Source organism: Protopterus annectens, chromosome 2.part0, assembly GCF_019279795.1.
Source record: "Protopterus annectens isolate FY-2018-M chromosome 2.part0, PAN1.0, whole genome shotgun sequence".
Classification (NCBI taxonomy): domain Eukaryota; kingdom Metazoa; phylum Chordata; order Ceratodontiformes; family Protopteridae; genus Protopterus; species Protopterus annectens.
Window position 1 is genome coordinate 380,337,087 of NC_056728.1, and position 144,179 is coordinate 380,481,265.

Below are 144,179 nucleotides of genomic sequence, written 5' to 3' on the forward strand. Positions count from 1 at the left end.
ACTTCTTCCACTATCCACATTGGATGATGCAGTCTAATGCTTTGTTCAAATATCTTGGGTCAATACATATTCTGATTTCATCTGAACCTATTTTGTGGGCTGTTACCATGGATGACACCCATTCAAGTTGGTTCTGTGACTGGACAGATTGCACACTTTGTTGCACCATTTTATCCAGCTGAGCTTTAACTCTATCCTACATAGCTATCAAAACTTTCTTTGCTGGTCTGACTGCTAGACTGACCTCTGGGTCTAATTTCATAGTATACACAATTGGAAATTTGCCAACTTGTCATTGAAACATCAGCATACTCTGAGAAAATGGCTTCAGTAAAATTGGAACTAGGAGATATGCTTATATGATGAACTTCTTTGGTAAAAGAAAGATTCATTCTCAGACTTCTCTGAGACCCAGTAATGATTGGACAGGTCTTCATACTATGTAGAATAACAAGCTAAGTAGAATAACAAGCTGTAACAGTTCTTAGCCAAATAACATAAAAGTAATACTGAGCCTTCGGTCTGAATTTCTTCACCTCCATAAGCAACACATTTTGCACCACTAGTCACATTGAGTTGTTCATTAGTTTTCACTTTTGTAAAAGTATCTGCTGACATAACATTACACTTTGAACCAGTGCCTACTTTGATCTATGTAGAAAGTAGACTGTTGCAATTCTACTTGATCAGTTTGCTTTTTTGATTGACCTTTTGTAATAAATGTGTGAGGTTTGCAAAACTTTTGAAAACGATTCCATTTTTTACACATGTGGCATTGCTGACCAAATGTGAAACATTTCTCTATTTTAGGGCTATGATTGGCACCACAATTGTGACAGTTTGAGTTTTGCTGACTCACGCTTGCACTTTACTGACCATGCTCCTTTCTTAAAACTTGCTGGAAACTATGTGGTTTCCCTTGTGAATCAGCAGAGACTGTGGCTGCCATGTGCTTAGGTCTGCTTCTGTTTGCCATATGTTGCATGCCATCTGCTGAAACTATACTCATCACTTGCAAGCATACTTGTGTGCCTTTCTGTACCTTCATGGATTTGACAAATCTCTATAGCTTTGCTCAAAGATGAATCACTGTCATGAAGCAAAATCTTTCTGACAGCAATACTATTAATACCACACACAAGCCTGTCCTTTAGCAACTCATCTTTTAAGTCACCAAACCAACACATTTTAGCTTTTTTCCTCAGGTCAGTTACATAAGCTGCAAAAGTTTACCCTGGTTTCTGATCTCTTGTGTAAAACAAATGCCTCTCTAATGTAATATTTGTCTGGGGGTTACACATTTCCCTGAATTTGTGCTTCAAACACTTGGGGTCTTCCCTTGATTCAGCCTGTACAACAATATGAAGGTTTTTACCTCATATACTGCTGGTGCATACACAAATGAATGCTTTCTTTCAATGGCCTCTGACTCAGCTAGGTTTAGCAAAATGAATGCCCTAGTGCATACATCTTCGTCAGAATAAGCTGCTTGTATAATATTAATAAACTAGCTATTACACTCATATATGCTCAATCTTTGGCTGCACTCTCAAAATGGCACTGAAGCTAGCATGTGGTGACTATTTAAGTGCATGTTCAGTCCTTGAAATGCTTCTTAAAGATACAGCACACATGCTCTTTTCTACAAGTGACACCACCACAGGTAGCACAGACACTCAACACTTATGGGTCACAACCTGTCAGTGTTGCCTCCACAACTACTGCCCTACCTGCTCCACCTGCATCAGGTAGGTCTGCCCTAGGGGCTGCAACAGAAGTAGTACTTCATGGGAGTAGAGCTAGTGGAGGCAGCAATTATATTACCCATCAGGAGCTGGCAGGGCTTGTGGAAAACATTAGGGCCTCAGTGTCCACAACAGCGGAATTGAGAAAGTCTTGCATCGAATAGCCAAGTTGATGCTCCCTCCAGCACTCCCCAGGTATATGTGACAGGAGACAGTGATGGCAGTTCTGAGGGAGAGGGCTAGATACTCACTGTACTCCTGCTGGATGTGGATGTGTCTCCAATGTCCCCTGTCTATCCCCAATCATGGTGTCCCTCAACCTTTTGTGTCCATCACCATCTCTATCTGTCTTGTATGTTCTCTAAGTCTGCACTTACTCACTAACCTACCCTACATACCTAACCCTCTTATTCTTAACCACCTTCCCAAACATTCATCTCCCTTTCTGCATTAAAAAGATAAACTGGGCACTTGCCCCCCCCAAAAAAAATAAAATCCCATATGTAGCTCTCTACCTCCCTATGTGTATATGTGTATGTTTGGTACACTTGATTTGGTTCAGTTGTACAAATACATAAACAGTTAGCTTGTGAAGAAGTGGATAGCTATGGTTCTCTCCCATCACCATCCTACAAATTCCTCTTTTCTTTCCCCCGTGTCTTAGCCTCTGCTTGTCCCCCTTTTCTCCACTGTCCTATCAACCCCTTTTCACATGTTTAATCTGGTATGACATGGCCAGAAATGGCCCATATGCCAAACCCTAGATTTCTGACCCCAGCATTTATGCGATACCCACCAAAGATAAATGATGGCAAAAGGCATTCTATGTCCTGTGGCAAAAACTGAAGAGTTTACGTTTGACCACACTAGTATAGCTATTGTCCACAGCTGTGTTTCCTCTTTCTGAGGTACATAAATACAGACTGATAGCACTTTGAGGAGACACTTACTATTATACGTTTATTAGGTTGCAGGATGTAATGTTCACATTATGGGATGTTACAGTTATTATTATCGTGATGTAGCCTGATGCCTATTTTCCTTCTCACTCCAATCTTTTGTCACTGTCCCTTCAACATTATGATTTTACTGTGTGAAATATGACTTCTTGTGTGGACTGCTCAGATAATGCTCAGGTCAGTAGACTGATTTTGCATAGTATCAAGAATTCATTTCCAAAATTGTGTCATCATTCAATGTTTTATCATATTAAAATTATGTGTGGAACTGTTGGCTAGATATGTTAATAAACCACCATTATCATGCTTATGTCTTAATCATGGTCCTATCTTATGCCTACTTGTTCCTTATTGGAAACACTTTATTGTATGCAGCATGACAGAGTTATTGTAATGGCAAACCTATGATTACCACACCACAAACATAACCAGAAATGGCCTATATACAAAAATCTTTCTAGCTCTCTCTCTCTTTCCCTGTCTTCCCACCTCTCTCTTTCCCTTTTCTGTGTCATCAGTCATTGTCTTCTGGATTTACATAATGCCTGGCATCAAGCCACAAAGGTAACTGATGATAAAAACAGTTCACATCTTATGGCAAAATCTGGTGAGTTTTTTGCCTTTGGCTGCATTTATCTGCTGCCCCTCACTCTACTGTGCTTGGCCTCACTGCACTATGGAAAGACAAACTGATAGTACTATGATGAGACAGTTATTATCATATGTTGAACAGTTTGTAGGGTTGAATGTACAGCCTATGGAGTGTTTCAGTTATCATTATTGCTATGTCGTATGCTGCATGTGTACCCCCTTACTTCATATTGTTTTCAAATTCCCTTTAAATGTATGTGTTTTAGCACTTAACATTTATCTTCCTTTGTGGTGTGATCTGCTAATGATCACATCTATAGACTATTGATGCAGATGGACAGGTGTTTGAATCCAGCATCAGGTCTACAATTATGAACATTATCATTTCTTATTCAATTTTGCCCTATTAAATTATGGATGCATATGTTATTTCACCAACAGTATTCTGCTTGGTCCTTTATATGTTTATAAATCAATCCAACCCTTTGGATTTAAGGGCAGACAATTATGCAACACGAGGTACGATTGAAAAAATTGCTCCTATACAGTTAGAATACTGTAGGATTAAATCTTTAGCGTTACTATCCATTTTGTGAAGTATAAGAAGTCTGACACAAAGAAGAATGTTATGTAGTGACTTTAGTACTCGGTGATGTGATAGAAACAGATACTATTGCATAAGAAACACTGCAAAATGCCTCAAACATGTGGACAGTCAAAAAATAGGAGGACAGTGTAAATATGCCCCTGTATTATCCATATAGTGATTACTTTACTGTAATGTTCATGACACGGGTAAAATATAATAAAAAATGTTAACATGACACACATCTGTTATAAAAAGGTTCAGAATCAGAACATCTGAACTGTCTATATGTCTGTATTCTTTATTTGCATGGAGCTTGGCATGGTGCACCATAAACCAGTGGTAATTCCTGTTCAAAGTTCAAAACATCAAAAAATAATTATGCATGCACTAATACTTTGCCATCAATTGTGCAAATGAACTTGTCAGTGGTGCACTTCAGGATTTGATTTTGATAAAAAAGTAATGTCAGTGCCTTGTATTGTGCATGTTTAAATGGCTTGTTGTACTTGAGGTACATGAGTCCACCGTGATGCTGTTTAAACAACTCATATTGTAAATTATGTTTGTATTGTAAATTATGTTTGCAATCAAACACATTATACTTGCAAATGATGCATGATGGTGTTGGACTTTAGGACACATACTTGCTGAGTGGTATTAAGGAGTGTACTTTTGTATGTTTGACATGTATGCTTTGTATATACATTGCACATTTTACCCTCATTATAAAGTATTCCTGACAACTTTTAAAATTTCCATAAAAATGTACTTCAGAAAAATGTAAAAACAACAGAAAGGACTATATTAGTAATATTCAGAAGAAAGAAAAATGCCATTACTGCAGAAAAACATTAATGTGTGAAAGTGGGCAACTAGTCTTTTCTAACCCTCTGGAAATACACACACACACACACACACACACACACACACACATATATATATATATATATATATATATATATATATATATATATATATATATATATAAACACAGTCACAATATTTTCAGCACTTCAAGTCTCAATCAGCCTATATATGACATAAAGATAAAAACACGAACTACCTTCACTTAGGTCTCTTCTTTATTCCATCACTTAATCTTTATGCTATATAAAGGCATTTTGGAACTTGAAGTGCTGGAAGTATTGTGACAGATTATTCTTGTTCTGTGCATTTCTTTGTTGGTATGCGCACCAGGTTTTTGCTATTGATAAATATATATATATATATATATATATATATATATATATATATATATATATATAAATATATGGAGAACATCATTGACATCTGTGCTGTAGCAGAGACCTAGTTCAAGGCAGGAGAAAGCACCCCTGCACTACCAAGCTATAACTCATTTAACACCAGACCAAAGCTCCAAAGGCAGTGGTGTTTCCATATTCTGAAAGGATGCATACACCTCCAGACTGGTAGCCCGACATAACGCATCAGAGATACTTCAGGTACAGCTAACATTGGGCAAGACAGCATTTCAGATCGTAGCCTGTTATAGTTCCCCAACCATGTCCCAAGACTCACACTCCATGTTCCTAAGCACCCTGGAGAATATTAGGGTCCAACCTAACACTCTTATACTGGGCGACTTCAACTACCCTTTCATTAACTAGGAAAACTACTCATGTACCAATACACTTGCCCAACGTTTCCTGGAATTCATTAATTCCTATGCCCTGAATAAGCTCGTTCTTACCCCCACTAGAGGTAGCAACTTCCTTGACACTTGGTCATTACTAACATGGGCAACTGTTGCTCTACACCAATAGTCAACTCCTCCCTGGTTAGATCCGACCACAAACAAATCATCTTGGAAATCCAAATGCCTCCCACCCCCCCTGTAAAGCTAACCACTATGAAAAACTTTTCCAAAGCTAACTTTAGACTCCTAAAAACAGAGGTGGCTAACTTCACGGCACCCATGCAAATGGAGAATAGTTGCATGACTGCTGAATCATACACCAATGCACTGTACGAACACGTACACAAATGCATGGATCTCGCCATACCCAATAGAAACAAGATGCTCTCCTCCAAAAAAAGGAAGCCAATCTGGTGGTCCCCTGCCATAAACAAACTCTACAACAGAAGGAGGAAACTGATGCGGAATAAGGTGAAGTCCCAAGACTGGAAAAACTCCCTTATCAGCCTCAACAAAAAGTTGAGATCCCTCATCAAATCCTCTAAAGCTAGCTATGAAAACAGAATTTCAGCAGATAGTAAAGACAACCACAAGGCCTTCTATAGTTATGTAAAGAATCTCCACGGCAATACCAAGATTTGCTCTGAGCTACTGCACAATAGTACCTCCTATACCCAGCCAACAGATATTGGCAATATACTGGCTGACAGATTAATTGCCAACTTTACCACTCTCTCCCCCACCAGAGGACCTATCACAATACCAGTAGATTGCCAGGCATCCAGTATTACTGCTGTACAGGTTACAGCAGTACTGTCCAAGGCCAAGAATACAGTTTCTATGGGACCTGACAATATCCCTCACCCCAGGCTTTGTCCCTACCAAATGGCGCACTGCACAGTCATGCCTCTCCACAAAGGAGGAGCGACTATAGACCCTGGGAACTATCACCCCATTAGCCTGACAAGTCTGATATGCAAAGCTATGGAATGCATCATCATGGACCTAATAAACAAGGATATAAGTAATTTGCAAACTCTGGATCCCACACAGTTTGGTTTTGTCAAGGATAGATCATGGCTGCTCAACCTGGTCGACTTCTTTGAATCAGTCGCCAGAGCTGTGGATGAATGTAAGGTGGTTCATACAGTCTACCTTGATCTGGCCAAGGCCTTTGATACTATTCCCCACTCAGGAATCATAGAATAGCTCACTATGCTAGGCATCAACCCATATATCCCTTAGTCAGTGGTGGTCGTTTTGTTTTTGTTTTGTTGTATTCTTGGATTTTACCTTATAGACCTTTGGACCATGCTGGTAATTTTTTTTTGGTTTGTGCTTTTGCTTTTTTATACCAATGTGGACACATGGCCGAGAAGGTTGGCTCTGCACTTGATAGCACTCTCAGGAATGAGACTTTATCTAGTAGATGGAACAATGTTTTTCTAACACAAGGCAATCCGCTCCTGTCATTGAGTTTTGATGACAAAGTAGAAGCGGTGCCATTGCAACACACAGTGAGTCGTCAACAGTTTAAGACTAAATTATGAGTGTTTGAAGATAATGTATATAAATTTAAATGTTACACCTGGCAACGTAAACACCTAGAGGCATGCTTGCATTTTTGCATCATCCCGAGGGGGATACGAGTTTTACTCATGCCGTCCTACGGTGATTCTCTCCCTGAGCTTTTGAAACGGTATCAACAATTGAACTTTGAGTTTGGGTTCAACTTTATGAGGTTGATTATTGATTATTTTAAACCTATTGAAGAGCAATTGAAAGGTGAAATTGAGTTGCAATACTCCGAACTGATATCGCAGTGAACTGATGCAGAGCACAATGAGTTACTTGACAATGTTTATATGAATGTGTCTTTCTATGAGAAAAAACTGCAGTTAACGAAGCAACGGAAGTTACAGAGAGACCATTCTGATTTTTGTCTTGGTAATGTTTTCACTTGGCCAAGGTCTAATGCTTCCTTTGAAATTACAGAGAATCATCACATTGTTGATTCACAGGTTCAGTATCTAGTCACCATCCTGACACTTTGTTACCTTCTTCTTCTGTTGATGTCATGGGTCAGAACACTTCTATCACAGAAATTAATTTGAATATTCTCTCCACCAGTGCTTCTCTACCTCTGACAGAACGACAACAGATACCTGCCACTGTCAGCACTCCTCTCCCTAACCAAGCAGCTGAATTTGGCTCTATGATGGGAGCTATACCTAAGCGTTTGATTTCTCAGTCTATGGAACGTTTTTTACCATTACCGGTGAAGCAACATGTCCAACAAGAAACACGCTTGGTGAGTAGAGGGAGATGGAAAAGAAAATACTCAGGTGAAAGGTTCAACTTGAACAGGAGAATGAGAAAATAAGTCATAGGGACCTGGTCATTAATTTGTCGGACTATGAACTTTCAGATTCTGAATTTTCCTTGCTCAACAAAGGCTTGACTTTCATTCCTTCTGTTGGAACTAATTTATGTGATTTATTAACTGATTCGCATTTATTTGCATGTAATGTGGCCCTTAAACTTATGTTTAAGGATAGGTCACCTATGGATGTTAATGTTTTTAAAAGAAATAGTTATTTTACTCCAGTATTACCAGCTTATATAGACACATTTGTGAAAGTGTGTTAGAGGGACTTTTATAATACCTTTCACAAGGAACATAAACATGACTTTTTTAATTTGAATCATGATGAGAGAAGTGCTTTGAAGTCTATGCAAAACAATCTGCACCTTATCATTAGACCAGTTGACAAGGGAGGTGCTGTTGTTTTATTGAAATGTAGTGATTATGATATGGCCATGCGTGATATGCTGAATGATAGTACCACTTATAGGTTGACTGACATTTCACAGTATGAAGCTATAACTGAATATCAGAGATACTTTGTATGATCTTCTCATGTGTAGACAGATAGATGAGACCTTGTATCAATATTTGAGTATAGATTATCCGGTCAACTCTTATATCAAGGGTCTTCCCAAAGTGCACAAATCTTTACAGTGCCCCCCCATGAGACCTATTGTCTCTGGTGGGGGATGGGCTATGGACATTTTGTCAATTTATGTTGAAAGTATACTGGGACCTTTGGTACAAAATATCTCCACTGTCTTAAGAGACACTGTTCAGTTTTTTAATGACTTGGATACATTTGGTATCAATACTGAAGGAAATTAATATTTACTGGTAACTTTGGATGTGCAAATCTTATTTACATCTATCCCCAATGAGTATGGTATTGAAGCAGTTAGACATGTTTTGAACAATGAATATCATATAGAGAATGATCAAGTGGTATTGGTCTGTACATTACTTGACTTGATATTAACCAATAATGTTTTTTGTACACTAAGGATTTGTTTCTACAACAATGGGGTGTCGCTATGGGCACCCTGTGTGCAAATTCTTATGCCAACATGGTTGTTCATTATTGGGAAGTACAACATATGTTTAACAGCATTTATAATTCGCACATCAGGTTTTACAGACATTTTGTGGATGACGTCTTTTTGATATGGGATAGGGGGGGGTTCCCCTTTTATCGGAGTTTATCACATATTTAGAATCCATGACTGATTTCTTAAAGTTTACCATGGTAGTCTCTATGGACAGGGTAGATTTTCTAGATGTCATCATTCAGAAAGATGCCACAGGTGGTTTTCGGACTTCGCTTTTTCGAAAATCCTGTTGGAAGAACGGTCTGCTTAATTATAGCAGTATGCACCCACAACATGTTTTCCCTACGATTGTTAAGGGACAATTCAATAGGATAAAAAGGATATGTAGGAACGAGGGTGATTTGAATGCTGTGGCAGATTCACTAGAGTCCCTGTTTAGTGACAGGGGTTATGCTGCTATAACAACTAGGGCTATTAGAGATGAGGTGCTTGTAAATGACACCCTTAGTCAGTCTACCTCTGGGAATGTGAATATTGATTCCTATAAGAAAAGAAAAAGAGATAGAAATGAGAAGGTCTGTTTTATGACAAAGTATGCCAATGATAACTCACTTATGCGAAAGGTTCTTGAACGCAATTGGCATCTGTTAATGGTTGATAGGGTCACCGTTGACATCATAGGTGATACATCTGCCTTAGTATACAAAAATAATAAAAATTTGAAGCAATTGCTTTGCAGAGATAGTCATAAAAAAATAGTGGAAAGTTTGCCTTTTGGCACTTTTCCATGCATGAATTGTAAGATATGTAGTACTATTAGTAAGTCCCAGGTTTTTAAACATCCTAACCTAGACTTTGAATTTTCACCTAGGTTTCATGCTACTTGTGAAACTATAAATCTAGTATATTTAGCTAACTGTAATGAGTGCAATTGTTTCTATGTAGGTAAGACAGTGAAGCGTTTGAAGGACAGGGTTTATGGTCACCTATATGACATTAAAAATAGGAATGCACAAAACGCGTTAGCCAAACATGTCATTAAGCATAACACGCACATTTTTAGTTTTAGGGTGTTGCAACCATTAAAAATCACTACCAGGGGGGGTAATAGGAACAATATTTTAGAGAGAACTGAACTTAGATGGATTTTGAGAATGCAAGCTCATTTATATCCAGGACTCAGTGTCGCTGTCTGTATAAAACCTGAATTAGTAGCTAGGGGCAGCAGAAAAATCAAGAAGTCCTGATTGTTTTATTGGTTTTAATTGTTTTTAATTGTTATAACTTGATTGTTTAACAAGCTGCAATGATCTGCCTATTTCTGCATCTTGATGGTATATAAAGTGTCTTTTGAGCTGTGTTATTTAGGATCTGGTGATGCGTAGTCAACTACGTGAAAGCGCTTATCCTTCTGTATGCTTTTTACATTGATGTCTTTGTTCTATTAAAATTGGAAGTCTTAGTCATGGTGGTCATTTTGTTTTTGTTTTGTTGGACACTCAGGAATCATAGAATAACTCACTAAGCTAGACATCAACCCATATATCACTAGGTGGATTACAGACTGACTCACAGATAGAACACACAGTGTGAAAGTAGCTGACTCCAAGTCAGACTGACGACCAGTCACGAGTGGAGTCCCATAGGGCTCAGTCCTGGGTTCTCTCCTGTTTGGTATCTACTTCTCTGAAGTCCAGGCCAACATGAAGGGACTCTGGCTGTCAAAGTTCGCAGACGATTGCAAGTTGGGAGCTATTATTAACTCCCAAAGTGATGTTGATATCCTACAGAAAGGCCTCACTGAGACCAACGACTGGTGTTGGAACCATGGCCTTAAGCTCAATGCCAAAAAATGTGTCATCATCCCCTTTGGGAAAAACCCAGTTCCCATGAATTACCACATCGATGGTAGTCCACTGAACACAGAAGGCATTAAAAGAGATCTGGGAACACAAGTTGACAGCAACCTCTCTTTTGACCACCACATTGCCACTGTGGTCAGGAAGTCCTTCTATGTGGCACATCTCATTAATAAGGTCCAGGAAGAAAGAGGTCATTGTCTCCCTCTACTCTTCCCTCATTAGGCCAATCATCAAGTACAAAGCCCCATTTGGCATGTACCTCACTAGACACCTGCAACAACTGGAGAGGCTGCAAAAGTACCTCGCAAAGAGGATCCTAGGCCTTAAACACTTAACCTATAAGGGCAGAATAAAAAAACTCCAACTATTTTCTGTCTCATATCGCTTACTTAGAGGCGATCTCTGCTTGACTTACAAAGCCATATCTGACCCAGCTCTGTTAGAAATGCTACATCTAAAGAAATCCCAATCCCTCCACACCACATGCTCCAGAGACCTCACCCTTATTACCACAATCAACAGAACCAGCTAGAGGGACAGGTGCATAACCCAGAGATTGCCTATGCTATGGAATATACTTCCCATACATGTCAAACAGAGCACCTCACTGGCCCTCTTCAAGAGAAATCTTGATGAGTGGATGGGAAATAGAAAATTCACCCCAGGGATCACTACAGTGGCTCTGCTTGACAGAGGTTCATAGATTCATAGGTTCATAGATTAGTACTAAGCTAACTGCCCTTGCGAGCCATTTTAAGCCTAGCCAATTATCCCTTGTGAGACTCAAACCCTGCACCTTGTGTTTGTAAGACAAACAACTTAACAATTAGGCCACCCTCCCAACGTACTTTGAACTAAGGTAGGGTGGCACGATGCCAGGGTAATCCTATGGGCTAAGCTTGTAAAGGCTCCAGGGCCATTAGCCTAGTACACACCTATGAACCTATATATATATATATATATATATATATATATATATATATATATATATATATATATATATACACATTGAAATTTCATAATGCTGAAATTCAAAACATTGAAACCAAAACATCGAAATTCCAAAACACTGAAAACCCAAAACAATGAAAACTCAGAACATTGAAAGTGTGCTTCATAACATTGAAAACTACAACTCGCATGTAAATAACATCCCTCCCCCTATAACAACACCTAACTAACAAACACATTTTCTACTACGTTTCTGCAGGGGACAAGCCCCCCTGCACCCCCCCATATGGGGGGCTCTGCCACCCACACCCCCGTAAATGATATATACCAACTCCAAGATTGCACTACAGTGGAAAAAAGTAAATTTCCTAACTTTACTGTATCGAGATCAACATACACTGAGGTTAGGAAATTAACTTTTTTCCACTGTAGTGTGATCTTGGAGTTGGTGTATTTCATTTACGGAGTGTGTAGGGGGCAGTGGCCTGCAGAAATGTAGTAGAAAGTGTGTTGTTAGTTAGGTGTTGTTATAGTTAGAGGGGATCTTATTTACATCTACGGTGTAGCTTTCAATGTTATGAAGATAAGTTTCAGTGTTTTAAAGTTTCATTGTTTTGAGTTTTCTGTGTTTTGAATTTTCAGTATTATGGTCTCAGTGTTATGAGTTTCACCATTATGAGATTTCAATGTTTTGAAGTAGACCTATATATGTATATGTATATCTATATATGAATCTATTTAAATTAGTTGAACCCTACTTTTGTCAACATGCATAATGTTGAATCAAGTTGATCGACATTATGCCCATCGACATGCTACTAAGTTGTGAATTAATCTTGGCACATCCAAAACTTAAAAAAAAACAACAAAAACAAAAAAAAACAAAGAAAGCATAATTGTTATGATAATAATTATTTGCATTCTAACTCTGAGATCTCACAATCCTTACGGAAAAGGGTATATTCTCCTACCCAGGGACTGACGATCTTGCACGCTAGTCAGGCATCTGCTTAGTCAGCAAATTGTGTTGATTAAACAGATGCTGACCAAAGAATCATTTGACAAAGTTACACAGAACCATATATATATATATATATATATATATATATATATATATATATATATATATGGATCTAGGACTGTTGAACGAAGGTTCAAAAATCCCAATCCACTATCACCGAACACACTTTAATGAAAGCATTTTCACCGAAAAAGCGCTTTCGCTAAAGTGTGTTAAAAAAAACATTAAATCTAATCCACCATGTGGGGCTGCACCCCCACTTTAATATTCTCCTGGCACAACAGGCATACAGTATGCTCACCCATTAAAGTAGTCCTAGACCCATATATATATATATATATATATATATATGTATGTATACATATATGTGTGTGTGTGTGTGTGTGTGTGTGTGTGTGTGTGTATGTGTGTGGGTATGTAAGGTGGCATACTGGCTATTTAAATGTGTATTGCTGAAGTCCTATTTGAGTGTTTTGAGTAGATAGCAGTTGCTACCAATATATTCTAGTGATAGTCAATGACACAACTAAGTTTCCTGAAGCAGTACCTCCTACAAAAAGCCAGTGCTAAATGAACAGTCAAAGAGATGTGTTACTTTTCTACAGTGTAGGGTTTCCCAAAGAAATACTCATGGGCTATGAAAGCTCATTTACATTCTGGGTAATGTACCAGTTTTTACAATGATTTAAAGTAAAAGAGTTAAGAACGTCAGTGTACCATCCTGACACTGATGGGTTAATGGAGCACTTTAATAAAACTCTGAAGTCTGTGCTAAATGCCATAGATCAGGATAAAAATAAATGAAATTAGTATCTCCTCTTCCTTTTTTTGCTGTAAGTGAAGTGTCTCAGTCTTTTAAAGGATTTACTGTATTCATATTACTATATATGAGATATCCGTGAGATTTGCAAGAAGTAGCAAAGCAGACTTGGGAGGAGAAAAAAGCTCAATATATAGGTGTGATAGCACACTTCACAAACTTGTTATAGAAATTAAAAACTATTATGCCAGTAGTTAAGGAGTACATGCATAAGTGCAGGTGACCCAGCAAAGGGTGTGTAATAAGTATGCCATAAACAGGGAGTTTAAAACAGAGGACAAAGTGCTAGGCCCTCTGCTGAAAATGAGCTTCTAGCAAGATGGCAGACACTTTGAGATAGCAGAAAAATGAACAAAGTGGACTACAAAATAAGACAAACTGGAAAGAGAAGATCAAAGCAGATATACATGTTAAAACTTTGGATGGAGGTTGAAGTTTCTGTACTCAGTCTGTAAGCCGACATGGATACCAATAGCATCCATACCAAGGGATTTTTCTCCTGATGTTCAAATAGACCAAACATTGTGTAAAGTGCAGAAACAAGAATTGAAACAGTTTTACTGAGAATGAGAGTCTTTTTCTGAGATACCAGATAGGACAGCTGGAATGTGTCATTATACTGAAACAGTGACAGGGGTAACAGTAGAATTAAAATGATAATGGAAACCAGAATCCTCCCAAAAAAGTAAGAAGCGAAGAAGATGAAAAAGTACTTAAACCAGGAATTACTGAGGAGTGCCAAGTTGAAATGTGTTACAGTTAAGTTATGTTGGGCCCATAGCCAGATGGCTCCATAAGGTTTTTGGGATTATTTCTAAAAACTCAGTCAGCTATCCAGATTTGGCACTTATCCAATGCCAAGAACAGATGAGCTCACAGAAAGGCTAGGAAAGGCAAAATTGTTGACCATTAGAGATATAATCAAGGAATACTGCTAGATTCTCACTCAAGCCTAAATGAAGACAGCATTCTCTACCCACGAATGTCTCTTTCATTATGTTATGTCATGTTACCCTTTGGATTTCACAGAGCTCCTGCCACTGTTCAGTGGCTCCTGGATAATGCAGTAAAACCACACACTAGATATTCAGCGCATCCCTTTATAACTTATCATGCAAGCAGTTATGGACACTATAACACAAACATGGCTTATGGTGCCAAAAGTAAGCTTTGTTTAACAAAAGACAGCTTTTTAGGACATTTCATTGGGAGAGGGGTAATTTGACCTCAAACAATCATAACAGAAGTTGTAAAGAAGTGATTTATAGGTTCATAGGTTCATAGATTAGTACTAAGCTAATTGCTCTTGCAAGCCATTTTAAGCTTAGCCAATTATCCCTTGTGAGATTCAAACCCTGCACCTTGCGTTTGTAAGGCAAACACCTTAACCATTAGGCCACCCTCCCAACCCCAGTGCCAATACTTAGTACAAAATGACAAATGCATTGTTAGGGCTAGCAAGTGACTATAGAAAGTTCATACCTAACTCTGCTATGATAATCTGTACTTTAACAGGCCTTATGAAAGGTAAGGCACATATTCAGAAATGTTGGACCATAGCAGCAGACAGCAGCACAATCATGGCAACCCCTCCCTTGGGGGTTGCAAGGGTGCTTTCCACCTGCAAAAATACTTTTCATTTTTTTGATATTCGATCATTTTATGGTTTGATGTAAAATGATCGCTTTATCTGTTTTCACTCTTTTGAGGATTCGCAGTTTTCTGATACACAGATATATAATTATATAGGGATAGTAGTAAAGGTCAAAGACATCTAATGTCAATATGTTGAAAATGCTGATGTCGACAAGCTATATGCATGTGCTGAGAAATAGTCTTGGCACATGCAAACTTTAACTTCTGGACTTGATTGCCCTCCCCCCACAGGACCCATGATAGCTCTTATTCCTGTATTTACACTGGTAACGAAAGACAGTATTCAAGATTTTTAGATATTGTGGGTTTCAGTGTTTTGGTCTTTGATATTAAGGTAATGCAACTGTAATGTTCAAGCTTGTGGGTTTTAAGATTGTGGCAGTAAACTATATATATATATATATATATAAAATATATATACACATATATATATATATATATATATATATATATATATATATATATATATATATATACATATATATCTTTCACCAAAAAAACGCTTTTGTTAAAGTTTGTTACAAAAAAAAAAAAAACAATAAATCTACTTTTATGCAGGGGGGCAAGCCCACCACCCCCCACTTTAATATTCTCACTCCAAGGATGCACTACAGTGGGGAAAAGGGACAGCACTTTTGGTTAAGTATGTTCATTGATTTCTGCTTCAGCAAAACGTGCCGTTGGGGAGCAGTAAGAATCCCATATAGATATATATATATATATATATATATATATATATATATATATATATATCTATATATATACAGACACACCACATAGAAAGACCCAAGCAAGCCAGAGTCTCCGCTGTGTAATACCTTGTGTTATATGCAGATGACTCCCTTAAGGGCATACAAGAGTTCCAGCTAAATGGCTTCTGAATGCTGTTTTTTTTTCTCTTTTCTGAGTCTTTAATAAGGCATTCAGTGAACAAACTATTCACTTATTATACACTGATGAGCTCACAAGGAAGGGAAAACATGCCATTTCTGCATCTAGTTTAGCTTTATTTGCAGTAACGAAAAGAAAACATATCACTGAGCTTTTAAAATGCAGAATAAGTAATAGATCAAAACCAATAGTAGTAGAAATCAAACATATGAACACCAGTGTCCTATTTCAATAGTGTTATGAATTTAGGGAACTGTTTTGTTAAACAACTATACCCATGACATAACTTCATGTCTTCTCTGTTCCCTGACATAAGTAACAGGGAAATTATGAATAAATATGGTTCCTTCTTTCTGAATGGGGAAGTTATAAATTATTTTGGCACCTTCTTTCTGAACTATATAAAACAAATTATAACAAATCCAAACATTTCTTCCTAACTGATCCCATGTTATATATAATGCAGAGTGTCCTCAATCTGTGCTGTTATGACTCATCATATGTAAACTTCTTTTTAAATTAAAAATTTGGATCAAGGGCTTATTAGGCAAACCCCCTCCACAGTTACAAATATTCTATCTGTGGCTGTATAACTATTAGCAACATTGATTCTTCAGTCTTTCCAGGACAGTCCTGTTCCCTTTATTTAGTATAGAGCAATCACTGGGCAATTTGTGTAAAAGGCACTGCATTACTGACACTGAGCAATGGCCCCTTTATAAAAAATGATGAAAATGTTTTCTCTCACAAGGTTTTCAACACCTAAATAATTGTATGCTAATTTGTAAGATGCATCATGGCTAGTACATGGAATAGACATATCTGGGGATCCAATAAACTTTGTGTAGGGTTAGCATGAAGCCTACATGGAGTTTACATGTTAGCGCAATGAGCAGGAGTGCTAATTCCATATGCATGCGGCACATCATGCTTACACGAATGCAAGCAAGGTTTTGTGGTCAGCAGCAGTGTTTCCAGCCAGGAAATCATGTAAAGCAACACAAACACCTGCAGGCATGCAGACATGTTTACCTATGGGCAAACAGCCGCAGTGACTACCATGCCTTAATATAAGGCAATGTATAAAGTTCTTATACATTGTAGGAAAGTGTAGTCAGTGCATCGTACTGTGCAAACCAATTTTAGGCATACAGAATAAATGTTTTGGTGGTGATCAGCAAGGATACATAGACTGCATTGCAAAAAGTTTATTCTGGGTAAGTGTGCATTGAAAAGGGCCACAGACATGAATTGTAGGAATGAACACATGGGAAGAGGAGAAGTAAAACATGGTAATGTAGAGTAGATGAGGCCATGTCAAAGACAAACAGTTGTGGCATGAACCATAATCACATATCCACATAAAACCATAAGCACTGCTGTTTACACCTCCTGTGTGGGTATAGTTATATCCTCACACAGTTATTGTATATTATGTGACTTGTACACAAAGTCACATATCACTGGATAAGATTTGTTGTGATATAAGCATTCTGACATAATCACTGGAGAGGACAGTTATCAAGGACAGTATATACACTAGGGGGTATATGCATATTGTGAAGATGTGCAAAATGATTTGCTTGAATATGACTGTAATGTCAACACAAGTCTCAACCGGGTGGCACACATAGCAGCAGGCTCATGGAGAACAGTAGACAAAAGCAAGCACAATTATGGACAATATTATTATAATAACACCACTCATCTGTGTCAGTGATGTTAAATATGTGATTGTGGATTAGCATACATGTTCTGCATGAACACAGTTGTACAACCATAACGATTTGTCAGTAATCTATAAGGGTAGTCAAGCACACCCTTCTGAAAACATAACAACTTTTGGAGGCATTAATAGGGACCCTTGTACACCTATAGTTTAAATTAAAATCAATTCTGGCTAGTTGACAGGTTTGCATGACATATATATGCCACAATCCACACTTGCATGAATGTAACCATGCCAACAATGTTGTCAATGAGCTCTGCATTTACTGGGTGCATCCCACGAACACATATCACACATGCATCTTGTAGAATACTTTCTTGGGAGTTCTGCACTGTCAACTCCTAATGTTTATTCAGCAAAAAGAATACCTAGGTATAGCTGATAAGATGTGTAGGAGCTCACTGTGGCAAAAGTGATACACTTGAGTAAATCATCACTGGAAGATGTGTTGGGAGGTATATGCAAAATGGTGCATTGTATTAAATTATTGGTGTGATGTGGGCTGAGAACAATGGGACTATAATGCTCTTTGATGTGGATGTTCTGCACATACTCAGGAGTTTTGTAGCATACATAGGATTAGTCACCAGTGTGGAAAATGCTGGTGGATGTTCTTCATACCATCTACCTGAGTACAAAGGTCACATACCACTTGGTCTGCTCATAGGGGTGTGCTGTCTATATTGTAATTAGCTTGTGTATTTGCTGTCATAATGGAACTAATCCCCCTTGATTTTTGTTCTTCTACTGTGTCTCCATGGCTCTGACAAAAATATTTTATGTGTGCTAATACTATCTGCATTATACCAATACAAATCTTGGATTCAGTGATTGTCCACAATTTGCAGTTCTCCAAAAAGCTGGTTAGACAAAGGATGTGTAAGTTAGCCTTGACTTCTGAGACTTAAATAATGAACTGAAAAGGGCCTAGTGCAGAATCCTGAGGTACAGACCTGGTCACTGGACCCTAGAAAGAGGTGGCTTCACACACTTTGACATTATGTGTCATGTATGTGATCCATTTGTCTACCCACTTGGTGATGCAGGTGTTTATGCCCACTTGAGACAGTTTCTGTGTAATACCTGAGTGTGGATTTCTGTCACATGCCTTTGTCAGATTAGTTACACAGGATGAGAGTGCTTTCCTCATGCATGCCCATGTTGATCTTCTTGAAGACATCAAACAGATGCAACAGACATGATGTAGCCTTAACAAACCAAACATGGTACAGAGTCAGGAAATTATCTGTGTTCTTTTTTTTGTCCGTGATAACTCATTGGTCTGCTTCACAGATGAGGAAAGTCAAGAGTATGGGTCTATGACTCCATGATTGCAAATTAGGAGCTGTCATTGAATCTCACACTGACATAAATATTCTCCAGAAGGGGCTGACACAGACAAACAATTGGTGTCAGAGCCATGGACTAAAACTAAATGCCAGGAAATGCGTAATAGTATCCTTTGGGAAGTCATCCACCCCTGGTAACTATCATATTGACAATACACCCCTTAGAGTTGACCCAGTAGTCAGGGACTTAGAGACACACATATATAGTAATCTAGCCTTTGACCATCATGTGTCTACAGCAGTGAGGAAACCATTCTATGTTGTGCAACTTATAAACAAAGGTATGGCATCCAAGTCCAAAGAAGTCATTGTTCCACTGTATTCGGCATTCATCAGACCTATCATTGAATACAGTGCCCCCCTTGGTATGCACCTAACCAGGCATATACTACAACTGAAATGTCCCCAGAGATTCCACTCTAAAAGAATACAAGGCATAAGTAAAATGTTCTATGTAGACTACCTCAAGGCCCTATCCCTGTATTCTGTCTCCTACAGGCTTTTGAGGGGAGCTCTATGTCTGCCATACAGGACATTGTCATACTCCACACTGATGGACCTCCTGCAAATCAACAAAGCAGACAGCACCAGAATTACCCATTCTACAGACTTAAACCTTGCCTGTGATATAAGTAGGACCTGCTGGAGAGACAGGTATGTATCCCAGAGACTACCCCCATCTATGGTACAGGCTCCCCATCCATGTGAAGCAGAGTTCTTCCCTAACCCAATTCAAGTGCAACTTGGACAATTGGATGGGGAACAGGAAATTCATCCCTGGTTTCGTGCATATGTCTCTAATGGACACAGGCAGTCTGTAAATGGTTCATCTCCCATGCCCCTGCTTGTAAATGTTTCATCTCCCAAGCCTCTGCTTACACTTATCAAGGGTATCAGAACTTGTCAGAGATTTGGGATGCATGGCTAGGCTTAAAAAGCCCCCTGTGATTATTAGCCTAGTAAACACCTATGCACCTATGAGACCATAGGCTGTCTGGAAGCTGTGTTGAAGTAGGGATCAAACTGTGTCTGCTAGGTCAAGTTTTAAGTCACACTACAGGCAACCTGGGATGTTGCAAGGACCCATTGATTCTGTGTTAATAGTCATAGAGAGTGCAGTGATGAGCTGCTCCCCTGAGGAGAAAAACTGAATAATGTTTGCATGTATACTTTAGCTGATGGCCATTGGTGACGGGGTGAAGTGTGAGACAAACTAGTCAGCTAGCAAATTGTTTATTTTCTCTGGTTGAGTATGGCTGATGCCATACACAAACTGCTCTGTGCTTATTGTGTATCCCCCCTAACATGTCACATTTATTGAAATATATGAATTGTAAAAACATCTCCAAATACAGCCTTGGTCATGCATCACATGCCACACACTGGTACTGTTTACACAGTCATACAACTGTACCAATGTCATGTAATTACATCAATTGCACAACATATGCCTATATGTGTTTCATGGGAAAGCTGTGCTTGAGCTGTCTGATTCCATTTAGAACACATTACAATACAAATCAGTTGTTTGTGGCTCATGCAGAACACTTCCTGACACAAGTGCTACTAGTCACACAATAGTGCTGCTGAACACATCAATAATCCTTGGGAATAGTAGCACAACTGCACACACAAAGCATTCCACAAGGTTGCAACTGAATCAAAGCATGTGATATTTCTGTTTATATCACAGTATTTTGACATGTGGATGAAACAAGATGTTATATGCCCATGTAATCAGTATAGATTTATACTATCTGCCACAGAGCATTATGTGATGGCAGGTAGATACCTGCACACATATGCCATACTGCAAGTGCCTTTGTGATGGTGGAATGAGAACTGTGTAGAATGTTGATCTGCTCCCCTACAGCAACACTTGTCTTAATAAGCCAACAATATACATAAAAGTTTATCATGCCCTGTCAACAGTTCTCAGGAGACATTACTATAGCTGTTATAGAAGGAGCATGTAATGAAATGGCCATCAATACATTAGCTCAGATAACAGAATGTAAGACCCTCTTGGCATACTGTACAGCCACACCTCAATATAGCACATGTCATTGACAACAACACTGACATATCAAATATTCACAGGGTCATAACACATTATTAAGCTAACGGCAAACATCAAATAAACTCCTAGATATTGTTAAACCATTTAAAAAACTCCCTATAACTATATTATGTAAAATAATAAATTACTGTGCACATTTGTTGGATTGCATTATATCCTGCCACTGTCCATATGGGGCATGTTCACCACACCATAATAGAATTAGAAATCACGCATGCAGTGGTCTGGAGATGGCATGTAAAGCCTTATGAAAGGACTCTGCTTCATGATGTGTGCATGCAGATTTGACATGAGAACACCCTCCACTCCTCTGCAGGAATGTGGCCAGAAGAAAAAAGAGGATGGTGGATGCATGGGGATATGTTAAAGGTTCTCCTAAGTGGTAGTGAAATAAAGAGTTCATAGGTTCATAGGTTCATAGATGTGTACAAGGCTAATTTCTCTGGCGCCTTTACAAGCCTAGCCCATAGGATTACCCTGGCATCGTACCACCCGACCTTAGTTCCCAGTGCCTTTGTCAAGTAAAGCCACTGGAGTGATCCCTGGGGTGAATTTTCTATTTCCCATCCACTCATCAAGATTTCTCTTGAAGAGGTCCAGTGAGGGGCTCTGTTTGACATGTATAGGAAGTCTATTCCATAGCATGGGCAGTCTCTGGGTTATGAACCTGTCCCTCCAGCATGTTTTGTTGATTGTGGTAATGAGGTTGAGGTCTCTGGAGCATGTGGTGCAGAGGGATTGGGATTTCTTTAGATGTAGCATTTCTAACAGAGCTGGGTCAGACATGGCTTTGCAAGCAGAGATCACCTCTAAGTAGGCGATATGAGACAGAGGATAGTTGGAGTTTTTTAAGTCTGTCCATATAGGACAAATATTTAAGGCCTAGGATCCTTTTTGTGAGGTACTTTTGCTGCCTCTCCAGTTGTTGCAGGTGTTTAGTGAGGTACATGCCAAATGGGGCATTGTACTCAATGATTGGCCTAATGAGGGAAGAGTAGCTGGAGACAATGACCTCTTTCTTCTTGGATGTAAAACCCTTAGTAATGAGATGTGCCACATAGAAGGACTTTCTGACCACAGTGGCAATGTGGTGGTCAAAAGAGAGATTGCAGTCAACCTGTGTTCCCAGATCTCTTATAACGTCTTCTGTGTTCAGCAGACTACCATCAATGTGGTCATTTATGGGAAATGAGTTTTTCTGAAAGGGGATGAAGACAAATTTTTTGGCATTGAACTTAAGGCCATGGTTCTGACACCAGTCATTGGTCTCAGTGAGGCCTTTCTGTAGGATGTCAACATCACTTGGGGAGTTAATAATAACTCCCAACTTGCAGTCATCTGCAAACTTTGTCAGCCAGAGTCCCTTCATGTTGGTCTGGACTTCAGAGAAGTAGATATCAAACAAGAGAGGACTCAGGACTGAGCCCTGTGGGACTCCACTCCTGAATGGTCATCAGTCTGACTTGGAGTCAGCTACTTTCACACTGTGGGCTCTACCTGTGAGCCAGTTTGCAGCCCACCTGGTGATATAGGGGTTGATGCCTAGCTTAGTGAGTTTTTGTATTATTCCTGAGTGGGGAATAGTATCAAAGGCCTTGGCCAGATCAAAGCAGGCTGTATGAACCACCTTGCCTTCATGCACAGCTCTGGTGACTGACTCAAAGACATTGACCAAGTTGAGCAGGCATGATCTACCCTTCACAAAACTAAACCGTATGGGATCCAGAGTTTGGAGATTCCCTATATCCTTGTTTATTAGGTCCATGATGATGCATTCCATAGCTTTGCATATCAAACTTGTCAGGCTAATGGGGTGATAGTTCCCGGAGTTCTGTAGTCACACCTCCTTTGTGAAGAGGGATGAGTGTGACAGTGCACCATTCAGTAGGGTCAAAGCCTGAGGTGGAGGTGTGACTGAACAGGGCACACAGGTGAGGTGCCTGTTCACTTTGTAACTCATGTAGAACACAGCCAGGGATAATGCCAAGTCCCATAGAAGCTGTATTCTTGGCCTTGGACACTGCTGTTTTAACCTGTGTAGCAGTAATACTGGGTGCCTGGCAATCTATTGGTATTGTGACTGGTCCTTTGGGGGGAAAAGGGGTAAGGTTGGCACTGAATCTGTCGGCCAGTATATTGCCAATATCTGTTGGCTCGGTATATGAGGTACTATTGTGCAGTAGCTCAGAGCAAATCTGGGTATTGCCATGGAGATTTTTTACATAACTATAGAAGGCCTTGTGGTTGTCTTTACTATCTGCTGAAATTCTATTTTCATAGCTAGCTTTAGAGAATTTGATGAGGGATCTCAACTTTTTGTTTAGGCTGATAAGGGAGTTTTTCCAGTCTTGGGACTTCACCTTATTCCGCATCAGTTTCCTCCTTCTGCTGTAGAGTTTGTTTATGGCAAGGGACCACCAGATTGGCTTCCTTTTTTTGGAGGAGAGCATCTTGGTACTATTGGGTATAGTGAGATCCATGCATTTGTCTATATGTTTGTACAGTGCATTGGGGTATGATTCGGCAGTCATGCAACTATTCTCCATTTGCATGGGTGCCGTGAAGTTAGCCACCTCTGTTTTTAGGAGCCCAAAGTTAGCTTTAGAGAAGTTTTTCACTGTGGTTAGCTTTGAGGAGGGGGTTGGGGGGATGTGGATTTCCAAGGTGATTATTTTGTGGTCAGATCTAACTAGGGAGGAGTTGACATTGGTGTAGAGTAATGGTCACCCATGTTAGTAATGACCAGGTCAAGGATGTTGCTACCTCTAGTGGGGGTAAGAACGAGCTGGTCCAGGGCATTGAAATTAATGAATTCCAGGAAACGTTTGGCAAATGCATTGGTACATGAGTAGTTTTCCCAGTTAATGGAGGGATAGTTCAAGTCACCCCATATGAGAGTGTTAGGCTGGACTATAATATTTTCCAGGGTGCTTAGGAACATGGAGTGTGAGTCTTGGGACATGGTTGGAGATCTATAGCAGGCTACGACCTGAATCACTGTCTTACCCAATGTTAGCTGCACCTGAAGTATCTCAGATGCATTATGTTGGGCTGCTAGTCTGGAGGTGTGTGCATCCTTTATGAATATGGAAGCACCACCACCTTTGGAGCTTCAGCCCAAGTTCTGGAGCCAAAAGGTGTGGAATGAGTTATAGCCTGGTAGCGCAGGGCTGCTTTCTGCTGCCTTGAACCAGGTCTCTGTTATGGCACTAATGTCGATGTTCTCCATTTTAAGGAGTGCTTCGAGTGAGTGCATTTTGAGATTTAGACTTCTAGCATTTAGCAGCATGACACTCAGACTGCATTTGTGTGTAGCTGTTATAGTGGTAATTTGGTCTTTGGAACAGTACCTAAAAAATGCACTATAGGGGTTGCAAGAGCTTTAGGCAATATCAGGAAGCCTAAGGGTGACAGATACAGGCCATCTCTGGCAAAGCATCGAGGTAGTCAGTCATGTCATCCCAGGCAGACAGATACTGGATCCCCTTAGAATGACACCAGAAACTTAGCCAATTGTTGAAATCAATCATTTTATGCTTGTACTGTGGTATCATTCTAGGTGATGGTAAGATGCTGCTCAGGGCTAGGGTCAAACCCACCTGGTCTACATAATCTGAGAGCTCCTCCATGTCTCTTTTCATGTAGTCCAGGGAGGTACGTCTCATGTCATTCACACCCACATGTACAATGACAGAGTCATATTTGTATCCATTGTTGAGGTATCTGAGTGCATGCATTATGTGGCAGATCCTGGCACATGAAAGGCAGCTGACTGTTACTTTCTCCTTATTCAACCTAAGGAGTGGGACATCAGTGTGGCTCACGTTTGAGTCACCTATGACCAGTGTGTTGGGCATGCTGTTTTGCCTTAGGGGCTTTGGTTGACTGGCACACTGTTTAGGAGAGTTGTGTGTCTCATGATTAGTGTTGTGTTGTGGTGGCTGAGTGCATTTTTGCCTTGGAGGTCTCTGCTGTTTGGGTAGATTTGTATTGACAGCCTTTGTGAAGGTGGGTGTGTGGTTTGTGTTTTTATGTGAAGGCAGTGCTGGTGTGTGTTTTGAAGTCTATGTGTTCCATGTGGTGTGGTGCAAGTGTTGACCTTCTCCTCTTGACCAGCTATTCTGGTCTTGGGTGGCTTCCATTTTGCATATATAAGTGCATCTCTCACAAGTCTGAGTGTTGAGAGGTAAGAGGAGAGGGTTGTCAGTGTACATGAGGCAGTTGCTAAATTGCCTCAGGATGCCCACTTTCATCAGGTTAATAAAAGAATGCCCAGGGAACTGACCTTTAGACATGCCTGAAGGGGTGGGCATTAATAATAGGTACTGAAGCTGTTTCCTTGTAGAATGTTTAGTGCTGGTAGCACTTTTATGTGCTACAATAATTGGTACAAGAAGTCTGGTAAAATGCTAGACTAATAAGCTAGTAAAAGGGCAGTAGAGGAGAGAACTAGCAGATCAAAGGGAAACATTGAAGAGCAGACTTTGGTACCACTCAGAAGCTTACAAACAGTCCTGGATACAGCAAATCTGTATCTGGACTAGACTAGTTAAAGGAAAGGTGGGAAACAAGCGCAAACGTGGGCTTTTAAACCAGAAGTTGAAAGAGATGGAAAAACTGCCCAACAGCCAATAAACTACAATTTCTGGGCTAGAAACCACTCCTCTTATGGTAGATAGGCTACCTAGTGCTTACCACTCCCACTGATAAGCTAGAAGGCTTCCCTCCAACACAGAAACGCTTGGGGGGCTCAGAAGCTTGCATACAGTCCTGGACACAACAAATCTGTATCTGGACTAGACTAGTTACAGGAAAGGTAGGAAACAAGCTTAGAATTGTTTTTACAGAAAAGCAGCTAAAACAGCACCAAAAAAATCAAGTGCAGTACAAACTAGGACACTTGAGTATGTAGCAGTATTAAAGCAAATACAGTTTAAATAAATGCAGTTTATTCAAAATGTATTCTGAACTGAATTCAATTATTGTTTTATTCAACTCTGAACAGTTAAAAAGTGCCAAAAAAGCACACTCAGTCAGAACACAGGGAGATTCTAGCAAAGTTTTTTTTTTTTTTTTTTTTTTTTTTTTTAGTAAAGTGGAAAGGGAGAAAGGAGGAGCAGAAGATAATTCAGGCTTAAGAAGCTAAGTGGGTTGTCCTTGGCCTTCTCAAATGTTCTCTCTGTAATAGGTACTAGACTGGGGTGAGTGTTCCAGATGAAATTTACAATAGGGGTGGGCAACTGCAAAGTCACCAAGTATAAGAACAAGATACCAACAGGGGGGGGGGAGGGAAACAATACAGAAAATGTATAAACAATAAGCAAATGTATAAATACAGCACAGTGAAACTAGCTTCTGAGCTACCCTGAGAAAAAACACAGTTGAGGCAACAAAGGACAGAAACAATACAGAAAATGTATAAATAATAAGCAAATGTATAAATACAGCACAGTGCAAATTAAGTTGCAAAACGTGTACTCATCAGTTTGGAATAGATTTCAACTCTGCACAAAGCCAGGAGATCTATCAGCTTTGCACCAGTTCAGATAAATGCAGTCTGTACTGGAATTACAACACAAGACATACACCTCAGGCAATGACTAACAGCTAGGATGTGAGCTGGCTCAACAACTCCCCACCTGAAACTAGCTTCAGAGCTTCCCTGAGAAAAACACACAGTGGAGACAACAAAGGACAGACACAATACAGCAAATGTATAAATAATAAGCAAATGTATAAATACAGTACAGTGCAAATTAAGTTGCATATAGTGTACTTAGTTTGGAATAGATTCCAACTCTGCACACATCCAGGAGATCTATCAGCTTTGCACCAATTCACAGAAATGCAGTCTGTACTGGAATTACAACACAGGGCATACACCTCAGGCAATGACTAACAGCTAGCATGTGGGTTGGCTCAACAACCCCCACCTGAAACTAGCTGCTGAGCTACCCTGAGAAAAAACACAGTGGAGACAAGAAAGCACAGAAACAATACAGCAATGAGTTATTAAAAAATCATATAATAGCCCTGATGTACCAGCAACCACACACAGAGCAGAACACTGGGTCTGATTTGAACATTACACCTGTGTATGTATAGAAGATGAATATCATGCAATGTAATACTAGCACCACCACACATGTCTGACATTAACACTGTCACGTTGCACTTTATGAAGTATGATAGCATCTTTGTATGCTGAGAACGTGTTGGGAGGAGTGTAAGACATGGATGTTGAGTCACATCTCTGTGTAAAATTGTCTCAAAAGTCATAATTGAATGTATATACACTGAAGTTGGCTGCTGTTACATTAGAACCTCTCTCTCTCTCTCTCTCTCTATATATATATATATATATTGATATATATATATATATATATATATATATATATATATAGTTCTACTTCAAAACGTCTACAACTCACAACATCTAATTTCAAAACAGCGAGACCATAACATCGAAAATTCAAAACATCTAAAACTCATAACATTGAAAACTCAAAACACTGAAACTTTGCATCACAACATCGAAAACTACAAAGCAAATGTAATTAACATCTCCTACACCTAAAACAACACCAAATGAACAAACAAGTTTCTACAAAGGGGCAAGCCCCCTGCCCCCCACACTCCCCTAAATGAAATATACCAACTCTGAGATTGCACTACAGTGTGAAAAAGTCAATTTCCTAACCCCACTGTATCACAATCACCATAAAGAATGTACACATAATGTCTGAATCACTTACCTGTATGGCCTAAAAACACATACAGAGTGGCAAAATAAACACTAAAGATTAACAGAATAAACTATAACATTTACATGTTTGATGATACACTACTCAATCTTATACATTTTCAATGTTATGAAATTTGATGTTATGAGTTTTAGATGTTTTGAATTTTTGATGTTATGGTCTTGCTGCTTTGAAATTAGATGTTATGAGTTTTCAATGTTTTGAATATGCATATATATATGTAAAGAAGCTTGACAACACAGTACTTATTGTTAGTGCCACAGCACAAGCTTGTCTTAATTCCTTTCAGACTACATGTTATATAGGATGACATCATCAGTGTATGTTACAAAAAGATTTTCTGATGAGTGGCTGACATAGCTATGGACTAACATATCATTCTAACATTGTCACCATGTCACCATCCTTTTTGTTGAATGCGCATGCACACCAGTTGACTGCAGTGAGAGTAAAACCCCTATCTGCAGAGTGCAGTACTTAATGCAGGTACAGCAGCACAAGTCTAGATTTTGTAGTGTCAGACAACACTTTATAATCATCAGCAGTATCTAGTGAGAAGAAGATGGTAATAGGAGTGTCCCGCATGCTGTTCTAAAATGGTCTCTTGAATGTGAACCAGCTGAACAGAAACACACACCCACACCAGTTGACCACAGTGAGAGTACAACCCCTACCTAACTATCAACAGAGCACAGTAGTAAAACCGGTACCACAGCACAAATCTGGCTTTTATAGTGTCAGACAACACTTTTAGCTGAGGACATCAGCAGTGTCTGATGAGACTAAGATGGTAGAAGTAGTGCCTGACATGCTGTCCTAAAATGGTCTTTTGTATGTGAGCTAAGTGAACACAAACACACACCAGTTGACCACAGTAAGATTAGAACCCCTACCTAGCTATCTATAGAACACAATACTTAATGCAAGGTCCACAACGCAAGTCTGGCTTTTATAGTGTCAGACAACACTTTATAGTTGATGACATCAGCAGTGTCTGGTGAGAAGAAGATGGTATACAAGCTAGAAAACTCAGTCCTTTACACAAGCAGCAAAGTACGGTCCTTTACACAAGCAGCAAAGTACAAGTCTGTCTTTTACAATACTGCTCAACAGTGTATAGTGGATGACATCATCACTGAGTGTTTGAGAGAAGATGTTGGAAGACCTGTATGACATGGATGAGTAGGCATATATGACTGTCAAAACATTCACAGTCCATGGGACTGTATTGCTTACAGTAGGATACACTCTTCGGACTGCACACACAAACCAGTTAACTGCAGTGAGATTAGAACCCTTACTTAAGGTAAGTACACTAGAGAGAGAACTCAGTATTTAACAGAAGTGCCACAGCACAAGTCTGACTTTAAAAATGCTACTGAACAATTTATAGTGGATGACATCATCACTGGATATTTGAGAAAAGATGTTGGGAGGCCTGTATGACACAGACGTGTAAGCATGTGCAACTGCCAAAATATTTCTGTTTCGTGGTACTGTTATCATTGACAGTAGGATATGCCATTACACTTTTTGGGATACACACACACACACACACACACACACACACACACACACACACACACACACACACACACACACACACACACACACCACTCAAGTGCAGTGAGATTAGAGACCCTATCTCACTAGGTACACCAGCTAGAAAACTTGGTACTTAACACAAGTGCCACAGCACAAGTCAGACATTTGCAATGCTGTTGGACAGTTTACAGTGGATAATATCATCACTGCATGTTTCAGCAATGATTTTGGGAGGCTTGCAGGAAATGGATAGTAGCCATGTACGACTGTCAAAAATATTTGTATTCCATGACACTGTACTGCTTACAGGAAGATACACACGTATGCTTCTCTGGCTAGACACATAAATGCACACACACACACACACACACACACACACACACACACACACACACACACACACACACACACACACACACACACCACTAGGTACATTAGTTAGAGGACTCACCACTTAATGTAGGCACCATGGCACAAGTCTGATTTTGATACTGCTGCTGGACAATTTCTAGGGCATGACATCCTTGTTTGATGTTTGCAAGAAGCTGTTGTTATGCCTGCATGAACTGGCTGGGTAGCCATGTACAACTGTCAAGATATTAGTTCTGCATGGGACCGGATTGATTATCATAGGATACAGACTGATGTTCCTTTCACTATGCACACATAAACACTTACGCACGCATGCGCGCACACACACACACATACACACACACACACACACACACACACACACACACACACACACACACACACACACACACACACACACATACACAAATACACACACACACATATATATATATATATATATATATATATATATAATATATATATATATATATATATATATATAATATATATATATATATATATATATATATATATATATATAGAGAGAGAGAGAGAGAGAGAGAGAAAGACACTTATAATGTGGTTGCTGTGCTAATTTAACACAAATGTATTTATTTCTATATGCAACATGCCATATTTAATGATTGCAACACCCCCAAAGTTTTTTTTACCTTGTCATGGGCTTTATAGATGATACCATCATCATTATATGATGTGGTCAACATATCCTGCTATGAGGGTGGTGTGCAAACTGTGTATGTATTATTTCCTGTTGTGCTTCCAATGTGCAGGTATATTTTAAGAGATAGCTCATCAAACTAGATGCAAAAAGCTGTCAGGAATGTATGTAGCACAAATGAAGCAAATGCAACTGTTCAACAGTATGTTGTGTACATTACACACTTGTTGACACATACAGACACCCATATTTTTTGTGATCAGCATGGATGCAAATATGGATGTAAGTGTGTTCATATTTGTGAAGAATTGCTGTCCACATTAATACATGTATAAGACAAACTGAATGTCTATTGTCATTGTAAAGGTATACATGGTATGTCATAATGTAGTTTTGCTATTTATTTTTGTAGTGTAGTTAACATTTGGGAACTAGTACCAACACACCAAATTTCAAGTGCATGGGTACAGGTAACAGATGACTGAGTGTAAATATGTGTTCAGTTATTAAAAGTGGCTTCCCTTCATTTGTGTTTTTACATGGATTTTAATGGGATGAAGACTAAATGGGCTGTAAACATAGGTAATGCATGCTAATAAGCACTTTCCATAGCACACCACCAAGCGATAGACAATCAATGGCAAAGTGTTTGTGTATGTGAGATACACATTTAAGGATTCCTACTCAAAGTTGAGAAGTACTTATCCATACTGTCTATGGTATGCACAGCTAACAGATACTATGGCATTCATGACTAGTTCATATCGGGAATGCTGTGTCATAAATTGTATAAACTTAAAAAAGCATTTATACTGCTTTTCCCATTTATGCATGGTTAAACAATGAGCAAACATGGGTGCCTGCTTCATTGAGAAACATATGAGAGTTTCATTCATTTGCTTTCCTCCATGCAAACATGCTAAGTCAAGAGGTGTGGCAATCAGCACTTTGGATAGTACCGAGTGGAAGAAAAACACCTGCTGTCTAACTAACTCTGTGACACCAGGTGTAATAGCAGTGAACTCATTTTAAGCACTGATGATACAGGGTTCAAATACAGCTCTATCATTTTTTTACATATTTATTCATGATGTAATTAAATAATCACGTGATAATTATTGGAAATGTAAGAGGGAATGACTACAGTGAAGTACTGTATAAAAACAAACAGCACTCAAGTAATTTATGTCAACAGTACACATATGGATTTACATATTTATACAGTCATCAGGCTAAATAAATAGTTATATGACATTTTTAATATGGGTGCCTTTATTCTACTTTAACTGTGTGTTTCCTTAGCACAGAAGTTTAAGCAGCATTGTGTGGAGGTAACTGCACTATGCCATAGGACACGAAGAGCCTTTCACCATTACTTGGCATTGGTGCACAATGCCAAGCTCCTTGCAAATGGAGAGGACAAAATGTGAGGGGCTTCATTTAGGATTTATTATTTATGTGTGTAGTGAGTGATTCTATTTATTGACCAGATTAAAGGTGTGAAAATGGGGTAGATAGGAAAGTGGTGAAAGGAAGGGGAAAACAGGGGGAAGAGCAAAGGGGAGGCAATATAGGAATGTGCAGGAGGGAATTAGAAAAGAGCCAAAGCTATCCACTTCTTCAGCAGTGTAAAATGAACATGAATAGAATATTGGATGAATTTGGACTGTCACCTCAACAAAGATGTGTGAAAACAATGCAGTAATGTTGTAAAACCAGTTGGACCAAATCAAGTGTGATGAGAAGACACATGTGTGAAGTGAAGAGCTATGTATGGGACTGGTATTCTTTTTTTTTGGGGACAGGTGCCCATTTTTGTGTTTTTACCTCAGTAAGAGGAGAATGTTGTGTAAGAGACATAGGTATGTCAGAGTCAGGTAAGTGAGGTAGGTGAGGAAGCGGAGGCAGACAAACAGGACAAGCAAGAAAACAGACAGGTATGGTGAGGGTCATAAAAGGTTGGGGGACACAATGATTGGGGATAGGGAAGAGACATTGGATGCCCATGCCTGTCAAACTTGGGGATAGTGAGAATCTAGTCCTCACCCTAAGAACTGTCACCATCTCCCTCAGCTTGCTGCTGGAGTGCTTAACGTTTTCTTTTGCCCAGCATTCTGGCAAGCATCTTCCCCATCTGGCTGAGGTGTGCACCAATTGTACTTTCTATTACCTCAAAGCATCATACCTGGCATCTCCTAATTGGTGACAAAATCACCACCTCCACCAATACTCCTGGAGAGTACCACTGCACAAGCTGATGTGGAGGGCCAAGGTAGTGCAGTGGCTGCAGAGGCAGTAATAATAGGTTGGGTTCCAGATGTGTTGGGAGTTGGTGCTGCAGGTGATGGATGGGGGTGGCAGGCTGAGCTGCACTGGTTGGCCTACCTCCCTGTGCTGTAAATCATTTTGTTAGTTGTCAGAAATTTATGTCATCAGAATGTTGTGGCCACACATATAAAAATAAAAAAGAGAGATAAGGAGTGGGGTAAGAGACAAAAAAGATAATTAGTACCATCGTATGTGCCATACAATAAATTAATATGATATAAATAATAATTTTACTTTTACATTAAGTATACTTTTTAACAACTGCAAACTATGACTGAAGATTTTTCCAAGTAATCCTTACAATATGCATACATTGCACATATGTCTGATTAATTCATGCAGATTAAGTTAACAGAGCGGCATATATGCCATTTTGTTGGCATTATTATGTAATATCTTTAAAGTATTTTATGGTATATTTATTACAGGTGGGATTTGAACCCACAACATCTAAATACATGACTACAATTGACTCCTACAATTAGCTTGAGCTACAGACTGAAGTATGCATGCTTGATTTTACAGTTAAGATATACATGCTTAATTTGCTAATAAGGTATATAAGAACAATACTTTAGATAAACTAATATTCTTTTGTGCTGCATGCATACCCCTTTCTCCCTTTTTTCTTTTACAGAAACCCGGAAGATAGCAGCAAACAGGGATGCCCATGCTGAGCATTTTGAAAGACTGAGACAAGCTGGGAAAAAGAGAAGATCATTATGCATACCAGTCTTGGCTATATCCAGATTTCTATCTAATTTAAAGTATCTTTATCTGTATACATATACAACTTTGGGATGTCAGCAGTCCTAAACTCATCCAGCCACTGGCTGAATGGTTCCTGCTTGCACCTTTTCAGGTCATTATAGTGGTGCCTGTATTGTTGTCCAGTCTGTGGAATGCCAGTTGCAGACAGCCTTGGCCAGACTATTCCAAAACTCTGATTTGTATTAAGATCCGATATAGTCCCCCTGGAGAAGCTCATGGCTGTGACAATTTACAGAGTCCAATGAATATTCTGGACTCCTCTATACCCCATCTTTGAGCCCTAAATTGGGCACCTTCCCTTCTACCTCCTGTCATGTCCATACAGGTCAAACAGCAACAGTTAGAATGTCTTCCCACCAATTTGAGATATCATGTTTTACAGCTAGTGTGCAAACCCAAACAACCATGTCGATTACGTTTGCATGATGGTAAGCAGGGAACAACAGTGCCAAACAGAGAAGAAGGCAGTATAAGAAATAGGAAGGGTAATGTGACAGTTGCCATTAGTTTATGGGTTGGTTGCTGCTGTACCAGTTAGTTGCTTTAACTTTGCAGACGTGTTGGGTGTATAAATGTGGGTTTCAAATCTATGTAAAACAGGCAAAACATATTCTTCAATATAGGTGTTTTTTTCATCCTTGCCACAGAAAAAGTGCTTATCAGACATGCTCATTAATTATAATATACACATGACAGAGTGAGGGGTTAACCATGTATGTATGTGACCTAACAAGGTTCTGGTTTATAAACTTATGTGTATCTGACTACCATTGAAGTATGAATTCCATCCAAGGCCAGAAAAGACTATTTTAATTACAGAAACATAATTGTCAGTATACCCTCAGTCACACATATAATTCATATTTTAGTACCAGTGCTATACATAGTTGTTCTTATTTATAATTATGTTTACATTGTCCTTTATTTTTTATAATTGAGTAGACAAGCATTAATTAATAAAATTGGGTGTGTGCTAGATTAGAAGCCAGGCTTACCTATATTGTAAGCATTAACTTATACCAGTTTCCATAGAAAAGGTTGGGCAGCAAGTGCATTTGTTACAGTCATTAGTGTACAGAGTGTTCATTGCAACTGAGACCTTGTTTCTCAGACCTTCTCATTAGTTATACATATACATTAAAGAGGTGAGTGTTTAACCATGTATGTGTGTGTGACATGAAACTTCAGGAAATTAATGTTTACTTGCAGAACCATCATTCTACGAATACCCATAGTTACACATATAATACATACCTGATCTCCTGTGTATGCTCAATGCACCTGCTATAGATAGTTATTTCTATGTGTTTTTCTAATGTTAATTTTTGTAAAAAGTAAACTGGAACAGCAGTAATAAAACTTTGGACTTTGCTATATTAGCACCCAGGTTCACCTGTATTGTAGCCCTTATCTTATACCTGATGCCACAGGAGCAACTAGGCAGCAGCTATATATTTTCACATTCATTGCAATGTATGTTTGCTGACTGCCATGCAATGGCGCTTAGTGTGTTTGTGCAGTGACAAACCACACATGATAGAATGGATCTGTTTTGAAACTGACAAGTGTCTGCTTGGTGCCTGCAGGTGTTCTGGACCTGCAGATGCTGTGGAAGCTTGCTCAAAATTGTGCAATGCAACTTAACATGTTTGTGTGATAAAAGACAAAAGATGCAACAACATATCCTTTTTGAAAATGACAATGTCTGCTTGTTGTTTGGGCCATTATACCGTGTTTGCGTAGAGGTGAACAATGTGCAAATGAGATTAGCAGAGTCTAACATGGATTGTTATTGTATCAGTAAAATATAGATGTGGGACTTAAACCTTGATCTGCATATACTATGTGAAGTGTGATTCATTGTGTTAAACAAACATGCTACACACACACTTGATTCACAGCTGTAATTTATGATGTCTTTGTCATAGAAGCAGCTTCCATAAAATGTAAATCATTTCTCTGTTTCACAACATTTGTACTAAGCCACTCATCTCACAGATAGTAATATTAAAAAAAAGAATAAATAAAAAAAATTATAAAATGAAACAGAAACAATATTACAAATACTTTTCAGCACACCTTACAGTTTTTTTTACACAAGTCTGGATTTGAACTGTCAGACTAATGAAACTACAAAACACACTGGGGTGTCTTATCTGTCTTTGTCAAAGAAACATCTTTGCAGCAGGAATACAAATCATCGTGCATACAAGCAAGTCCCATTTCCTCCATAGCAATAAGAAGACATATACACTTGTACATACTCGCTTGCTTGTTGCTTACATATTTAGTGCAATGAGTGATCACACAAGCAGTTATGAATAATGTTTACACAAATACAACTCTATATTCTCTTTGTATGGTGTACCACTAATTATTCACAGCTGTAATCTATTAGCAGCTAACACTGAGGTAGTCCATACACTATGTTCACACCTGCTACATGAACTGAAAAGTTTGGCATTTAGCAGTTCTAATGAGTTCATACCTCATTTGCATCTTCACCATTCTCAGAGGCCTGAATTTACACTTTAAAAAGATAACCATGTAGCTAGGAACTTGAAGGTGAGGAGAGCTGTGTATGTATATAACATAGAATAAGAATGCTATTACTTTGGATTTATTTGTACAGAAGACTTCTGTTCTTGCTAAGGTACAATTGTATTTTTCAAGTGCATGCTAGATTTGTTCACGTTATAAGGAAAATATTTTATGTATATGCATTAGAAAATGAAACTTTTCTATATGTGTTTCTTATAAGTTCACTGTTAACATAGGCATTATTGTCAGGCATTTTACTTTCTCAGACAGACAACCTTATTAACTTTCATCACAAGTGTTATTGTTACAGTTGGTTATCTTACAAATGGGTAATTTCCTATATTGTCAATGAAACAGGTATGTTAGGCTTCTAACATGGCTCAAAGACACCTCTAGGGGTGAAAGGTGACTGGTAATAATATAAATTGACTTTTCTGTTGTAATTGTGTACACGTTTTGTGAGAATTTTTTTGGAAAGCATTTATAACAGTTAACTGATGTGTTAGTCCTTCGCTGGTGCAAAATGTCAGTTGCCAGTTGTTTTGGGGGTGGGGTAGCCAAGTACAACTTGTGAGTTGCCACAACAAAAGTTGTTTTCAAGACGTTTATTCTTGAAACTGTGCAGCCATCAAGTTCTTCATGTGATAAACAATATATTACTCCATTGTTATTCCTTGTTTTGGTTGTATGTGAATGTGCTATGGTACAACCACATAACCTTAAATTTTAATAACTGAACTGTATGTCTCCAGTGGTTAATGTATAAAACATATATGTGTATATAAGCAGGAATTCAATTTTATGTGATATTTATGTGATGTGTCCTTCTCTGTTTTATGTCATGTAGGAGTATGGCATACAAGTGTACCAATCCATGCAAACCCCCTTTCAGTGACTTAGAAAATGATGTAATACTCCAAGCATTGAGACACCACAGTGCCTTTCTGCTTGTAGAGAATGTGGAGATATGCCTGACAGAATACAGATTTGGAACCAGATAGTCAATGACATAAATGTAGTGGGGGGGTCACAGCAGTACTTATGATCAATTGCATCACAGGACCACTGACATGTTTCATTATCCTGGAGTAGAGCAGCTGCAGATGCCCATGAACAGCTGTCTGGGGGTAGGTGATGCCACAGAAACATCACTGACACTAAATGTAGAGTGCCTGTCTACTGTCAGAGATCCAGAGAGCTCAGTGGAAATTGCACAACAACATGTGATTGATAAAACCAAACCAGCCACAAGAACCATGGAAATACCAGGTAAACCACCAAAGGAATTGTATTACAATACTGAGTGCCTTCATCCAAAAAATAGTCAGGCTTCTTCAGAGTATGAATAACAACTGGTAATAAAAACCTTTATATAGCAAATGTAAAAAATCACATGACCCCACACATCCATCAATTAGTGAATTAAAGGTAAACACATATTTTTAGTAAATAGTCAATTCAATAAACTAACCAACATGATAAAAACTTTAAAACGTATTAAAAATTTATGTTGTAATGCTTAAACCTGGAATGGTTTGAACTTTAAAATGCTGCCAGTAGATGTTTTCTCATTAAGCCCGGGGGGGGGGGGGGTGTAAGCATTGAGTCTAAGTTGCCAAAGTAACTCATGCTTTTCTAAAAGATCTTCCCATGGCCCTCCCCTGGGATTCACTGGCAACCAATCTAATCCAAAAAATAAAAAATGGTGACCTGGATGATTCATAGCATGTTTTGCTAGGGAAGTATTCACATTTTGCTTTCTGATATCCAAAGAATGTTCATAAATATGTTCCCTTAGCCTCCTTTTTGTTTTCCCCACATAATAACAAGTACATTGTTGGCAGAGGGCTAAATAAATAACCCCTGAAGTATTCCAATTACATGAAAAAGAAACTTTAATAAGACTACCATTCACACATACTTGGTCGGCCACTAAAATAAATTTACACTGGTCACAAGCCCACACTTCTTAGTACCAGATTTTTTATGCAAGTACATGTTGTTAAAATGATTGTAGGATTCCAAAAAAATCTTTATAGTTCTACCTTCCCTATATACTACAATCGTTTTTCACCCAGTTTATCTGTCAAACCATCGAACATTGTGAATACAGACCAGTTTCTATCAAAAATATGGGGTCATGGTCATGGGTGTAGTTGTGAGAAGAGCTCATCCAGCAGACATCAGTCACATTCAGGTAGCAGCAGTGCATCTGACCATGGGCATGGATATGCCAGTGCAACTCCTGGCAGAGCCAGTTCTCACAGTCGGGGACAATGGCGATGAACTTTTACCTCTACCATGCATGGCTCACACCTGTCCTATATAGCAGGATGTAGAGCTAGCACAGAGCTTGGCTGTGTTCTTGCAGACATTCACACACAAGTTTCACCTTGAGTGCCCATACAGACACACACACACACACACACACACACACACACACACACACACACACACACACACACACACACAACATGTAATCCAAAAACTTCAAGGAAAGGGTGCCACAGACCAAGAACCAGTAAAACCACAACAGGCACCCAAAGAGGCAGGAGGTAATAATAAAACACAAGCCTGTAGGTGTAGGCGGCAGTAGGTTTAATCGTATAAACGCCACACAATACAAAGCGTTTATGCGATTAAACCTGCTGCTGCCTACACCTACAGGCTTGTGTTTTATTATTACCTCCTGCCTCTTTGGGTGCCTATTGTGGTTTTACACACACATAACAGTTACATGGATCAGTCATGAGACTTACATCTCATTCTGTTTCAGTGGCTATTTGATACTTTATCAAAATTTCTGACTGTCTTTCCTGCTTATACTCCTGACTACCTTTTGTGTCAGCCTTGGCCACCCCCCTCCCACCACGAAACAACACCCTGTGTAAATGATGACAACTGTGCCATATTCTCGATTTTCTGTCTTTTGGATTTGGGGATACATAAGTCTTTTGTCTGATGCCCAGGGTACACAACTGACTGAGTGCTTAGTAAATATTTTTTTGTGATGATCTTTTGAAAATTGTATTGTTTTCTTACAGGTTTTTGTAATGTTTGAATCTTTGATGTGTGAGGCCTATTACTTGATAGAGAACACATCTACTGACATAAGTTGGTGCTGTAAAAATCACCCACCTTCTACTTAGTTACATTAGTAATGAACAGTATGCAAGGATCTGCCATTTGTTTGTATTCTTAGCTATTTGTTTTCCTATTCTAGGTTCAACACTTACCTTGAAATTCTGGCAGTTGCAAGAGTTTTAATTTGGGGCTGACTAGTTTGATGCTAGCAGTACACAGCCATTACGTGGGGTAAGCAAAAGTTGCGAGTGTTGCCTGGCAGCAATGTTACTTTATGTATGTGCATAGGATGAAGGTTTTACCCCCTTGGCTGGTAACCGTGTGTGCTCTCCATTGCCTCTTGGCCAGGGTGAGGGCATATTGTGCATGCCTACATCTGCCTACATCCACAGTGACCGGTGGTTCCCACTTTGACTCCACACCTGTTTGTGGCTGTGGTGACCTTGCCTGTGGTGGTGGTGGGATGTGTGCCCATTCCTTTAGTGTTCCTGCTGAAACTGTTTTCTCAGAATAATGTTGTAAAGGATGGTGCAGACAATGAAAAGTTCAGCACAAGTATAGGGATTGCACTGTAGGGTTCCCCCAGATGTATCTAGGCACCGGAACCGTGATTTCAATAGCCCAAATGTACACTCTATAATATTTCTTGTTTGAACATGTACTTCATTATAACATTATTCAGTGGTGGGTGTGCATTTCTGATGGGCTTTATCAGGCATGGCTTGAGTACATAATCTGCATCCCAGTAAATGATCCTGTGTGATATTCCCCCTAGAAAACCTCTGATAGAGTTGAACGTTGTGCCAGATATGGGACTTGTGGTAAATGCCTGGGTTGCCAGCACACACATTCAGGATAATTCCCTTAGCGTTACATATGACCTGGCAGTTAATGGAGTGGAAGTCCTTTCTGTTTAGGTACACCCTGCCCTGTTCACTGGATGGTGTTTTGATTTCAATGTGCATATAGTCTATGGCACCCAAGACCTCATGGTTGTGTGCTACAGGGTAGAAATCCTGCATAGTTGTAGCTCTGTCCTCAGGTATACAGGGAAAATGTATGCAGTCACTGGCATGTTGTAGCATAGCATTCAGGAATTGATGTAGGATCCTGAATGCTGATGCCTGTGACACTCTCAGTATATACTGTGTTGGTCTCTGGAAGGTTCCTGCACTTATATTCTAAGTGCTACACATACCTTAGTTTCCACAGGTATTGGTTCTCCTCAGTTTGCCTTTGCTCTGAGTTGAGGACAACAGAGGTTGCAGAGTTCCTGTAGTGTGTCTCTATTCACCCTGTAGCACTCCATAATTTCCACCTCATGCAGACCATGAAAGGTTAAATGGGGTCTAAACACCCTTCTCCTTTGTTCACATAGACATATATAAAAACAACAGCAGCCGCTAACATTGTTTCCATGTAGAGTAGTTTCCATGACTGTATTACAATAGGTTTTGGAATTTGCAGTAAAAACCTGCACCGAGTCCACACGACTGCTTTATAGCATGTTGAATAGTTCCTCCATGTTGGATTGGTTGATTAGAATACAATTCCGCTGCTTATGCAGTAATTAGAATGTGTAGAAATGCTAAATGAATACAAAACAAAGAGCTACTGTGTGCACGTTGTGGTGTGACACACACATGGGTTTAGCACACCATGTAGGCTTTATTGAATCTACACCAAAATCTTGATTGCTTTTGTTGATTTCAGTTATATGTTCGCAATCACACTCTTCAAGCAATTACAGACAGATTTGTTTTAGATCATCTGACTAATTTTGTATTTACTAATGTTGCTGACAAGCTAAGCACAGGTTGTGACAGTTTAGATACTGTTTGGGTGAGCAATAATCTAAAGGCTGCAAATATTTTAACATGTAATAGAACTTTGAAATTCTAACCACTATAGAGTATACTTGGAAATTGCTACTGATACTGAGTCTAACATCCATGTCATATAATTGTTGAAAAAGTTTTATAGAGCTGACAAAATAAGAGTCAATAGCTTTCTAATAAATAGGAAAAAAAGTCTGAATTAGGCAATTTAGATATCCAACAGTTTGGTCCTAAAATTTTCAAGTAGGTATACATAACTCTCATCTGAGTAAGAATTCATGGTGGACAAAATCTTAACAAGTTATAAGAAAAGTAACATCATTATTGGGTTCTATCTAAAAGTATTCAGACTAGCACAAATAAAGTAAAATATTTATACGTGAAAAATTTACTAAAAAGAAACACCAGGCATTGTACATCAAATTATTAAAGACAGTCTGATCTGTATGTTACTGATAATAAAATATCCTCAATAAACATGTTAGAAATGCTACCAATAGTGTTAGAGATAACCATTTTTAAAGATTGATATGTAACTGTTACGAAGAATAAGAATTATAAGGCAGATGTGCTATCTCATGACACTTTTTAATGAAGCAATGACTGGATTGTAACAATGGACAGATGCCAAATAATTACCCAAGATAATGTAACTTAAGCTCTTAAAAAAGTAAAAAATGATGCCTCTACTGGTCTAGATGAAATAAATGGTTTCTTTCTAGGATTTGTGATCATATATCTCCTTGTATTGCATATTTGATGCAGAAAAGTTTAGCCTGCAAATTTATAACAACTATGTGGACAGATGCTACTGGGGTTCCCATTCCAAAAGCAGTTGTGAAAACTGTATACCCATTAGCTTGAGATTTGCTACTGGGAAATTTTTGAGAGAAATATTCTCAGCTTACTTACTATCAATGTGTTTTTAAATGTGGATATGCTCCAATGAGTGATATGTAAATAGGGAAACTGTAAATAGCACTGTTTTTTGAACTTTTCTGGCCTGAATGTTTTGGGAAATTTTCAGCAGATGGAAATGAGAGGACAGTTATACTGGTATCTGAAGATATTTGCAGAAGAGCTTGCACGGATTTTGGCTCAATGCCACTGGCCAGCAGCATATCAAAACATTTATAGTCATTTCTACTTTGGTCTGAAGGTATCCTTATATGGAGACCATAGTTGGGCTTTCATAAGCTGTGAAAGGGGAAAGATAGGAAAATCAAAAAAGGGGGAGAGAACAGATAGGGAAAACACTATGGGAAGGAATTAAAAGGGTTTTGCTGGAGGAGGTGGGAGAAAGATAATTAGTTTTTGTTGGAATAGACCCCATTTCTTTCACTGTATATAAGGGAAGATAGGGAAGCTGAAGGGCATATTGGGTAGGGGTGAGAATTAGAGAACAGTAAGGGTACTAACTATTAGGCTTACCTACAAAAATATGACATTGATCAAGGGCACAAACAGCAAAGCTGGCATTGCAGAAAAAGTCATCACCAGTAAGTAGATCAATATATTTCCTTTAGGCCCCCTGCCCCTGAGGTGTGTGGTGCTCCTTTATCTATCCATTGTAGAAGTTGATAAAACTTCTGGAAATTTCCAATGGATTATCAATATCATGCTACCTATCTTCAAGGAAGCAACTGCAATGGCTGGTGTTAATGCTACAATTAACTTATAAGTTACACAATTTTGAATGAAAATTTCATCAGATAAACTGAATTGTGAAGATAATAATGAAATAGCCAATAATAGCACCAGTAATAATTGACATTAAAGTGTAACTACTATTCCAGAACATTATTGCGATGTGCATTTAAAATAAAAGAAAACAGGAGTTAATAATGTTTTTCTACATGTTCCCATTTTGCATAGCATGTTGAATGCATGGTAATTACTGCAATACTCATGAAAAAGGGTTTGTAACTGTGACAGATCATAGTACTGTAACATCTCCTAATAAGATCCAAAGTCTTTAAGTAAACATAGTACATAGAAATCATATTAAATATTGCAATAGAAATGAAAATGTGATTCTTACTATAAACTCTAGCCTTATCTCCTAAACCTCTGCAACTCACTAGACAAGCTGTTCAGGTCTGCTCTTCTGCAGGTTATTGCACTCATGGCTGCAGTGTTCAACAGTATGGGGGATTCCAGACTGTGAGGAAAGCTCTTCTCCTAGATATGTCCACACACTGATTTTTTTTTTAAATGGGCTTGCCTCCATCAGTTCTAATCTCTATATGATGACTGTAAGAGGTACAGGAAGGTACCCTACAATGTGCTCTTACAGAGGATATTGTCACACCATATTCATGTCAGAGTAAAGAGGTAGATATGAAATTCCAACTAATAAGTTGTGAGCCACACCAGCTGAGGTGTGATATCATGCAGCCATGTAGCTAACACTCTATGAGTACTTTCACAAAATAGCTACACATGCACCCACTCAGTGACCAAAACACATGAAGGAGTTTTAATGTGCATTAATGAGCTTTCTGAAGCTCATTCATAGCAGTATGAACTTAACCTGCGATTATGAATGCATTTGCACAGATGTTTAGCAATATGATTGACAGAGCTGACTGACAAAAAGCCCCATTTGTACAAGAACTTCACAACCTGTGCAAAATGTTTTGAAACTCTTTGAGTGTTACCATACTGAATGCCACTGGTCACTGGATTTGAGCAAAGGTTGATGGAAAGCTAGGGATAAAGCATATAGTTTATAATAGGTACAGTTAGCATCAGAGAAGATGTATCATGTTTGCATTTTATTTTAACATGACTTCTCCAAGATTAGCTTCTGAATTGTTGGTTGTTGTTTGTTCTTCTTTCGGCTTTTCCCAGTTAGGGGTCGCCACAGCGAAACTCCGGTCCGCTAATGATTGGCAGTATATTTTTATAGTGCCGAGGTGCCAGCTCGATGCCCAACCTTCAACAAAGGTGTGCCCATTCATGCATGTCTTTCGTAGGCCACTCAACATACAGACTCCACGCAGAAGGCGGTCCAGCCGAGAATTGAATGGGAAGAACCTCTTGCTGTGAGGCGACAATGCTACAGCTGCACCACCATGGCTTCTTCACGATGTGAATAATATCTAAAAAAGCTTCCGAACACTATGCAATGGAAATCAAGTCAAGCCATGAAGCTTAACAGTCATGAACCTTGGCCACAGTTCTGATCCCTGCTGCTTTAACTATGTATTTTGCAACTGGGATAAAGTATAAAAGCTGCCATGTGACCTGCAGCAAAAATCTCAACCAGTTATTTTGGCTATTCCAAAGCCTGTCAGACTTGTGTCTTACAGAACTAACCTGTCTTCAGTAATACATTCACAGTGAAGGTAAAGGTTAGTAAGCCATAAAGTGATCCAGAATATAACGGAAGAAGTTAGTCTTTCTATTTTATTTTTTTTTAACTCAGGGACATAAATGAAATAACCAAAGTTTGTATCAAATAGTTTATGTCACAACCCCCCCATGCTGGCCAGCTCTGTGCCCAAAAGCACCACCACCCAACAGAATAACTCTCTATAAATGAACAAACATTACAGAAATAGGCTGGTCCCAATAAATAATTTCTGTCTTAGGAATACAATGTTTTGCAAACTGCCACCAAGCTCACTCCATAAATGAGACATGAAACACATACGTTCATCAAGTTAAAACAACCAACAGTCTGACTTGGTCTCTGACCGACAGCTTTCCGGGTCTATATTACATAATCAAATGATCACAATAGCGAACGCTTCAAAGAGTGAAAATGTCGGACCATGAAACCATTATTGTGGGGGGGCTGCACCCCCCCCCCCAAATATATATATATATACCAACTCCGAGATTGCACTACAGTGAGGAAAGGGCAAATATTCTGATCTTCACTGTACCGCAATCCCACAAAAAGCACTCTGAAGTCTGGCATTTTCACTCTTTACAGTATCCGCTACTGTGTTCATTTGATCACGTAACATAGACCCCAGCTTTCCAAACCATTTTTTCTCTCCAGCAATTAAAAAAAAAATCTTTGTCTACACAACAGCAAAAGCAAGAATTTCATCAACAATTGTTTCAAGAGTTCTATTGCCCTCATTGAAGACACTACTCCTAGAGCACAAAAGATGACAAAAGCAGCCCAGGTCAATGGAGGTGAACAGCACCCCCACAGCTCCAGAGAATGACAACACCTTTTTCCATCATTGATCAGTATAACTACGTAGTTCCCTCAGAAAATTCTATGCAAGCAAAGCACTAAAGATAGGAAGGAGCCCACAAATGTAACGCCTACCTAAAGGCAAACTCCTGAAGGTGATTCCAATGAAAACTTAAGAGTTGCACCCACCTATCCAAACCACAGACTGATTTGAGGAGGCAGAAATAGGCCATGACTGTTTGAGCGAACAGCTTTTTGGGATTAATGGCAATGTCCAGTAGAAACTTAAGTTGGACAAGTAAAAATTAATTTAGTGATGGAAGTGGATATAACCCAGGGGAGAATCGCCAACAGGGATCAAGCACAGACTGCACCTGCTGCCCAAACAGGCTGCAGCCATCAAATGGAGATTTGAGCAAAAGGCAGCCATCCCACACACAATGGAGATAAATGTAGTGAAACTGCCCAATGCAAAAAGGCACACAGCCTGAATATCTACTTTATGAACCTAACACCTACAAAGATGTGAGCACCAGAAGTAGTCATGGTGAAAACAAGATCACTATGGATACCACACTTGGTGCCTGCCCAGAACCAACACCTGCTCTACTACTAGAAGACTCTTGAACTTGTACAGGTAAAACATAGCTTAAAATTCCAATATTGTACAGCATTACATTTCTTATTCTAAGCTTGGCCCCACCAATGTGGCTTATGACATTTTATGTATTCCACTACTATGAGATTTGTAAAACCAAAAGAAAGCCTGGTAAAAAAGAAAATTGTATTAAAGTAATGTAGTCTTACATTTTTCTTACAGATCGTCCAGTGGTTGCATTGTCACCTCACAGCAAGAGGTTCTCCAGTTTGATTCTTGGCTGGGGTGCCTTCTATGTAGAGTCTGTATGTCCTGCCTGCATCCATGTGGGTTCCTCTGGGTGCTCTAGTTTACTCCAATGTTACAAAGACATGTGTCTGGAAATTTTCTCCCCAGGCCTCTGCTGAAAATTGGCTTTGTTCCAAGTTGGACTTTCCTTGTAAATGAATGTTAAATAAGTACTGCCATTGTTTTGTAAAAATATCACACTTTCTTAATATTCTGCAATTTAACATCAGTGCATTTGCTTTACTGCAGACTGTGGTACCTAACAATGGAAATGCTCAGGACCAAAGTGCAGACATATTAATTATATTTTAGGGAGTAAACCATTAGTAGATTACTTGTCATACTTTTTCCCGATCCTTCTGAAATACCTTCATAGGCCTTAGTTGCAATATATGCATTCTTACATGTGACTTGGTTGATGAATTTTTTTTAACACACAAGAAATTTAAACCAAAAAAATAAGTATCACAAAAGTGGAAGGGGGATTAGGTGAACTTTCATCTGTATCAGTATTTTTAATAATGTTGCATTATTTAGTCAAATACGTTTGAAATAAATGATTCCACTCACCAAAGGTAGAGGTATAATAATAACTGCAAAACTAGGGAACGATGTTCCAATATCAGGGAAAAACACAAGGGAGAGACGGTTTCCCTCATGAGGAGAAACATATCCTCATAGATGCACTTATAACATATGAAAAAAAAATATTTTTGGAAAAGGCAGCTCAAAACAGGCATAGAGAACGAAGGTGTGGAATCAAGTCATGGCTGACATAAATGCTATAGGGAGAAGTATCTGTACCTTGGCACAGTGCCAAAAAGGATCCAATGATATGGTGTCCTCTGCAAGGAGAAACTAAGAAGAATGTAATTGCATATACAAACATAGGTGGTGGGTTTTACACAATCCAAAGTTTAGTACCTGATGAGGAGTATCTGCTCTGTTTAAGAGGGACCGACTACAATTCAGAAGAGTTTGGTGTTGATTTTATTCAAGGCTGCATGGACACTGTACTTTGATGACCCTTCAACATCAACACACAGGTGATGAAGAAGGTCACTCTTTTCCTTGGCATTGGCAGTTTTATGGCAGGTGCACCTTTATATGGTAAATGTGCACATATAAATGTGAAATATTTCCTCATCAGATACTCCAACAAAAACAGCTATAGCACCATCAAAGCACACAGCACATGGTAAGTGTGGACATCATAAATGTAATATAAATCAGATGTTTGGCACAGAAGATATTAATCATATATTTTTCAAAAGGTGCCACACCATAGACAATCACATGCTGTTGTACAATACATCAGGCTGACAATTACTTCAGAATGGCTATTAACAATGGTGTCATTACTCTTATACTTATTGTAGAGCTTCAAGATAGTAACACTTGATTGTGAAGTGTACTGGCAGGGCCCCTACTGCCTTGCAGGTTAATAACTCTGTCGTTATTGATACAGGCTCACACACTGTGCGCAATGAGGAAATGATATTACCAGAAGGGTTGAGGCAGCACTTAGCTCGGCATCACTTTAATGTGCACAAACACTATTTATTTATTTATTTTACATTCTTTGACTGGGAAAGTCCAAATAGGACAGAGCCTATTTTCAGCAGAGGCCCAGGGAGAAATGCTGCAGATGCATGTCTTTGGAATGTGGGAGAAAATCAAAGCACTCAGAGGAAACCTACATGAACACAGGGAGGACTTGCAGACTCCACACAGAAACCACCCCAGCTGAGAATCGAACCTGAGGACCTCTTGCTGTGAGGCAAAAACATTAACCTCTGAATCACTGCACTGGGAACACAGCACAGCACAAACTCTGGAGGAAGACACATCCATGTCTGAGGTTTCATTACCCACTGTCATGCCTGTAGATAAGGTGGCAGGCGAAGGCATCTTTCACAGTTAGGCACAAAGACATTCAAAGCTTGTCCTCCCAGCAGCATATGTATCATCAGATAGTTCAGGCCCATGCTACTGCCACTGAGAGTCAGGTGAAGATATTAATAGTGCTGCAATATATATTTGAGGAAGTTCACTAGTTCATGGAAATGGTGTAGGCTTAAGACAATGCCATGATGATCCTCTTGCACAGCATGTTTGCACAGATGACATTCAAGTCAGCCTCTATTCACTCAATAGCAAGGACTTACCAGACATACAGTGGAGACACTGCTAGACATGGATGAGAGAGGGACTGTGTGCATTGTGAACAAGTTGGCCAGATATCACATATGTCTAAGAAAGTGCTCTAGACATTCATGTGATTTTCCCTAAGAAGTCAGTTAGACCTCATCAGACTTTCAGTCCTAGAGTCAAGGTCTAGTTAGCAATCCACGGTGGTACAACGGTAGCGTTGTTACCTCACAGCAAGAGGTTTTCCTGTTCAATTCTTGGCTGGAGTGCCTTCTGTGTGGAGTCTGCATGTCCTCCCCTCGGTCAAGTGACCTCCGAAAGACATGCGTGAATGGGCATGCCTGCGCTGAAAGTTGGGCATTGGGCTGGCAACTCGGCACCATAAAAATTGACTGCCAATCATTAGCGGACCGGAGTTCCACTGTGGCAACTCCTAACCAGGAAAAGCCAAAAAGACAAACAAACAGTCAGGGTCTAGTTACAGCTCAGTTGTTTAGGCAATATCAAGGGATTCCCCTGCATCCAGTAGATTCCATCATCAAATCAGCTCAGCATCAATCTCACATGCTATCATATGCACATAACATCACTGATACTATCATATGATGCATTCCAAATGTAACATAATTTTAATTGCTGTAGTACATACCTTACTAAACAAGGAAAACAATTTGCTGAGTGACATAAGTCACAACGCCACACTTACCTTCATGCTTTTGAAAAAGAGAAAAAAAATAAATAAAAAGAAAAGGCAATGAAAGTAAACATTTTGAGAGATACTGAAACAAGATGAGAAACAACTGATAATTATATTAGAAACTAAACAGAGCATCAGTAATGCATCCTTTCAATTACTCAGGGTATAGCAGTATACCATTTCATGTCACCTGCTACTTTATAGTCTCTGCTCACTAGTATAACTGACATTTGTGCCACTGAACACTACACACTGATGATGATGATGACTATGACCATAAGAACACAACAGTTGTGCAAGAGATGAGGAGAAATGTTTGATGTACAGTGTAAGATGACCATGCATGACTCATCATAGCCCACAGGTAACACTGTATACATCAAGTGTTATCTTTGTGACTTTACACTGTCCTGTAGTGGACGTCATGACCCATAGATGCAGACTAGATGCAAATGCTTTGCTTGTATAGCCATAAAATAAGCATGAGCCCCCCTAGAAGGGTTGTTGCGCTGCTGTTGCTGTCAGCTGGCCACTATCCCCATCATTGCTGCTGGGACAAACAATAGAGGGAGATGCACTGTCACTATAGGTTATTGGCTGTGGCACTTGCACACCAGACCAATACATGATTATACTGTGCAGAATGCATCAGGCTGTAAACATTCTGCATGCATTAACAGGCTGATGCTGAAGGGTCCCTCGACTCATACAGACAATGGAAATGGGTTTTCTACAGGCTGAAAACACTCTCTGTGCCTTTCTGTATCTGGGACAGGGCATGGCAGTGTTAAAACTCTTATCAGTAGATCCCTGTTGATTATCGACAGGTAATATTAACCAAGATTTGTGTGGGTAGAATGTGTCACCTGTAAAACATAATAAAGAGCGACATATAAGGAAGGGGAAATTAGACAATACTACCTATCTCACTATAAAGATAGAGAAATACCTATGGTTAATATACTTATAATAGTCTACAGTTATCAACCAGCTGACCATGAGGAATCCTGCCATGCAGGAAGTGGTAGTATAGCAAACTTATGTGCCACTTGTGAGAATCATGGGCACTTCCAGGATGTTGGGCTGATACATTAATAATACACCCCATGCATCCCACACTACCTGGCAGTTGATGGAATGGCAACTATTTTTGTTATGATATCTCACATCCCATAATCCAGATGTGGCCCTTATAGCCACATAGGAGCTCCAAGTATTCCACAGATGGTACATATAGTACCGGTTTGTACCTATGGTGACACTGGGAAATAGATATGTTCATCCACATGGGCTATGAGTATACTGCGGAACTGCTACAGTATTCCAGTCTGGTTGTGAAAGGACCTCATGGCAATCATAGTGACTGTATACACCCTGATATTCACAGGAATTGGAAAGCCTCCTATTCCCCTAGTGCCAATTTCTGCACTGTATAAATCACCAAAGCACTTATGGTCTCCCTGTTCACTCTAAATCTATCCAGTAATTCCTGTTATGCAATTTTAAATTGGGTTATTTTCTCTCTCTCTCTCCCTTTCTCCTAGGTTGATGAGGTCTGCTTAGCACACTGGGTTTTGGTGCAGCACAGACAAGTAGCTCAAAGCATGAAACAGTAACAGAGCAAAAGTGAGCACTTTCACTGATTGCAAAGTGACTGAAAAAAGTTCAGTTCTATTTTTTTAATGCAACAGAGTAAAGAACACTTGTATATTAAAAAGCAACTCTGAAACACAAAAAGCAGGATGAAATCTTAATTTACATACTGCTTTTGCATACTTTTCTCATTTAGGTCTCGTTATCTATTAATTTGCTTACGAACTTCTAAATTGAGCTCTAACTGCTGCAGTTATGTGACACTGATATCTCTAAATTACACCTCACCTGCCCTCATGTGATGCCAGTTCAAACATGCCCACCACTCACTTCCTCAACAACTATGAGTACCACCCAAGGTTTTTGTACTTGCTTAACCATCATAATGCATTTTCATACCATAATGCCTTCAACTTTGGTACACCTATTGATGCAGTACACTTAGACATGACCATAGCTTTTCATTCCATTTCTAATCAACGTGTATATATTAAAAATGTCTGTGTCTTTGAATATTATTACATATACAACAATGGGTACATGTAAATCTATTGACAGCAGAGAAAAAAGAAAACTCCACTGTTGGTGAAACTCTTTTTGCTCTTTTCCCATCAGTCATGTAGCACTCAAGAAAAGTGCTATTAAAAAGTGCTATCAATCAATTGACAGCAACCCATAATAACTGTGATGTCCAGCTATATCCCACCAGACTGACACCAATTAAATGACATCCCTTACTATCCTAAGTCAGTAACCAAGAAGCTTCAGTCCTCACTACTGACTCCAATATGAGACTGTCACTTAAACAAAAGTAATATTTCACAATTTTCCCCTAAGAACACAACAGGAACATGCTCTGTTTTCCTGAGACTGGAGTATATATCTCTGTCCACCCCAAATGTAACTCCTTATTATACATTTCAGAGCAATGTGTCCCAGTTTAAGACCTATGATACACTCACACTCAATGTAAATTTAAATCTTCCATATACAAACACTTCGGGAAAGCTTGACACAGATTTCCCCAAAATAATACAGTAATACTGCCACCAATCAGAGTGTCTTCATGCCCTTCTAAAGGGGTGTCCAATTATGAAAATTAAATATCAAAATAAATGATAGCTATGACCAGAACAGCCAGGCCTTCATGATGACCTGGGGAGTATCAAACAGGTAGACACACTCTTTAATCTGTAAAGAAAAACATTGATTTTCAGCCACAATGTAAAGTAATGAAAAACATTTAATAAAAAGTAAAATGATTACAAGAATGTAAATCAATAGCTTTCAATAAACACCAGAACTCAATCACAGGAAATGTAAAGGAAAAATGCAGGATATGAGTCCATTATTCTAGCAAAACTCTATCTTAATAACTAAGCTTTCCTAATCTAACTAAATAATATTGTCCCTGATCTAATCTAACACATAACAACAAGGCAAAAGGCAGACTTACAGTTTTTTGATGAGTTCTCTTTCATGGGTATCCACTGACTGTGCAGCACTGTTAACTGACTGTACTTCACAAAACTGCTCAGCACTTGACAAACTGCAGTCTCAACTGTCTTATTTTAAAAAATAACCATCCGCTGTTTAAAAAAGTTATTTTCCTGTCAATCAGCTGTTTAAATAATTACCTAGCAACAGGAACATTCTAATGACATCACTCACTGTTCAGCTGGTTCTCCACAGTACTTTAGAATGTCCCTCTCAAACATGCACAGTTAGAAATGCATCAAAACACAGATTCTCTAAACATTCTGTATAAAGAGGGAAATAACTCAACATTTTAAAACTTATTTACATTTTCACAAGTAGACATGTTGGCATACCATACAAGTTAATCCTGAATATACACAAATCTCCTGCCAGACATGCTAACACAGATGACAGTGTTTTCATTTTCTCACATTTCTCTTCCCCTTATGAGTCAAGCACAATTTTCAAGTGACCCTTGAAAACTGACACTTGAGAAAAATGTGTCTATGTGGGAATATTAACCCATTCCTCTCCTGGGCAATCCATTTGTTTTGGCATGATTAACCACATTGCAACATTTTTCTACTTCTGATGAAACTTGGTTGAGCACAGCCCCCATCCCATAATTTTAAGTATCTACCTGTACAATAAATTCTTTATTGTAATCTGGGCTGGCTTACACAGGGGGTCTTCCCACAATCTCTTTTAGTTTTTGGAATGCCTGTTCACAGTCTGTGGTCCACACTACCTTGTCTGGTTTATTCTTTCTAGTTAGGTCAGTAAGGTGTGCAGCTATAGTACTGTAACTAGGCACACATTTCCTACAGTACCTTACTGTCCCTAGAAATGCTCTCACTTGTTTCTTAGTAACAGGAACTGGCCACTCTTGGATGGCTTCCACCTTGAAAGGTTCTTGCCTAATTTTATCACTTCCTACTCTGTGTCCTAAGTAAGTGACCTCCACCATACCCACTTGACACTTACTAGGTTTAATGGTTAATCCTGCCTTAATCTATCCAAGACCTCCTTCACATGTTGGTCTTCAAATGTCAATAGCATAGTCTTCAATGTAGAATTTAACCTCTTCACAAGACCATTAGTCTAGGGTTGGTAGGGGGTGGTCTTTAGATGTTTCACTCCACAACACTTCCACAGACAAGTCAGCAGGTCTAACATGAAGTGGGCACCTTGGTCAGTCAGTATTTCCCATTGAAAACGTACTTCACTGAAAATTTCTAGCAAAGCATCTGCCACCTTTTCTACATCAATATCTTTTTAGCTTGAATTGGCAGACAGTAGGCTCTAGGCTCTACCAACTGCCACATTACCTCACCTTCCAGCCCTCCCTTAGGAGTCCACTTTCTATACAACAAGCCTTCCTTCTCTGCCTTAATATTCCCTTCCCAAGGAATATTAGGAACTATAACTAGAAGTGGCAGATGGTAGGCACTACCAACTGCCATGCTACCTCACCTTCCAGCCCTCCTCTAGGAGTCCACTCTTTATACAGCAAACCTTCCTTGTTTGCCTCAATATTCCCTTCCCAAGGAATATCAGGCACTATAGCTAGAAGTGGCAGATGGTAGGCACTAGGCTCTACCAACTGCCATGCTACCTCACATCTCAGCCCTCCCTTAGGAGTCCACTCTTTATACAATAAACTCTTGTGCCCATATACAGACTCCCCTCTTCCTTGAGCCTCAGATGCTTCCTTAGCCATCTCCCTTAAGCTTTGTACTATAGGGTCTGTAAGTTTAGCCTGTCTCAACTGTACATTTGTGACCCTCCCGAGCTCCCCTTCCACAGGAAGCCTAGCATCTTTTGACAGCTGTATCTCACTGTCAATCTGGGTATCATCACTTCCCTCCATCCTTACAGTTATCTTGTCTAAGTAAACATCAGTACAGCTTAGCAGCTCTGCCTCACTTTCATACTTACTACTACAGGATAGCTCCTTCTCTGAAACAGCCACCACACTAGTCACAGCTTCAGATATGAGATCAGTCTGATTCTCTCAAATAGTACAGGACCTACATGCCTGTCTCCCAGCCCAATTATGTGTCACTGCATGCACACAAGGCACTGCATCATTACAGTCATTCCCTATCAAGACATCTGCAGGAATATCCTCAGACACTCATACCTGATTGCTTCTTCTTCCACCCTCCCAGTCAAGATGAGCCCTAACCAAAGGAATTTGGAATGGGGTCCCTCCCAACACTCTGACTGGAATGGACTGCTCAGGCAAGCACTGCTCTTCTCTAACCACTGCAGGCATCATAATGGTTATATCAGAAGCTGTGTCCCTCTTAGCGGTTACCTGTTTATCATCTACTAAGATTGGATATAAACGTTGATGATAATTTGGCACTCCAGTTGTTTCTAAACAACTTACCACAGTTTGCCACCACCACTTGCTGGCTCCCTCACCTTCTGTTTCTCACCTTGCCTTGATGAACATTTGACTACTACATGTCCCCTTTGGTTACTCTTGAAACATCTAATCCCTAACTGTGCACTTGGATTAGAAGTTTCCCGCGTTACTGGTGTACTCTGTTGGAGTGGTTTAGACTGTCCCCATGGGTTCCCTTATGTCCATGTGCAGCACTGGGTATCCCTCTCCTATGCATTGGTGCTCTGCTTATCAAGTAGAGAGCCTCTTTTCTCCCCAAATTCTCTGCAGAGTTGCACTTATGGTCTGCTGACCTGACACCCACTCATCCATTTGTGAAAGTAAGTGCTTAAGTCAACAATATAATCACTTACACTTTCATCTGCCTTACATTTATGTTCTCAAAACTTTTTTTTATAAGCTTCAGGTGTCTGAAACAGTCAAGCAAGCAACATTTCATTTTATCATAATTCAAATAATCTACATCATTTAACTTTGCTACAGCTTTACCATGGAATTAGGGAGTCAGCAGCTGAACCCCGAGCTCCCGGTCAACATCATATTGTCTACATATTCTCTCAAAAATATGAATAAAACTATCAAAGTCATCCCCATCTTTGTACTCAGGAAAAACTTTACTGACCTTTATGGCTTCTGGGGTCCAGTTATTCCCTTCCCCATTACCTCCATGACCACACTTGAAGGGTTTTAAGCTCCATTTCATGCTGGTGCGGTCTCTCAGTTGCCTTGGCTTCAAAATGTTTCAATCTCTCTTCATATTGGCACTGTTTCTCCTCAGCCTCAACCTCCAGATGTCACATTCTCTCCTCAGCTGCCTGTAGTTTGGTTTCCAGTTCTAGTTTCCTTAACTCTAGATGGATTCTCAGGTCCTCCAAAGAAAGTGTGGACTGTCTCATCTTGGCAAGCTGCATATTACCAACTCCAAACTGGATAGCCTCCGAATGGATTTTCTGAGCTGTAGCTGCAACCAAGGCTGAAATAATTGCTTCCTTGTTCAGGTTGGCATACACCAATCCTCTGGCTTCACACTCCTTAGCCAACTGGATCTTTATCAGCTTACTAAAATCTTCTGCTGACATCCTTGCCTGCTATTCCTGACTATAAAAAGTAAATAAAACTGTGGTGGATTGAAATTCTGAATGTTTACCTTGTGGCTGTCAAGGGTGCACATGTTAATGATGACTACCTACAGGCTACTGGGATCCAATTAAAAATTCTACACCACTGACAGCAATAAATGTGACATCTTGTTATATCCCACCAGACTACCAACAATTAATGTGATGTCCCTTACGATCCTGAGTCAGTAACTAAGGAGCTTCAGTACTCACTACTGACTCCAATATGAGACTGCCACTTAAACAGAAGTAATATTTCACAATTTTCCCCTAAGGGCATAACAGGAACATGCTCTATGTTCCTGGGACTGGACTATATACCTCTGTCCACCCCAAATGTAACTCCTTATTACACACTTCAGAGCAATGTGTCCCAGTTTAAGACCTTTGATTTGATACACTCACACTCAAAGTAAATTTAAATCTTACACATACAAACACTTCTGGGAAAACCTGACATAGATTTCCATCTGTGTCCCTTTCCCAATATAATACTGTAATGGTGCCACCAGTCAGAGTGTCTTCATGCCCTTCTAAAGGGGTGTCCAGTTATGAAAATTAAATATCAAAATAAATTATATCTATGACCAGAACAGCCAGGCCTTCAATGTCACCTGGGGAGTATCAAACAACCAGAAGCACTCTCTAATCTCTAAAGAAAACATCAATTTCCAGCCAGAGTGTAAAGTAATGAAAAACATTTAATAATAAGTAAAATTATTACAAGAATATAAATCAATAGCTTTCAATAAACAGCAGAACTCAATCATGGGAAATGTAAAATTAAACTGCAGGGTAGGAGTCCATTATTCTAGGAAAATTCTATCTTAATACCTAAGCTTTCCTAATCTGACTAAAGAATACTATCCCTGATCTAATCTAAAACATAACATCAAGGCAAAAGGCAGGCTTACAGTTTTTTGATGAGTTCTCTTTCATGGGTAACCACTGACTGTACAGCACTGTAACTGACTGTAGTTCACAAAACTGCTCAGTGCTTGACAAACTGCAGTCTCAACTGTCTTATTTAAAAAAAAAAAATAACTGCCAGTTATTTGAAAAAGTTATTTTCCTGTGAATCAGTTTTTTAAATAATTACTTAGCAACCAGGAACATTCTAATGACATCACTCACTTTTCAGCTGATTCTCCATGGTAAGTTATAATGTCTCTCTCAAACATGCACAATTAGAAATGCATCAAAACACTGACAGATTCTCTAAACATTCTGTAAAAACATTGAAATACTCAACACTTTAAAACTTATTTACATTTTTACAAGTAGACATGCTAACAAATGACAGTGTTTTCATTTTCTTCACAATAACAAATTAAAATTGGTTATCTATCACACCTCCTTTCTCTTGTAACCAGAGCAGCCATAGCCCAGAACATACTTCTCCCAAAAATAGACTACTAATTACTGTTACTAACCCAATACTCAACACATACATAAATAATATAGATAATCAAAAAAAATAATCATTACTAATCCTATACTCAACCCATGCAAATAACTCAGATAATCAAAACAAAACTTTCAGATTAGCACTCCTGGAAGACTCCTGTAAATATCACTGTAAACTAATTAACGGATTAAATTGGCTTTCTGCTACAGATAAGGCTTTGTTTCTGCTTATCTCCCTTCTATTCAACAATAATAAACTAGGATATCTCCCCCCTTTCAGAATAAAGCTACTATTGAAATGTATAATTATTCCTTAAGGGAAAACCATGAAAGCAACATGAACCTTGCCTACATATATTTCATAACTCTATTAAGTGAAAAAGTCTTCTCTAGATAATGCCCTGCTACCTGGAATCAGCTACCATTGAACATAGATGCTTAGAAGAATTGCAGGAATTCAAACAAGCTCTATTAAAACATCTAAACAATGAAGCTAGGTGCAGTTGCTTCAAAGACAATGGCTAATACATCCCAAACCATGACATTTTCTTCTGTTTCTTTAATAACATTATGTAAAGCAATCCATGAAGTTAGTATTGAATAATCAATCTTAAATGTAAGAAAGATAATCTCAGCATGAAAGTAAACAGGAATATGTGGATGAAGTAACTTATGATTATCTAGCCAGCAATTTATTGTTACATCAAGCAGCAACTTTATATGTAATCTTTCCTTGTCTAAATGTTAAACGCTTCCAGCTTCTCAAAAGACATTGATAACCGAGAACCCATAAGCCACCTAGACCTTTATCAAGTAAAGCTTTTTAATACTTTGACAGATGTGCTATACATAAGGTATTAGCCATATGTATTATCTTATTTGGTTAATGCTGAACGTGCAGAACATGGTTTTGCAGAGACAGTAGAAACTTTTGAAGTCTTGCTGGGGTTTCATACAGAAACATCTAGACTATGCTTTTGTGTGGCTTATTGTCTAAGTCTACAATCACTCATTTAGGGTAAATAAAGTCATGACACTTTTGACAAACAAAAACTATGGTCAATGCCTCTTTTTTCACAGAGAATCACTTAAGGGTTTTAACCATTTTGATATTGGTCTGCGCTTGTGTAATAATATTGCACCAATACATTGTTCAGTTGACACATCACAAAATGACACTGCAGGTGCTTTAGTTACTTTCTTTCAAGCATTTCAAAAATATTATCTTGCTACTTTGACCAAAGCCAAACAAAATCATTACCTAGTAGCTTCCTGATAGGTGACCTTTGAAAGTCTGATGACAGTAACTGACAAACTCAGAACAATGGAAATTTAAGTTCAAATAAGATTATATACTAATTTCAAAACTGTGGTATTTTTGACTATTCTCCCTACTCCAATGTACAGTATTGGAGTTAGTATACACCACTGGCATGGTGTGGGGGAGCTTTGGCCCTCTCCTGCAAAAATGTTTTAAAAGTATAACTGTACGTTCAGAATTCATTGTTTTTTGTAACAGTTGTGTCTTAATTTTTTGACATGCTGGGAAGTGCATATCAAGCTTTGCATATCAAAAAGGGAACCCTTCCTGAGTGAGACTGGTGCATCTGACAAGAATCAGCTTTGAAAGATAGTGCAACATAGCAAGGGAGCACATAAGAAATGCTTTATAAGGAGGTTTATGCATATTTATAATTGTAAATGGAGATTCATATTCAGCACTAGGGGAATTAAATTTCCTAAATTTCAGTAAAAACACATTACAGTAACTTTATTATTGTATATGCTAGTCATGTCTTCATATAATATTATATATTTAACACCATGTCTCTTTACATCTAATGGAGCAGTTGGATGACCTTAGCAAGCATCCAAACTGCCGTTGGGAACAGTCCAAATGTGCAAGATGCCCTTGTGGTTATTTTACATAGCCTGACTCAATACCTCTTCAGTACTATCAAACTTAGTGCTCTGACCTTTTACTATACTTTTGCACTAATACTTACTAGCCAGTAAACTAGTTTGAAAATGCAGAGATTGAATTATTTTAATCACACCAAGTATTTTATCGCAAACTGTATGATCCAATAAATGTTGTCTCCTTAAATGCTCTTCCAAGGATATTACTTGGAGCAGCAATCTATATTTTAAGTATTGGTACACCAAATCTAGCCAAATCTGCCACTCATGCTTTAGTCTGTGCCTTGAATTCATCAAAAGAGTGCACAGAGACTCAAACATTTTATCAGACAGATTATATACCTTTAAAAGTAGATTAAGACAATATATTACATTCTTATATAGACCTTTATGAAATGCTTGTGACCATACACCTAGCCCAAAGATTCAATTAATAACTTTGCAATAGACTTTCTCATTCTTGCAGGCATATTGTTTATTATACTGGATGTGATTTTTTTTTTATAACTACTCATTTATTACCAGGCATTATCTTGGATACATGCATGACAGACCCTTTTTTTTTGCTGGTTATGTTCTTTACAACAACCCCCCCCCCCAACTCCTAACCCTAAACCCCCCACTCCTCTTTTCTTCTTCACCTCAGTACCTACCTCCAACATAAAAAGACTATTGTCAAAACTTAAACCCACCAAACTCACAGCTGACAACCTCCCCTCTGAATACTTGAAAATTGCAGCTGATACACTAGCCTACCCAATTTCAATTCTAATCAACCGTTCCAAAACAGAAGGCTATGTTCCCTCGATATGGAAAATATCCCACATCATTCCCCTCCACAAAGGCATCCCCTCCACTGACTTCTTCAGTTACCACCCCATTGCTATCCTCTCCTCTCTCCAAGATACTTGAAAAATGTATCAACACCCAGGTCTCCAACTACCTCCTAGCTAATAATCTCCTCTCCAAAACCCAACATGGTTTCAGGCCATATCACAGCACTGCCTCCATTCTGCTCTCCTTCACCAACACTATACTTCATTACAAAAACAATGGCCTCTTCTCTGCTGCCATATTTCTAGATCTCTCAAAGGCCTTTGACATGGTATCTCATGAGCTACTACTCTCTACTCTTCCCAACTTCTCCTTCTCACAATAACCTGCAACTGGTTCCAAAGCTATCTACACGGACACCAGCAATCAGTAATCTGAGACGATAACATATCACCTCGCTTCCCAGTTACTCTAGGAGTTCTCCAAGGGTCTATCCTTGGCCCTCTGCAATTCTCACTTTTCACTAACAACCTACAGACTGCCACCACACAAGCATCTCTTATACAGTACACAGATGACTCTACTCTCATCTGCTCTGCCCCCACTCTACCAGAACTACAACAAATCACACAGGAATCATTCTCTTCTTTAGAAAGCTGGCTATCCAATGCTCAGCTCCTACTCAACCCAAGTAAGACAACACTTCTCCTGTTCCAAACTTTCAAAGCCACCCAAAACATCCCCCCACTTCAACATTTTTGCCGAAGACAATACCATCATCTCTCCATCAGAACATGCAAAATTACTCGGTGTGGAAATAGACAACAAACTTAGATTTGACACCCACATATCTCTCACAATAAATAAAGTTCACAAGAAACTTGGTGTATTATATCAAAGCTGCCAATTCCTAACCAAGGTGGCTAAAATCTCCATAGCCATTTCCCAGGTAATCTCCACCCTACCCTTTGCATCCCCCATACTTACCAACCTTAAACAGACAGACCTACACAAGCTGGATGCTTGTTACAACAAAATTGCTAAATTTGCCACTGGAACCTCCTACTGCAGCAATCATTGTATCTCCCTTGAAGAACTAAACTGGCTAGAACTCCCACAACTCCTTCACTTTAATCAACTCACCCTTGCTCATAAACTTATTAACCACCCCCTTAACATCCCGTCCCTTCAAACCCTTCTCTAACCCTATCACCCCACTAGGTCTCTAAGATCAAGCAACAAAAATCAACTCATTGTTATCAAACCCAAAAACTCAGCAGGAGAAGCCATATTTTCATGTACCATATCTAAACTTTGGAACAATCTTCCACCCTCTATAACTACTCTACCTTCCAGCAGCCTTTTCAAGACTGCACTCAAGTTCCACTTAAATTTGCACTGGGTTTGTCCTTGTTCTAATCCAGACTAACAACCCCACCCTTACCCCCCCCACCTAGACTCTTAACCCAACTATACTACCGCCACTACTAACCACAGTCAGAAATAGCTAGTTGTCTTTACAGACTTTAACATCTTGTCTGACAACTGTGTTACTAATATTATAAATGACAAGAGACTATCTTAACTTGCAACATTTACTGTATATACTGCTGATAATCAATATCTTGTTATTGTTGAAAGACAGGTGCCCAGTAGGAAGGTAGCTGGAAAAAATAAGCTGAACCACGACAAAGTAAAATCTTCTTTTTAATAAAAAATGGTAAGTGCTTTCGCAATGGTAACCATTGCTTCATCAGACAGTTCATTCAAACAGCAACAACACTTAAATACTTTAATTCATTACTAGAACAACAAATCCTACCACTCAAAGTTAATTCAACACTCAGCAATCAATTAATTACTAAGGTTACGTTTTGCCCTTAGTTAATTTCTGAAGTCAGAAAAACTCTGCTTAAAAACCACATGCACGAAATGTAAAGACAAGAACATGTGGATAAATATAAATAAAATACATAAAAAGTCAGTGAATAAATACATATACTCATGTTCCCCATTTAGTAACTACTTATGTGCATAGATATAAGCATAAAAATATATATAAAAAAAATATATAAAAGTATAAGCAGTACATACTCAACAACTAAATGAATACATATATTCTGCCTAATAAATGCACATGTTGTCCACCTAGTAAATACATATGCTTTAATACATACATCTCAACAAATGCTTATCTTTAATTATATCTATGTTAGAAGCAGTTCAAGAAATACTGTCATATTGACCCAAAGCCCTACACGTGTTTATGTAGTCTTCTCTTGTTAAAACAGTATTATTATTTTTTATTTTATTTTAACCTTCTAGATTTCAGAACTGGCTTCAATGGAACACTATCATTCAAACCCAAACCTCTATGTACTCCTAAATGCAAAATCCATTTTATTTCCATATTTTGAGTAGTATTGACTATGTCCCCAATCCTATTGCTGACACTCTGAATGTGTAAAACCTGAAACAAAAATATATGGTCATTCAACTTCTGGGCTGGTTTGGATTTATTTATATCTTGTTATTGTATTAAAGCTAACAGCCTGTAATGTTGCTTACTATTGTTGCAACTTTGTATCTCTATTTATCATGTACATGATGTGGAGCTTTTATCCCTGGGCATCTGCTGAAAAAAAACCTGCGTCCAGTCGGAATTTCTCGGTAAACAAATGTAAATAAATAAATAAATTTATATTGCCCTGAGTTTTTTTTTATTTGCAAACTTCCAGTTTCTTCATCATATTTTAAACCATATACTTGAACATTTGAAAGCTCTCTGCTGTATCCAATCCAATTGCTTTATTACTTGTCAGCTTTCCCTAAAAGACTGCTCTTACTTGATAATTTTGATTAAATGCATCAATAGACTTCTGAATCTCTTGATTTTTAGTAATAAATAAATGCCTTAAATATGGAAGATTATTTTTTGACTTTCATTAAGCCTGGATTTTATCTTTCATGACAGAAATATTCCTCACAACCTCCTTAAGATTGCATGAGTTAAATAGTGTTAATTACTCCAGACAGCTGCTGTAGAATAAAGCTCTGTCAGCACTGATCACTAACCTGGATTAATGGTAATGTACAGCAGGAGCATTTTAAGATTGGTGGTTAGCAGAAGGATGATGTGTGGTGACAAGGCAATGTATTCAGTAAGTATATCATCAGGGATTATGAACTACATGCCTGTAATAGGAAGCTGAGCAGGAGGAGCTGATGTTATGTGCTCTACAGGCAGCTGGATATATGAAGACACAATGTTCATGACTTGTATATTAACCTGTGCTTCAAATCAACAACTAGCCTTGTAAAAGCAACACTTCAGAAAAATAAAACTGCTGCTACTTTTCTCAATGTCCAGGAAGTGACTTAAGTGACTTTTTTACATGAATAGACTTTATCATTGCTATTTAGTACTTTTAGTTCATAAATAGTTTGTTTGTGTCTTTCGGCTTTTCTCGGTTAGGGGTTGCCACAGTGGAACTCCGGTCCGCTAATGATTGGCTAATCTTCCATGCAGGACTAGCTTAGTCCTGCACGGAAGTGACCGTTTAGGAGCAGCACGGCAGCAGGCCATGCATATTAAAGAAGGCGTGCTGCCTGAGCTACTAAACAGACATGGAGCATATACGAGTGCAAGGGGTGTATCTGAGAGCAGAGCTCTCAGAATATACATGTCCCTGCAATCAAGGACAGCAGTTTAGCAATAACAATGAGCAAAACCCCTCATAGGTGGTTGCATGCCCCCAGCAACATTATCCCAAGTTTATAAGAGCAATAGTTAAAATATAATAATATAAACAAGTTACTTTTTTATCAAAAAGATAATATTTAACCATAGGTGCTTGGGTATGCCTATTGCTTAGCTATGTATACTGCAGCTTAAATTGCACAAGAGGATAAATATCAAGATATATGCAAATGAAGCTCTGCTGCAGTTGTGTAGTGGGCAGAGCATTCACCTTACAAGCAGTCATTCCTGGTTCGTGTCTCACTCCAGTACATTCCATTTTCCATGCCAAATCACTTTATGAGCAATATTTTTTGTTGATTAACCTACTAAATAACATATATTTGTGAACTGGAGTACTGCATTAAATGCAGATGTGAGATGTCATTGTAATAATGTTGTAAAATCCACAGATAAACACAAGTGCCCCATACAGTATATGTACACATGAATCAGGGATATAAATCGAAGGTATAAAGTGTAATGAATGATAAATCCATAGAGTGTCCAAATCAACCACCTTCCCAAGAACCATTTTACATTTCTGTCTAAATTAGCATGGGGGTAAGCGGGAGTAAGCACTATTAAGCAGTAGTAAGCGGGAGTAAGCATATTTAAGCAGTAGTAAGTAGGTTTAAGCCCGTTTGCACAATGCGCACACAGGTTAAGCAATACTGAAGCTAACTCTCTGCAAGCATATTTAACTGGAAATTAGCATTGCTTACTTTCATGCAAACCCATGCAAACCAGCTTACAATTGCTTAAAAGTCCCTTAATCACTCTGTATGCAACAGCTGCTGTTCTGGCCAGAAACAAAATAAACAGCCCTTGCAGGTATTTAACCCAGGACCCTGTATACTAGAGTCAAAATAGTTAACCACTATACCATGACAGCTGTGAAGACAGTTGTTGTTTTTCCAATACATCTGGCAGTAGACATATTGAATAGTATTGAACAATTGTTGTGACTTCTACAATTGTATAGTACATGTTAGTGATATTATTGTTGCATCACATATGTTGTTATATCTAAATATACGCATATCAGATACATACAGTGTGATACGTCTGGGAAGGTATACGCAGCAGTAATGTTTACACATGACAAGGATATGGATATATACATATGTAGATATATGCCTACATGTACATACACATATATATTGATATATATGTATTTATACACATCTGTATAGTTCATCATATATATGGTCATTTATAGCTCTCTCTATGTATGTACATCATATATGTACATATGTATCTATTTTTATATATCTATATATATATATATATATATATATATATATATATATCTTTATATGTGTAGACATATATAAATGTGCATATGTTTTTATATATATATACATATATATATATATATATATATATATATATATATATGCATATGTGTTTGCATATGTATATATATATATATATATATATATATATATATATATATATATATATATATACACATAAATATATATCCATATATGTATGTAGATATGTATATATCTATATATATATATATATATATATATGTTTACCATATGTCCAGAACATGGAGTGGAGTCATACCTCAGCACCAATAGTCTCAACCTCTTAGTGCAAGGGGATGTCATGTATGTATAGCAGGTATATATATATATATATATATATATATATATATATATATATATATATATATATATATATATATATATATATATATATATATATATATATGTATAGATATATATGTAGACTGTTGCTACTGTAACAGGGTTTGTCTTAACAGACATGTTGTGTGTGGGAGGTCACATCTGCTATTGACATGTACGCCATCAGTTACTGACAGACATCAGACATCCTAAGGACATCATAGTGCAGTACCACTGATAGCACAGTAATGATCCTGTGGACTATAGCAGTGATATGACCAATATATGTGGACAGTCTGGCACACTCTGCTCAGTCCAGAGGTATACACAGATCCCCTTAGTGCGAGGCATGTGGACCAAGCCTGACAATATGAATGTTAACAGCGATGTACATGGATATATCACATAAATACCGGACTACATATGCCCACACAGTTTAAGCATTCAGACATTCCTGTCTGACACATAATAACTGGTGGTGCAGAGGTCACATGGCCACATACTACCCACTAGTTCGTGACATACATCTGTACAGCATCCCACAGCTTTGTCAGAAATACACAACAGTTATGTTGGCCCAGTTAGTGACATACAATCTGTACAGCATCCCACAGCTTTGTCAGAAATACATAACAGTTAAGTTGGCCCAGCAGCAGTACATATTGCAAATATCTGGACATAACATCAGCCTGATTTATTACACTAAGCTGCTAGACATGTAACAAAGCACTGTGCAAACTGCAGGCAGACTGCCACAACACTGGCCTACATTTCGTATGGGGGAATACACATGAACCTGCAAATATAACAGGGTCTGCAGGCATGTCACAGCACAGAGTAACAGACACCTGTGTGAAAGTGCATACCCACAACCAATGTGAATACAGCCACAGCCACATATGGTACGCAAGCTTAATATTACACTATATGGACTGTCTGATCAACACCATCCTCATATGTGCCACTCACACACTAACCCTACATATACTGGGTCATGACACAGTGTGGTCCAATACCTTTCTGTGGTATGGGATATGTGTGTGTTTGGCCCTACAAACATGTGAGCCGATAGGGTACCATACACTGGAGCAGCATGTAACATCAGATAGAACAGGACTAAGAACAATGACATCTACTGCAGTCTATACACAGGCCAAGGTATATATTCGCAATACACATACTGTCAACAATCACATTAAGTACACAGACCCCACTACTGTACACACAACCACAGAATGCCCAGGTTATGTCTTCAGAAATAAACCTACTATACATAACATGTCTAGCAGTCTGATATCTAACTGGCTTGCTATCAGGTATGATGTCAATACATAATGGTGTACAGAACATATGCACCTCTTACTGCATGACATATGTACAAAGGTTGACAGAGTTGTGGCTGGAGCCACAAACACTGGGCCAATATTGGCATGTTGCTGTGATACCCTCACACATTTACTGCTGTAACAGGGTTTGTTGTGACTATGTCCTATGAGGGATATGAAGTCAGTAACTCTCATGGCTGTCACCATGTACTGACTGCAATCCTCAGACTATGCTTCTGCAGTTCTAAGATAGGTGAACTGTGAGTAACACAAGACACATAAGACTTCAAACCCTGGCCAGTCTGCAGATAACCCTACAGGTGGGTGTTTCCTCAAATACATAACACTGTCATGACAGGTATTAAATCATGTAGACCAGCCATATCCACACAAACCCTGCTAAACCAACATTACTCCAAAGGCAGAAGAGCAACACTTACATTCTGTAGTCATGTCTGGAACATCCCCCTCCTGTTTGTTGGCCTGTCTCACCAGTGTATGTTGTTAGAGGTATATCCGACTCCCATTTGTGATGCTGTTTGCCAAACACCGACATGAAGTTCTGCTCACAGTGAATGAAAAGGACCAACACCCACATGATGTTCCTAGTTATAGGAGTGTGTTTCCATGCAATTGGCTATGGGAATGTTACCACAGCTGTATCACATGCAATCAGCTAGTGGGAGACTGCAATTGTTGCAGAGGCCATCAGCTGATCATGAGCATCTCTTACAAAACACAAGCTGCTGCCTAAGCAAAGCAGGTATACTTCTCCAGATCCACCAGAGAGGGAGTGAGAGAGACAGACAGAGACAAAGTAAGACAGGGAGGGGGGTGGGAGAGTAAAACCTAAGCATGTTTGTCTCACACACTTACCAGTACGGGGTTTCAAACCGCATTACATGTCTATGCAGTTATTGCATGCGCCACATAGCTTATATGTTGGGGAGCTGTGCAAAGGTATATTTGATAGTGAGTGACATCTGCAACAGTGATAAAGGGGGGATAAGGTAGGTGTAGTACATGTGCCTATCCACATGAACAGGTGTCAAGTTCAACACAGCCACACTCTCTCAGGGACTCACACACATTATCACAGTTGGCAGGGTCAGGCTTAGACTTCCTAACTAGCTAGTTTGCCACAATACAATAAAATGCAGGTATCACATGCACCACCAGGGTTATCAGGATGATATATGGGCAAAGGGTATGCCAGGGTGTCTGACATCAGAAGGCATGCTTCAGTAGGCCAATGGAAGGTGTAGTGAGTATGAATGGCATCCAAATCATTATACTCCACACACACACACACACACACACACACACACACACACACACACACACACACACACACACACACACACACACACACATGCGTGCGCACACACACACACACACACACACACACACACACACACACACACACACACACACACACACACACACACACACACACACACACACACACACACACACACACACACACACACACACATAAACACAGGTTGCCAGTACTGACATGCATGGGTGCATTGCTTCACAGGTATGTAGTGGTTTACTGTGCCAGAAGGCTGTACAAGGCTAGGTACAGGGTATACCTTTGCTTTGGCCCACATGACAATGGTCTGCTGTGTGGCTCAGGGATGTAGTGTCTGGATTGGCCTACACAGGTGGGTATTGTATTCACCATCCAGTCATCTGGGTTACTATTGTGGGTGGCCAGTGCTGTGCAATGCTTGCCATGTATGTGTTCTATAGTCCATGTCATGGACAGTGTCTGGGATGTGCACACATCACGCATGCATGTTCTATGACATGTGGAAGTGTACCTGGGGTGTCTGGGGCATGTTGTGTGCACAGATTGTTATCATCTGAAATGCCATTCCTGGCCTCATGTGGACAGAACTGGCAATGGACACCAAGTTGACCCTACACCTACATTGACAGCATGATACAGGTATTCCCTGGTGTCAGTAGCATCTGTCCATACAGGTCATGTGTATAAGGCATGGTATGTTCTTTATGGGTTACATTTGCTGGCATTACAGTTGTCGCAGGCATCCAGTGGGGAGCATAGTGAAGGAGCACTGTATGCAACTATGTGCCTATAGTAGGGATGGGACAGGGAGCCATGCTCTCTGTAGTCCACTGCAATCACACCATGGTTACTATCTGTGAGCAATATGCAGGGAACTACTAACATAGTGGTTATTGCCTAGCTGAGTGTGTTTGTGTATGAGACATGGGTTGAAAGTGTTCTCTGGGTAATACAAGGGTTGCCTAAATTGTTCACCAGGCCTTGATGTCACACGTAGGGGTATGGATTGTCTTCCCCAGTCTTTCTGCTGTTTGGCATCTGTTATCCTTGTAAGGTGGACATTGTGACATATAATAGGCCCACCATATAAGAAATTTGCAAAACACACCCCACAATAAGCCCAATTGTTACACACTCACAGCCATCTCCACACAGGATACAAATGATAAACACACACCAAGTCTCACAGATGCTATGAATGGGATTAGAACTCCTGCCTAAGTAGTACATCACACTACAACATTACACAGTTATAGCACATGCCACGGAGATTACTGAGCTACTCTTTCCCCAAAGGTGTATTTCAAAGTGAATGACATCAGCAGGCTTGCCAAAGAAGGGCAATGGAGGTTGTAGTGACTGTGAATGGCCTCAAAAGCATTGCTCTCTACACAGACAAACAAAAACACACACAAACATCCACACTTGCCATGTCTGGGACTAGAACTTCTACCTAATTAACCTATCACATTACAACATTACGCAGTTATAGGACATGCTACAGAGATTATTGGTTACTTTTTCCCCAAAGGTGTATTTCAAAGTGAATAACATCAGCAGGCTTGCCAAAGAAGGGCAATGGAGGTTGTAGTGACTGTGAATGTCCTCAAAAGCATTGCTCCCTACACAGACAAATAAACACACGCAATTGCCATGTCTGGGAACAGAACTCCTACCTAACTAATATATCACACTACAGTATTACACAGATATAGGACGCACAATGGAGATTACTGGGCTATGCCTTCCCCATTTCAAAGTGAATGACATCAGCAACCTTGCCAAGGTTGAGCAATGGAAAGCATTGTTCATAGGTTCGTAGGGTCATACATTGATACTAGGCTATCACCCTAGGGCCTATACATGCCTAGACATGACACTTCCCTGGCTATGACTTCCCAGAATATTTACTTCACTGCACTCCTGTCTAGCAGGGCAGTTGACATGATCCCCGGGGCCAGTTTCCTATCTCCCATCCAATTATCCAGGGTCCTTTTTAAGAGGGCCAAAGAGGCCCTCTGCTTGACATGTATGGGCAGTCTATTCCAGAGTCTGGGGAATCTCTGGGTCAGGAACACATCCCTCCAGCATGTATTGTTCATTGTGATGACAAGATTTGGATCCCTGGAGCATGTGGCTGTGAGGGTTTGGAATTCTTTAAGTGTAGCATGTCCAACAGCTGTGGGTTTGACATGGCATGATATATTAAGCAGAGATTGCCTCTGAGAACACAATACATGACAGAGTATAGCTGTATGATTTTCAGATGGTCAGCATAGGGCATCTGGCTTAGGCCTATGATTCATTTTGTGAGGTATGTCTGCAGCCTCTCTAGTTGTTGCAGATGTCTTGTGAGGTACATACATAATGGGCCATTGTAGTCTGTACTGGGTCTACTGAGAGATGACTACAGTGGGACAATGGCCTCCTTTTTATTTTTATTTATTTATTTTATTTATTTTACATTTGTTGACCGGGCTAGTCCAACTGGATATATGTCCATTTTCAGTAGAGGCCTGGGGAGAAAAGCTCCACAAGTTAAACAACCAGTACATAAGAACAATGATATTTGCAAAAGACATTTGAACTATTAATTATAAAGTCACACAAAACATGTAAAAAAATGAGAAATGTAGAGAATGTACTTTATAAGCAATACTTGAACACACTCATACTATAAAATTTACACACAAGTCCTAAAAAAGTAGGCTGGTTTAGTTGATAAGACAAACACTATATACATAGGTATATGTCCTCAATAAAATAAGTGATAAAAATTATGTTATAATGGGTAGGGGAAGTTGTTTAATCTGGGTTAGCACAGGGGCATAGCCAGTGTGATTTGAGGTAAGGTTTAAGTTTACTTTTAAATAGATTAACTGAGGATAGTGAGGTTAGGTGATTGGGGAGACTGTTCCAGGTTTTACCCACTGTATTAGAGAACAGAATGTCCCCTGCTGAGTTATTGGATTTAGATATTTGTACTAGTAGTTTGTTAGATGAACGAAGGATTTTGAGATTATTATAGGAGGTGACCATGGAAGTGAGTATAGGAGTATTTTGTGGCTGGTACAGGATCTTGTGGGTAACAATTATTTGATTGAATAATATTAGGTTTGGTAATTCAAACCAGTCTAGTTGATTCAAATTGATACAATGATGGGTTCTATAGGAGGAAATCTGACAATATTGTTGTACAAGGTAGTCAGCTTATTCAGAGCACTTTTACATAATTTGGTGTAGATGGGAGAGGCATAAAGCAGAGTAGATATAAGGTGGGTGTGGGCTATGGTAATTCTGGTTAATGGAGTCAGAAAGGGTTTGATCCTATACAGGGAACCTAATTTCTTATTAACTGTTTTTATAGTGTTATTGATGTGAGGCTCATAAGAGAGATTATTATCAATTAGAACCCCGAGTAGTTTAGTGGTAGTATAGGAGATATAATGGTTCCGTTACTAGAGGTTATGGTAAAGTTAAGTGGGGAGGTTCTACGGGTGGGTGTGAATAGTAGCATTTTGTTTTCTTTGGGTTTAAGATAAGACATCTATGCAGGAGCCAATTTTCAACTGTATTAAAGGTCTTTTGGGTTAGGGATTGAAGTTCTGATGGGGAAGTGGCAGAGCATATAAGTGTGGAGTCATCTGCGTATTGGATGCAGGTGGCTTGTGGGATTACAGAATGGAGGTCATTAGTAAAGATGGAGAAAAGTAAAGGTCCCAATATGGATCCTTGTGGGACTCCTAGGGTAACTGGAAGGTGTGAAGATAAGGTTTTTGCCCATAGTACAGCTTGTTTTCTATTATTTAAGTAGGACTGGAACCACTGACTAACAAGATCATCCAATGACAGGTTTCTAAGAGTGTTTATGAGGAGGTGATGATTGACCATGTCAAAAGCTTTTGACAGATCAATAAAGAGGGCTGAGGATAGGGTGTCATTATTATGATTTCTATTAATATGGTCAGAAAAGGATAAAAGAGCAGAGGTGGTGCTATGAAATGGTCTAAAACCATGTTGACAGTTAGGTAGTAGATTTTTTTCAAGAAGATGGGTTAAAAGTTGCCTGTGAATACATTTCTCCATTATCTTTGCAACAGGGGATAATATGGCTATGGGCCTGTAGTTGGAAAGGTCCTTGGAAGTCCCGCCTTTGTGCAGGGGGATAATGTGGGAGACTTTCCAGATGGATGGTATGTATCCTTCAGTTATTGTTCTATTAATGAAGATGGATATGGCGTAAGCAATTTCTTTAACTGATTTTTGCAGGTATTCTGCAGGTAGTTGATCTGCAGAGAGTGTGGTGGGTTTAAGCTGGTGGATAAGTTTACAGACAAGGGATGTGGGAACTGGTTGAAAATGAAATAGGAGAGAGTTATTGATCGCGGCTGTGCTAGAGCATGTGGTGTTAGGAGATAGTTGGTTGGCCAGGGATTTAACAGTTTCTGTAAAGAAAGTGTTACATGAGTTGGCTATTTGGGTAGGGTTATTATGATTAGAGCCAGAGGGAGTGGGAGTTCAAGAGTGTCTTGGGTGTAGGAGGTTATTTATGCCTTGCCAGAATTTTTGTGTATTTTTCTGGTGGGCTTGTTGAAGGTGGCAGTAGCAGTTCCTTCTATCAGACACTATTACTTTTTTTAGTTTCATTTCTTAGCTGCCCAAACCTTAGGTGATCTGAAGGGCTTTTTGATGCCCACCAGTTGGCCCATTTTCTTGGATGTAAAGCCCTTAGTGGGAAGTGTTCTACATAGGTGGGTTTCCTGATTGTTGTGGTGATGTGGCTATCAAAGGTGAGACCACTGTCCACCTCTGTGCCTAAGTCTGTTGTCACACTTTAGGTGTTTAGTGTACTGCCACCTATGTAGTACTTCACAGGTACATGTCCCTTCCCAATGGGGATAACTATATATTTATTGGTATTGATCTTGAGGCCATGGCTCAGGCACCAAGCATATCCTTCTGTAAGGCCCTCCTGTAGAATATCCACATCATGTGGGGATTCAATATTGGCTACCAGTGTGCAGTCATCTGCGAACTTTGTTTGCCAGTGTCCCTTACTGTTGTACTGTACTTCAGAGCAGTAGATGCCAAACAAGGGCAGTGCCAGGAATAAACCCTAAGGTACTCCAACTATCACTTCTCTGGGCCTGGGCTTGGTGTCACCTACATTTACAGTATGGGTTCTGTCAGTACAGCAGTTGGCAGCCCATCAGGTGGCATAGGGATTAATGACCAGCGTGATACATTTATCTATGATTCCAGACTGGGGGATGGTGTTGAAGGCTTTGGTGAGGTCCGGATTGGCTGTGAGAACCACCTTACCCTCGTCCACAGCTCTGGAGATGGATTCATAGTTGTCATTCAGGTTGAGATGACATGATTGGCCCTTCACAAACCCGACCTGGTTACGGTTCAGTGTTTGCAGGTTGCCAATGTCTTTATTTTAATTTCCATGATAATACATTCCATGGCCTTGCAGATCAGGCACATCATACTGCTGGGGCTGTAATTCCCAGGATCCAAGGTGGCTCCACCCTTGTGGACTGAGATAACTGTAGCTGTGTGCCACACAGTGGGCATGAAGCTTGAGGTGGGGCTATGATTAGACATGGCATGTAGGTGAGGTGCCAGTTCAGTTTGTAGCTCATGTAGTACACAGCCTGGGATGTTGACTGGTCCCATGGTTGCTGTTGTCATAGCTCTGGAGAGTGCAGTTTTTACCTATGTGGCCATTATTACCAGAATATGGCAATATTTCTGTGTTGAGATGGGCCCTTTGGGAGTTGGGAGGGTGGTGCAGTTGGCACTGAATTAATCTGGCAGGATATTGACAATAACCCTGGGAGCAGTATATTTAATACCGTCCTATTGTAGCTCAGAGCAGTTCTGAGCATTGCCATTTAGATTCCTCACATAGCTATGGAACATCCTGAAGTTGTATTTGGCATCTTTGGCTATATTATGTTCGTAACTAGCTTTGGTGGATGTTATGAGGGATCTCTGCCTCTTACTGTAGCTGGTAAGGGAGTATTTTGCATCCTGGAAATTCCCCCATTTCTGCAACAGTTTCCTCCTTTTGTTGTACAGTATGTTTCTGGCAGGGGGCCACCACATTGGCTTCCTTTTCTTGGTGGGGAGCATCTTGGTTCTATATTGGATGGCATGATTCATGCATGAGTGGATGTGCTCATACAGTGCCTTCATGTATGATTCAGCAGTCGCCCTTTCAGTTCCCATCTGCATGGGTATCATGATGTTAGTCACGTCTGACATGTGTAGCATGACACTGGATTTGGAGATGTGTGTTACTGAGGGTTCCTTACTGGGATGTGGGGGAGGGATGTTGATGTTAAGGGTGATTAGCTCATGGGCAGACCTGACCACCGATGGGGTGACCATAGGTGTGGAGCATTGATTTCCCATGTTGGTAATGACCAGGTCTAGGTTATTTGAGCCCCTGGTGGGACTATGGGTTACTTGATCCAGGGCATTGGGAATTATGACTTCCAAGAACCGTTGGGCACACATGTTGGTACACAAGTAGTTTTCCCAGTTAATGGCAGGGTAGTGTAAGTTACCCAGTATTAGGGTGTTTGCTTGTATCATAATATTTCACAGTATGTTTCAAAAGCTGTAGTGGGTATCATGGGGCATGGTGGGGATCTGTAGCAAGCTATACAATGTGGAATGCAGTCTAACCTACTGTTAGTTGCACTGGGGGTATTTCAGACACATTCTGTTGGGCAAGTAGCCTGGTGGTTTGAATATCCTTGTTGAATATAGACACTCCTCCACCTTTATTATTTTGGTCCTGGTTTGGTGGCCAACAGGTGTGGTGAGAGCTGTACCTGGTATTGCAGGGGTGCTCTCTGGAGGCTTGGATCAGGTATCTGTTACTGCACAGTTATCAATGTTCTCCATTTTAGGTGTGCGTAGTGACTGTGAATGGCCAAAAAACATTAATCCCCCCCCCACACACACACACAGAGTTTCATAGTTGCCATGTCTGGGAATAGAACTCCTCCATAACTAGTATATCACACTACAGAAATACACAATTATAGGACACACCATTGATCCCTACACAGACAAACCTTTATACTTGCCATGTCTGGGAATAGAACTCCTACCTTACTAGTTTATCACATTACAGCATTACACAGTTAAAGGATGCGCCAAGGAGACTACTGGGTTACTTCTTTCCCAAAGGTGTATGTCAAAGTGAATGACGACAGCAGCCCTGCCAAAGTATGGCATTTGAAATTGTAGTGAGTGTGAGTGGCCTAAAAAGCATTGATCCCTACACAGACAAACAAACACAGAAACTTGTACACTTACCATGTCTGGGAATATAACTCCTACCTAATTAGTTTATCACACTACAGCATTATGCAGCTATAAGACACACCACAGAGATTACTGGGTTATTTCTTCCCCAAAGGTGTATTTCAAAGTGAATGACAACAGCAGCCCTGCCAAAGTAAGGCATTTGAAATTGTAGTGAGTGTGACTGGCCTGAAAAGCATCCCTACACTGACAAACAAACACACACACAAACTTTTACACTTGCCATGTCTGGGAATATAACTCCTACCTAACTAGTTTATTACATTACAGCATTACTCAGTTATAGAATGCACCATGGAGATTACTGGACTATCCCTTCCCCAAAGGTGTATTTCAAAGTGAATGACATCAGCAGCCCTGCCAAAGTAGGGCATTTGAAATTGTATTGAGTGAGTGGTCTACAAAGCATTAATCCCTACACAAACAAACACACAAACTTTTGCATTTGCCAGGTTTGGGACTAGAACTCCTACCTAACTAGTTTATCACACTACAGCATTATGCAGTTATAGGACACACCACAGAGATTACTGGGCTATTTTTCCCCAAAGGTGTATTTCAAAGTGAATTACAACAGCAGCCCTGCCAAAGCAAGGCATTTGAAATTGTAGTGAGTGTGACTGGCCTAAAAAAACATTGATCCCTACACAGACAAATGCACGCACACAGATGCCACATCTCAGATTAGAACTCTTACCTAACTAGTACATCACACTACAGCATTACACAGTTATAGGACACACAACAGAGATTTCTGGGCTACTACTTCCCAAAGGTGTATTTCAAGGTGAATGACATTAGCAGGCTTGCCACAGTAGGGCTATGAGGAGTGCAGTGTGTGTGCATGGACCATAACCCATTCATCCAGAGGCAGACACACAACACTCAGGCACACACAGGTTTATATTCCACAGGTACATGTATACAACTATTAGATGACTACTGATGTGTACAGTCATGTTACACAGTTACCACAAGCACCACAGACACTATAGTGCTGAGGGATATCAGAGGCAAATGTCTATGGTGATTGGCATTTGCACATCATGTGGTTTTAGCCAATTGGATGTGTGCTGGGTGGGAGAGGCCTCATGATTGGAGGCTCTTTCTCACTGTCACTCTCGTCCACACAACTATGTATTTGTATTTTTGGCCTATTATAGTGTGTTGTCCTTGGATACATGTGTGTATTTCTATCCAATGTGTGTGTGCAAAGCATGACTGGTGTGTACTGAGGAGTGATTGCACTAACATCTGTGACTGTCAGTTATGTATGGACGACTGATGTTGCCAGACATGGGCTTCATTTCTGTAAGTGTGTGAGCACGCCCAGTATGACCTTTCAGTATTTTGTTGTCTGACTTGTGCTTAATTTCTCTAAGTATGGGAGCATGCCTATTATGACCTTCTGTACTGAATGTGTGAATCCATTCCAGGTAGATTGTACTCCATTGCACACTTGTGTGTTCTACACCTACAGCTAGCAATCTGTTTCTGTGGAATATCTGTAGATTGGTTGACAATATGTGGTCGAAATGGGCAAAGTATGGTGGGTTACTGTAGATAATTGTGTCTGTGCTGCTTCTGCTACATGGTCCAGGTGTTAGCAGAGATATTCAGACATATGTAATGTTTTACACTGTGATGTTTTATGTCATCAGGTGCTGTCAGGTATACATATTTGCTTGCAGTGATGTCCTGGTGAATGCAGCTGTATCCAGTATCGTGGTAAGCAGCCTACATATTTTTGCACAACCATGCCATTCTGGAGGGGAAGCTGCATACACTTGTTGTTTGGTCTGTGTAAATGGTTCAGCACCTTGGTACAGTAGTGGCTGAGGATCCCATGCTTGTACATCCATTGACGAGACAGTATGGCCATATCCTGCTGTGGCCATACCTCACAGGTGTACGAAATCACACAGGTTACCCAGAGGCAGCGGTCATAATTCTGGACATTACCCCTTCACATTGTGGTTTACGAGCAGGTTTGTAGCCACCCATTCTTGTGTTTTCAGCCAGGGATAGTATGTGCACACAGCTGAGTTTCAGACTTCACACACACTCCATGCCGCCCATGCTCCTGCCCCCCCCCATTATTCTATCCTCTTCCATACATTAAGCAAACATTATCTGATATATTCCCTATAGTTATCACCTCATCCCAGCAGTAATTTGATGTTGGTCCACAGTTCATGCAGTAGGACATGGTGGACATATTACTGACATTTGTCCATATGGCCTTGCATTTGGATTCCGTGGACTGTGTTATGTTGTTATTTGGGAGTCCATGACATAACATACATTAGCAGTATGGGTGAGACACTGGCCTTTTTCAGAGGACTGTAGGCTATTTGGTAGTGATGCAGGCCAGCTGTAGCAGGCCGTTGCATTCTGTCACTCCTACAGTCCTAGACTGCAATACACTATATCCCCCTGGGGTGACAGGGTAGGTGTGCAAGGTGTTCATGCCAATACTTTCTGTCATTATTGATCCAGTGGTGTAGATGCTGGCAGGGTGCTGCTTACAGCTTGGGACACACCTCCATGGGACACCTGTTCTGCATACTGCATTCTTTAGCTATTGCTATGCAGATGTGGGGGTCATATTGTACTCATTCTCAACAGCAGGGATAAGACCGGAGAGGAACCTGTGGGTGGTGGTGGGGTGAGCTGGGAGCATGTCCACTTATGCTGGCTTGTGCAGGGACATCAGCTGTTTCTCAATACTTCATACCTATGACCTTTGTGGTCTGCCAGTGTTTGGTCAGACGACATAGATATTCCATACTACATGCCCAAATAAAGTGCTGCTAACCTGTATGTACAATTCCAAGGGTGTGTCCATTTGACAGTTATATATTATATACTATCTGTCTGGGGTACTTCCCCCTGTCTACTGCTTCTTTGTCTGGGCCCACATTCATGCCATGTCCATCTTTCAGATGGTGACACATATTACTTCTAAACAGTTGCTATGGCTTACTACTGGAATATGTTTTGCTGGGAAACTTTGTTTTTGGCACTGTAGTTGTGAGAACTTGGCCCTGTCATCCACAGTAGTGGCCAATGGCCACCAGGACAAACCTCACCATGCATACATACTAACCACGCTCTCACAATATACGACACACACCAACCTAACACACACAGCCCTGCATATTGTACACATGCTACAATCTATCCTGCTACCTTGGCCAGCTCAGGTAATCTGTGCTCCACTGTTATTATACCTACACATACATGTTACTACATTTTTACATAGGATTGGGGGCACACCTGTGTGTTACTATGTGTCTACATAGGACTGGGGGGGGAACACCTGACTGTTACTACATTTCTACATAGGATTGGGAGGCACACCTGTGTGTTACTACATGTCTACACAGGACTGAGGGGGCACACCTGACTATTACTACAGTTCTACATAGGATTGGGGGGGCACAACTGTGTGTTACTGCATTTCTACATAGGACGGCGGGGCACACCTGACTGTTACTACATTTCTACATAGGACTGGGGGAGCACACTTGACTGTTACTACATTTCTACATAGGATATGGGGGACACACCTGACACTTATACACATTTGCTATGACTGTACTGGTATTTCAGATACTCCATTTCATTCTGTATTCTAACCTATCCTGCTGACTAGAGGCATATCAGTGTACTACAGGTCTTAGGTTTGATTGACCTACATTTCAGTTCCTGACTTCTTACCCTTCAGAGCTAACATCCCACTGCCTGACCTGTTGTAGTCTATCTGTGTAGGTCTGGGGGGGGGGGGTAGTGTTCTCCATAGCCATCAATCAGAGGCCTTAGCACAGCCTTTGTTTGTGTTTGTCTACACCTGTCTTGCTGGCTGAGACTGTTGTTGGGTATGTGAGCTTCCCTGACTGGCATGTGTGTGTGTCCTATGGACACACATGTGGCCCTGTACATTTCCTGCAGTGAGTTTTGTCACCTTGTCTAGTACTGGCTACTATGGTGATAGCAGTATTTGTTACAGATCTCATGCTGCCACTATAGGTGTCTACTATCTGCTGGCATCCCATTCAGCCACCCAATTCCCTTGCATGCTCACAGCCATACCATAGATACAAGTAACAACACATACTACTCCATTTGGCAATTGGTAGGAAGAGTGACTTACCTGCCACGGCCTGGGCATACTGGGCACGCCTCCTTCTGCCTACTGGGGAAGGCTCAGGTTGTTCCTCCTCCAAGTCACTCTATGCCTGTGCAGGCCTTGGCAATGGTGGGGGACTGTGTGGACCTGCCCCATGCTGTTCTTCCTGCAGCTGTTTCCGCAGGATCATATTGTGTAGCATAGCACATACGATGACAATTTGGGTACATGTAGCTGGTGAGTACTGCAAGGCTCCATTGGATGTATCCAGGCACTGGAAAAGTGACTTTAGCATCCCAAACACACGCTCTATTATGATTCTGGTCTGTGCGTTTTCCTCATTATGGAGTTCTTGTTCATGTGTGTGTGCATTTCTGATGGGTGTCATCAGCCACGGCTCCAGTGCGTAACCAGCATCCTCCACTAGATGACCGTAAGGGATGCCCCATTGGCAAATCTCTGATACAGCTGCATCAGATGCCAAATGTGGGAGTCATGATAGCTTCCAGGGCAGCCAGCATACACATTCATTATAATGCCCTGGATATTGCACATGATCTGGCAGTTGATGGAGGGGAAGCCCTTGCAGTTGCTGCAGACCCTACCCCACTCACTGGGTGATTTTGATGCATATGTGTGTACAGTCTATAGCACCCATTACCTCAGGGTATTCTGCTATTTGGTGGAAGAGATGCATATTGCTGGCCAGCGCCTCATGGGTGTTGTGGAAATATACGTGCTCACTGGCATGTGCTGACATGGCATCCAGGAACTGGTGGAGTACCCTGGATGCTGATGCTTGTGAGATCCCCATGATATCCCCAGTTGGCCTTTAGAAGGTACCTGTGGCTAGTATTCTTAGGCTTACACATACCTTGGTATCCACTGGGATGGGTTCCCCTCTGTTGGTTCTGTGTATGAGGTGTGGCCGGCACAGCTCAACAATTTACTATAGGAGGTTCCTGTCCACCCTACAGCACTCCACTATCTCCAGCTCATGTAGCCCCTGGCAGGTTACCCTGGGTCTATACAGCCTCTTCCATATGTTGATTTATGATAGCTGCTGCAGCCCCTATCATTTTGTTGCTTTTGTTTGGTAAATTTCCCTGCTTGTGTACACCAGTGGTGTAGAGTATGTGGGAAAACCAGAGGGAAAGGTGTTTGCATATTTTATAGTGGTGTGCTGGGCTGGGCTGGGCTGCTGCCTGTGTAATTGGCTGATTTTGATGCATTTCACCTGTCAGCTATGCTAGTTCTCCTTGATTACCTTCTTACTGCTGTTTTCCCTTCCCATTGCCTTCCTATTTAAACCCGGGGGCTCGCCACACAAACACAGTGCTCAGAGCTGCTATTTCCTCGTTTACTTTTTTTTTTCCTTTAAAATATGGTGCGCGGCGCGCACACCCATTTAGGCAATGTAAAAAGTGCTAGGCAGCCTCAGACACACCCCCTTGCTTTGCTCTGCTTAGCTAAGGGCAAACCCAAGCCACAGGGCTCCAGTAAGCTTACAGTATGCCTGACACACCCCTCTATGATGTCAGCTAGCTCTTAGACTTGCACCATAGCTTTCCTGCACCGACATGGTTGGGTGCATGTTAGCATTGAGGGGGAATCTAGAATTCAGTATCGTTCCCCTCATTTGCATAGGATTGCCTGCTAATGCCTAGTTACAAGTACCACACTGAGCCTTCCCACTTAGCAACCACTATTCACTGGCCATGTTGTGTTCTGTTGCCATTGAGTATAATGGCAAAATTGTGAATATGGATACAATGCTTATTTCAAGTTTTTTTTTTTAATTTTCGGCCCGATACCATTTGCGCGCCTCTGCCCTACACTTAAACAGTCGAAATCGGCTAAAACAAAATAAAAGTTATTTTTTTTATTTTTGCAACTGTTTTTCATGCTGATGGCCATATATTTGGCCATTGGGATGCTTTCCATATAATATACACCCTTTATTTGGAGCTGTCATGGCTCTGTTTTGTACTTTGCAGAAATGTACTCGGTTACTAACTGAGTACATTGCTGCAGATTACACTAGTCCAGCATGGCCAGCTGCCAGCTTCCTGGATCGCAAATTAACCTCATTTGCATGGTTTTCACCTGCAAATGGGGTAATTTGCATACAGGAGCTGTGTCCATGCAGGAATAGTGCAGGAGCACTTGTGCACGTCCCGGGAGCTTATTCCTGGATCGCATGACAGCCATATTGCCTCCAGCAGCTACTTCACTATTCCTGCAATCCGTGCAGAGCTTGCTGAATCCTGAGGATGGTGTTGTACTGAACTATGAAACTGTAGTTGAGATCAGTCTAAGGTATAATCAAGCTCATATAGAACAGTGGGATATTCATATAAAAAAAAAATTATTTCCAAAGATACCCACATACTCTTCCATATGCTTAATATTATAGTTTATATTATCAGAACTAGTGGAACTAGCTTTTTCACAGAATTCTGAGTTCCCAGTACCCCTTTAAATGTCCCTTGCTTTATAGCCCTAAATCTTTTACCAAACACAAAGACATAGTTCATCGCAAAATCCCTCACATACTGGAAATTTGCTCTTTCATCAAATATCTTTTAACAAAAAAGTCGACCAGGCAGTCACGCAAGGTATCATGTTACTAGATATAGTCTATGCTCTAAGTCGACCAGGCAGTCACCCAAGGTATCATGTTACTAGATATAGTCTATGCTCTACCTGTGGTAACTGCTGATTCATCAATAAATTGCCAAGCACAGCTCTACTTTAACACATACACTGCTTACTAAGTGACTGCAGTTCTACACATCCATCTGTTTTATCCTTTTCGGGGTTACACGGATGCCAGAGCATATCCTGACAAACAATGGACACATGGTATTGAAACCCATTATGGACAGGGTGCCAATTTTTTTCAGCATGCACACTCTCATTCAGTCAGTCACTCACTCAAACACTCAAAATACACTGCCTATTAATCTAGGGGACATTTGGAGATAACCAATTCACCTACTGCATGTCTTTGGGAGGCAGAAGGAAAATGGAGCAACAGAAGAAAACACATGCAGATAGAAGGCAATTATGTAGGCACTGCACAAAAAGAATCCCAGCTGAGGATCAAGCCAGATAATTTATTGCACCATATACCGTGTATCATTTCTCAGTGGTCTCCATGTTAAAAAATGAAAGAATTTGGACCCATAGACTTGTCACCTCCTAATCCCAAACAGACAGCATCTCACACAAACCTGGCATTTTTTAGACCTAAAACTTTGAAGAAATTCCATAGTCAATCCTCCTGACAACTAAAGTCCAACATCTTCAAGTCACTAGAGAAACCCCTTTTATCCAACATCCTCACCACATGCTGCTGCTATACGACAGACTGTAACATAATTTCTTATCTGCTTCTCTTTGTTTTGCTACAGCTGGGTGTGATTTGTTGTTATTCTGCAGAATGTAATTTGATTCCTGTCCATATCGATTCCTGTTTGTGCTTATTCTTCTTATGTCTACCTCTTCAGCTTAACTGTTTGCTCAGCTTTGACTGAAACTTCTTTCATAGCCTCCTTTTTTACATCTCCTGTAATACCAAGCAAATAATAGCTCCTCATAGTTGTTACATACATTTCAACTAAATATCCATATGCCTAATCTAGCTGTATCACATGCATGTTCAATATTCCCTTTTGTGTTATCATTTATAGCAATATGCATGACTGATTTCTTTGTTCTATCGCAGTAATGTATTATAGAATACAACGCCCCGTTTGGTATGTACCTCTCAAGACATAGGCAACAACTGGAAAGGCCGCAGAAATACCTCACTATAAGAATCACAGGCCTAAAGCAGATGCCCTACGCTGACCGCCTTAAAAAACTCCAGCTATACTCTGTCGCATATCGTCTACTCAGGGGCGATCTCTGTTTAACATACAAGGCCATGTCAAACCCAGAGCTGTTGCACATGCTACACTTAAAGAAATCCCAATCCCTCTGAGCCACACGCTCCAGGGATCTAAACCTTGTCATCACAATAAACAAAACATGCTGGAGGGATAGGTTCCTGACCCAGAGACTCCCCAGACTCTGGAATAGATTGCCCATACATGTCAAGCAGAGTGCCTCTTTGGCCCTCTTCAAAAGGGACCTTGACGATTGGATGGAAGAAAGGAAATTCACCCCGGGGATCACATCAGTTGCCCTGCTAGACAGGGGTCCAGGGAAGTAAATAGTGTGGGAAGAAATAGCCAGGGAATTGTTATGGCTAGGCTTGTATATGCCCTAGGGCTGATAGCCTAGTACCAACCTATGAACCTATGAACCATCTTGTGAATTAACTGTAAATAGACAGATATGTTACATGACTATATAAGTTACCAAGCATTGTTATAAGGCTTGTTTTGAATCATGTATATCACATGTTTGATTGCATATACAGTATCTATGTGATTCATTTTTGTTTTTGCTGTCTTTAAGTCATGACAGAAAGAAGTCCACTGGGTGGTACACCCATGTAGTAAACATTCCTGGTTCTAAATAAACTTGACTGACTAACAGAAAGCGTAGCTACTGCAGCACGGCTGTCCACCTGGTGGTGTGAATATTGGCTCATGATGATGGTCACTGTTGTTGTGACACCCCAAATCAATGTGCAAAAATAGGAAAAAGGGAGTTGTGGATGGATGGATGAATGGATGGCTAACAGAAAGGGTTGATACTTCAATGCAATATTCAGATGCTGCTTTTATAAACTGTGATTTTTTTCCATCAGCATTACTCATGTATGTTCAAAAGGTAATCATTAAAGTATGCAATTTATAATTATATTCGATAGTATAAAACAGGAATAATGTTTTAAACAGTGTAATGTAACAAATTTTGCAACCCCCTGCTGATTAGATCATAAATGCAGCACAGAATTATTAACCAGAATATTATAACAACAATGAAGTTATGATGATCTTCATTTTACCTCTACAATGTCTTTCACATATGAAAAATCCAGTGTGAGAATCAGTTCATGCAGCATTATAATGCAACTCATATAATCGTCTAAACTAGTTTGTGGCAAAAAATGCACCACTGGTTTTATGCAGCAAGTTATGTTTCCTGAACCTTCCTTTGGTGGCCTGTTCAACTCCCCACACTTACTATTAAATGTTCTACAGTGGCACTTTTCTCAAATGTAAAGTTGTCCTAGATGAACATGTTGCTAAAGAAAAACAGCTGTCTTTTAGCAGCTGGTGTTTGAATACAATTAACTGATGAACAGAGATGAACATGTTGTTAAGGAAAAAAGTTTACTTTGAACAACTGGTGTTTGAATATAGTTAATTGGTGAACAGGCTGCTTTCATGTGGAATCTGTCTGAGCATGGACTGCATATTTTCTTTTTCAATAGTTATTGATACAGTGGTAGTATTGTTGCCTCACAGCAAGAGGTTCTCCTGTTCAATTCTCGGCTGGAGTGCCTTCTGTGTGGAGTCTGCATGTCCTCCCCGTGGTCGAGTGGCCTCCAAAAGACATGCGTGAATGGGCGTGCCTTTGCTGAAGGTTGGGTGCCGGGCTGGCAACTCGGCACCATAAAAATCTACTGCCAACCATTAGCGGACCGGATTTCCGCTGTGGTGACCCCTAACCGGGAAAAGCCAAAAAGACAAACAACAACAACAAGTTCACTAATATGGATAAAAGCTACCCCATTATCTGGTAACAAATATGTGTAAATATGTTTGTGTCCCCCCAGCCCTGAAAACATATTGATCATCTATCATGTTACGGTGCTGCTCCTCCATATCTGTCTTTACACATCTAAACCAGCTGGGTTTCTGCCTAGGGTGGGACAACCATAGGATGCAGTTACCGTATCTGGCTCATGAGTGGCAGAGGCTCCAATCATCTTACACAATATCATCAGGTGGGACGAATGGGATCAGTGAGGACACAAGCTTGCAATGTTGTCAACAGATCTGTATTATATTCATTTATATGCATTTTATGGACAGCAGACTGAATCTCTTTGCATTTAAAGTTCTACATTATTTAAGCATGGTCCTTTATGTCCTGTTTGCTGTTAGCATGGTCTATAACAAGATCCAGTGAGACAGCTGCTATTCTGAATTCCTCCAAGAGAGACAAGACATCATTCAACCACTTAAACATATCCCTCCATCTAGAACTAACACACTGAGCATGTTACCTAACCCCACATCCCCAGAGTCTCAGATGGAAGTCTAGTACCTGTGTTAATGGGCTCAATGAGCGTTATGGTCAACCTATAAAAACCTTTGCTATATAACCTTGGGGAAACAATAAAATGTTACAGACTTAGATTTTCTTACGTATCAAACCTAAGCTCTTTACTGCTAAATGAATGCGATTGAAACTTCCTTGGAAGAGGGTACCTATGATTCACCCTTGCACCTGAAACCAAATGTACAGTATATTTTGCATCTAGAAGACTTCCTGGGATAACAAATCTTTGGCAAACTAACTGTATACATTACAATGTGCATCAAATAAGAAAACATTATGAGATCCCCTCCAAAGCCATAAGTAATCATGATTAATCCCTTCAACTTGTCTCATGAGATGGCTTATAATACTGGCCCATGCCACTGTTAATTAGGATCCGTTGCAAGAGAGCTGAATCCAGAGGGGTAGTACATGGCTTTGACCTTCTCACCACTTCCATTGAATGTCTTTGTGGATGCATGCCCCAGTAATTCTGTCATTAACACCTCAACAGAGGCCACAGAATAGAGTGAGGCTGAAAATTCACTGTGAAGGGCCACAGTTCCATGCACAAGACATGTATGATTCCCCAAGAATATTGCATAGACAATGGTAAAGAACACAGGACTTAAATGAAATACTGCACCACTCCAAAAACTGAAAAAAAAACAAAACTTTTTCCACCTGCTTTGCTTTTGCACATTGAGGTAATGATGGAGGGGGGATCTGTATGCAGGCCGTATAACAGTATAAGATGACTGACAGGACTGGGAGAGCAGTGCATAATAGTAACAGGGACAGACTAGTTTAAAATGTATCCATTCAGATTTAGTCAAAATATACCACTAGCTTTAAAAAAGAGGTATTGCACTATCTCAGTGCTGTTTCTTCTCATACTTCAAATCAAAAACTATGTTATTATGACTGGCAGTCTTTTTACTGGACTAGCTGGGTGTCTGCCTGTCTTTCTAATATTCTTTTATCTTTTTGTAGTTATACTTAAAATACCTTATGAGCTATGATCATCTTTGTAAACTCATGGGCACTTTCAGGTAAGGCAGTCTCAGTAAAACTTTTACCAGAGATTTCAAAATGAAGTAAACACTAATGGCTAGCTACAATCTATTTCTGCAACTATATCAGAGTGACACCTTCTTTGTGTATATGCAGTTACACATATTTGCATGCGTGTGTGAGTATGTTGTATTTTCACATGTAAATGCAGGGTTATAGACATGAAAGGCTGTATCAGAATTACATTTCACTTTGCTAGAGTTATTGTTACGATACCCACTGAAATACCCAAAGGTGCATGAACAATTATTTTTGGAACAAGATTTAACAAAACAGTATACAGTATATCTAAAGCCAAACAAAAAATATACAAAAATACCAGATCCATTGCATTTTCATTTATCTTTTGTTGACAACTCAAGCAGATGGGACCTCAGTTTGATATCTCTTATGAAGGATGGCACACTCAGGGGTGTAGCCAGCAGTCCCCTTTAATGCTGCATTATAGTGTCAGCAATTTAAAAATGTATTAAATCATCTGTAGAGGGAATAGAACCTACAGCATCTTCTAATACCAATGATAAATATATTACATGTTGAGCCACTGGCATTATAACATTACAAAGTCTACTACTTTTTCTTCTTTACATAACAGCATTAAATTCTGCACAACTTATTTGTTTATTATGGCTGTATATTGCTGGATATTTTTGAATATAAAGTAAACAAGCTGATATTCTAGTGACCAGCAAAGGCACAGCCAAATGCAGTTATGGAGAAACTGCTGACTGACACTACCCTTTGCTTAATATTTTAGTACTCTAAAACAATTATGGCAGTGTTGTCCACTACTAAAAATTATGCAGGTTTGGAGTTAGTGTGCATAATTAAATGGGGGGAAAAAGTAGATTTCTTCATATTACAGGTATGAAGGTGGAAATATCCCTACATTCACAGTATCAATGAAGTTTCTTCTGGAGAATAACAATATTTTTATCTGTAATGTGGCCACTCATGCAAACTCCATTCAGTCATTTGCTATTTATGTTTATATTACATTGCTGTTTTGCAAATTTAATTACAAAAATCACTTGCATCATCCACTCTATCTCTGTGTATATAAAAATGCAAGAATACATGCAAATACAGAAGTAATAAAAACAACTTGACATGATTTGATGTGGCTAAACAGATATGAAAATGTTATTGTAATGAAAGTATAATGGCTTGTTTATGCAATTATACCTTGTGATCAAGGTCACAAGAAACAAAGTATTGTTTATTCAATAACTGATTGTACAGAATAGCCAAATGAAACATTATGTCCTGTTTTCAGATACGGCCCAGGGCAAAGCCTGTAAAGTTCTTCAGGTTACATATGATTTATAGTTACACAAGGTTATAACATGAGGAAATTTGAAATATTGTTACTGTACATTGAAAAAGGAATGAATATTCAAGGGAAATAAGATAAAGAAACACTAAGAGCATTCCCAGGGGGTACAGTGTTGGAAGGAAAAAGCAGGGGTAATAGTGGAAAGTTTGCTTTTACTAATGAAGCCAAGGGGTAAAGTGGCAGGTAAGGAGGGCCAGCCAGTCTGAGGTGCCATCAATGACTCAGAGATTGATGTTTTGTTTATTACAGGACAAACATTCTTGAGGGAATGAAAATAAATGTAGATGAATAATGGCGAGGAAAACAGTCCATAATCTAAGTTAAATATAAGAATAAGTATATAGCCCTGGGATGGAATTAGATGGGACTGATAGTTTGAAAAGTGAAAAAGGTAGGAAGGAAACTAAACATGGATATAACTTGCAAGGTCATGAAGGCAAAACGGTGGAGACAGTGACACAGACAGACAGCTATGCAATGTAGCACAGGCTAGACAAGGCAAGTTTGTGAAGGCAACATCTAGGATACAGTGAGGCAGACAGAGTTATGGAGTGCAGCATAGATAAAACAAGGCAAGTTTGTGAAGGCAGAAAGGAGTCAGTGAGGCAGACAGCTATGAAGTGTAGCACAGGCTATACAAAAGTACAGACAAAGTGTACTGTGAGTTGAGCAATGTTGATTATAACTGGAGTCGGTGATAGCAAAAAGGAGCATTCTATATCGAATGATGTTAAATGACAAGAAAATTCAGAACAGATACAGACAGAGGAATCATTCAGATGAGTATAGGTAAAAATGAAGTGCTGGTCACTTTTTTGATAGGTCGGTGTGATGCCTCTAACAAAGAAACTGTAGAAAGATGCATTATTCTGGGTTTAAGGAAGTTTTCAGCATTCCAGTCAAGATGACGTGGAAAACTATCTCACATTATGCAAATAGTCGATAGTTTTATTTAGTTTTTTTTTTTTGGTTGGGGGCTTGCTAGAATTCAAAAAACATATTTTCTTTGCCAGCACCCGTGGCACTGAAGAGTAAAGCCCTGACTAAAGCCTAGGTTATCCTAGTTCGACTAACAGCTCAGGTGCTTGATATTGTTGATAGGAAAGATTGCCATACCTATCCTGCAGGGATAGAGGGGTGGAGTTGACCTCTAACACTGCCACCTTAGGGGTGGGTGTTAGTCTCAGCAAGCAACTAATCATGGTGCCTTTCAGAATGAGTATGCACTCAAAAAATGGAGGGCATCGTGTGTCATGGTGATGATGTAGTTGTTTTGTCCTCCAACCCAGGGGGTGGCAACAGGTCATTCAAAAAAAAAAAAAAAAAAAAAAAAAAAGGTCCCTGTCACAGGATGCTAGCAAGAGCAAAAAGCACCTTGTGGCTACCTGAATGACTACTACCCCCCCCCCCATAAACAGCTCTCTTCTCAACAACACCAGAGGAAAAAGTGGGTACTATCCAATGGAAGGGAGATTTATTGGCTGATAGACACAGGAACAAAAATAACACTGAAAATGAGGTGAGAAGGCATCTGATCTCCCCAGGCTACTTTTTTTAAACTTATGAAAACTATTTAAAAGCTGATGAGTAAGAATTGCTAATCTTATGACTAGTGTGACACAGATGCTGAATTGTTTATATAACGTGCAATGAAGGCATTATCACAACAATTTGCAAGGTGTTACAAAGGTAGACCATGGAAATTGTCTCTGGAGTTAATTATTTATGTTTAAAATTATTTTATTTTAAAAGCAACAGAAAAGGAAAATTTGTTTTTGAATATGTTAAAGGATAAGCAGGACAGGCTCTGTTATAGCCTTGTAAGCCAGGCAGTTTGCTACACAGGGATTTATAAGAGATGGAATAAAATAGCAAGGCTTATATGTTTGTTTTTTTCTAGCTGGACAATACATTTGTATGTTTACATGATGAAAGAAATGTTAGATTGTATTATGAGTCAGATTAATGAAGAGTATATTGGGACAGTAATTTAATTTGATCCGCAAGATATGACTTTAATAATTAGTTAGACGAGGTAGAAAGATTCCCTAATTATAGTTGATATGTGGTAGTCAAAAGGGAGGTCACTGTCTACAAATATGTATATATGTCTCTAATGACAGTTTCAACTCTGAGGGTTATAATTGATGTGGTAGGTGCAGGGTGTTCTTCTTTCCTAAAGAGTATAAACTTGCATTTTTTTTTGTTCTGAGCTTGAGCCCATAGTCTTGATACCAGGAACTGCCTTCTTGCACGATATGGTTATTAGCTGGAGAATTAATGATAGTGCTGTTTTTCAGTCTTCAGGATATTTTGCCAGACAGAAACCCTTGAAGTCAGCTTGAACATCATTGATGTATATGCCAAAGAAGAGTGGACAAAATATATTGCCCTGCAGGACAACATCAGTGCCAAAGATGGTAGGTCACCAAACCTGACTATGGGAGTTCTGTCAGTAAGTCAGATAGCTATCCAGTGGGTTGCACTGAGGTTAAGGTTTGGGTGGGTGAGCTAATCAATAATACCAGTGTGTGGGGTAGTATTAAAGGCTATACCAATTGGCCATTTTTGATTCAGTTACTGTCTAGAAGTTTACCATCCACAAAACTAAATTGACTGGGGATCAGAGACTGTAGCGTGCCAAAATCATTTTTTTGAGTTCTGTAATGAAATGTTCCATTACCTAATAGTACTGATGAGACTAAATGGTCTATCGTTTTTTTCTGGTCAGTAGTAGGGCCAGCCTTGTGTAGTGGCACTGCTGTAGCCATTCTACATGCTTTAGGCCCATGTCATATGGAGAGACTAGGGCTGAGCAAGGCTAAAAGAGACTCAGTGAGGCTACATTTAGTACTAATAATTATACAGTTGCTGTCCTGACCCATATAGGTAGCATTTATTTAGCATTGCAGAGGGTATTTAGGGCTTGTTCAGATGAAATTGCATTGGTAAACAGAAGCAGATTTGTATAGGAGGAGTAACAGAGGGGAGAGAGAGAGACAGAGAGAGAGAAAGAGAGTGGAGAGAAGTATGAAATCTATTTAATCTCAAGTGTGTTACTGATGTCCTCAACATCAGAGATGATAGTACCATTTCAGCTTAGCTAAGTGTTGTGTTATTATTTCTGAGAGTCCTGGCATAGGGAAAGAAGGCCACATGGTTATCACTGGGAGATGTGGCAGTATTGAGTTCATACTTGGTTCTTATATCTTAGTGTTTTGCAGGCATTTTTGAGATCATTCATAGAATTGTAGGATTTAAACTTAATATTTGTTGGTCTAAATTGTTTTTATTTTTTTCCTTTTGTTGTAACATTTGTTTATACTGGGGCTACATCCTATGGATTTATTCTTAAATTTGCAGTCATACTTATGGCATGTGGGAACAGAAGTGTCAGTTCAGGAGCTGAGATGGGGTAAATGTTGGTGGGATAAGCAGATGCTTTTGTTATACAGTCCCTGGGAAGGGGAAAGTAGAGCTGTGATATTTCCTAAGGTCATCTGAGGCTGCTATAAAACTGAAATTGGAAAATAAATCCATAAACACAGTAGGATTGGCTGCAGTCTTGGTGAGGATTTTTAGTGAAAATGTAGCAGTCTGGTGGTCTAATATGATCACTCAGGAGGGAGAATTCAGATGTGTAGCAGACTGGTTCTATAGCTGCAAACACCAAATCAAGGATATTGGTGCCCCTAGGAAGAGAGGGCACTATCAGGTCAAGCTAATTAGCTTTAATGAAATTAAAGAATTGCTGTAGGTATTTGCTGTTGCTGGTGTAGATTTGCCAGTTTATGAGTGGGCACTTGAAATCACCCAGGATGGCTGTGTTTGTTTCAATAGTTAGGGACTCTAATTGGTTGAAGTAGATGTTATAGGCAGCTGAGACTTGGATGGGGTTCTATAGTTGGCTAGTATATACTTATTTTTGTTTGTTTAATGACACTAAGATGTCCAGGAGTTCAAACTCATCATCATGCTGGATTTGCCATGAGGTAATGGTATCACCAAAGGGTCTAAATGAATAATAGGCACAAAATCCCAGCAAAAAAGAAGTGTTGCACTCCAATGAAACCAAGATTCTGTAATTATGAGGATGTTTATGTGCTTCAGAGTTAGGAAAGTCATAAACTCAGTTTGAACCACTACTACTACCCCCTTTAGGTAATCCATGCTAATTGTTGTGACCCCCCCCCCCCACTCACTCTCTTTGTCAGGAACAGAAGGTTTATTTTTACAGCATTTCCACTCATCTCCCATACCAAGAACAGAATGCACCCTTCCACTACCACCAATATTTTAAACAGAATTCATATTGCAGAGGTTATTTCCTCTGCCTTCCTGTAATATGAATGGAAGCTCATTTTCAAGGCCACACCAGTCCTACCTGCCATTTTAAGAATGGAATGCTCCTTGTCCATGCCCTCTCACTCTTACTGTGTGTGAATAATTGCATGTTGTGTCTTTTCACTCTGCAATGCCACATGCATGAGTGGCATACACTACAGTTGTTTTACATATATTGCAATTGCAGTTTATTAACATGTAATTTGCATGCCATCTGATTGCCAAGTTATTATGTGCCTGGCATAACTATGAGGCAGTCAGACCAAGCAAGATGCCTTAGAGCTGGTAGAGTGGAACAAAGCACAGAGGAAGTGCCAACAAGTGCAGCAGATGCTCCGCCTTCTTGTAGTACTTTACACAAATGATACCATTTATTTAATGGGCATGGAGAGAGGGAACAGTGACCTTGTTTTCCATTGTCACTAGGTATTTACCATAATTTTATGGTGTGCATCTGGCACCCCCTCCCTGCTATGAAGCCACTCAGTACAAGAATCAAAAGTAGGTAAGTAAGTACACTGCATTTTATACTACAAATTCTGGTAAGCCATCTATGCAGATATATATTATAAATTCATATCAGCAGTGGAACACTTAGCTTATAAACTGGGTTGTCTCACTCATGAACTTCTTTATAATGCAGATTTGTCTTAAAACATATTTCTCCTGTTTTCATTTTTTGATATAACTAAAATATGTGTTATATTTATAAATAATGGCCAGCATTCATAACATTGTGTGCAATGCATAGTGACTGTGGAGTCCCTAACATGTACAAGACAGTCCACAATTCATAAAACAGAGACAAAAGAACCACAGAAAAAGGCACCCCATTGATGCAAGGAACACAATAATGCTATACAAATGAGGTGACCATGGTATTTGTATAAAGAGACACATTTTATAAAATATGTAAAAGGCATACTACAATGTATGCAATAGTGCTTAACTCCATACATTTTGTGTCCTACACCTGCAGATGGTAGGCAAGTTATTTGCTAGCTGCAGATGCTGCCATAGCAGCCAAAGAACCCAGGAACCCAGTTACTGTGCCAGGTGGTACTGAATGTCACATTCCCTGTACATTGGTCTTATTTGGGAGATCAATTGGACAGGCTATGCATGGATTCCAAGACCTTGGATAAACTATACTGATTCTCTCAGTTTATGGAAGTAGTTGGCAGAAGAGGCAGGCTAGTACCTCAGCAAACTAGATTTATAACTGCTGCAACCATCCTCATAATAGACAGCAGCCAGAGATCCACAGATGTTGTAATTGGCATTTATTAAGATTTGTATAGTCATGTTCTCCAGCAGTACCTGGGTTATTTGGTGGCTCACAAAAACAAGTATACAAAGATCCCAGAGACCTAGGCTGATATAGCTTCCATAATACAAGAGTTTCACAGTGTGGCACCTACCAAGCATTCTTGGTACAACGGATGGCATAGAATACTCATGATATGGCTGCATACCTCATCAGGTATGGCTAATACTTTCTCAATTGCCAGGTAGTATATTGTCATGCAGGTCACATCATCAGTGTGACAGGAATAACTGCATGTCATTTGTTTGAGAGCAGATGCATACATCTACTAGGTGAGGTCAGATATCTGATGGAAGCATGGCTATGACACCGGTATAATCCTAACAGACACCTACGTCTACATAAGAAGCCTAAAATAGTCATGTCCAACATTGGGGTGGAACATCACTGAGTGTGTTTTTGGAAATGGAAGATGTGTCTTTATTGTCTGGACAACTCTCATAGTGCACAGCCATTCACAACCATAAGGACAGCCAGATTTCCACAGCCTGCTGTACACTGCACTAAATGATGTGTGAAAACCTAGCCACCAGGTGAAGTATGACAGTGATGAAGAGAAGAAAGATGAATCACCACCACTACCTCCTTTTAAGAGATCCAGCGTGGTAGGCATAAAAGAGTGCAACAGACATGGGATGCTATCATTGCCCAGGTCTTCAGATGAATGTAAGATGATCATCTAACATTAAAACTAAAATATATTAATAACAGTTAAAGTGATACATACAAAAGTATAAAACAATATAGTATAAAGCAATATATATGAATGATAATGCCACAACTGTATGTTAAAATGTAAACAAAGGATTATATCATAGGTGTCATCATTTCCTAAGCTACGATACACAGACAAGCCATCCAAATCACTTATAGATACACATAGAACAGAATTTCAGTTTTTACCCTGGCACTGTTGTACCTGTACTGCACCTGCTCTCACTTGCCCTTTTGCCCTTTGGGTTCCAGTTTGTACTGGAAAGGTAAGTGCAACTCTACACCTTATGCCAGATAAAGAAGGTGCAGCACCCCTAAACAGTAGGAAGATGGTGTTCTCACAAATGTTAGCTTCCAATGCATGTCGCAAAGCTGTCATTAGATGTGACATTGCTGACACACTAAACTTCTGGGATTATGGTGTTGCAGTCAGTATCACAGTGGTATGAAACAGGTTACTCTTGCTGCAAAGTGTCTAACTGCATGGTCATTAATTCACACCATGACTGGTTCAATGGACGAAGCTCACAAAAGATCTTGTGAATACTATTAGCATGCATACTCCATTGCTGTAAGGTGACAGTGTGATATTGAGTCAGATTGTCATGCATCTACTCATTATGGTACTTAAATATATAATGATATAGCTTTGACAATACTTTGATGGCTTCTTGAACAAGTAAAGTGAGAGGAGTACTGCTAGGGTAAGGCAACTGTGCCACTGAAGGACTGTTAGGTCTAATGGGACACATACCCAGCTTCCAATACTCAGACCAGATGTGAACACATCCAGGCAGGCCTTGTACTATCAGTGGGCTGTTAAACCATTTACCTGCTCTATCTTACACATATACCACATATGCAAAACTGTGTTTTACAAAGACAAGAGACAGTCACATCACCTTTCGGAATGGTAATGTTACGTCTGTCATACTGTGGGGGACATTTGATTAATAATGCTCAGGATTAATTTAGCTTTTCTTAAGCTTATATTTTATCTGTCAAAAATGTACTATTTCTCCTTGGGCCTCCACTGAAAAAGGATTTGGATCCAGTCAGACTTTCCTGGTAATCAAATATAAAATAAAAAGTAAAATAAACAAATAATGCTACATGGTTGACATTGGGCAAATTGTCTGGATACACAAATATGACTGTCAGATGCAACAGTAGCATAGCATATAGGATAGGAGGCATTGACCAGTACCATGATAATACCACTCTTTCTCATACCTACATAGCAATGCCTAAGGAAAGTAGTATGCAGAGAATACTGCTGAGTCTGCAGATAAAAATTCCAGAAAATCAAAACTGTCTGATGCAGAGAATGAAAAACCTAAGAAAGGTGAGCCTTTAAGGTTCTGTGATCCTTGGCAGTACCAACAGTGGTACATGACTGTAATTCAACTGTCCTATAAGTTATACTTCTATCTTCAACTTAAATACTAAAGTATCACTATTAGTAAAGTGAAAAAGTAACAAAAAACAATTAACATTCATGGAGATCCTTCTGTTGGTTTAAATCATCCAATTCATTTCTTTATGAGTGCTTTTCATAAAAATACTTCAGATTTGATGAAGTATGGGTTTGGAGAGCCTAACAAGAGCACTAGTCCACTACAGGAAATGTATTTGCATTTTCTGATGCAGTGAATGAGGTGTAGTCTTCATGGCTGATGTCTCTTTGGGCAGGATGCTGCTGACAAGGCCTACTTGGATTGTGCCTGGAAAGATCATGTGGTGGACATTAATGCTGTTGGTGGCCTGAATCATGGCAGAACAATACTTATGAAATGATCCACATCAGAGCCACCAACATTACTTGTGCTGCTGAGGAAAAACTTGTCCTTTTGACATGAGAAGGTAGGTCGACCGGTGGCGGGCTGTTAATCAAGCCACCTGTCATGAAGATGGCAGAGTTTTGGCCTCTGACAGAGGTAGTAACACCTCTACATGGTTTCACAGTGTGGTGGTGGAAATTTGTGCTGAGCTTTACCAGGCACCAATTGTCTATTGAAGATGCCCCAGGTACATCAAGCTCTTCCTTTGCAACAGTAGCTGTAATCTTTCCTGATGTATTACTCATTGGCCTGGTTATTAAAGCTAGTCAATTTGGGTTATACAGAAACATCAGGGATTCCACCTGCATGATCATCTGCACAAGGTATCATATTTAAATGCTTTTTTTTCCAAACAATAGCATTATAACACCTGCCTTTGATGTAGAGTCCTGGTGCTGGTTCATACTTACACAGGGTTTTGTGTTTTGCTGGGTTCACATGTGATTCTTTATCAGGCACCAACACTGAGGAATTGTCACTGCTTGATGTTGGAGGGTCTGATACCTCTGGTAATAATAGCAGGAATGAGCTGGCATGGTCAGGAAGTACTGTGTGTGTGTGTGTGTGTGTGTGTGTGTGTTTGTGTGTGTGTGTTGGATACAGGAAATGTGATCACGGCATTCCATAGACAGACAATGGACACAGTCTCTTTGCATGCAGATATCAAGGAAGCACACATACTACGCAGTGAGAACAGGTTACTTGGGACAGCAGCAGTCAGGCAATTGTGATATCCTCTACTGGACATGTGTCAGAATCTAAACTAGTCCCCTGGGATGGAGGATAGACATGGGGTGAGTGCTTATTAGTAACATGTTTACTACTTTCTTCTTAAAGTTGGTGAGTCATTTGCTGCAACCCAGCATCTTTGTAGGTCCATCATGGAGGCATAGGCTAGCACTTCAAGACATGGCAGGGTTAGTAAGGCTGATTCAGGGATTTGAGATGACCTGCAGGAATGTATGTCCCCTATATGTAATTGTTTTGATAGACTAAATCACACACCAGAATGTGCCATGTTCACTCAAGCTCACCAACTGCATGTGAGGTGCTGTCCATGAAGCCATTCCACGGCTACCTCCACAGATGTGGTCATGATGGCCATGGATATTCTAGATCATGGTGATGCAGTGCTAGCACTTCTATGGCTACATCTTATGAGGAGATGTCTACAGCCAGGAGAGTACTTCCAAGGTTTATAGCAGTCTTAGCAGTGGCACATTTCATAACAGCTGTCAGTCACAATCATACAGCATGCTGACATCTACCCAGAGCCATGGTACAACCAGTGCAACTCCTGGTAGAGCCACCTCTTGTAGAGAGGTGTGTGCACAGGATGACCAAAACTTTACCATGCATGTCCTTGATCTGTTGAGTAGATCCATCCACAGTGCTGCTGCTACTGCTGAGGCTATATCCCAACAGATACACCACCACACCATAAAGGACATCTCACACACACACACACACACACACACACACACACACACACACACACACACACACACACACACACACACACACACACACACACACACACACACACACACACACCTGCACTGACAGTGGTCCTTCACAAAACTTTTTATGTCAATGCCTCCCCACTCAAAGCCCATACACACAACTGCAATCTTTGTTGTGACTGTCCACAGTATTCACGATTTCCTGTGAAAGGCATCCCTCTATGCAAATGACGATAACCGTACTCTACCCTTTATACATTATTACTTGATTTACTCATATCTGGTGCACAGTATGGCCAGCCTATGAATGGATAAACACAGTTTGATGCTGGTTTTGCATGCATCACTATTACTGTAGTGCATGTGCTTTACTCTTTTTAGGTATGGACTGAAACTATATACAAGCCACTGCCTCTTTGCCAGTGATTGGGCATACTGAGCCCACCTCTGTTTGCTATGATCATTACCTGTGGCTGGTTCTTCCACTGACTGCATCCACCGCCGGCTGTACTGGGACTACTCTGACTGTTACTGTCATCCCTGCTGTAGTTGCCTCATAAGTATGATACTGTCTAATAATGAACATATTGAAAATAGTTTTGTACATGTGCAAGGATCATACCATAGAGTGTCACTGGATGATTCCACTGCAATGAGGCAAGCTTTTCTAAATCCTAGCCAAAATTTAAAATATGGCATCATCAGATTTCATCCAAACCCAACAAGCTGTGCAAGAATTCTGTTGTATACTCCAAGAAAGGAACTATGTTAGAGTATAGCTGTCTTTTATTTCTTTTTGCTGTAATTGTCTTTCTATCATGCAAAATAGATTTTCTGATTCTAAAATACATTATTTTTTTACTTTAATTAAATGGAATTATATTTATTAAGTATAGCAGACTTGTGTTTGTATTTAGTGTAGGTTGAGCAGCTGTCTAGTTAACTTCCTGATTCCATGTCATGTGACATTTTCTTTTGGTGATGCACCACCCAGCGGTGTAAGCATTGGCTCTAGATGATTGTTACTGTTGAAGTGGCATCCTCACCTCACGTGCAAAAATGGGAAAAAAGGGGTTGTGGATGGATGGATGCAATTGCTGGGACAAACAGTTTGTAGCTGCCAGATGCTATCTGTAGTCTATTTCAGATTTCAGCACCCAAGTGCAGCACAGTGAGTCACTCAGTTGCTTGGTCAATCAGACAATAACTCATGAAATAAATGCAATTACATTCAAGTAAAAGCAAACTAGACAAATACAAGATTTTTTGTAAAGTGCATTATGCTTGGCATGTAGTATTATAATACAGAAGTAACATTAATAGTCGTCTGCCATGGGCTAATCACATTTATGAAGAAAACAGTGTATATCAATCATCTCAATGATAGATCTACAGTAAATGCTTTTAGTTTTATATATTAAATGGATTAAATGGATTAATTATGGAATGAAAACATTTAGAGTATTCTGTGCCCATGTGAAAATGAAGACGTGATGAAGATGACAGTAAAGATGCAATGATGATGTCAAAGATGAAGCTGAAGTTGATGATGCAATAATGATTAGACGACGCTGGACATGACAATAAAGATACAATGACATTGCAAATCTGATGAGTATGAAGAAGAGATGAAAGTGATGATGGAGATGACAATAATAAAAAACTTAATGAAGATTATAACAAAGATGCAGTGAGATGATGATGAAGTTGAAGATGATAGAGAAGATTCAGAAAGGGTGACAGATGATGAGAATGAAGATGCAGCAGAGTTGACAAAAATAATGAAGCTGACAATTAAGATATGATAAAGCTGACAAAATGGGATGCAATTGCATGACTAGGCTTATAAAAGCCCTGGTGGTCATTAGACGAGTATATACCTATAAATCTGTAAAAATTACATTGCTGATGATGCAGTGATGATGATGGTGAAGATGGAATGACGATGGCAATGATTGTGATGATGATGGCACTCACAATGTGATAAAGATACAATGAAAATGGTGCAGTAAAGGTGAATGATAAAGATGAAAATATGTGTATCTTCAGCATTTTATCAGCTGTTCATCATCACTGCTTCATCTTTATAATATTATTATCGCTGTCATCATCTTCACCATAATTTTCTTTGTCATAAAATATCATCTGCTTCATATTTTTTTTACATTTTTATCTTCATATCTTCAGCTTATCACTTGCATCTTATCATCATGTTCATCACACCATTATTAACCTCATCATCTTCATCAAAATTAACTTCATTATAGGCAGCATCATGGTGTAAAGGGATAAAGACCTAATTACTGCCCAGGTAGCACAGGTTTGATTAGTGACTCAATAGTTTGAGGTTCTGGCAGGGAGGGATTGGTATGCCTATCCCAGGACTGGTGGGCAGGTGTGTGAGAATTGCCTGCGACGATCCTTAGCAGAGGCTGGGAAGCATCACTGTAAGGGTGGTGGTCTAAACATGGACTGGGTGGTGGACTTAGTTGAGCTGTTAGTTTACCTGTGGAGGTAGGGTGATATGATGTATTTTACTGTTGCACACCAGCCCTGAGGAAGTGACCACATAACTGTACATAGGGAGAGGGAAGAGTGGAGGGGGTAATGGGTAGGCCATTAAAGAAAAACAAAAGAGCTGAAGTTGGATGGCAACTTGCCCATGCCAGCCCCAGCCTGTAGCAGGGCAAATCCAGGGGTGTAGTGAGAGAGGTTGGCAAACCCAGCAATGGATGTGGGGCACTAGGGTAGATGCCATAAGAATGACATAGATGGGTAAAAAGGCTCAAAATTATTTTTTCATCATCTTCATCATTTTTAAAGCCTCTTCTTCATCATAACATCTTCATATTGTCATCTCCATCATATCCTCTTTTTCATCACATATTCATCATCACCATCACAAATCCATTATCATAACTTTCATCATTTTCATTGTCCGTACATCTTCATAGCATGTTCATCAACATCATTGTCTTCATCATTTTCATTTCATATTCATCTTTATAAGACATTCATCTATATCATCTACATTAGCACAGGCATCTTCATCACAGCATCACTACTACTATCCTCACTGCACCTTCATCTTCATCATCTTCATTATGTCTGCATTGTCATCTTCAATGCAGTTTTTTTTATTATCAGCAGCATGTTCATCTTTTGTCATCATCAGCTTTATAGCATCTTAATTATCTTTTTATTTTTATCAGGTCCTAATTATCTTCATTGCCATCATAACTGCATTTTCATCATCATTTTTATTATCATATCTAACTTCATTGCATCTTCCTCATCTTTATGGCATCTTCATAGCATCTTTGTCTTCACAGGTGCACAGATTATACAAATAGTTTCACTCACTTTATAACACACCCAAATGCCCTTTACTGTAGGGCTAACATTGAAATGATTCACATACTCCTTTTGAGCTTTCCATAAGTGATCATCTCATGGTAGACAATTATTTATCACAGTGTCATATCTCTGATGTTACACTGCATGCCACGCTTTATATACTTTACTGGCAATCTTAGCCTATTTCATTTTGTTCTTGTCACATGTTACTTTAATATAAATGCCTTTAGTGACTTATTGATTTATTGTCTGACTGACTGATTTTGTTACTTTCCTTATCACTTTGTACATTGAAATCATTGCATTACTTATCACTTTATATGTTGAAGTCTGCTACAGACTGCAGAAAACACCTCCCCACTACAACCTGCTTGTCCAACAACTGCACCAGCAAAAGGTAGGGGCAAATAGAATGGGATCAGGAAGTAAATGGACAGCACTTCACCTTAAAAATACACTTAAACACAAGTTTGTCAAACTTAATACATTTACCATCGGCTTCAGAAAGGCTTATAACAAAGCAGAAGCCTTTTCTTGGAAGGTTTCCTCATCACCTTAAGCCTTCCCAATTCATAGACCACTCTACCACTGAAATCCTCCTCTCATGGAGCATCAGTGGACTGAGTGGTCTCAGGTAAAGCCATACTTTAATACAGCAGTCTAGGAATGTGGCTAATGATACATAGCTGCATGTTCCCCCAAGAAATGTCTATGGACACCAATTTGCTCAGCTGAGTGATTCCAAATAAAATTTTACCCTATGATAAAAGACACCCATTGACTTTTATGGGAATACTTCCAGTTGAGGTGAGCTCTGTGCATGATTGCGAATGTATATGTGTGTGTATCTGCCTGGGTGGTCACAGTAAGCGGGTGGGTGAGATATTGCAACTTTGTATGTGCCCATGTACATGTGTGTTGGAGCATACATGCGGGTGTATAAGTGAGTGTTTTCTTGAATGTAAATGGGTGTGAGGGGATTGTTAGTGGATGAGTGTATGTGGAAGAACTCTGGGAATGTCTGGGAGTGTGCCTGTGTGTATGTGGAAATGGGGATGTCTTTGCTAATGCTGTTCATGGGCTGCTGTGGAGAACATGGAAATGAGCCACTAATGAGGTCTGTCTCATTACAGCTATCCATGTCTCTGAATTGTAATTTTTATCAGTCATATTCATTGACCAACCCATGACTGACCCAAGTAAAGATAATATAGATTAAATAATTCTCCGATGAATATAAGGAACAGAGTTTACTACTAACAGCGATACCCTTTGCAATCATTTATGAACCTGAAATATAATACATAGTAAATTGATTTGCATACCCAAAAGTATGGAGCATGACAGCAGCTGAATTGTAAACATATTTTGTATAGTATGGTATAAAAACCATACTCAGAACTAATAATATAATAGGGAAACAGGTAGTTATTGTGGAAAAAGATGAATTACTATTATATAAGTTTAGGCTAGATACATTTTTATATGCACTTACATAAATTGATTCCTAATCAGTAGTGATGCTAATGGCATTAGGAGCATTATTACTATATCATTAGTGTTCAGTTTAGACTGCCAAGCACATCATTCAGTTTGCTTAAATATATAATTGCAGACTGAAGCAACACAAAGTCCTAACCACTCACACCACTGCCATCCTTCCAACTCCAGGTGAAGCTGACTTTTAATATCTCATCCTTCTGTCAACAGACGTTTTCATTTGCAACCTTATTTTATAGTATCCTCCTATGAGACTGCATTGGTAATATTGTCTTGGCTTTGAGCTATAGACAGTACGCACATGCATGTCAATAATAGTTTGAATATTCCCTATCCACATTTCTCCTTGCTGACACATTAGGTTGCTGGCTACAGTGATGCTTTAAAACCATGTACATCTCTAGTTTATACTTGTATCTCAGGTTCACTTGTTTGGAAGTTAGTACAATTACTATCTAGGAAACCTTTTAACAGGTTTATTTTAATATACGTTGATGCCATGCTTGAGTTTGTCTGTGAGTATCTTAGCAGTATGGAGATAAATTTCAACAACTTTTAGTACTTGCTGTAAAATGCTTTCTTATTGTTTAATTAGCCTGCAAAATACATTATTTCTTCTTCTGGCTTTCTCAGGACACAATATTTGTGAAATAACTGGACAAATGTATGTTCTTCCTGGTAACCTATAAATGACTTCATGAGCATGACATCACTACTCTCATTAATGCTTCCTGTTAAGGCAGCTGGTGCATTCAGTTGTAGCTTATTCACCTGTAGCTGTTTAGGTTGCTCAGGAAATCTATCATTTAGGGATAGAAGATGGCACTGATTTTCAGTACAGGATATAGCCTACCAGTAAATATATTTACTTTCAGAGATAAAGCTCTTTGCTGCTTCATGTCAGCTTTGTGACTGCAGCCCATATGACTTGGGATCAGCTAGTAATGAGGACACTGGTTCAGCCAGTGAAGGAGGGTGAAAGTGAACAGTTGATGGTAGATCACCCATCCTGAGAAGAAGGGAAATAGTCCAACCCTTTGTAATGCTGACATCAGCTGGATAGAGAGGTGTATGGCATGCCAAAGGAATGAGCTTGCTATGCCAAGCTATTGTCACTCAGTAGTCTTCATTACAGAGATACAGATGTAAGCACATGCAGTGGAGAAGGCAGAGCAGGTCATCAAATTGCAAATCATGTGTCAGCCGCCAGGACAGGGGTTAGCCTAGAAAAAGGGAATTTCCCTTATGGTTGCTTTAATGATAACTTTCCCAGAAATCATCTCTCATCACTGTAAGTAGGGGGAAATGGGCATAACCATAACAGAGGCACTTGATTGGCAGCAGATATGGTACACAAGCTGCACTTAGAAAGTTCGTTGTTATTTATGTACAATTGAATGGGAGTAAAATATGGTAAGGTTGGAGGTAGCCATAATGACTGCTGTGTTTACCTTACAGGCACAAGGTACAGGGTTTGATTTTAACCTTTGGGAAGCATGACTAGGCTTAAATGGATTCCCTAGGGTTGTTAGCCTAGTTATCCCCTATAATCTATATATCTGTTTTGTACTTTCTTCCTCAAGCTTTGCAGAGTGACATTATGTCAGGTTAGTGTATTGCTGCTTTTGAATTGTTAGTAATATGACCCACTGTCCTTCATCTCATTCACTTTTTGCATTTCCTGTTCACAGCTTCTGACATTAAGTTATATATTATGGAGGGTCACTAAGTGCAAGGTGCCCTTTGTGTCTTCATCCCACCATGAAAGTATCCCCCCCTTTCGCATTTTATAATAGTCAATGAGTTAGTAAAGCATAACTGCTACGACGACTGCTTTTACAGAGGTCAGGATGATAACCATCATTTACAAGAACATCACTCCATTCTTCATGACCTGCTCCTTTGGTGGGCACATCCTCTTGACATTTTCTTTTCTTATTGTTTTTCCCAGCCTGGACTATTTTCTGAAAGCCCTTTCATTTCAAGCTGCCCAGAGTGCAGTGTTTGCTGCAGTCATTCACTTTGTCGCACACCTGTTCTTGGATACCCACAGATAAAGGCTACTCTTTCAGTAAGGATAAGCCTCAGTGCTTTGACTAGTCTGGTCCTAGGACTATCAGAGGAAATTGGAAACCAGACTGTTTATAAATTATAAAGTGTAAGCAGTTTGACCAAACCTACCTCTAGTGACTAAGGCCTTACTTTCAATACAGTCATAGAACTTAAACTCCAATGCAGCAGCTGTCCAGCTCTGCTTCTCAGAGAGGGTCTAATGGTACTAAGGCCTTTCTTGCATATTTATCTTGGTATACAAAAGCCCCACATTAGGGCTGACTGCATTCTTGTGTGGCCACACTCTGCCCACACCTCTCTTGCTCTCTCATAGGATTGCATCACATTAAGAGGAGTTCCCTACTGACCTTATTTGCCCTTCTAAAACAGTTCCTAAACATCCTTCTACCCCTTAGCAATGAATCAAAAATAAGCACTCAGAGTTGCTCTTTTTTTTGCCATACTAACCACTGTCATGTAGTCAGCAATCATAGTGTCAGCTATAAGAGAGAATGATTACTAACACTCCCATAGTCAACTCTGTCTGGCTTGCTTACATTAGTTTGCCTCACTCTATGGCCTTAACAGATGCATATACATATGCATACCACAATTGGGGACCTATGCAGCCTATAAATTAAAATAGTCAGCTTTCAACAGTCAGGTTGTCTTGCCCTCTCTGAATACGCTGCACAACACATCCCATCGTGACTCAATAAAAAGCACTGTTTAACACTTAACAGAAAATAATTCCTGATATGTCTCTCTAGTTTTAAATCTTTAAAAAATGTACACATCTACCCCCACTTTCCAAATAAGATATACAAGCTAGTCCTGACCTTCTACCACAGATGATACACTCTCAGTCTAACTAAATGATAGGTAGACCATACCCATAATATAAAACTACCATATATTAACCTTTACAGTATCTGCAAAAAACTGGCATTACTATAAAATACAACCAAGGTATCTTGCCTGCTACAAAATTTGGCTAAAATTTGATCTACTGAATAATTAAATGTTTCCACAGAGATTCAATATATTAAGATAAGATGTGCACAGCAGATGGTATAGCCTTCGCTCACCAAAGCTCTGCAGTATACCTTTTTGTAATCTAGCTCCCATTCTTAACTTATGGAGAATCTGTCCTCCTCTCAAGATGTAAAAATGCACCAGAATAATCTCATCTTGTCCTTATGGTTCATCAGGACCCCCTCCCCCAATACTACTGGGGTTTCCTTATGTTCCATCATATTAACAGAATTTGACTTATCCTGAGAAGTGAAATCTGAAAATCATAACAAAAAAAATCTTTTTTGCAGGGGGAAAAAAACCCTTGAATTCCCATATGATAGGGCTTGGCCCTTCAATTCCACATAAATTATGTATATTAAGTCCACAGCTGCACTGCAGTGGTGAAAATTGGAAAAAAAATCCCCTGAAACTGAACCATCTTGCACAATACAACATACAGTGGTCAACTGTGATATTCAGATTTTTGTAAAAAAACTGACAATTGTCCAAGCTTTAAAAAAGTGTATGTATGCTGACTGTTGGGAGACCCAGAGGCTTACATTAAACATTTACAATAAACTGGTGATTAAAGGAGACTTCAGCTTTAACTGAAAATGTTAGTCAGTTCCATTTTCAAACCCATCCATATATTTTGTTTTTACTGGTGCAATTAATTCTGTTTCCAAATGGAAAAGATAATACTTTTTTATCTGTACCAAACAGTATTGTAAATGTCATTAAGACAGATGCCATCAATGAAATTTTGCATCACACTAATATCCTGGAAAGGCACAATTACTCATTCTCCAGAAAACTACACAGATTAAGTGGTACTGTATTAAGTCTGACACTATGCAATATCATCTAGACTCTCATGCTAACTTGTCAGGTAGATTCTGCTTCTAAGTATTTCAGTTCAACCTTTCTATCACTTCTGAGTAACTTGGTCCTTAGAAAACAGTGTTAAGCCAAGGCCAGGTCCCTCCCCTGGAACACAAAGGAAATTAAGACACTGATATCCCCGGGAGGAATGTACATGGGTCCAGTAATACAACTACAAGACTTAACCTCTTCAAAGATACCAGAATCATACCAAGGCTAAGATAGGCATCATCAAGAGAAAATGTGTTGCAGCCAAACAAAGCTACTTTTGAAGCAATCTAAGAAATTTCTGGAGTGTATATCCTAAATTCATGCAGATCTGCCGAATCAATTTCCTTTCTGCGCTATGCCAAAATAGATACACAAGTCAGTGTTCATTTGATAATGTAATATCAACTATACATTGTTGTATCTGTAACATAAAATCAGTTTTGCAGGTATACAGGACAGATAATTGGAAGAGCTGTCCATGTAGTGAGATCTTGATATCATCACAATTTACTAGAGACTGATGTGACTTGATACAAAGTTTACTATATATTGTCATACTATCATATGTGATCCCCTTTACTAGAAATAGAAATTAAATCCATATATCTCAAACTGCAAACATTGAAAATTTGGACAAAGGCTGTTAAAAAGTAGGTACATCTGACTAAAAATCTTGAAATAAAATTAGGATGAAATATGTATACCTAATAGGGTCTATATCACTTCAGTGAACAGTCACTTCATCGAACAGCATTTCATCGGAAATGCCGTTCATCAAATTCCCCTCATGTGGGGTCGTCCCCTACACTCCTGCTAATTATATATACCAACTCTGAGATTGCACTATAGAGGGAAAAGGGCAAATTTCCTGATCCTCAATGTATCAAAATCTCAGTATAAACAGTTTGACGAATGGCATGTTTGATGTAATTGCACTGAAAATGCCGCTCGATGAACTGATTTTTCACTGAACTGATAAGGACCCACCTAATAGTATAACTCCTCCTGTTTCCAATAAGACCATGGGATACCACCAGTCAGAAACATAGCTTTAAAAGTTAAAAAAAAAAGATGTGACAAAATGATGTAAAAATGCAAATAAAATGATAATGTTTCATTATGCTTTGAAAAGGACCGATGAGTACAAAATAAAATGGTAGTGAATTTAATTAAATCATTGTAACGTTTATAAATCTATTAGCGAGCCCCCCCAGGATGGCAGTTCCTTTCATTAACCCTTCTGAGCCTGTTTTAGTGTCAGAGTCTTCAGATCATAATAGTGTTATAATAATCTGACTCCAGTGCCATAGATTATCCATGCCAACCTGTAAAATGTAGAAAAATGCACAAGATGATTTAACAGTGTTTAAAGTGGAAATATAAGTATACATACCTACAATATTCTACACAGTATTTCTACTAAGACATAAAAAATAATTAGATTAGGAATGGCCTAACTATGTACAGGGTCTATATTAGATCAGCGAATGCTTAAAAAAGTGAACGCTGATTGATCGAACTTATGTAAGCGAAAGCTGACAATCTTGAACTATCAGAACAGCAATTTTTTTCCTAGGGAAAAAAAATCACTGATCCAAAACACATACACACAACACAAGCACACCAAACAAACAGCAATCCACACACATACACCTAAAATCTGACACCTAACCCTACACTAAACTATACATATACCACTAACTATCCACTTATCTTAACCCAAACCCTAACTCTAAGGTCCGTCACTATCGCACACTCACTTCACCCCGCTCCCTAACCCTAACTCACCTAACCCGCCCTAACCCTCACGGCCACACAATCGCACACATACTTAACCTGCACCCTAACCGTAACTCACCTAACCCGCCCTAACACTCACATCCACACAATCACACACTTACCTGAATCCGACCCATAACTTTCCACCACAGCACTGAATATACCGAAGCAACAGAAACGGACAACCAAATTCTTTCCCTAGGAAAAAAATTGGGGTTTTTGTTGCTTCGATTTTTTAAACATTCGCTTGCATAAGTTTGCTGATCTAATATAGACCCCTATGTACAGTATAGTGGAATTTATGACCATTATGGAGCAACCAGACTACCCTCAGCACATGCTCTCAAAGTCATTTGCTCATCCATCAGTCCAGGGTTTAAATTTGTTGTTCTTATTGCAGTTCATATGCAAAATCAAACAGATATCTCTATGGCTACTAATATTTGATTGATGAAATGCCGAAGGAATCAAAGCAATTTTACTTTCCAGTTTTGTATTTAAGTAGAGGTAGCTGTGTCACTTAATACACTGTTCAAAGTACATACTACTTAAACTGTGTCATTTCAAAAATGTTTTTTTGGAATGACAACATTGATACAGCAAGGAAAAGTGACATTTACATAAATTGATTCCTAATTAGGAGTAACCAGGTAACACGTTTGGTTTAAAAGACAAAACTAAGAAAACTGATGAACACAACATTCACACCTGTATACTGTGTGATACTGGACAAGTCAGCAACTGATTAAAACTTGTTAAAGAAGTAAATGATCTGAATTAATATGGATGCATTTCTCATCACAGGCAACATAAAAAGTCCATTCAGAACTACACAGAAATGTAAATATAAACAAAGAAATATCAAAATACCTACTACAATAGTACTGTATAAATGTGTTAGCCAACAACTAGGAGCTGTGTAATCATTGCAGAAGACATGTGACAGGTAAAAGCAAAGTTTTACAAGAATATCACTAAATGTTTAAAAATACTACATATTGATAAATACTACATATTTATCAATATGTAGTATTGATAAATACTACATATTTATCAATATGTAGTATTGATAAATATGTAGTATTGATAAATATGTAGTATTGATAAATACTACATATTTATCAATATGTAGTATTGATAAATATTGATAAATATGCCTACTTATTAATACTCCAGACAATACTAAGACATCTTGTCCACCCAAGAAACAAACATTAACAGCTCAAGGCTGGTGAAGAATCTTGGACTGCCTTACTAATACTGGAATGAGTGCTGCAGACAGAAAAATCAGGGCCATTATGATGTATTTAAATTGGAGAAAAATAAAGGGTTAAGACATGCATTACATAAAAAAGTTAATAACTGAGGCAATTACTGAGCTTGGGCTAAGGGGGCAGGAATAGTAAGCTAGGAAAAAGCTGAGAGTAAGCAGTAGGGTTAGTGCAAGCAGTAAGGGTGGAGTGTAAATGCAACAGTGTGTACATAAGGAAGGAAAAGCAAAGAAATGTCAGGTCCTATCAGCTCTCAAAATTAACAGGGAGAACATCAGGTTATAACATTTAGAGAGATTTTCAATAATGAACCGGGTATTACTGCATTAGACATCAATACATTTTTATAGATATTCCGCAAGAATATCATAGTTACAGATGTATAAGCTTTAAATGAATACCATCAGAAGAATGCAGTGTTACACCTGCAAGGACATAAAAAGCAAGCCCTATGTCTTTAATGGTGCAGCAATTAGAAGTAAGGGTCCGTCCTAATGAGACAAATTGTAATAAACTGCAATAAAAATCAAAGAAATAAAACAAAAACACGTCTCTTAGTTATAAAGACCAGATGCTGGTTAGTCCTCAGACTGTGTTCTATGCAGCAGAATGGAGAAGAAAATGATGGCAAATAAATAATGCAGATTTAAAGATAATCCCGTTTTTGTTAGGTGGTTCCCCACAGGAATTAGGCAGTGCAGTCACTGTAAGCAATCCAGTAAACAGAACTAGGATATTTAGCAGTTCAATGAAATCCATGATTAGACAATCTGAAGTCCAGATTTTATTCGCTGATGCTGTGCAGAAGCAAACACAACATATAGAAATATTTCACATGGCTCCCTAATGAGATCTTGTGACTCACTTTGTTGAGTCCCAAGAGTCTGAAAAAAATAGCTGAAAATACAGGACAGGAGTGAATTGAATATTGCTCTTCTCCTTTTAACTTGTTTTTTTTTGCAGGGAGCAAGCTGTTCAAAATGTCCTTGTACTAATTCTGTGTGTATTACAAGAATGAAATTCAGTAGAATAATTTGGATTCATGTTAATCAATCAACAGCTCTTTGAGTGCTGATTAAGCAAAAAATTAAAGAAAAAAGCTGAATCAACTTTCAGTGAACTTCAGACACTTCCCTGTATTTAAATATACATACTCTGAGATCCCATAACAGTGGAGAAAAAAGAAAACTCCAGTATTGGAGAAAGTTGTTTCATCCAAATTTCTTTCATTACTTGGCAGTCTCTGAAAGGGAAATTCACATCAAATTCAAATATGTACATTCTGAATATCTGAGAGTTTTTTTTTTTATCAAACTACTAGAAGCATGACTAATTTCAAATAATAGTGTCCCTCTAGCGTTACTGAATTTAGATTCACCAGTCATTTTATCATCAGTAGATGGTGCTGATTTTAAATTATTCAAACATTCAAGAATTAGCTGAAACACCTGATGTTCATAAGGATTATTTGCATGTATCCCATGTGCCACTGATACAAGAGGTTTGAGAGGTCACTCAGTGGAAGTTCTAGCTTTGCTGGAGTTTTCATTTTGTTTTTAATGAGTGTTTTTTCAGTGAACTTTTCACTCATTGTTTTAGTTTGTTGTTTGGGATATTTTTTGCAGTGACCCAAATGATAATGAACATCAGTTAGGTATAACAGCCCTGTGTTTCAAATGCGCAATCAAGCAGTCTGCTTGTGCTGCGCTGATGAGGTCATAACAAGGTTGAACTATGCGTAGCCACAGCAAGTGGGGTTTGGGTTTATTGGCCTGAAATTGTCCATTAAAATGATCAAAGAAGTCATGAGCATTCAGAATCACTAATTACCTAAAACATCTGATGTTCATAAGGATCATGTGCATATATTCCATGTGCCTCTGATACAAGAGGTTTGAGAGGTCACTCAGTGGAAGTTCTAGCTTTGCTGGAATTTTGATTTTGTTTTTACTGATTGGTTTTTCAGTGACCTTCTCACTCATTGTTTTAGTTTGTTGTTTGGGATATTTTTGCAGTGACCCTAATGATAATGAACATCAGCTGGGCATAACAGCCCTGTGTTTCTAATGCTTAGTCAAACACTCTGCTTGTGCTGTGCTGATGAGGTCATAACTATACCGAAATATGCATATTTGCAACTAGTGGTGTTTGGCTTTATTGGCCTGAAATTGTCCATTAAAATGACGAAACAAATCATGGGCATTCAGTATCACCAATTAGCTGAAACACCTGATGTTCATAAGGATCATTTGTATATATCCCATGTGCCTCTGATACAAGAGGTTTGAGAGGTCACTCAGTGGAAGTTCTAGCTTTGCTGGAGTTTTCATTTTGTTTTTACTGATTAGACATTCAAGAATGCAAACATTATTGCCTTACACATTACCTATTTCACACTCAGATATTATCGACACCCCTTCACGCAACTCAAATTTAAACAACAAACCATCATGGTGACTGTAAATATTTCTGTGAACAGCAGTGGAGGTGATGCCAGGCACTGAGAAAACTGTGGACGTCTTTGCACAATTTCTCTCTGTATCCATCTGTAGTCCCTGAGCCAGATAGTCTTTGTAAGGGTCCTGTGCTTTTTCTATATAGTCAGTTGTCCTGATGTATGATTTCAGTATGGCCTAGGCAAGCCTGCTCACTGTTTACCACCCTTATAACAAAGACACAACCTTCTTGGCTCTTAAAGATTCTGTATAATTTTCCTGCCCTATAATAACAGTGAGAATGAAGGCAGTAATTTTGATTTCAGATGTCTATCAATCACAATGCAAGATAGCACTATTGATTACAACAGAGAATTGTGGTATTCCAAGATAGATAAATAACCATCACTGTTACTGGAAGGACCTCTTTTCTTAATCAAATGTTTACAGCTTGCACCATATCCTAAAAATGTCCAATGCTTGAGAATATCTGGCACTTGAGGTCATATTTTTAAACTCCCATACTTTCACAAAAATATGAAGCTGATAACCAACAGACTAAAAACTTTTACATTCCTTGTCTCACAAAAGTGCATTTAAGGACAATTATCTCACTCTAATTTGTTGCACAGCTTCAGTAACTTTGAATGCTTCAGCATGGCCTTATAAAAATTAAAAAGTCAGTGAGCACTCAGAATCCTTGTAGCTGAAAGACTAGTATGCCCGTAAGTGTTCATTTGTATATTTCCCATGAGTCTCCTTCAAAGGAGGTTTAAGGTATTACACAATGAAGACTGGTTTGCCAGGGTCTTTTTAATGTTTTACCTATGTGGCTTTTCTCTGTTACCTTTTTACTAGTTGTTTTGTAACTTTAGGAATAATAGCCAACATAGCTAAACCTGAAAGTGCAAGTTTTTTGCTTGAGCAAGTCCATACATATTTTCATGTGGCATGCATGCCTCCTTTTGTTTCTGATTTTAGAATAAATTACAAATTTTATCGTTTCTGATTGTGATCCATCATGTCAAATTAATATAGTATATCACAAGCTCTTTATTTGCATTTTTCATACCCAGATATGGTTCTTTGATCTTATTAAGCACATTATGTGATAGCTGTAATGGAATTATTATAGGTTCATAAGTTCATAGGCTAGCTTGGGCCATTATAAGCCTAGCCAATTTCCCTTTTGGTGCTTGAATTAACCTATCCATTTATCTTAGATTGGCATTACAAATCCCGTGGTCAATAATTCTATATTATCCCTAGTGATAATAATTGGGATAATACCATAGATAATTTGAGGTGATCCATGCATGCAATAAAGCATTTAGGAGCTGCCTCTGTCCATTAGTAGTATGGAGGTGGAGGATCTGGGCTAAATTTTTAGTTTGCCATAGATCCAAGTTGAGCTTGAATATAGACAGGGATGAGCTTTAGTTTACATGGATGGCAAGTTTGTTCCAGAACAGCAGTATCCTTTGGGAGAGAAACCTGTCCCACCAAGCTGTTCTGTTGATGTTGTAGATGAGGTTTGGATCGCTAGACCAAGCATTCCTGATGCTGTTTGACTTGCTAATGTGCAGTAAATCCATTAGCACTGGACTGGAGGATGCCTTTTATGCCAAACACAGGTCACCTTTTAGCAGTCTGTAGGATACCAAATATAGTGACAGGACCTTGAGTCAGTCCATGTAAGGCATATTGTTTAGGCCTTGTATCCTTTTAGTAAGGTATTTCTGTGGGCATTCCAGTAGTTGCATATGTCTGGACAAATATATGCCAAGGGAGCATCATACTCAATGAATGGCCTAATTAGGGTTGAGTAAAGGGTGACAATGACATCCCTAGATCTAGACATAAACCCTCTGTTTATAAGCTATGCAATATAGAAGGACTTTCTTATGACAATAGACATATTGGTCAAAAGTTAGGTCATTGTCCACATAAGCTCCCCACTACCAAACAACTGGGTCAAATCTTAGGGGTGAATTGTCAATATGGTAGTTCCCTGAGGTAAACGACTTTCCAAAGGATGTGATAATGCATTTTTTTTTGGCATTTAGTTTCAGTCCATGGCATTGGCACCAGTTATTTATTTGGGACAAACATTCTTGCAGGGAAGCTAAGTCATTTAGGGATTCAATTACTGCTCTGAGCTTGCAGTCATCTGCTAACTTAGTCACCCACGGCCCTTTGGTATTGATCTTTACTTCAGTGAAGCAGATGCCAAACAGGAGAGGCCTGAACAGAGAACCCTGGGGATTCTAATTTTAAACACACATGTATTATTACTCTTTTTTCCATTAAACCCTAAATCTTAGACTTCTGACACTTCATCTCTATATGAAAAATAAGCTCTTATTAAAGGATTGGGTGAGCTGGCAATTTCTGGCCATCCTGTTATAATGATACCATGAAACAACTGTAGCATATAATAATTCTGAGTACAGGGCTTGGGTTCTTGCTGCCTTTTAGCAGAGATTGGAAGATGAACCATATCACCAGCACTTACAGAATTCCCTCAGGCAAATCCCCCCCATACTCCTACAGATACCCTGTTTACTGCATATACTACATGCATATGCTTATCAGTCTTGTGTTGATCTTGCAGGCTGTAATTTTGTTTTCCTAAATTTTCATGAGTGCTTTATGCAGCAGTTTTCAAACATACTATGTATTATATTATTATCTGATTCTACAATATTTTTTATAACAAACAAATACAGTCTCTAAATACCTGGCAGCCATCTACTATAGCTAACATCCCATTCTCATTTTTAGCATAACATTTTTGAGAATCTGCCAAAAGACGTTGCCTGTTATACACTTGGCTACTTTCTACAGTAAAACTGCAACAAGCTCTTCTGACTCGCAGCTACCTCAACTATAATAGTTTGCAAAATGCCATAAAATCTGATTATAAGTGCCTTAGCGACCATATGGTTCAATATGTCATATATATGTTCCTGTTTTGTTGACCAAAGCTATTCCACAACTTTCTCTCTCAGTATTTCTCTTTCTGTATGGAACCTTCATTATGGTACTATCAGGTCTAATATTAGCAACAGCTCTTGGAAAGACTTTTGGGGCAGACTAGATTCTAAAAGGTAGCCATAAAAATCTATATCAACCTAGAGGTGTGTTGAAGGAGCACGACTTTGAAATGCCTTCATCTAGCTTACCTGACCAGAACCCTTGGTTAGCATTAAACAGATACATTATTTGCACTTATTCTGTTATATGAAGCAGATATTGTTCCCTTTGACCACATATTTAAATCTTGAAAACGTGTATGTATCATTGTCTTACTTTACTAAGATTAAGGCTATGAGCTGTTAATGGACTGCTTTCTGTAGTCCAGGTTTTAAATCAATCAGTGCTCATGTGCTGAGTCTGAAAAAAATGTTCATGTGGAGCAATGCTCTACCCCATTTCAAAAATACAAATAAGTACACAAACTACTATCACAGTGGTATTTAAAATTCAGTAGGTTTGATGTGTTTCACAATGAATCCCATAGATTCTATACACTTCAGTTTTTACTCAGTCCTTTTTCTGAGCACAAGAGGAATTAATTTTGGAGGATCAGTTAAACAAATTGCATCAGAGGAATTCCTTATATGATAATCATATGTTCATATGTTCCTATATTCACATACAGTGTTTAGGCCATACAGCCATCAAGGTACACTGATTCCACAATATATGGCTGTAAACCTCATCACCTGTCCAGGTATCCAGGTTCCTTTTAACGCTACCAAAACTATTTGAATTAAGTAAGCTTATAGGGAGATTGTTCCAAAGTCTTGTCATTTTAACAGTAATAAACTGCTCTCTGATTCTGAGATTTCCCATTTTTAGTACAAACATCATATTCTCATGTATGTACATTTTAGTACATCTATTAACCTCAGTGCTATACATAATTTGTAATATAGGGTCATGAAAGATCTTATATGCTAATAACTTTCTGTGAATATACCTGTAACAGAGACTATACAAATTTAACAACTTACACCTAAGGCCATAACCCATAAAGATATATTTCTCTGTTCTTTTTGTAAATCTTCTTTGGACCCCTTGAAGTTTTTTCCAATTGCTCCTGAGTATAAATACAAAAAGTCTTATTGTACTCCACTAATGTTCTTATATACATTTTAAATACCAAATTCAATACATGCTTTATCCCTAGTAGATCATTTCCTTAACAGGTATTCCATATATATAATTGCCTTTATATAAATTAGAATGTGCATTAAAGGACAAATTAGATGTAATATGTATACCCAAGTCTTTATAATCCTGTACCTCATTTAATGAGCAAGACACCAAATATACAGGAAACTGAAGTCAAGCACTGTGGACCCAAACAGGTGGCAAACAGGCTTTAATGACTAAATCCACCACAATATGAATAATAGCACAAATGTTTCACAGCAATTTTCACAGCAGCACAAAATATTAACGTTCACACTGTCCAACTCGTTTTCATCATCAACTTCATCAGATAACCAACAAATCAGTCATCATTACTTTTATATTTCAGTTGTAGACGTTTAAACCAATCAGGTGATGTGTCTTGTTAGACAAAGCAATTAATGTCCTTGTACTCAGTAACGTAAAAGTGCTGTGCAATACAAAAATAGGTACTCTTCCACACTTCAAAGAAACCTAATGAATTATAAAGTATCCCTGTCACTATATAAATATAATAATAAATTTAATGAAGTATATAAATACATATATATAAAATATATATAAAATGTATGTAAAATCTGTGAAATGTGTGTTTCTCTACAACTATCAGTCTTATAGCTCCCTCTCGTGTCAGCATTAAAACTTACAAATAAAATCAAATCAACCTTAAAATACAATATAAATAAATAAAATATTAATTGTATTTAAAATTGTGAAGTTGGGATCAATTTCTAAAGTTTGGCTGATCTTAGTTTGAGGACTGGTACTAGTGAAATCATGTCATTAAGTCCAGGCTTCCTAGTAGCTTCTAATACCAGTTGCCAATATAATTCCCTGTATTCTACCAGGGTTTCCCACATACCACTCCTTGGATCAGGTTCTACTACTTCCAAAATAAAAAAACTCAAATTTTGCATTGTTGCATGTCGTGGTGTGCTTATATAATGCATTAGTTTCACATCCTGTCCTAATATCGTATAAATGTTCATAGATCCTTTGTTTTAGTTTTCTTTCACTTTTGCCAACATAAAAAGATCCACATTCTTTACACACAGATAAATATATAATGCCCTTACTGTTACAGTTGGCATGTGTATTTAAAATTAATTTCCTGTTCCTTACTTTCAAATAAAAGGATCCACCTGTCACTAGATAGGAGCAATAACTGCAACTTCCACATTTATATAGACCTCTTTTCTTATTTGTAGTATTTTCAAAACCAGATCTATTTGTACCCCTTTCTAATAAATTTTTGATAGAACTTCCTTTACGATAAATGTATTTCAGATCATTGTCAAAAATATATTTTAGATCTGAAAGTCTAGCAAAATGTTTCCATTCCTTATCTATTATATTCCTTACCAGTCCAGATTGTCCATCGTATGTTGTTATTAAACCTGCGGTATAGTTTTCATGTACATTTTCATCAGGGCTATTTTCCTGAATACGTGGTGATATACCTAAAATTGGGGAGAATTTACCAGTTCTTCCTTCAACAGCTTCCTTTAAAATCTGATCAAACAATTCTTCTGGGTAGTCTCTGTTTAAGAACAGTCTCCTCAATGTTTCACACTCACTGTTAAAAATCCCATTGTCTGAAGTCATCCTACTTAAACGTACTAGTTGCCCCTTCACTACCCCTCTCTTCTGATAGTGTGGGTGTGAACTCCTATAGTGTAAGTAGGAATTTGAAAACGTCTCTTTTCTGTAAATCTTGGAAGTAAAACCGTGTATTTCTGTTTTAATGTTCACATCCAAGTAATTTAGTTCTTGATTGTCATAGTTGTGTGTGAAATGTAGAAAACTAGTTGTACCATTAATATATTCCACAAAAGAATCAAAAGTAGTTCTTTGTCCCTTCCATAGGAAGCATAAATCATCCAAATATCTATCATAAAATACCCAGGAACTTTTGTATATAGAATTTAAAACAAATTTGCTCTCCCAGTAAGCCATAATGATGTTGGTGTAAGCTGGAGCACAATGTTCCCCCATCACTACTCCTCTGACCTGTTTAAAATATTCGCCTTCAAAAAAAATAAAGTTGTTCTTAAGGACAATTTCTATCAAAACTAACAAAGTTCTAAAATCATTGTGTGTTATTGTTTGATGTCCTACTAACATTTCCTCAAACCATTCCAAGCCAACATCGTGTGGGATACTAGTAAATAAGTCTATTACATCTAAAGTTCCAAATGCTACCTCAACAGAAAACAAAGTATGGTTTAATTTCCTCAAAAGGTCCCAAGAATCTTTCAAGATATTATAATTTTCCTGGACAAGCCCTTTTATTTTGGAATCAATGTATTTTGCAAGGGGTGCTGTGACTGAACCTTCAGCTGACACAATTGCTCTTAAAGGGGAGTCGTTGGCATCCTTATGCACTTTTGGAATGCCAAAAAGAGAGGGTACTTTTGGTTTTTCAACATGTAAATATCTAAATGTATCCAGGTCTATTAATCCATCCATTAACAAATCATTTAAAAGCATCCGTATCTTGTTGTATGCTATATTGATCTCATTGATAGATATTCTTGTGCATTTGTCAGAATTATTAAGTATTTCCATAATTTTCCCTTCATACATGATATAGTCCATAAATACAACCCCTCCACCTTTATCTGGCTTCATAACCCTTAAATTTCTATCATCACTAATATCTGTAAGTATTTTTTGTTCCAGCAGGGATAAATTAGGTTTCAAATATACAGGAAGCAGTGGGCATCTATTAAAAAATACATTATCTTACACTTATTTAGACTAAATGTTAAATCTGTTTCCAGTGCCCAGCAACTCAGAGACTGTAAATAATTATTTAACTCATTTATGTCAAAGGGATTTTGAATTGATAAACCAATCTTGCAATCATCAATATACTTATAAACCCATAATTGATTATTCTTGGGTGATGTAGCATGCACCATATTAAACAACATTGGGCCAAAGACAGAAACTTAATGTACTCCCGCTTTAACCAGTGAGTAATCAGAATAAGAATGTTGTATTCTTACACACTGTTGTCTTCCATGTAACCAATTATCAATCCACCTTATGATGTGTGTATTGACTTTATGTTCCTGTAAACAGTTAATAATAACCTTGTGAGATAAACTGTCAAAAGCTTTCACAAGATCCATAAAAATAACTCCAGGATACAGGCCCAGATCCAAGCCCATGGTTATCTGCTCATAAAAACTAATCAACTTACTTAGAGTAGATTGCCCTTTAATGAAACCATGTCAGTTAATATCAAAGATTTCTATGTTTCCTTCTGATTTCTCAATTGGATCTGACATACATCTCTCAAAACATTTTCCCAATAAGGAAGTTAAACTGATGAGTGTAAAATTCCCCATTTGATCCTTTGAGCCACCTTTATTAAATGGAGTTACACAGGACAGTTTCGAGGATAACAGAGCTATTCCTGATTCTAACAATTTATTAAATGCTAAACTTATGGTAGGTAAATTAATAGTTTTTATAGAATTCAACAACTGTCCTGGCAATCGCTTTGGTAATATTCATTCCTGTTATCACTGGACCTGAGCCCTTTACAAAATAGCTGTAAACATCATCCTTATCTATACTATCTCACCAAATGCTTGAGATGAATACAAATTAATTTTACTAGGCTCAGTAAAAGAACTACCATCAATTAACAACATCTGTAAGGAAAAAGTATTTCTATCAATTTCATTTATATATCTATAAAAAGCCTTTTTATTTCAGGCATTATTAATTAATCCCTTGTCAAAACATACTTTGCAGTTAGCAATTCCCTTTTTCAAGTTCTTATATGATACATTACATTTCTTTCTGCTCATATTTGAAGAGAACCTTACAAAGATTTTTAAGCTCCATGTTTTCCTGCTGTGCAATCTCAAAATGTCTTTGTTCTACCAAACTGGAAAAGTGGAATTGTTTCTCTTTTGTTTTACTGTAGTAGTAACTCCTTCCTAAAGCAGCTTCTCCAAAGCACTATATTCATAGCAACTATATGATCTACCAACTACAGTCATCCAATCACATCTCACATGATGCTCAGCAAAACGTTTTTCATCTAACTTTCCATATTCATATGTTCATAAATGTGTATTTGTGTGTAATTATCCATAGTTACACAATGTAAATTTACAATGCAGTTATTCCTAACCTCACTTAAAGCCTTTGTATCAACTTCCCTTCTGTTTAGATACCATGACTTCTGGTTACAGACACACAGACCTATATTCTTGTACAAATGAACTTGAGTCAACCCTGTCCATGGAGAAATGTAATTTATCTGAACTGAGGTTATGTATTATTCTCTCTACATTCTATCAGCTACTCCATCAGTAGTACTTAACTTTGGTTGGAGTTCAGAAGTAACATCTACAAATGTTTTTTCTGCCTCACCACATCCAATATGTTTACTCTTTTTTGTAATACATTGTCTTGTTCCCTTCTTCTTTTTCTTATCCTTAACTTCTTTCTTTGTTGGAGAATCTGACTTAACTAAGCTCCCATTTACACTGTTATTCAAAAGTCATTTCTGATTAACATTCTGTTTATGGCAATCCGACCACTCATAATTTGATTTTCAATCAATTAAATAGTCAGAAATTGTAATAAATGCTTTTCTAAAATGACACATATAAGAATCTTTATTATTATCTCTAAATGACTTGCTATCAATGACATTCAAAAGTTTCAGACTTTTTATGCAATTTGAGCAAGTATTAGTTTCATCTTGCTTGTAATACACTTCATAGTGCACAATTTTTTTTATATAATTTCATTTCATAAGGCCTTCCAAAACATACAAATTTAATGAATTCATATTTCACTGAATGTTTAAGTATATACTTAAATTCCTTGTAAAAGTAAGTGCAACAAGTTTAAAGCTTAAAACAAACATACCCCCCCCCCCTCAATCCTCACTTAAACACTTAATCACACGTGACAAAGACATGAGCATCTGCTTTGTCTGGGTGAGAGATTTTAAGCAGTACAAACTCCTGTTGGATTGGATGGGAGCATCCACAGCCCCACCACTGTATAGCCACATCAACTAACAGATACACAACTTCTTACTACATATAAAGTTATCCAGCACCCATCTGCCTGTCTGGCACTAATAAACATTCTACACAACTATGTTCCCAATCAGTCATTGCAATCCAGTCACCAAACATTGTTGTCTGTCTACAAACCTAGCAAATCTATTGTGCATTGTCTGAACTCATACAAGGTTGCTAAGGCCTGGAACTCCTTATCTGTATCCATCAGGTCTATACCCCTCCTTAGTATGTATAAAAAGTTGAACTGCCACAGTAGAAGGAAAATTCTTTATTGCAAGGACAAAATGAGCACTTTCACGACCTTCCAGGTCGCTTCATCAGATTTAATAAAACATCCCATGCCTTCCTTGATATATATACTTTCAAAGTGACCAATCAGTTAAGACAAACAAATATTTATATCAGACTCAATTAATTTAAAAATAGTAGAAAAAACATAAATAAACATAAAACTGTTAAAAACAATATGTGAGTTAAAATGTGAATTCCTATAAAACCATGTAGAAGGGAATTAGTGCTTTAAGGCTCTTGCCTTTAAAAATGGTTTCAAAGAAACAGTTTCATTAATGCCTGTGGGTTTGTCTGCATTTAGTTGCAGAATACATTTTTTGCTCAGCCTCTTCTGTTCTATTTCTAATGTCACCCACTCTGATATTTTCTTCCAGAACTTCTAAAACTAAACATTTAAAAACATGGTGCACCCCTTCAGCTTCTACGTGTTTAGCTAGGCCACTACTCTCCTTTGTGTTTACTATGTCCCTCATATGTTCTAAAATGCATTCTTTGAGCATTCTATTAGTCTTGCCCACATAAAAAACTTTACAGTATTTGCAAAAACTAAGACAGACTATATTTCTAGTCTTACAGTCTGAACACAAATTAAATTAAATTCTAAACTTTTGCTGTGGATGTACAAAAGTGCTACATGAGAAAATGTACTTACAAGCTCTGCAGTTCCTGCACATATATGTCACTATCTTATCTGATGCGTTCAGGAACTTATGTATTTGGGTTTTATAACATAGCTGCCTTTTAAGTGTTTTTTTGTTTGTAAATGAGAGGTGAGGTCCAGAGTCTATGATGCCTTCAAGTTCTTTAGTGGCTAACAATATGTTCCAGTTCTTCCTAAATATATCACAAAATTGACTGACATCACTTGCATATGTAATGAGGAACCTGAGTTTCTCATCCCTGGAGTCAGTTTCAGGGTTATCTCTTGTAGTTTGTTCTGAGAAGTAAGGTCTACGCTTCCCTTGACATTCCTGATATACTCATTCTATGGTGGTGTCTATTTCTGTCTGGTTATATCCTCTATCAAGTAATTCTCCTCTTAACTCTTCCATAGACCTGTCCAACTCATCATTTTTACTATGTAGTCTTGAGGCTCTCAGGAACTGTCCTTTCATAACATTTTTGCTAACATGTCTTGGATGCATGCTGTTTTTATGTAATATGGAATTCTTTCTACTTGGTTTTCTATACAGGCTAGTAGCCACCTGCCCCATTTCTGATTTTTTCACTAGAACATCAAGGAATTATATCTGTTCATTTGAGTACTTTCAGGTAAATTTTAAAAATGGTATTGTTGAGTGTGGGCAAGAATCTATCCAGCATCTCTACTGAGTTTTCCCCTAGAAAAAACATGCCATCCACAAAAAGTGCATATCACAGAACATATTTGCTAAATTAATTCCCCTGTAGTAGAAATGAGCTAGATACTCTCTTTGAAAGTATATCCAGCTATGAGAAGAGATTACAGAATACGAATCTGAAAAAGCTTCAAAGGGATATGAATGATTTTCAGTCCAGTGCTGTTTTCTCATGGACCAAACCTTTTACTACAGCAACAGACCAGCCTGTAAACCCAGCCCCTTTTGTGATAGACACACAACCACCAATGAGAAGCCAAATAACTGAAGAGGGAGTGGCTCCTGCCACTAACACTGAGGAAACACAGAGTTTGCCAGTGACTCCTGCTGAGCAGCAGTCAACAGTAAAACCAAAGGATATAAATACAAGAAGCAGCAAGAAGAATAACAGCAACCTATCTAACGAGAATCCCCCTTTTCCCATGCAACAGAAGGGAATATCGAGAACTCAAATGATAGCATTCACACAAATGAATGCTCTACTGATAAAAAGTAGATCAAGGAGCAGAGGAAGGAAGGGCCGAGTCAGGCAGATACCAAACACAGAAGCAACACGGAACACAATGGTAACCTGCAGCAAGAACACAAAAGTCTGGTAATAAATCTTTCATCTTTAACACTAACTGATGCACATATGTCACTTTTGAATAAAGGGCCGTTGTTTATTCCAGCCCAGAGAACTGTGTTAGCTGACATTCTTAAAGAACTTAAGTTATTTGGTTGCAACTTTAACTTTAAAAACTATGTTTAAAGGACAGATGACTGATAATTTGAATATTTTTAAAAAAACAGTACCTTTATACCTAAATTACATCCTATTGTAGAAGCCTATGTGTCAGTATGTGAGAAGTAAATAAGGGAAGCATTTAATTCAGATAGAAGAGCTGTCTTTCATAACTTGAGTAAAGAAGAATCTGATGCTCTATATGACCTGAGGAAAATGCATTCAGTGGAAATTAGACCTGCAGATAAAGGAGGGGGAATTGTGATTATGGATAGGGAATTTTACATCCAACAAATGATGAAACTACTGAATGACCATAACACCTATACCTGTATCGCAGTAAATATAGTAAAATATGTTATAGACAGGATTGCTGTTTTGTTGTTTGACTTGCTGACTACAAATTTGATAACAGAGGATTTATTTAAGAATTTTAATGTATACACTCCCACCATTCCAGTTATATATGGCCTTCCCAAGGTACATAAAGATATCATATGTTCACCTATGAGACCAATAGTGTCTAGTAGAGGTTGAGCCACAGAAGCCATGTCATTATATGTGAGAATAATCTTCATCCAGTGCTTGAAAAGTGGGAAACAGTACTGAAAAACCCAAAATCTTTTCTCCAAACATTGTATAGAAAGACAATTTCGATAAATAGAGTATCTGCTTGTAACCTTAGATATTGCATCACTTTTCACAGTGATTCCAAATCAATGGGGAATAGAGAACATTAGCAGCTTGCTATGTTCTAAATGTAAATCCAAAAACCAATGAGACTGGACACTGCTCGAAGACCAACTCCTTCTGTTTATTGAAATTAGATACACAAATGATGAGCGCTTTCGGGCCTCTGCCCTTCATCAGATAAAGCATCTCCCAAAAACCAACATTTTAAAACAAGCACAACCAATAAAAATCAATAAAAATCAGTAAAAAACCCGCCTATTCTTAAGGGTGGGTCTCATAGGAATGACTTCATTAAGCCCAGGACTCCTGTGTGCCATAAGCTCAATTATCCATTTAGACTCAGCTAGCTCTGTTAACTGTTTAATGTCTCCCCCTCTTTTATTCAACTTCACATTCACTATCACTTTAAACTTGAAGCTATGTGTAGGATGAGCTGCCAAATGTCTATATAATGCATTGCGTGTATCCCCATTTCTAATTGCAGAGAGGTGCTGCAAGACCCTAACTTTAAACATACAATTGGTCTTGCCCACATAAAAACTTGTGCAGGATTGACACTCTGCCAAGTAGACCACATCAGTGGTTCTGCATGTTGCTCTCCCTTTCAGATCAAACAGTCTGCCAGTAACTGGATGCACAAATACACCCCTACTATCTACATAAGCACACGCCTTGCATAGCCCACAAGGAAAAGTGCCCTGTTTAGTGATAGCCAGATTATCCATACTGGTCTTAGTCTTATCCCTACAAAGTAAATCTTTCAAGTTTTTATTTCTTTTATATCTAAAAACCGGTTTGTCACCTAGCATACCCTTCAAACTTACATCACTAGTCAAAATATTCCAATTCCCTCTGATCAGTGCACAAACATCACCTATATTGCTCCCATAAGTTAGTGTCAACCTAGATCCATGTCCACCGCCCCTATCATAAATAACAGGATGGAGTTTGGTAGGAATTGTAGGAAGGACAGATATAAACCATGGCTGAGAACCGTTGACACAGGCGCAGGCTCACAACATGATAGGGGCGGTGGACATGGATCCAGGTTGACACTAACTTATGGGAGCAATATAGGTGATGTTTGCGCACTGATCAGAGGGAATTGGAATATTTTGACTAGTGATGTAAGTTTGAAGGGTATGCTAGGTGACAAACCGGTTTTTAGATATAAAAGAAATAAAAACTTGAAAGATTTACTTTGTAGGGATAAGACTAAGACCAGTATGGATAATCTGGCTATCACTAAACAGGGCACTTTTCCTTGTGGGCTATGCAAGGCGTGTGCTTATGTAGATAGTAGGGGTGTATTTATGCATCCAGTTACTGGCAGACTGTTTGATCTGAAAGGGAGAGCAACATGCAGAACCACTGATGTGGACTACTTAGCAGAGTGTCAATCCTGCACAAGTTTTTATGTGGGCAAGACCAATTGTATGTTTAAAGTTAGGGTCTTGCAGCACCTCTCTGCAATTAGAAATGGGGATACATGCAATGCGTTATATAGACATTTGGCAGCTCATCCTACACATAGCTTCAAGTTTAAAGTGATAGTGAATGTGAAGTTGAATATAAGAGGGGGAGACATTAAACAGTTAACAGAGCTAGCTGAGTCTAAATGGATAATTGAGCTTATGGCACACAGGAGTCCTGGGCTTAATGAAGTCATTCCTATGAGACCCACCCTTAAGAATAGGCGGGTTTTTTACTGATTTTTATTGATTTTTATTGGTTGTGCTTGTTTTAAAATGTTGGTTTTTGGGAGATGCTTTATCTGATGAAGGGCAGAGGCCCGAAGGCGCTCATCATTTGTGTATCTAATTTCAATAAACAGAAGGAGTTGGTCTTCGAGCAGTGTCCAGTCTCATTGGTTTTTGGATTTTCATTTTGGTTTATTTGACTGGACTTTGGTGAGGCACAGAACATTGTTTTGTTTTCATATGTTCTAAATGTGTTTTCTCTAATGATAAAGTGAATCTGTTATGCAGTCGCTTGAAATAATTTTGGACAATAATGCTTTTTTCTTTAATGAAGATTTTACCTACGAAAGGTTGGCATAGCTATGGGCACAGCTTGTGCAAACAGCTACACCAACCTAACTTTGGTCCAGTGGGAAGAAACTTTTCTACTACAGGGGAATGAATTTAGCAAATATGTTCTGTAATATGCACGTTTTGTGGATGACATGTTTTTTCTATGGGAAAACTCAATAGAGATGCTGGATAGATTCATAGATCCTCTTCCTGTCAACACCTGCCTTCCAGACAACTTAAGGCTTCAACTATAGCTGATTTAAAAAAAATATATATCATCAGGCTTCTGCAGTGAATGACTGAGCACAAACAAAGGAAACTGGCTAGGCTTAAAATGATACACAGGAGCAACTAGCCTAGTACTTACCTATGGACCTATGATTGGATATATTTTACTATATCCTGTTTTGGCACTTGCAGTATTGCAACATACACTCATCAAAAAAAAAAGTTGATGAAATATTTGGTACAACGCAAGTTGAATTACTGCTGAAAAACACACACATGCTGGTTACCTCTGCAAATATTCAGAATCTGTACCTTCTCAAGCCTATCAGATTCACTATTCTCATTTGTAAAAATTATGCTAGTACTTGTTTAGTTTTATTGTTGGCAGATCACATATAGAAAAGAAAGTCAAGTCTTTGGGAATATGAAGATTTTAGGTGGCCACTTACATGAAAAAATGTCTCGGAAACACATATGTATTTTAACAGGTTGGAGTTTACTTTTCAAGACAACAGAAGAAGGTTTATGCAGCAGATATTTCACAATATTTGCTTATCACAAGACAGGATTTATAACAGTTCAAAAAGTTAACAATTCACAATTAGCAGAATTTGATTTATCTTTGCTGGCTGTTAATGGCAAGTCCATTAGTAATAACGTTTTTACTGGAAAATGTGTAGTGTTCACACTGCATTGATGTAGTTATTTGTTATGAAACATGGCTAAAGTACAATGATTGAATGAATGAAAACCAGCTCTGTCAGGTAATAAATGTTTTACTATAACATGCATTCTAATAAAAAAATCAGGTGGAGTTGTTATGACAGGGATTAAAAATTATGAGACTGTAATTCTTATACTTTTGTGGCAACACCAATACTGCAAATTCTATTACCATTAAAAGAAAGACAACTCTGAAAGAGATTAAAATTTTGGAGTGCATAGACCACCAAATATAAGTATTGAGGGCCTACAGGAGTTCACATATTTCTTGCACGAAACACAGGAATGGAAAATAATAATAACCTAGAAACTGAATTTACTAGAGATAGACTGGATAATATTGTTTCTGCAACATAATTAAGGAAATAATTCACACTATATGTACAGAAATGATAATTATTGCAGACTGTAAACAAACATATCCAGGGTAGAGAACATACTGGATCGAGTTTGTATTCCAAAGGAAATGATGGTTAATTCACATTGAATTCTTGTTGTGCAGTGAGCATGGGTTTATAAAGGTCGAACTATTGCTAGACAGTTCTGCCTAACTGTTTTCAAACTTAGCACTACAAGAACAATTGCCAACAATGACATGGATGTATCTCTTTGAGTCCCTGTATGAATCACTCAATAGTCATTAACTATGAAACTCTCTTAGTGGTTTACTGCACCATTCTACAGTTCATATCTCTTTAGTTCACCATTCATAGACTTAAAGTGTTAGTCTGTGATGTGAAGACTTTCAGGATGTTATAACAGGAAAACCTCCTGAACTATCCGCATTTGGGAGCTTATCTGAGAAACTAAACTTTTTTTCCAAACATTGGATTCACCTCCAGTGTATCTTTGGACATATTTCAAAAATCAGCTTACTCAATCATTGTGGCTAGGCCTTTTAAGAGATTTTGTTAAAAAAATGATTAATCTTGAGTGAAATTAGACAGTCTGCATTGTTTTTGCTGTTAAATGAGTGACTTTTCCTTTAATTAGTTTACTGGTTCCTTTTGGTGTCAGAAGAAGGTTTCCAGGCTAGTTGAGGGTGTTGCATGCTATTCAAGTTAAATTCAAGATTCTTGCTAGTGGTTGTTGTGTCCTGTTGAGCTTTCTTTTGCTTTATCTCAGTATTACCAATAAGACAGTTTAGTGCAACAAGCTCTTTATTTGCTACAAGGAGCTACATTCCAAGCTAAGTTCACAATTTTATGACCAGAAAAAAAGTGGATCAGAACATCGGGCTTTTGTTATAATTGCTTAATATTGAGTGAACAGATACAGCTCTGTTTTTACTGCTAAATTAGTGCATTGTTGCTTTAATTTTTAATTAGTTTACTGGTTCCTTCTGGTGACAGAGGAAGGTTTCCAGGCTTGTTGAGGGTATTACTTACTACTGAGGCAAAATTCAAAGTTCACATGTGTTACTATTGGTTTATGCACTCTGCTGACCTTTTTGTCTTTTTTTTCATGTTATAAAGAAGGAGGTTTAAAGAAATGCTAATATCGTGCAGCAGCATGACTCACTGTACTGTGTGGATGCAGGCATTTAGAGCCTTAACTTTTTCTATACCACCCTCTCCTCCAATTCCTATAGCATTATAAATAGTACCACCCAACAGTGCATTGCACAAAGAGTCACACTGCATGCTCTGTGCTTTCCTTCCAGAAGAGCATTACATGATGAGCCACACTGCCTGCCCTATGGTCAACTTCTAACAGTGCATTGCATGATGACCTTCTAACAGTGCATTGCATGATGAGCCACACTGCATGCCCTTTGCTCCCCTTCCAACAGTGCATTGCATGATGAGCCACACTGCATGCCCTATGCTCCCCTTCCAACAGTGTATTGCATGATGAGCCACACTGCATCCATTGTGCTCCCCTTCCAACAGTGCATTGCATGATGAGCCACACTGCGTGCTCTGTGGTCTCCTTCCAAAAGAGCATTGCACGATGAGCCACACCGCATGCCCTATGTTCACCTTCTAACAGTGCATTGCACGATGAGCCACACTACATGCCCTGTGCTCCACTTCCAACAGTGCATTGCATAATGAGCCACACTGCATTCCCTGTGCTCCCCTTTCCCTGTAGTAGCCCATTAATGCTCTACAGCATAAAATAGCTGACAGCTAACCAATGCTGCCTAAGCAACCCTTATATGTTCTAGCTAACCTAAAGTAGGCTGCTACATGATGACACTATACTCTTGGTATAAAGTGCACATTTAGGTTAAAATCTTCTATAATGATGACTTGAGGAAAAGTTTTAATAAACATATGAAGGTCAGAGTGGGCAAATAGGAATGGGATCCAACTCCAAACATTTGGAAAGCTCTTTCCTCTTCTTTACCATTTGTTTATTTGGATTCCTTTTTAGTGATTTTAAAATGGCAAGATTTACAGTGAATGGTGGATGGAGATATTTTTCCAATCCCCTAACCTAAGATCTTGAGCAGTGGCACTGGGCTGATTTCTCACCTTTTTAAGTGATAACTATCTGGTGAATGTTTCTTTGAGCTACTGTTGTTGGACATCTGGAGTTTCATTCAGCTTTGGTTTAAGGATTAGTGTAAGCTGGCACTTTCATTGTGGACTGTTTTCTGGTTACTAATTATTGTCTTCATAAACTAATGATTCTAAGATCCAGGGTATTAGAGTTCACTGTGGAAGATGATATCCTATTCCCAATCCCATGACTGTGAGGGGTGGATGTGGGGCTGTTTTCACGTCACTTTCCAAGCTAACCCTGGTTCTGCCTGACCAACTGCCTAGACGGCTTAGCCCATTTAGCTGGGCCAGGGTGAGTTCCTGGTGTTTCCTCAGTATATGGTGGCCCTAGTGGGCTGCTTCAGTGAAAAATGAACACACCACTCTGCAAAATCAAAATACATGGTCCCCATGGGTGAGTTAAGGATCACTTTACCATGCCAACTATGGAGTGGCATTTTATTTTAAAAAAGAACTGGGATCCGGTCACCAAGAGCAATCCATGCTGACTATCAGGTGAGGTGTTGAAATGAACTGGGATCCACTCACTGGTAATTATAATAAAAACAGACAAGAATTAAAGAGATACTGCCACTTGTGTTTTTCCACTAGTCTTTGGGTACCTTAAAGGCATGGTTTATTCCTCACACATCCCCACCTTCCTTGAAAAGTGGAGCAAGTTTTCAAAAATAATACCTGTTCAGTAATAAACACTTTTTTGAAGTTATAAGAGAAACCCAGCTTCCTATTGGCACAAAAGTCTGGGAAAAATGACAAAAGTGAAAAAGAGAGTTTTTATGCAGCCCAAACATAATTTGGTTAACTTTCATTTTATTTTTTAAATAGTATGCTGTTAATTTGTTTTGTTTGAGCCAGCCTGTAAAAGTTAAGTTGCTCTTTTCAAAAATAGTGCCTAGTTACTAATAAATGTTGCTTAAATTTATAGGAGAACCCTATCTATTTACTATCTAAATCAAAAGAAAAAAAAAGAGAGATGGAACTGATGGAGCTTTGATGAAAGTGCTGCAGATCAGTATACTGGAATTTTTAGTAAGATTTGCCAGATAGAGTCTATTAGATTTCTTACTGTATTTTTTCACTGTAGTTTTCCACCAGAGGACTGTCTTCTGCATCATACTACATTCCAGTACTAATAAACAGAGTGAGGCAAAGATTGATGTTGTCTGGCCCCATCTTGGGTGTCATTCAGCATCCAGTCAACAGGCAGATGGAGGAACACCCCTGGTCCAACTCCCTCAGCTCTCCAACCAGAAATGGCCCCTACTCCTCAATGCCCATCTGCTTTCAGATGGACTTGTATAAACATAACAGCACTTGCAATGAAAAAAAAATTATATTGCATACAGTATCACCTATAAGCCCCTAAATAAAGGAATCAAAAAGCCTCTGGAGTATTTGTTCTTTGTTCTTTATTTTAATTGTTATCCTTAAGATGAGCTAAAGTTTTGACTAAAGCACTAATTAGTTTGATTAACCACAAGTTCAGATTTAGCTTTAACTGTGAGATGAACAGCAGATAAAATGTTCAAGAAACAGTTGGCATTGTTTGGGGATGGGTCCTAATAACTTTTGATTTTAGCTAAATAGTGCAAACCTAGTTGAAAGTCTCATTTAACACAGATAGTAAAGATGTGTACCCCTGCAATTAACTTCACATGCACCTTGCTCAATTAACAAGTTAATAAAGTACTAATTAAATTCTCTTAATCATTTGACAAAAATAGAGGATCAGCCTGTTTGCCTTCCTTCTGTTTCCAGGCTCACAGCACTTGGTGTTTTCAAACAGTGTAACTTCTGCCTGATGCTCATGTTTGAGGAACTCTTACTTAGCACAACACATTCTGTTTATGACAGATATAATTATTTAACTACCATGGAGACTTTCCTCTCACAAAAAAATAATAAATAAATAAATAAAAACAGACTGTGAGCAGCACATACTCCTACAATGCTCTAAGATGTCCTACAACGAGGCTGTAAAGAAATAATCACCAAACCCTCTGAGACCCATGAAGACTAGATCTCAGCACAAATATATCAGCACACCACCTTCTTGCACATTTAAAACAAAAAAACAAAAGTCACAAAGATTTAAATCACACTTACTCTACCATACCACAACATTTTACTAATTAAAATGTTTTGGTGATTGGTGACTCCATAGTCAGACACACTGATTTTTCTCTCACTGAACTGGGCAAAGAGTGACACTGAGTTTATTTTTTTCCTGCTGTCAGGATCTTGGATATCTCAAGGACACTTAAGGCCCTCCCACCTAGCAAATACAACATGGTGGTAGTCCATGTGGGTATGACTGACTTAACGAGCTGAAACCTGAGACAGATGCAGAGGGACACTTCAAATTGCTCCATGCACGTCACAAATTCATGGAGTGGTGCATTTTCTAATCTTGCAGTCAAAGACAGTCTTGATGTTCTCTCAAGTCCTTATAAAGGCTAAGGACAGATAATAATTGGTGGTGGTCAGCTGTTATATAAATATCCTTCAAGTCCTTTTAAGAGCTGGGATATTATATTAGGGTTTAAGCGTGTTTGGGGTGCGGGTTAAGTGTTTTTGTCCTATCAGAGGACTCTGGTTTTACTTTAAACATATGTCCCTTATGAGTGGATGCTAGTGAGTTGTAAAGACTAGTAAAATATTTTCAGTTAAAGGACAACAATGGGATATTAAAGCAGATTGCTCAACCTGCTGTCTCTTTTAGTCCCTGTTCAGTGATACAGCCTCAAAAAATCACCCATGCAGCTTTAAAAATGAATCCACTCAACTGTTTTCCCTGTTAGGCTTCCTACCTGTCCGTACTGTTTTACTTTCACTTTGAAATCCAAGATGAAAAACCTCTAGCTGGCTCTGAAATGATGATGTCACATCTGCCTGAGCTCTTGCTCTAGTTATCGGGACATGTCCTCCCCCAAATTGATGTAATCCCCACCTGATTTGCATGCTGTATAGAAGAGCCAGTGGACCTCCCACATTGTGATGTCAGAGCTGCCTTGCCCAGCCCACTCTTAACGTAGCAAAAATGTCAAACTATAATCTCACTTTTCTGAAGATTCCTACCGATACGTGACAAAGTACAGGCAGAAGCACAGTAACAGCTGCAAAAACTAAGAGCATAAATTTGCAATGACCATGTGTAGACATTAATTGCATGTTTTTACATAAGAAGCAGATGTCTGTCACAATTAATCGACAACACTACATCAGATTACAAGAAGTATGCAATACCATAATTTTCTTAAATTACCACTTAAAAAAAGCATGTGGGTGCTGTCATGCAAGTCTGTGAAATATTTTGTGTTTATAGTGCCTCATTTGTTAGCTATTTAACCAAACAAGAAGGAAAAATAAGTGGGAGTTTGATGCTATGCAAAACAGATTATTCCCAGTGCTATGGAGCTTGGTTCTAAATTTGACAGGAGGAGTGCAACAAAAAAAAATCTCCCACTGTAAGGAAGGAAAGGCTGACAAGAAAACAGTACATTAGTCTGGTCACCTGCTGTGAGCTGTCAATCACATACAGATAATGGGTCAAATTACCCTTAGCTCTTTGACAGCTAGGGAAGGTAGGTGTGAAGGGGAGGGGAGATACCTTGAAGACCTAGATTTCAGCATTCACAAAAAAAAATCAAGTTAGCATTTCTAAGAAGAAAGAGCAATAAAATGCACTTTTCAATTCTGTTCTGTAGCATTTGCACTGCTTGTGTTTGAAGCAGTCATTGAAAAAGGATACAATTTTAACCAAATGTAGTTGACTATAACACAGCAGTGAATGCCTGTAAAATCAGTGGACTGACAGAGGCTTTAGGGAAAACTTGGCAGATCTGATACAATTTTTGGAGACAAACAATGCATTCTGGGATACTTAGAGGCAGACTAAACAGTCAGAATTATTTCAAGATGCCAGACCCCATGTGGTCAGAGTCAGAAATTGCATATAAATATATCTAAAAAGCTCTAAATGGTCCCAGAATGGTGTTAAAATGTAGGAAACATCAAACCATGATGAAATAAACATGTTTTTTGAGTCTGTGGGTATGGTTGTCCTTTAAAATGGAAATAACAACTGGGGTCCCTTAGGACCCAGTTTTGGCCCAGTTTTATTTGTGATCTTAAGGTTTCCAGACAGTAGTAATTTATGGATGTGCAAATATGAGGATGATGTAAAAGTAGGTTTGGTTTTCGCTGGATTATCTGATCGATTCTTATTCCAGTTATATCTGGATAATTCATTTGGTTGAGCTTCTGAGCATGATATAAAATTTTATGTCAATAAAAAGGAACTGCAATTATCCTTATGCCTTGGATAATGTTAGGATTAAAATTATGTATTGTAAAAGATCTGGATATTAACACTGATACCTTCTTAAACTTTAGCCCTCACTTACTTGGCATTATCAGAAGGTGATATTGTGAAATGAATAATATTTTTACAAGTAAAGTTGGTAGAGGTAAGGAGATATTACTTCCAATTTATAGACCCGTAATTAGGCATATTATAGAGTATGGTAGATTTATATGTGCATTTGATTGAGTTCGGTTAGATAGATTGGAAAGAATTCAAAGGCATTTTACCAGAAGGATGCTAGGAATGCTGAGAGTAAATTATCACAACAGACTTAAGTTATTATCTTTGTTTTCAATTAAATATAGGTTAGTCAGGGAGGCTTAATTACTATTTATAAATATGTTAAGGATAAAGGATTTGGGGACATTGTGGTTATTTATAGTAGTACTTATCTAGTGAATACCAGGAATAATAAGTATTTTGTTGACAAGCTTGTTTATATATTGTCTTGGTGGTAATAATGTTTTTATTGAAGGACTAGTTTGTGGTAGAATAATATTCTGTTATGTGTTAGGAAATCTGAATCTGTTAATGCATTTAAGAAATCTGGAACTAGGGACAGGCCTTAGAGCATTTGACTTGGGGCTTTATGGTCACAAGCTCTTTGAAGGCCTTTATAGATGTTGAGCTTTTTCTTCCTAACATTGAACATTTCAGACTTTGGGCATAAGTGGAATCTTTCCTTCTCCAAGAGTGATGCCACAGTAAAACAAAAAGATAATTTTCAACAATTATCTAAATATTTGGTGTCATCCAGGTGGGAACCAGTATCTGTCAGCTTGGAACAAGATGCTTGATAGTCCTACATGCTTTGCTAAGGATGACTTGCATCTCTCATTCCAAGGCTTCCGCATACAGTCTAAAGCATTTGCTGTTTGCATAGTTCCCTTTTTAGGCAGAGTTCAACTGATGGCCATTCCAATATAACTGGTATGTCAAATCCAAAAGTATATCACAATAATGTTGCTTTGCTCTGTACCAGAAGTCTCAACAGCAAGATGTCCAACCTTGAGGCAATCCTGCATTTTAAGTATATCCATGTATGTGCAATTACTGAAACTCATTTTGAATACTCAGGAAACACTCCATCCTTACCTAGGTTTTTGTGCCTACCATTCCTTCAGGCCAAATGGCAACTGTAGTAGTATCTTCATATTTATTAAGGACCAAATCACCCCCAGATAAACTCCCAAAGACCTACCCATTTAGTTCCAACTCACACTAAGTAAAACCAGCTATCAGTTCATAGCCTGTTATGCCCTCTGGAAATCATACACATTTCTTAAATATACTAGATGAACTCCATATTGATATGAACTCCTTCATTTTGGGAGACTTCAACCATGAATCAATAAACTACAGCATCTATACCTCAGATGTAGGATATGTTCAAAAATTCTTGGATTTAATTAACAAAAACTCCCTGGAACAATTTTTTGATAAACTCACCAGAGGTAATAATATTCTTGCCTAGTCCTTATGAATATAGCTTCTTCATTCACTATTCCCATGGTATCCCCTTTCACAGTTAAGTCAGATCATAAACTTGAATCTTTCACTTTAAAATCTCCAAACATGTGGATACAAATATCTCTTAATTCAGGGATTTCAAATGTATAAATCTCATCAAATTCTATGAAGAATTTTCAAATTCTCTCATAGCATCATAGCACTGGTGAGGCCACAGCAAGTGATTTCACAAAGAAATTCTTTGTCCACTCAGATAATTGTATACCACCGGCAGTTCCAACCAGATCTAAATATAATGGGGAATTTTAAAGCAAACCATCCTAGTGGTCTGCCAACACAAATGGACTTTCCAATGAAAGAAAAAATCCTTAAAATGTACAGTATATTGAAATACCCTCTAATCAAGGTTAACATAAGAAAAATGACAAAAAGCATGAAAAATGCAATTAGGACTACTAATGCAGCTCATGAATTTAAGTTATTATCAGTAGGTAAGGACAACTGCAAATCTTTATTTAGCTATGTTAGGAAATATATAAACAACAACCAATATTGGTATGAATTTACCCAGAATGGTACCCCATGCTTTGACTTAGTAGACATTGCAAACATACTAACAAACAAATTCAGAGCAAATTTTATCCTGGAGACAACTGCCCAGAGCCCCCTTTCCCAATCATTACTAAAGAACATGTACAAAAGATACTTAGTAAGACTAAAAACGCCTTCCCCAAGAGACCTGATAATATACCTGTCTGTTTAATAAGCAGTACTAAACAGGCTCTAGCATATCTGCTCCTTAAACTGTTTAACCTACGTTTAGCTACTGTCTTTGTCCCTGAAGTTTGGAATATGGCAGTAGTGATGCTACTCCACAAGGGTGGCCCCACTACTGGTCCCCTATCAGCCTAATGAGTGTTATTTACAAAGTTATGGAACATTTTATAACTGACCTAATAGATTATGACATTAAAAACCTCATCAAACTAGACCTGCAGCAGTTTGGTTTTGTAAAGGGTAGAGCCCATCTAATGTATATGGTCAACTTTTTTGAGAAATTAGTACAAGCTGTTGACAGCAGCCATGCTATCCACATTACATGCCTGGACCTTGTCAAAGCCTTTGATACCACCCTCCATGCTTTCACTACCAGTAAGCTAAGTGCCTAGCAAATAGATCTGTATGTGGTAAGATGGATATCAAATTGGCTAATTGACAGAACCCATACAGTGTGGAATGTAGGAGCATGCTCAGAGTTCATGGGAGCCCTTTTTTCGAATTTACTTTTCTGATCTCCAAACCACTAACCAAGACCTCTGGCTAACAAAGCTTGCAGATGACTGTGAACAGGGATGATTGGATGGGCATTCAAATCACTGTCTGTCAACCAAGTTCTACAGCAATGCCTGTTATGCAAAAATGGGATTAAATTAAATGCAAAAAAAAAAGTAACAGTGAGACATTTGGTAGATTGCCACTCCCAATGACATATAACATAGACAGCCTCTCTCAAAATGTGAGTGCTGTTAGAGATCCTGGAATGTGGGTTGACTACATCCCATCTTTTGATCATTAAACAACACTTGCCAGGAAGTCCTTCTACTTGATGCAACTAATTGCCAGTGGAATATCCAGATCTATGGAGGTTATTGTTTCCTTATATTCAGAATTGATCAGGCCACTCGTTGAATACAATGTCCCCTTTGGGATGTCCCTCACTAGACATATCAAAATCTAGAATGATCACATAGGTTTCTAAATAAGAAGATCACTGGATTAAAAACAAGATATCAGGAAAGGCTGGAAACAGTGTCCCTATTGTCTGTGCCTTATAGGCTCCTGAGAGGAGATCTATGCCTTGCGTTCTGAGCCATTAGGGACCCAACAGTCCTGGATCTTCTGTGTCTCCATAAAACAAATATTCCCACAGATAACTCAGTCAGGAAACAAAATCTTCACCAACATATAAATGAACCTAGGTGGAGAGATAAGTTCCTTATGCAGCACCTTGCCCACCTCTGGACTAGACTCCTTTTGCATATCAAGCAGTGTGATCTTTTATCTTCTTTTGAATAGGAACTTGATGATTGGATGGGTATTCAAAGGTTCACCCTTGGCTTTACAGGCCTGCTTCTCATGGAGAGAAGGGGACTGGTCTGAGGGTAAGTACTAGTAAAGCATAAATGGTCATAAAACTCAGTTGTCTTAATTTTTTTTCCTGTGAGACTATGATCCTATGTTATTCCAAGATACATTTCTGTATATGGAGAAGTTGAACTTATCAGACCTTCTGTTAGTGACTATTACCTGGAACTCTTCTGCCTACACCTCTATTGTAAAAGGGCTTGTCCCAGTTGAACCTGCTGCTCATGAAACAGAAATATATAAGTAGATAGAAAGCTGTTAAATAAATAGGGAAATGGACAAGCTGGGTAAGCCAGATTTCATACAGCATATCCCATACTTCTATAATTCTGCAACACGCATTTGTTTGATTTCAGATTTTTCTTCCCATAAAATTAGATCTAGTTATGAGAAGGGGAGCTCAAGTGTTAATTCTTAAAAAGCAGTTAGCATGTTTTCTGCTATAACCAAAGAAGAAGTTAAGCAAAAAATAAAATGTTCCTAATGTGCTTATGTCTCTAAGGGAAGTAATGTGATCAAGACAACAGCCTTTTCTTTAATACATACTTTATAACTTTACAACTGCTTTGTTTTACAATCAATTCCTTTAGAGTTTCTCACAGTTTAAATTTTAAGAACCATGCACACCACTTAAAAGTAGATGCAGTTGGAATGAGGGAAAATATTTTGTGTGTGTGAAATTTACAGGACGACAGAGAGAGCTAATAGATTAGACCTGTTAAGTTCTTTGATACTTAAACTTGGTTTGTAATTGCAGATGACATTCACAACTAATGCGCTTTCTAGACACCTAAGCAGGATATTAAGTGTTATTACTGGCACATGGTGAGGTTTATAGTTCTGAAGGCAAGGAGTTTCATCTTGCATATATGAAATGTTTTAGTTCAGAACTTGGCATTTTCAAGATCTTTAAGCAAATGCTGTATCAGTTATTTGCTGGACATTTGTGAAGTTATACATTTTATAATGCAATTTTAAATGCCCATGAGTTTGGGTGTCATTTTTTGTTGTGGTCAGACATGAAAGCTACATCTTAGTCATCAAAGGAGTTTCTGCCTTTCTGCAATGGACATATACCAAAATGTTAACGAAAGAATGTTTCTGTGTGGTTTCAGGTATGATTCAGTTTTTGGATTAAAATACTGGAAGAAATAAACTGAAGGTTTGGCTTAAAGAATTGTAGTACAGAAATACACATTCTGGATCAGACTGACAAAACACATTTAGTTTTTCCTTTTACAGTTTAGGACAAGGGAGCTAAGAGTTAAAATTTGCAAGTCAACAAATATATTGATACAGTTAGGTTTTATTTACAATAAACATTTTGGTATAGATTTTAAGCCTACTACAGAGTGTTAATCACTAACATGTAACATTAAACTGCTAGTTTCCTGTTGGGTCATGTAAGTATTGTTGACACAGCAGTGTTTAGTATTTCATATACTAGTACCTAAATCAAAGTGAGAGAAAATCAGTTGTAGAGTTATGCAAATGTTGGCAAATATTTGACTAACGATTGTACTACATCAGATAATACAGTGTGTCATGTCTGAATATCTCATAACAATGCAAATTAATAGAGATGTTATAAATTAACCTTTGCTAATAATTGCTCTGGGAAATGATACATTTCATAATTGAGGCTGTGCAGTACCTAAGTGTACTCACCTTCACTGAGTGCATGTTTTTCTTTTTTCTCACCATTTCTTAGGAGCTTAATTACTCAAAGAATGCAAACTGTTTAGAACTGTCTAAATTAATGTTTTCAAAACACACTTCTTTGTTAAGACTGTACCTCTAAAAATCACCATTTTATGGTTACAGATGGTAACAGTTGAAAGTAATGTGTCTGTTTCTTATGTGCATAAGGGTAACATTTTCAGGGTTGAGAACAATTTCAAATATTAGGTTAGAGGTGAGGGGCAACAATGTTAGGCATAGTACAATATGATGAGTCTATATTATGTTGTCGAAAGACGTGTTCAGGGAACACGTCTTCATCGACACATAAACAGTGAAGAAAGGAATCGCCGAATGGCCACTTCAGCGATTTTTTTTTCCCACGGAAAAAAATCGCGAGGCCGAAGAAATGCAGCACAAATGTACAAACCCTGCAAAGTGGAAGGCGACCACAACCCCGACATGGGGGGGGGCTGTATCCCCCACATCCCCCAACTAAATATGGCAACTCCTAGATAGCACTACAGTGGGGCAAAGGGCATATCCCTGATCTCAGCCAAACTCTTTTTTCCCTGGAAAAAAAATCACTGAAGTGGCCGTACAGCAATTCCTTACTTCGCTGTTTATGAAAAAGCAAATACTTCTTTCGACAACATAATATAGACCCCAGAATGACTGAGGATTCATGAGCAAACTATGCAAGCTTTACTGTTGTCCTGAAAATTAAGTGACTACTATGAACTTCAGTTTTCAGAGAAGTATTTAAGTTTAATCTAGCCAGATTCAGAAAACAATGATGTTTACTGCATCTGTTTCTGGGCATAAAACTCAGGTAACTATAAACATTATCATGGTCTCCCAATGTGTGATGTGTGCTAACAGCTCAGTCAGGAGAACAGAGTGCAGGCAAATATAGGAGGTGATCTGATTTGGTAAAATAATAAAGACAATATGATTTATATAATATGGTTAGGGGGTAGGATAGGAACAGCTCAGTAAGGAGAACAGAGTGCAGGCAAATATAGGAGGTGATCTGATTTGGTAAAATAATACAGCCAATATGATTTATATAATATGGCTAGGGGGTAGGATAGGAACAGCAGCACAGGCCAGTATGTGTGTATTTAATGCTGTGCTCCTCATGTTTGGCAAATGAACTCTGATATCTACCCACTTAATCAAAAATGATTCAGTCTGAAATCTTTAAACTTTGTTCTGGGCAGCCTTAAAAGTGTTTATACACACACACACACACACACACACACACACACACACACACACATATAAGTATGCATATATATGTATGTGTATATGTATATATATATATATATAAATATATTTTATTTTATTTTTATTTATTTTATTTTACATTTGTTAACCAGGATAGTTCAACTGGATATATGTCCATTTTCAGCGGAGGCCCGGGGAGAAAAGCTCCAAACAGTAACAAAAATATAATTACCTATCACGTATCATGGATAGCATAATAGAATATTTACAGAGAACATAGAGACAACCCATACAGAAATTACATATAGAAAATTTTTTTTTTTTTTTTACAGTAACTCAATGAACTACCATTTTTAATAATTTCGTAAGAGCAGTTGTTAAGTTCAGAGTAGATAAGTCTGAAAGTTGCAGTAGAAGATAGGTTACATAGCAGCTGTATACAATCTGGAGAAAAGATTAGCCAGGGTTGAGACAATAGCATGTCCATTTTGACCCCAGGTATTGTTTGAGCTTAGCTTTGAAATGACCTAGAGAAGAGAGTGAGGTAATCTCAGGAGGTAGAAGGTTCCATGATCTACCTACAGAGTTAGTAAAGAGAGAGAGTCACCGGCTAGGTTATTAGTTTTACATGTCTGGATAAGGAGTCTGCTGGAAGAACGCAATGGTCTAGGGTTGTTATACATGGTGACTAGATTTTTGAGTGTAGGGGTGTTCTCAGGGTTGTATATAATTTTGTGGGCCATAATCAGTTGGTTATATAATATTAGACTAGGTAGTTCAAGCCATCCAAGCTGAATTAGATTGATGCAATGATGTGTCCTGAAAGGCAGCCTAGTGGCAAACCTGGCGATGTGATTATAACAGATAGTGATTTTGTTCAGGGCAGTCTTACTAGTATTATGGAGAAGAGGGGATGCATACAATAGAGTGGAGAGAAGGTGAGATCGAGCAATGGCAACCTTGGCTTTAGGAGTCAGGAAGCTTTCTATTCTATACAATGAGCCTAGTTTTTTATTGATGGTTTTGATCAATTGCTTAACATGTAGGTCGAATTTTAAGTTATTGTCGATAGTGACACCTAGTAGTTTTGTAGAGTGGTCAGATGAGATTATTGTGCCATCCTTTGCTTTAATTGTAAGGTTAATGGAGCTAGACCTTTGTGTTGGTAGGAATAACAGCATTTTAGTCTTTTTGGGATTCAGTATCAGGCGACGATTGGAAAGCCAGTTTTCTATTGTGTTAAAGGTAGTCTGGGTAGTTAACTGTAACTCTGTAGGGGATGTTGCTGAGCAAATCAGTGTAGAGTCATCTGCATATTGGATACAGCTGACTTTAGGTTTGACAGTGTTCAAATCATTGATGAAGATGGAGAATAACAGCAGGCCTAATATAGAACCTTGTGGTACTCCCAGGGTGTTAGGTAACAGGGTAGAGAGTTTGGTCTGCCAAAGTACAGCCTGTTTTCTACCACTTAGGTAGGAATTAAACCATTGAAGGGCTTTGGGATCTAGACTAAGTGATTGCAGGGTGTGGATTAATAGTTGGTGATCCACCATATCAAAAGCTTTGGACAGATCCAAAAATAGAGCAGAAATATGGTTGTTATTATGATTGAGGTTTATGGTATTGGAAAAGACTAGTAGGGCTGAGGTAGTGCTATGGTGAGGTCTAAAGCCATGCTGGGTATCTGCCATGAGGTGGTTATTTGTTAGGTGGTGCATGAACTGTTTTTGAATACATTTTCCCATTATCTTTGCTAGAGGAGAGAGTATAGCTATAGGCCTGTAATTGGAGAGTTCAGTAGAACTACCTCCTTTATGAAGAGGGATTACATAGGATATCTTCCAGATATCAGGAATTTTTGCTTCTACTATGGTGCGATTGATAAGTAATGAGACTGGATAGGCAATGGCATCAGCTGATTTTTGTAGGTATTCAGCCAGAAGTTGGTCAGCCGAGAGTGTGGTGGGTTTTAGTTTTCTGATTAGGGTATGGATAAGTGATGTGGCAACAGGTTGAAAGCTAAATAAAGGTAGATTTTTAAGGATGGAACTGTCTAGGCTGTGGGAGCTGATAGGCAGATGGCTGGCTAGGGCTTGGATTGTCTCGGTAAAGAATCGGTTAAAACTGTCAGAGACTGCTTCTGGGGGTTTATCAGTGGAGGCAGCTGGAACAGGGGTAGTAGGATGACCAGGGTATAGTAGATTATTCAACCCTGCCTAGAACTTCTGAGGGTGATTTTCATTTTCTGTTTGTAGTTTGCAATAGTATTTTTTTTGTCAAGTAGTATATGTTTTTTAGTTTCATTCCTAAGTTGCCTGTATTTAATTTGATCATGAGGGAGTTTAGTAGTTCGCCATAAAGCCCAGGCTTTATTTCTGAGATTAATTTTGAGCCTAGTCTCTTTTGAAAACCAAGATGCAGCTTTTCCCTTAGTTTTCTTTGAGCGAATGGGTGCATGAAAGTCAAGAATCTCAAGGAATTTTTTGTTAGAAAACAATACTGCTTCTTCTAAGGGGAGAAGTTTTAGTGTAGACCAATTGCAAGAATTTAATTCTTGTTGGAATTTGGTTGAGTCAACATTTTTTTTATTTCTGACATTTCTTAGTAAGGGTTGTTGGGGATTGGTTACTTTGTGCTTAATTATATATGTGAGATGGTGATCACTTAGACTATCAGGGAGGGTACCAAATGTATACAGGTTGGGGTGACTAGTAATGAGTACCCAATCGAGTATACTTTCTTTATGGTTGGGTTTGCCTGTCCTAGTTGGGGTGTTAATAACTTGCATGAATGAGTGCAGGTTAATATGGGTGGTAGGGGATTCTGAAGAACAGGTGGCCCAATCTATATTAAAGTCTCCGAGAAGTAAGGTTTCTTGAGGGTAGTGACTAGATATCCAGTGTAAGGTATCTTCAAGTGTAGCTATATTATTACCTGGGGGAATGTACATGCAAATTATATAAATGCATTTATTATTGTTGAGTTGCAGTTTGGTGGCTAGAATCTCTAAGTTGTTAATCTGAGGTGGTTGTATGACATCCATAGTTACAATCAACTCAGATTTGTAGAGTATGGCTACCCCACCCCCTTTTCTGGAAGCACGGTCCCACCTGTGTATGTTATACCCAGGGAGTAGTACTTCATTATCAGTAGTGGTAGGTTTTAACCATGTCTCAGATAGACAGAGAATCTCATGGGAGAGATCAGCAAGGAGTGCATGAAGTTCATGCACCTTGTTTTTGATGCTTCTGATATTAAGATGACAGGTTAGGAGAGAGTTGGGTGGCCGGGAAATTGTAGGGTTGAGGCTTAGGTTTCTGGTAGAGGGAGAGTACATGCCTGAGTTGGCAGGGCCAGGGTTAGGGTGTATATCCCCATCAAGTAATAGACTAAGTCTAAGCTTGGAGATAAGTTTCAGGAATTTATCTACAATTTTATAGTAATGTTTGAGTCTAGGGCTGATTTTCCTGGTGTCAGTATGTAGGGAGTGAGCGCATGATGTTAAATATGTCCTAGTACTATGGATATGATAAAAGGTGGG